Here is a 144,179-nt window from a genome sequence, read left to right as displayed (position 1 = left end):
AAATTTTCAAGTAGATCCAATCATTAACCTCAAATTCAAGTTATCTTCTTCTCAAATCCGAATAGGACTTTTGTCAGCTTTCAGCTATTTTTAATCTTTCTGCAATGAGTCTAACCTTCTCCATAGCCTTAAATACCAACTGAATCCTATTAAAGAAACTTCACCTACCTCAAACCAATTGATAGAGGATCTACACTGCCTATCATACAAGCCTCAAATGAAGCCATCTCAATGCTAGAATGATAAATATTATTGTAAGCGAATTCTATCAATAATAAATGATCATCCCAATTTCCTTTAAAATCAATAACATATGCTCTCAACATATCCTCTAATGTCTAAATGGTACGTTCGTCCTAACCATCCGTCTATGGGTGAAATACTGTACTAAGCTTCACCTGAGTATCTAGACCCTTTTGGAAGGATCTCCAAAATTTTAATGTAAACTAAGCACCTCGATTAGAAATAATAGACAATGGAACACCATGAAGCTTAACCAACTCTCGAATATACAATCTAGCATAATCTTCGACTGTATATGAAGTTTTAACAAAATAAAATGAGGTGAATTAGTCATTCGGTCAACAATCACCCAAATAGAAGTATGTTGCCTACGGGTACGAGGCAAACCAGTAACGAAGTCCATATTTAAGGCTTCCAACTTCCAAATAGGAATCTCAGTATCTTGAGCAAAACCTCCTGATTTTTGATGCTCAACCTTCACTTGTTGATAGATAGGACACAGCCACAAATTCTACAATATCCCTTTTCATGCTATTCCACCAATACACTTTCCTCAAATCACGATACATCTTTATAGAATTGGGATGAAGAGAATACCGTGATCTATGGGCTTCAAACAATATCATATCTTTCAAGTCATCAACATTCAGAACACATAATTGGCCTTGATATTTAAAACATTATCTCCCTCTTAGGAGAAAACCTCAATGGCTTTTTTTGGCAACCGCTTTCTTCAATTCCACCAAAGTGGGATCACTAACTTGTTTTGCCTTTATATACTCCCTCCATATGAGATGATTTAAAACTATTTTGCAAAATAATACCACCATCCTCAGAATCAAAAAATCGAACACCCAAATGGGCTAATCTATGCACATTTTGAACTAGCTCTTTCTTCTCATCCTCAATATGAGAAACACTGTTTATGGAAAATATAGTAAGAGCATTGGCAACCAAATTTGCTTTACTCAGATGGTATAACACACGCATATCATAGTCTTTCAATAATTAAAGCCGTCTATTTTGTCAAAGGTTTATGTACTTTTGGGTGAACGCATATTGCAAATTCTTGCAATCGGTGAAAACATCGACATGGACACTATAGAGATAGTGTATCCACAACTTCAAGGAAAATACCACCGCTGCCAACTCCAAATCATGAGTTGGATAATTCTTCTCATGTGCCTTGAGTTGCCTTGAAGAATAAGCTATCACTTTACAATTTTACATTAGTATACAAATAAAACCAACTTATGAAACATCAAAATACACAATAAACCCAACGGAACCTCTCGGTAAAGTCAACACCGGAGCGGAGGTAATACTATCCTTTAACTCTTAAAAGCTTTTCTCACATTAGTCCAACCATTAAAATTTCACCTTCTTTTGAGACAAAGTAGTCAAGGGTGATGCAATGGAAGAGAAACCTTCCAAAAACCATCTATAATAACTGGATAAGACCAAGAAACTCTGAATATCAAAAGGAGAAAATGGTCTAGTACAATTTTTAACCACCTCAGTCATTTTTTGGATCAACCATAATTTCTTCACCAAAAATGATGTGACGAAGGAACGCAACTGACCTTAGCCAAAATTCATACTTACTAAACTTGCATACAACTGACAGTCCTGGAGAATTTGCAACAGTCCTCAAATGATCGACATATTCTTCCTCGCTCCGTGAGTAGATCAAAATATCATCAATGAAGACAATTAAAAACATATCCAAGTATTGCTTGATTTAGATTAATTTAATTAAATTCAAGTTCATATCAAGTGCATGAAGTTCACAAATCAAGATCAAGACCACAAGAATCAAGATCAAGCCCAAAAGCCATTGAATTCAAGTACAAGTCAAGATCAAATCCATCAAGTTTAACCAAATTCAAGATTAAGCCCAAGAGCCCTTGAATTTAATTTGAAAAGATGAATCAAAGGATTCATAAAAATTATAACACTCATAGTTTAAAATTAAATACTACGATTATTGTGATATTTCTAAATCTTGGTTTTTATTTTTTCAACATGTAAATAAAGACTTAAACCTACATACTCAGTTGACTTAAGATACCAACGTATGATCTTGATGATTTTGAAGACTTCAACTATAATGACCCTTCAGGTCATTTCTTTTATCTTCTGATCATTTTTAGTTTTTAGACATTCCTATAGAGACCCAGGTTATTTATGACCTGTTAGCGTTGGTAGCTCAATTGCCTGGTTATTCATTTGGGTTTTATGTCCATTTCCCTATTCTAGAGCTTTTATAATTTGAAAAGTTGACTTCTATCAAGGAAGTATGGCAAAGATAGTTTATCCCTCTAGGGATGACCTCAGTGCAGAAATGGATCTGTGTCACTGTCTGTATGCTTGTCTTCAAGAATCAATCTAATGGAGCATGTAGAGGTAATGCTGGGATCAGTTCTTATGGTTTTTACTTAGGTAAATGACTTCAGAATGAAATTCTGACAGCTCTACAGCTCCAAAATGACTAAATTAGGCTAGTAGTAGGGTCGATATGAGTATCGAGGCAATTGGTATGAGGTTTGGACCATTTGGCGCTTTTGCCTTTAAAATTTGGCATATAACTTTGGACAATATTCTTGAAAAACATACTCGGATTGAAATTCCTTCAATGTGGTTAGCTCTGAAATGTAGAGTTTGTCTAGAATGACACTTTGCTCGCTTTTTAAGGCTTCCGATCTAATCTCAAGCCCCGTTATGGATTTAGGCTCAAATTGGAACTTGGGTGTGGGACCCAATTTCAGTCATAATAACCTCGTATAAAAATTTTAACTGCGCCATTGAGTCCAAAATGTCGAATTTGGTGGGGTTGCATATCTCGTTTACATGCATGGGATTTCAAATAAATTTCGAGTACCCCGTTGAAGTATTTGAACGTAGTAAATATTAGCATTTTAGCTGATATCTAGTGCCCACTGAATTGTCCTTCACGATTGCGGTGAACAAGTCCTTAGTCGCAAAAGACCAGCCTAGTTACTCTCTGCGTTTGTGGAGGACAGGCGCGTTCGCAAGGGGCCTGCTGGTTACAATCTGCATTCGCAGATATCTGGAGTGTTTGTAAAGGTCTTAAAGTTTATGCTCCGCAATTGCAGAGCACTGTTCACCATGTTCGCAGAGAACAACTTCACCAGGTCCTCTTTAGTTGTTTATATGTCGCATTTCAGCCCTTGTATCACACTTCAAAAGACAACATGTCCGTCATTCTTAGCTTAAAATGAGTGATTCAAGGGTCCAACTTCAAGATATTTTCGTGAGCAACCTATTGGTGAGCTTGAAATCTTGAGGGGATGTCTCGTGTGATAAAATCTAAAATTTATTAGTTGTTCTTATCATTCTCGAGTAAGATTTGCTATGAAATTTGGAGTTTGATTTTGTGATCATCTTTACTTCATTTTCAGCGATTCTTGGGGCTAAGTTGTGGGGGGTTTCACAAGAAAAGTCGTGGTGTGATTAGTCTCGTCTGTTGAAACATTGATTGAGGTAATTTTGTCCCTACAGGACTACCTTCCTTCTTGAATTCTCCATTAATGGTAAAAATTATGCATTGGCTATTTCCCTTGGTTTTGAGCATCGAAATGTGATGTAATTTAGAACACAAGTTCATTAAGCTCAAATACACCTTTTTACAAATTTGAATTTGGGATTCCCAATACAAGTTCCACAATCCCATTTTAGACTCGATTTTGGGTCCATCTTTGAAAAATATAAATTTGGTCTCAAACATCCATATTGACAAGGTAATTACTATTTTGTTAGTGTGGCAGCAATTGAAGGTGTTGTGGAGGTTGGGAACTTCAAATTGGAGGGTTTGGAGTGCGCGTGTTTGACTTCGAGGTAGGCTACAGTCTCCCCTTTTTGACTATACTTTATTGGATATCGTTTAGTATATTTTACATGTGACTTAGATAAGTATTTTCTGAGATTAATATTTTCCATATCCAATTCCATTTTCTTGTTCCCGGGTGAGCTTTAGGCTAGAATAGCTTCGTGAAATCCTTAGATTAGGTTTTGGGTGTTGGTTGTGGTGTGGAATTAGCATTGTTATCCTGTTTAGAATTTTTATTGGTGGCCTTAGGCTAGGCATGAACCTTAGGTGCTTTGGCAGGTGGTTATTTTCCCTTATAGCTAGGCGTCGCTTCCAGTAGGGCTTGTTATGGACATCACACTTTAGTGCTAATGCCAAAGACCTCTGTTGCTCATTGTAGACATAGGTTTGTCTTAGCTCTGCTCGTAGGGAGATGAGATAGCATATTTTGGGGTAAGGCATCATACCTAGAGATATTTCTCCCATATATAATTTTGAGTCATGTCTCGATTGTTTTGCTTTTGCTTAGCGGTAGGCTTATGATGTTGTCTTACCTGTTATCTATGCTGGGACTGAGGCCGTATCCGAGGAGTGATTGGATCCCATGTTAGTTTTTTGACTTATTTATGTACTAGGACTTGGTAGTTCTTGTATGGTTGTGTGTATCTTGTTTGGATGCTAGTGATGGCATGCTTGCATTTTTTGAGCATATTCACTCGTTTTATGATACAATCCAGTATTGACATTGGAATTTTCACTACTACTTTTGAGAAAGCTTTCTCACGTTTTCACTATTTTAACCTGGTTTTAATGGGAGTTGTACCACCTAGAATACTTTGATAAAATGGTTTAAAACTTATGAGGCATCGGGGACTTGTTCCTTTTTCTACGTAAGGCATTAGAGGAATCTGGAATGTACTCAATTTTACTTGGCTATTCGGTGCGTCGATGCCCTTTCTTGACTCATCGATGCCCCGAGTTTACTCCTGCTAGCTGGGTCATGCCTCTGGGAGTTTACTAGCTGGCTGGGCGGCCCCTTTTTAGGATGCCCTCGATTGAAGTTTCTGGTTTACTAATATCCAATGCAGCGTCTCCCTTTCTACATCGTCTTGGCTGCTCATTCTTTGGTACCACTATAGGGATATTATATATCTATATAAGACATGGTTCGGGCCTAGGCACTGTATATGGACTTCTTGCATCTCCTATGGGCCTCTCTGGCTAGTACACCACTGAACTAGATGAGGGAGTCACATGGATCCTACCAGGCAGGCCGGGGGCCGGGTTGGTCTATACACTTATTGTTGATCTTTGAGAGCCACCGATTACTACAAACTTGTGTTCATTAGCATGGCTTATCACTAGTATACTCGTATGGTGTGCTCCCATAATTTTATGGGGGTCCAACGTATGTGTGTCATTATTTGTGCCTTAAGAGGGTATGGGCGTCCGGTCGGTTATTGTATGATTATACTTTTTCTTATCTTTGGTTGTACTTGTAGATGGTACATGTGGGTTGGATTTATAGTTGGTCTACGTGGCATTTGAATTAGATGGTAGTTGGTACACCCGCTAGGTTCAATCAGAATAGTTCCTAGATGATTGCGGGGTTAGCGTTGCCTGTTAGCACTATATTTTTATTACTAGACTCTTATGATGCATTTTTCCTATTAATAGGTTGTTAGATTGCATTTTAGGTGCATTCTTTGACTCTGTTCCTTTATCTATGTCTCTTGTCTCCTTATCTTATTTTCTATCATTATTGTGATAATTCCTGATTAGTTACTTGTACAGTATTTACCTGATTATATGTTAATAATACTTGCTTTATCTTTGGATCTCATTCAGCCTATGCCTACTGAGTATCATTTTTTTTGTACTCATACTATATTTCTGCCCCTGCAATTCATAGTACAAGTTATTGTGGTTGATTTGGACTGGTGCGGAGCAGCTTCTGATTTGGAGATTTTATGAGCTCTCGGTGTTCAGAGTTGTCGATTTCAATCCATGCCAGACTAGGACTAGTCTTTACTTGCTTTTAAAGACTGTATGTTCTCATATTGTATTTGTAAAAGCCTTGTACTCCTATTTTTATTTAGATGCTTGAATACTAACTGATGTCAAGTCTTAGGTTGGTTTCTTGTGTTTGTTTCAACTTCTCTCTTTCTTCTCATTACTTCTTACTTTCCATTCTATTTATTTATCTTTCACTTGATAGACTATTGCCTCTGGTTCTAGGCTAAGGGTTAGGTTTACTTGCAGGCGGGTGTTATCAGGTGCCATCACGACTTTAGAAATTGGGTCGTGAAAAGTTGGTATTAGAGCTCTGGATTGACCGGCATCGTTTGTATGAAGGCAATGTCAAGTAGAGTCCTCAGATCAGTGCAGAGACATCCGTATCATATCTTTGCGAGGCTATATGGCATTTTAAAGGAATTATGTTCTTGACTCCTTATCGTGTGTCTTTGTTTTAAACAACCTCTAAACTGATCATGGAATCCATTCTTTCTTAGATGGATAGCATGAATTTTCTAGTGGACTCAATTGGAGCATCAACAGGTACTACCAAAGTTTTGACAGATGGTTCTCAGGTGAGAGACGAGTCAGCGGTTCCCTAGCAAAGTTTATCCTCAGTATTAGAGTATGTCATGGAATTTCTAGAGTGGGCTGGGAATAACCCTACATCATCCCTTACAGATCTAGATATGAGTTGAGAGTTCATCAGAAGATTATCTTTGCCGCTCCATTTGGCATCAAAGTATTTAGTAGCATCTAGGTCTACCTTTTCCTAGATTATCAGCCATGTGAGGAAAGTGAAGTAGGCATGCTTTAAGGCATACGGAGGTAGTGGTAATAGGCCTCTCCATCAGTACAGTGGTGATAGTATCCTACTTTGGGGCGAGTATCAATTTGGCGAGGTTCACTTTCTTTTTCCACCCATCAGGCCCACAACAATAACAATTCAGGTCCCAGGAGGTTTTGAGACAGGATATGGAGTTTATAGTGGATACAGTTTAGGTTAGACTTCTTAAGGTGAGTACATTGGGCCTTCAGGTATTAGAGCTTATCCTATCCTATTTGGGTCCTTTCAGTAGGATGTCATTGGTGGCGGTTTCTATAAGGCTGGTGAGGAAGGACACTTTATTAGTGAGTATCGTAGGGCCTTAGTGCAATCAATTAGGGGAAAGAACATTTATGGCAGCCTATCCTATTAGGGTAGTCCTGGTGCGAGCCAGTGCTCGAGGAGATTATATTCGTTCCCTTATCGCATTCAGGTTAATACAAGGTGTTCAACATCAGGGTGTTATGACTACGGTTCACTTGACCACTAGTCTCGGGAGTGCCCCAAGTGAGATTCAATATTTTAGACTCCTCATACTTACTAGACCAGAGTTGTTGCTCTTTGTCGTACTTGTGGAAAGCTTGGCCATCTATCTAGAGATTGTCTCCAGTGTAGGACCTGTGCATAGTTTGCTTAGTCAGGTCAATATCAGGGTTTTATACCACCTTTAGTTAGAGGTAGAGCTCATAGGGTTATTGGTGATGCTTCAGTTGTTCAGGCTAAGGTTGGTCACGATCCATTCCATGCTTCTACGAGTCAGTCTAAGGTCGAGGATCCAAGTATCGGTGATATTCGCTTAATTTCCTTTTTTTGCTTTATATTTTTCATTTGGTGTGGTTTGGGGGTTTTCATACCCATATGTGTCCATTTGGCTTGCTAGTTACTGCTTGACTATTGTGGCTACCTTATTTGAACTTATTTGTGTGTGGTTTAGCTCCGTAGTTGATTTTTCTTAGTAGTGGATCAATTTTCTATTTTAAGTAGTAGTAGTTGAGCAACTCCCCATACCTTTCCTGGGTGATATTATTTCGAGTTGTGAAGGGGATAGTTAGATTTTTGTTTTTGTCTCCCTTATCATTGATGTTGTTGTGTGCCGACCCTTGTTAGATAAGTGACTACACCAGTTGTGTTAGTTCTGAGAGTTTGATACTGGAGGATCTAGTTGGATTTGAGGGTCGCCTTAGCTGTGTATTATCCTATTCGGTTAGAGGTTGAATGGTTCCTTGTATCCTTGTGCGCTAGAGTTGTCTTGACTATCATTTCTCTTCAACCATTCTAGCTTCTTGGCTTAGATAACTATCTTCGTTGATAGATATTATTTGGTTCAATTCTTGGTTGTAGGATTGAGGGTTGCTCTGTTAGCCTACTGGTTGGATTTCTTTGTAGTAATCCTAGTTGGTCATCTCTTCCCATTTTCCTTAGTCTTGTTCTCAATTGGAAGTTGTGTTCTGTTTGTTTAATTTTTTGGGAGCTATCTCTTTTAAGAGTTTTGGTGCCGGTTATGTCTTGTTGAAAATTTGGGATTTGTGATCTCCTGTTGTGTCTTGTTACTGTTGATATTAGTTCCCCGCAGTGGCATTGGTAGCTCTTGAGGCTTTGTTGGTCAGTTAGAGTTAGGGAAGTGACTTTCTTTGGTGGATTCAGATATAGCCTAAGATGGAGGTTGGGAAGTTGGTTAGAAATTTCATCTACAAGATAAGGTTAAAGTAATTCATGAAGTGTGGGATTTTGAATTTGTTCAAGATGAAAGGCTTGATTTCAGCATATTTGGGAGATTGCAGTATTTATGAGTGGGAGTAGATGCCCTTGGACCAATACCGATTTGTTTTCCATGTTTGAACGTCGCCTACTGGCTTGGTTTTCTTGGACTAGGATGGTTGGCTCAGACTTGAAGGGGCAGAGTGGTTTGTGGGAACCTAGTACCGGTGTTTTAGAAGTTCCTATCATAGGAGTAAGTCTGCAGAGCTGGACTCAATGCGGTCTTGTCCTTCACGGGGTAAATTAGTAGTTTGGAGTAGAGAGTTCAGTTTTAGAAGATTGTGTCTTCCTGCTTAAATTATGGGTTTTGAAGTTGAGATTCAAGTTTTGGGCCTTTCCTAGGTGTTGTCTCCTTGTTTTGGGTTGTTGTCATTAGCCGATGTTCAGATAATGTATGTGACTCCTTCAAGGTTGGTGTTGCGTGGTTCTGTAAGAAACCTTAGATGGTGTTGGTAGTATTCAGGATAGTTAAGAACCAGCAAAACGCCCTAGGTGGCTAGAAGAAAAGAGACTTGGAAGCATAAGATGAGTATTTGGAAATTTCAGATGAGCTGTATTTGCCATGGTCTTGTATTGCCAATTTCAATGGTTTCGGCGTAGTTTGGTCTTCCTTGGATGAATCCAGTATTTTTGGTCAAGATCGGGCTAAGTAGGCGAGAGTTGGAACCCAAAAAGGAATTGGAGGAGTTTTTGAAGTTGGAAGTGAATTTAAGGATTTTCCTGTTAGTCCGATTCTATGACTGCATTGTTAGAACCAAGAGGGTTTTTGAGGGTCTAGCAGAGCATACGGGCCCGGTACCCTCATCTTTTTTTGCCTCTAGGCTGTAACTGTACTTTTACTTTCGTAGATAAAAGTTCTTTTAGTAGTGGATGTTGTAATGACCATTTAGGTTATTCCTTTCATCTTCCGACCTTTTCAGCTTTTAGTCATTCCTATAGAGACCCTAGGTAATTTATGACCCGCTGGCGCCAGTAGCTTGGTCGCCTAGTTGTTCGTTTGGGTTTTATGTTTGTTTTCCTATTTTGGAGCTTTTATAACTTGAAAAGTTGACTTCGGTCATAAATTTAGATAAACGACCTCAAAATAAAATTCTGACAATTCCATCAACTCCGAAATGGCTAAATTATCCTAGTAGCTTGCGGCGTGAGTATCATGGCAATCATTATGAGTTTGGGATCAATTAGCGCTGTTGCCTTTGAAATTTGGCTTATAGTTGACTTTGGTCAACATTCTAGGAAAACCTACTTGAATTGAAATTTTATCAGCACGGTTAGCTTTGGAATATCGAGTTTGGTCTAGAATGACCCTTCACTCACTTCCCAAATCTTCCGGTCTAATCCCGAGACCCATTGTTGATTTAGGCTAAAATTGGCACTTAGGTGCCACTTTCAGTCATAAGAACCTCTTATGGAAATTTTGACTACGCCATTGAGTCTAGAACGTCGAATGTGATGGGGTAACATACCTCATTTGTCCGCATGGGATTCTGAATGAAATCCAAGCACCTTGTCAGAGTACTAGAACTTAGTGAATATCAGCATTTTAGCTCATATATGGTGCCCACCGAATTGGCCTTTACATTCGCGGTGAACAATGTCGAGTTCGCGAAAGGCCTACCTTGTTACTCTCCGTGTTTGCGTAGGTCAGGTGCGTTCGTGAAGGTCTTGCTGGTTACACTCTGAGTTTGCAGATGTCCTGCGCATTCACGGAGGTTTCAAAGTTTATGCTCCGCGATAGTGGAGAACTATTCACCGCCTTCTCGGAGAACAGCTTCACTGGGTCCTCTTTAGTTAATTATATGTCGCGTCTCAGCCCTTGTATCACACTTCAAAAGATGGCATGTCCCTCATTCTTAGCTAAAGTTGAGTGATTCAAGGGTCTAGCTTCAAGAGGATTTTATGAGGAATCCATTGGTGAGATCAAAATTTTGAGGGGAGGATTTATGTGAGGTAAAATCTCGAATTTATCAGTTGTTCTTATCATTTTTGAGTAAGATTTTCTATAAAATTTAGAGTTCAATTTTGTGATCATCTTAACTTCATTTTCATTGATTCTTAGAGCTAAGTTTTGGGGGTTTTCACAAGGAACATCGTAGTGTGATTATTTCGTCCATTGAAGCATCGTTTGAGGTAATTTTTGTCCCTACGGGACTGCTCTCCTTCTTGAATTCTCCATTAATGGTGAAAATTATGCATGGGCTATTTTCCTTTGTTTTGAGCATCGAAATGTATTGTAATTCGAAACCCAAGTTCATTAAGCTCAAATACACCTTTTCACGGAGTTAAATTCTAGATTTCCAGTGCAGGTCCCACAATTATATTTTAGACCCAATTTTGGGTCTATTTCTGAAAAATATAAATTTGGTGTCAAAATGTCCGTATTGATGAGGTAATCACTATTTTTTTAGCGTGGTGGAAATTAGAGGTTTTAGAGGTCGGGAACTTCTAATTAGAGGATTCAGAGGGCGCGTGTTCGGCTTCGAGGTAGGCTACAATCTCCCCCTTTTGACTGGACTCTACTAGATATCATTTAGTATATTTTACATGTGAATTAGGTAAGTGTTTGCCGAGATTAACACTCTCCTCAGAAAGAAGGACTTATTACCCTTAATTTATCTCTACTCATTCTCATGCCCAACTGATTTGGCCTTCTTGCTCAGGCGCTCTTCTCTATCTTTCTTCTTATCATCCTTAACCTGCTGAGCATACACCATCAATCTGGAAATATCCATATCAGAAATCAACAATGATGCCTTGCACTCCTTCTTCACATGCCAGCCCAATCTAGAGACAAACTTCCTCATCTTAGATCTTATATTTGGAATCATCTTGGGAGAATATCTAGACATCCAGATGAACTGAAGGTTGAACTCTTTCACAGTCAGCCCCTCTTATTGCAATTTCACAAACTTTTCAACCTTTGCTTTACTCAATTCTCTGGGAAAGAAGTGATCAAGGAATTCCCCTCGAACTCATCCTATATAGCAGGCTCAGTATCCTCACCTCTACCTTCCTCCTACTAGTTGTACCAGACATTAGCAATGTCCTTGAGTTGATAGGAAACCAACTCAACCCCCTCAATCTCATTAGCATGTATTTCTTTCAATATCTTCTATATCTTATTGATAAAGTTTTGGGGGTCCTCATCATCCTTAGTTCTCGTGAAGATTGGTGGGTTCATCCTTAAGAAATCTCAAATCCTCACAGAAACTGATCACTCTTGAGAGGTAGAGCTAGGAGCTGGTGAACTTTGGTTACCTCTCTAGGCAGCTACAAATTGAGTGAGAATGGCAATAGCTCCTCAAAAATTAGCCTCTGAGATAGGAGCAGGTTGAGTAGTAGGCACTTGGGTTTCTTCCATAGATCGGATAGGTCGACCCCCAATTCTTACTCCAAAGGGTGGGGGTATCTGAGATTATGGAATCTCAGTGCTGGCAGCGTTCCTATGGCTAGCGGTACATTTAGGAGGCATTATCTTCAAACGTGTGAATGCATGAGTTAGAAAGGGACTTTTTAGAGTTAAACTCTTTTTATGAACTCAGAATATGAAGCAATTCCTAATGTCCTGCCTCCTAATTATAAGTGTAGTGCACGACACACCCATAACAAAGACTCTACTAGATACGACTTTATTACAAAATGCAAGTTTTAAAATAAACAATGCTTTTAAAGAGAAATAGACTCAGTAATATGCAACTCAACTAATCAAACCATTCATTTTAAACCTTTGGGAGTTTCGATTTGTCACGACCTGAACTAGGGCCTAGCTATGACATGGTGATTAGAGCCTTGAAGGACCCCAATAAAGCCTCTTAAGGTAAATAAAGAAATTAAAACTATATCAAAGATTTTGGAAGCATAGTCTAAAAATGGGGAAAGAACTGACAATATAGATTCTCAACATCTAAAATGCCTCTACTAACTAGATGGGGGCATAAGAAAAGCTCCTAGCTCACCTATGAAAACATAAGAGTAATGATGTAGTCAAATGGAAACATTAAAATAAAATGTTAAGTCCTCGGAACATGAGGACTCACCACCAAAGTATAACTATAACAAGCTCTAGCCATGAATGGGAAGATGAGTGTGATCGCCGGACCCTACATAATGATCTAATATAGGCAAAAGGTATGCATACGTACATGAAATGCACTAAGTATGCGAGAAGATGCATGATCAATAAACATACGACATAATCAATATGAATCATGGATGCAAGACCAATATCATTAAATGCATGAGTAAACATGAAAATATTAGGAACATTTATCTCATTGGTCAATGCATCAAAAAAATCTCATAATCATCATAAAAACTTACATATGTGGGAGATAACCATAACCAAAATTAAAACCATTTGAGGTATAACATAGAATTCGATGATCTCCTCATCGAGAAGGGGGAGGCTACTTGCCAAGGTGATGTACCGTGGATTTACGGTACTTTTAATGCTTTAAAACTTAAGAATGTGCATGTATTTTAAGCATTTGTTAGCATATTTGATGTTGGTTGTGCTTATTTTGCAAAAAACTAAGTTGGAGATTTGGTTGAGGAATCACAACATTGAAGGAAGGTATTTTTGGGGTTTTGGGCTTATCCTCCAACTCTTCATTAGTTATATGGGTCGTAGGTATCAATCGTCAAAATACAGGAAAAAAAATAAAAGTTGAATTGAAGAACACAAGTGAAGTGAATGACTCATTCTCAGGTTTACGAGTCATCAAAAGTAGTCGTCAAAGCAGTAGTGAATGAATAAGGGAAAAGTGAAGAAGAAGAGTAAGTTCTACGTCTTGTCTAAGTTCCTACAAGTAGTAGACCTCACTCGTAACTTAAAGTTATAGGTGATGAAGAGAGGGCAGTATCTACGACCCTATTTGATGAACCATCTTCAGTGTTACGAGCGGTAGAGAATGGTCATAAAGAAGAAGAATCCTCAGTGCGATATAAAGGATTACAAAATGGGTCTATGACTCGTCTAAGTTGTTACGATCCGTAGACCCAAACTGACTTTTAGTTTCCTATGGTTTCCAAATCCATATTTATTTAGGAATGTTTGTCTATAAATATACTTCTTAGGTTCAGATTATTTTATGCATGTTTTTGGGTTTGAGAATATAGCTTAAACTACTTTTGAGCTTTGATTCTTAAATTCGGGTTTTTGCTATTGACATTTTACGTTTAGATTTTATTTAAGATCTTTGGGTTTTCATAATTGTCATTATAAGTTTATGATTTCTTTTAACCTGAATATTATTGATTGTGAACACGTAGTTATGACTAGCTAATTTCACAACTAGGCTTGTGGGGACCATGAAGAATTAACGATGTAGAACTTAATAAAAAGTAATTCTTGAATAGTGTGCATGCATTTATTGTTTTTCCCTTCGTTTTGATTGCTTTTAATGGTGACCAATATTAGAACTCTCCTTATCCTTACTTGCCGAATCAAGGAGCTAACAGATGGGAAAAGGGATTAAACAATGAGATTTAGGGCTAATTATCCTCATCTAATTAGCTTGAATGGATCAAGGGATAACTAAATCTGGGATCATTGGTAAGGGTTAGTAAAGCATACACTCGTAGTGAAATTTACTTATTTACCGGATCAAGGACTTAGGTGAAATTAACTTACCGATTCTACATGTAATACACTAGAAAATAATTACTAATAAAAAAGGTCTACTTAGTTAAGGATTCGTGGGGAACACATAAAATCCTAGTTTCACTTCTTATTAATTTAAACCATAGTAAACCGTACTTTCGTTCGTTGACGTTTGCTATTTGATTTATTGATTAATTTTATAAAAACCCTCCCTTTGTTTTCTCTTTTTACGGGAATAACTTGATTACTAAAGCAAATAATAAATGATTGATCCAAAGTCCAAATTATATTCCTCGTGAGATCGACCCTAACCTTCATTAAGTTTTATATTTGATTAATGATCGCTTTATACTTCTTTAGGAAGGTGTAATTTGAGCGTATCAAATTTTGGTACGGTAGCCCTGGAATTTGGCTTTTAGATTAAGATTAATTTTTATTATTTGATTGGTAGTCATTATTTCCTTATTTAATGTTATTTTTCTTTTTGTTTGTGCTGAAACAGGTTTTAATTTTTAGATCATGCAAATATAGAAGTCAAGGCATTCCCTTGATTCTATTCAATCCCAAAATTGAAATAGCATTACGTAGGATGGAGAACAACAACAATAAAAATGAGGGACATCAACTTGGTGATGGCACGAAACATCTTGGAGAGAAACATGACAATGCACCACAACATCCTCCGCAACAGCAACCACAAAATGTCCTTAATAATCAACAAGCAGCAAGGCAACGTCCTCCACCTAGACAACGCCCTAAATTCAGCATATGGACAACTGTGGGGTCCATCCTAACGTCGTCAAAACTATGAGTGCTATTGTGTTACCTCCATTGACGCCAGAAACTAAGTTTAGCATCACAAGCGGGCTGATTTAAAAGCTTCATAGTAGAGGACTATTTTCAGGATTGCCATTCGAAGATCCGCATATTCATCTCTAGAATGTGGCGTACGTTTGCCAAAGAAGTGTTGGCGACCCAAGCTTAAATATGGTTATAAATGGATTGCACATTTTTGCATTATAACTTACTGGCGAAGCTTCAATTTGGCTGTCCGAACTCTTGTACAACTCCATCACAACTTGGGATGAATTACGCATAGTATTCATGGAGAAGTATTTCCCATTATCTAAGAAGTTGAAACTAACAGATAGAATCAACAATTTCCAACAGTTTCCTAGAGAGTCAATTTATGGAGCTTGGGAGAGATTTGTAAAGTATCTATGAAGAGTATCAAATCATAGGATAGTAGACGAATCACTTCTTTAGCTATTCTACCATGCACTTGATGATAATGGAAGGTTGTCAACGACACCATCACTGATGGAGCATTTTTGGCTAACACTTTTCAAGAGGCTGCAGAGAGAATTGATTGTGTTACAAAGACCAACAGAGCTTGGAGCACTAGCAACACAGAAACTTTAGAAAGCTATTTTTCTGTTCGCACAAATCAGAATCCCAACTTACAAAATGAAGAGATAATTCAAGAGCTCACTCAATTAAAATCTGACATCAAGTTGGTAGTCAAAAGCATGGGACAAGAGAAACTTAATACATTCGACCATCAAGGTAGGGCACCAAGTTATAACGATTACGGATATGAGAAAGATGCTTATTATGTGAATGATCAAGTGGGGGGTTTCTGGACTAACTCCCAATCATCCAATCAGGATACTTGGCGCCAAGGTCAAGGAAATCAAGGTCGGAACTATAACAACTTCAATCGGGAGAGCCATTACAACTGCGACAATAACCACAATCGTGATAAAAACTATAATTACGAGAAAAAATACAATCGGAATGGATACAAGATCAAAACCGCGGGCAAGACTAAAAAGGTAATTGGAGAAAGAGAGATGACAACAATAGTGGTGCATACATCCCTGTTGGAAATCGATATGGGGGATCTAGACTTGCAAGAATCGAAGACATGATGGCTAAGTTGATAAAAAAATATGATGCAATGGAGGATAATCTTAAGGAGATACGCAATGATCTTTTTGGAATGAATTAAAAAGTTGAGTCACATTCTACATCCATAAAGATTATAGAGCAAAAATTGGGGCAGATTTCATCATTTTTGAACCCATATCAAAAAGAAACTTTTCCAAGTAATACAATTCAAAATCCAAAGAATGACAGGCAATGCATAGAGGTTTTTAGTAAGGATGATGTGCACGACGTGGATGTTACTAAGGATGAAACAAAAAGCAAAATTGAGGAAGAAATAGTAGGAGAAGATCCAAGCACCAAACAACCTGAAAAAGGAGATGCAAAGTATGATGAGAAAGCAGGCAATTTAAAAGACGCTGCTCCAACTCCAATTCCAATGCCAAGACCTCCTCCTCCTTTTCCATGAAGATTGAAGAAAAAGGTCGAAGATGGAAAGTTCCTTATGTTTTGTTTCTATGTTGAAACAACTTTCAGTGAATGTTCCCTTGTTAGAGGAACGAGAACAAATGTAGGATTATGCCAAGTTTATGAAGGATCTTTTCACAAAGAAGAGAATGGTAAGATTTGAATCGGCTGATAACTTGCATCATTGTAGTGCAATCGTCACTCGCTCCCTTGTGAAAAAGAAAGAAGACCCAGGCGCATTCACCATACCATGTACCATTAGGGTATTCAACTTTGCAAAGCATTGCGCTACTTGGGTGCTAGAATTAACTTGATGCCGCTCGTAGTATTCCGACAATTGGGATTGGGATATCCCAAATCAACATCAATGCGGCTCTTGATGGTAGATCGTACTATGTAGAAGCCCATGGGTATTATTTATGATGTTCTAGTGAGGGTTGAATCATTCATATTTCCTGCTAACTTCGTCATTCTTGACTGCGAAGTAGACTTTAATGTTCCTACCAGAAAGCGAGGCTCACAATGTGTTGAGCACTTTGCCTCTCTTAATGTGAGCTTTAGTGATGTCATCAAGGCTCTAAGATATATTTTTTCTTTCTGATGAGGCTGCACTAAGCAATTGATATTTTACTTTATCATAAAATTAATTTCAAAATTTGTTCTTCATATATTTGATTATTTATTATTCGTGCTTATAATTATTAGTCTTGGACTCAATATATATCTTTGTATCTTTTTCTCCATTTGTGCCTTTCTTCATTAAAGGTAATTCTTTATTTACACTTTATGCTCAAGCCCCAACATACCTTAGAGTTTTTTTGCATTTTTTGCTTTTGATAACACTACACAATAGAGGAATCAAGGAACGCAATTGCCGAGACGGGAAACATGGAGGTCAACCCTGAAGAGAAGCGAAAGTGGCTATGACTAATTTTCCACGATTGATAAATTCAGCCCAATTCATTTAGTGGACTAATTAGGGGTTCTTGTGTCTTTTCTATGTAATAAACTAATAATTAGATCTAGTATAAAGAGTAACTTTCTAAGAATAGTAGGGTTAGTTTATTTTGCATTTGGATGGTATTTATTGGGATGGATCAGTGTTTAAGAGAGCAAGAGGCAACAAAAACCAATGAGGGGCTGCTTAACTGAGTTAATGTGCACTTTAGTATTCTCATTAAGGCTCTAAGACATATTTTTCCTTTCCAATGAGTATTTTCTGATGAGACTACACTAAATAATTGATATTTTATTTTATCGTTAAAAATAATTATTCTCAATATATTTGTTATTAGTGCTTATAAATTATTAGTCTTCGATTCAACATATATATTTGTATTTTTTTCTCCATTTATGCCTTTCTTCATTAAAGCTCACTCTTTATTTACACTTTGCACTTAAGCCCCAACATACCTTAGAGCTTTTTTGCGCTTTTTGCTTCTGATAATACTACACATTAGCGGAATAATGGGAAGCAATTGCGAAGATGGTCAACGGAGGTCAATCCTAAAGTGAAGTGGAGGTAGCTATGACTAACTACCCAAGACTCTGATATATTCAGCCCATTTCATTTAGTGGACTAATTAGGGATTGTTATGTCTTTTCTATGTAATAATTAGACCCAGTATAAAGAGAAATTTTCCAAGAATGATACGGTTAGCTTATTTTGAATTTGGATGGTATTTTTCTGGGATGACTCAGTGTTTTGGAGAACAAGAGGCAACAAAAATCAGCAAAAGGGCCGCTTAACTGAGGCGAGAAGCAAATTGTTTTCCTTCTTGAAGAGATGCACCAAATGATGCAAAAAAATTAAAATATTAAATTTGCATACATAAATAACCAAAACCTCAACAACAATAACATATTATGTCATATTTTTCGCTACCATCAGATGATGTCATTGAATATATTATTTATAGGCAAAAATAATTAAGTTATTATGTAACTAATTGTACACTAAAACTAGGGGGAGGGGAGGTGGGATGTAGGTAATGGACGAAATAAAAAGTTGAGCAAAAAAAATCCAGAAACTTAGGACGAAGAAAAACACTGAGCAAAACAGAGGATGCTGGAGTTGCTTCTAGAAGAAAATATAAAATAAATAAATAAATAAATAAAATAAAATAAAAAAACACCAGAAACAGCTAGAAAATGGAGTTACTTCTAGAAAAAAGAGAGAAAAGAAAGAAGAAGAAAAGAGAAGCAAGTACTTGAAAACCCTAGCTTTTGGACTGAAAATCGTTGAGAAAGAACCCCCAAGAAGAAGAAGTTGTAGAGGGGTCTGATTGAAAACCATAAAGAACTGAGACTTAAGTTTGCCTTTGTTCTTTTATCAAAAAAAGCACAGCTTCACCCACTGCTCCATCTTTTTATAAAAATGCCTTGGCTTAGAGCCAAAAGGGTTTTCATAATTGTCATTGTAAGTTTATGATTTTTTTAACTTGAATATTATTCATTATAAACACGTAGTTATGAGTAGCTAATTCCACAACCAGGTTTGTGGGAACCATGAAGAATTAACGACGTAGAACTTAATAAAAAGATTCTTGAATAGTGTGCATGCATGTATTATTTTTTCATTCGTTTTGATTGCTTTTAACGGTGGCCAACATTAGAACTCGTCTTATCCTTACTTGTCGGATGAATGAGATAACGGATGGAAAAAGGAATTAAACAATGAGATTTGGATTAATCATCCTCATCTAATTAGCTTGAACAGATCAAGGGATACCTAAATCTGGGATCATTGGTAAGGGTTAGTAAAGTATACACTCGTAAACGGATCAAGTTGCGAAGTAAAATTCACTTATTTGGCAGATCAAGGACTTAGGTGAAATTAACTTACCGATTCTACATGTAATACACTAGGCAAGAATTACTAATAAAAAGGTCTACTTACTTAAGAATTTGTGGGGAACACATAAAACCCTAGTTTCACTTTTTATTAATTTAAACCCTATTAAATCGTACTATCGTTCGTTGACGTTTGCTATTTGATTTATTGATTAGTTTTATAGAAAGCCCCCCTTTGTTTTCTCTTTTTATGGGAATAACTTGATTACTAAAGCAAATAATAAATAATTGATCTAAAGTCTAAACCATATTCCTCGTGGGATCGACCCTAACCTTCGTTAGGTTCTATATTTTATTAACGACCGCTTTATATTTCTTTAGGTAGGTGTAATTTGAGCGTATCACAAGGTAGGCTATGTCAAATTATTATCATGATGTACTATATGTGGATCCACTAGCTTGTCCATATTGGCAATCCTACGGTGGCAATGTAGTTTACGAGACTAGAGGTTGCTACTAGGGTTTAGGTCGAGCCTCCACCTCAAATTCCACTCAGTGCTAAGTACATCATCTCATGAAATACATATCATGTCATAATAATAAATCATACTTGTCATAATCATAAACTTTTCATAATCATAATTCATAAACTTGTTTATAGGAATAGCTCATTATCAAGTAATTGATGTAATGTGAGTGTAGGCCTTCCACAAAATATCTTTAGGGTCTTAAGTCACCTTTCATTAAGGATCTTAAGTCACCCTTTCATTAGAGTCTTGAGTCACCTTCTAGGTTCTTAAGTCACTCATTCATTAAAATATTAAGTCACCTTCAAGGATCTCAAGTTACTCCTTCTTTAAACTTGCTTGAAACATTATTAAAACATTACTCATAAACTTATTTGCATAAAGTATCCTTAGTTCATTGCATAAATCTTTCATAGAATATAACTTGAAAATCATGATCATATCTCATAAATCATACTTGAAACTAGCATATTGCATGGGTCCTTTAAATTTAACTTGAAATCATGCAATATGATGTGAATTATGCATAATTAGGCTAATAATATTAAATTATATCATAATTGAGGAAATTTAATGTAAATCATAAAATTAGGGCTTTTAATTAAAGAAATCATAAGAGAATTGAGAAGAAATTCTTGGGATTCCATGGGTGAAAGGAACCCATGGATGAAGTCCCACATACCTTAACTTTTATTAGACCTAAATTGTAGAGATTGAAAGCTTGACCTTGAAGAATCCTTTTGAATTGCTTGAGGGAGAAGAAGATCTTGATAGAAAACTTGGGAGAGAAGGCTTTGGGGGTTTTGGGAGTTATGTTGAGAATGAGAGGGTTAGAAGACTTTAGGGTAGTTAATAGTTAGGAATTTAGTCCCTTAAACCGTCCACACTCATTATTGAGATAAAGGAAAAAGACTAAAATAACCCTTATTAAAACTGAATCTGAGATCCAGGGTGAACCATCACCACAGATCGTTAAGGTTAGCATGGTCTGTGGTCCCCTCCGTGGTGAGGGACTTGAGATTTTATGAAAGAGGTTTTGGAAGGTTTCCCACCACGAGATCCACCATGGCCCATTATGGGCACCATAGTTCATAGTGGTACTCCGTGGTGGTTGCCTCGAACTTGCATTTTTGGGGTTTGCAGGAAAGTTTTAGGAATTCCTCCATTGGAAAATTCATAGTCCATGGAGGACAACACACTTCGTTAACTTGGGTCACGAAAGTGACCCTGATAGAAGGCCTACAAGGGTGTCCACCATGGGAGCCATAACGGCCTGTGGTTAGCACCACAACTCGTGGTGGCCCCTCGTAGTCCTCATTTTTGAAACCCAATTGATAGTGCATGGACCACGATGATCCTTCACGGCCTGTGGTTCTCTTCACAACCCATAATGGGTCCCACTAGGACCATCTGGTTCCAAAAGGCTAAATTTTTCCTAGGATTCATCTTTTGTTCGTTGTTTTTTGACTTTCCAACTTTTGGGGTATTACAATATCTCTCCCTTGGGAACATTCGTCCTCGAATGGGACTCAAGCTAGAATGAACGGAATATAGAAGGAATATAACAACCCAACATGAATGCAAAATATCTCGAAAGTGCATAAAACATGAAATCTTTAATCTCAAGCAAAATCATGACTTTAAAACTCATTTCATGAACATGAATGCATATGAAACCTTGAGAACAACTGAAACACATGATTTGGGCTGGTTGGATGATGAAGGAACTAAATACCTCACATAGGCATAGAAGGAAAGAGATAGGGATATCGGGATATCATATCGACTTCGGCTTTCCATGTAGCACCCTTAACCTCTTGGTTCCTCCATAACTCTTTAACTGAAGCTATTTCTTTATTTCTCAACTTTCTAACTTGTCGGTCTAAGATCTCAATCGGAACCACTTTATATGAAAGACTCTCTTTAACCTCAATGTTGTCCAATGGCACAATGGGCTAGGATCACCAACAAACTTCCTCAATAAGGACACATGGAATATTGGATGAACCGATGCCAAATTAGAAGAAAAATCCAACTCATAAGACACCTTACAAATCTTTCTCAAAATCTGAAATGGGCCAACATAGCGGGTAATTAGCTTCTCTTTCTTACCAAAATGCATCTCACCCTTTATGGGTGAAATTTTCAAGTAAACCCAATCATTAACCTCGAATTCAAGTTCCCTTCTCCTCATATTCGAATAGGACTTCTGTCGTCTTTGGTCTATCTTCAATCTTTCTCAAATAAGTCTAACCCTGTCCATAGCCTCAAATACCAATTTTGGTCTAATTAAAGTAACGTTTCCATCCTCGAATGAACCAATAGGGGATCTACACCACCTACCATACAAATCCTCAAATGGAGATATCTCAATGCTAGAATGATCATTGTTATTGTAAGCAAACTCTATCAATAACAAATGATCATCCCAATTTATTTTAAAATCAATAACACTGCTCTCAACATGTCCTCTAATGTATAAATGGTATGCTCGGCCTGACCATCCATATGGGGTGAAATGTTGTACTAACTTTCACTTCTGTCACGACCCAACCCCGTGGGCCGCGACTGGGGTCCAACCTGGACCCCCGTATACCTATTTGTCGACTATAGTCAAATTGGACTATGTATAACGTGATACTGTTCACAAAAACCTCAATAGGTTAAAACCTTTTCATGTTCATATAGCCTCCTAGATATAGGAACCAAACACATGAATTCAGTGGGCGATAAAATGTTCATACACGTGTAGCCTTTTTTATTTGCATCATGTCATGAAAGGGAAAGCTAGATGACAAGGCTTCCACAACATAATAGCTATTACAACATATCGCATATGCATAACCGAAATAAACTCCTAAACAACCTACACACATATGTCTACAGACCTCTAAGAATAGGAATGACAATATATGGCGGGACAGAGCCCCTGTCGTACCCCTGCATAAACAAATATATACATCATAGGACCAATACCCAAAAGCTAGGCTCCGAAATAGTAGAACACTTCCAATATAGCTGAGCAGAAATCCTAAGTTGGCGGATCTCCAAAATGAACATCTGTACCTGCGGGCATGAAACGCAACCCCCCAAAGAAAGGGGGGGTCAGTATGATACATGTACTGAGTATGTAAGCATACATAACTGAGATAACAACTAAAACAGGAATGCAGGAAACCAAGTATAGCATTTAAAAGGGTACTGTACCTGCATCTCATAAAATAAAGTCATGTATACCATTATCACGTACCATATTCGGCCCGCTCGGGGACTCGGTGTTACAAACATATCATCTATCATGATAGGCATATGCATATTATTAGCACTATGGTACGTAAAACCCGATTCATGTATACATCAAGCACATGCCGAGGAACGACGGCCCGATCTATATGTCACATGATAATGCCGAGGTACGACGGCCCAATCCATATATTACATGATAATGCTGAGGTACGATGGCCCGATCCATATATTACATGATGATGCTAAGGTACGATGGCCCGATCCGTATAATGCATAATAATGCCGAGGTACGATGGCCCAATCCGTATAATGCATAATCTGTCGTGGAACGTATAACCCGATCCTTACATAGCAAAATGTGTCGAGGTACGTTCGGCTCGATCCATAGATTACATAATGCATATACGTGCACGCAGACCTCTGTAACATATCAAACATCCCTTAGATATCATCATAAAGCATGTTTAAGAGCCCCTAGGTATAGGAGCTTACACATCCCAACACTATTCAACCTATAAGAGGCTTAAGGGTCGTAGTTCAACTACTTCCAGGTCCTTATCATTCAAAAGTGGGTACAAGTTATGAGTTACGTCCAGAATCTATAAATGGAGCTATCTCCAAATCCATGTTCTATAGTACCTATCGTCCCATCTTTCTAGAAGTAGGAAAAGACAAGCTTTACATGCACCACTTCCTATCACATGGAAGACTTGAAAAAGTAATGACTCAACTTGTTACAAGAGTTCTAATCAGTAGGAAGTGAATAAGAGTCTTAACTCACCCTCAGAGTTTTAAGAGTGGAATAACTTCAAACTTCATATACACAATACTTACATCTAGGTCATGCCAAAGGAGAGGAAGAATAACTTTACATACACTACTTCTCAGTATATAGAATACTTGAGGAATGGAAGCTTAACTACTTTAAGAGTCTTAACATTCAACTGTGAACACGAATTATGAATCATGAACCATGTTCAGAGCTCATGAATAGAGTTACCCCAAGCTTCATACACCTATCACTTGTCACTTAGATCTAAGACATACCCAAAAGAAAGAACAGATAGGCTTTACATACTTATACCAAAACATGCCAAAAGAAGGAATAGCTTTACATACCTCTTGTGAGTCGGGTAATTCTTCTCATGTGCATTGAGTTGCCTTGAAGTATAAGTTATCTTACCATTTCATGTTAGAATACAACCAAGACCAACTCATGAAGCATCAGAATACACAATGAACCCATCGAAACCATTTGATAAAGTCAACACCAGAGCGGAGATAAGCTTATCCTTTAACTCTTGGAAGCTTTTCTCACATACTTCGGACCATTGGAATTTCACCTTCTTTTGAGTTAAAGTAGTCAAGGGTGATGATGCAATTGAAAAGAAACCTTCCACTAACCATCTATAATAACCGGCTATACCTAAGAAACTTTGAATATCAGAAGGATTCAACAGTCTTGGCCAATTTTTAATTCGGTCTTCTTTGGATCAACCATAATTCCTTCATCGGAGATAATGTGACCAAGAAACGCAACTGATCTTAGCTAAAATTCACAGTTACTAAATTTCACATACAACCGATAGTCCTTGAAAATTTGCAACACAATCCTTAAATGATCTACATGCTCTTTCTTGCTTCTAGAATATACTAAAATATCATCAATGAAGACAATCACAAACATATCCAAGTATTGCTTGAAAATCCTATTCATCAAATCCACAAAAGCGGTGGGGGAATTCGTTAGTCTAAAAGACATAACTAAGAATTCAAAGTGACCATCTTGTGTTCTAAAAGCCATCTTTGAAATATCACATTCCCTTACTCGGAGTTGATGATAGCTTGATCGAATATCAATCTTTGAAAAGTAGCTTGCTCGTTGAAGTTGATCAAATAAGTCATCAATCCTTGGGATGGGATATTTATTCTCATTTGTAACCTTGTTCAATAGTTGATAATCAATACACATACGGAGAAAACCATCTTTCTTTTTGACAAATAGAATCGGAGCACCCTATGGAGAGATACTTGGTCTGATAAAAGCCCTTGTCTAACAAATTATTCAATTGATCCTTTAATTCTTTCAATTCTATCGAGGCCATGCGGTAAAGAGGAATAGAGATAGGCTGAGTATCGGAAAAGAGATTGATACCGAATTCTATTTCCCTTTCTAGAGAAATACTTGGAAGATGATCGGGTAAAACTATCGGAAACTCATTTACAACTGAAACTGACTCAAGAGTAGGATATTCGGAGTTAGTATCCCTAAACCAAACTAGATGATATATGCAACCTTTGGAAATCATTTTCTGAGCTTTAAAACATGAGATAAATTTACCCTTAAACATGAAATTACTACCTTTCCATTCTAGAACTGGATCATTAGGAGACTGAAACTTAACCACACGGGTTCTATAACACATAGAGGCATAACATGCATGAAGTCAATCCATACCAAGAATAACATCAAAATCGGTAATATCAAGTTCTACTAGATCGACGGAGGTGACTTTATGAAAAACTGAAACTGGACAATTTCTATAGACTCTTTTAGCCACAATTGAATCACCAACCAGTGTATAGAACGAAAAAGCCTCTAGCAAGATCTCGGGACTAATAATGAATCTCATAGAAAGATAAGGACTAACAAATGATAAAGTATCACTCGGATCTAATAATGCATAAACATCAAAGTCAAAGACTTGCAACAAACTCATGACCACATCGGAAGACTCCTCAACTTCTTGCCTAGCTTGAAGGGTATAAAACCTATTTTGACATGGCCCGCCACCTTATGGAACTTGTCCATCTTAAGTAGGTTAACCTTTAGAATGCCCTTCCTTTCCCTTATTAGGACATTCAAAAATCATGTGCCCCATCTTACCATATCCAAAGCATGCACCCGTTCCAACCAAACATTTACCTCCATGATTTCTTCCACATTTGGTACACTTAGGAAGAGTAGATCCACTAACACCACCTTGTGACTTAGGGTTTGAGACCCTATCTTTATCAAACCTTTGACCCGAATCTTGTGTAGAACCTTGGCCTTGAAACCTTTGGCCTTGTCGGGAACGATCATTACCACTACCAGACTTGTTATGAAAAAACCCACCTTTAAAATGAGCTCTCTTGAACTCCCTTGCATTCCTCTCCTCAAGCTTTTCTCCTTAAATTTGCTTGGTATAGGTCCTGAGGCTAGAGATGTCCATCTCCTTGATGAGCATGGCAGTTCGACACTCTTTCATAACCAAGTTCGACACTCCCAAAATAAACTTGCTCATTCGGGTACGAGAGTCGGCTACCAAGGATGGAGCATACTTAGACAATTTTGTGAACTTAAGGGCTACTCCCTCACATTCATGTTCCCTTGCTTGAGGTTGATAAATTCCAACACCTCTGCCTCCCTTAAATCAAGTGGGAAGAAGTGATCAAGAAATGCAACCTTGAACTTTTCCCAACCTATGGGACCATCCTCAACCCTTTTGACTTTTCATTGATTAGACCACACTTGAGCGACCCCTTTGAGTTGGTAGGCCGCCAATTTTGCCTTTTCCTTTGAGGATACTCCCATAATATCCATGATTTTGTACAACTCAACCACAAAGTCTTGGGGATCTTTATTAACCTTGAATCCATAAAACTCGAGAGGTTTCATCCTTGTGAAGTATCTAACCCTTGAAGCTGGAGTAGTCACAACTTGAGGAGCATCTACTCCTCGATTCACTTGAGTAGTCACGACTTGGGCTAGTATTTGGAAAGTGGATCAAAACTCTGCATTAGTCACTTGATCATTCAAAGGAGCATTTGGATCTTATAGCTCCTCTTTCTCAATATTTCTTCGGATGGGGTATCTTCATGGATGCACAATTCTGTAATCGCAAAGACAAATCATTAGAGGAGGAAACCTTAAAGTTCAAATCTATAGTACAAAGAGATCATGCAAGAAGTGAAGTATTTCCTAAGATGCCTTATAGCTTCCTATTCATAAATATGGTGTGCTTCACACCGATGAACAAGAATCTACTTGATGCAGCATGTTAGACTTTCTAAGACACTTGAATCTTGTGCTCTGATACCAAGTTTGCCATAACCTAAACTAGGGCCTAGCTATGACATGGTCATTAGTACCACGAAGGACCCAAACCAAGCCTCTTAGCGTACTATTCATGATAACATATAAGGTAAATAAAGAAAGTAAAACTAAATCAAAGATTTTGGAAGCATAGTCTCAAAATGGGGAAAGAACAGACAACATAAACTCTCAAAATCTAATATGCCTCTACTAACTAGATGGGGGTGTAAGATAAGCTCCTAGCTCACCCATGACAACATAAGAGTAATGACGTAGTCAAATGACAAAATAAAAATAAAATGTCACATCCTTAAAACATGAGGACTTACCACCAAAGTATAACTATAACAAGCTCTAGCCACGAACAGGAGGATGAGCATGATCGTTGAATCCTACATTATGATATAATGTAGCCAAAGAGTATGCGTTAGTACATGAAATGCACTAAGTATGTGAGAAGATTCATGATCAATAAACATAGGATATAATCAATATAACTCAGGGATGCAAGACCAATATTATTAAACACATGAGTAAACATGAAAATATTAGGAATATTTATCTCATTGGTCAGTGCATCAAAAGAATCTTATAATCATCGTAAAAACTAAATATGTGGGAGCTAACCGTAATTGACATTAAGACCATGCAAGCTATAACATGGAATCCAATGATCCACATATGGAGAAAGGAGGAGGCTACTTGCCAAGGTAGGATCCGTCCAATTATTATCATTATGTGATATATGTGGATTCACTAGCTATGCCATATTTGCAATCCTACAGTAAAAACATAGTTTATGAGACTAGTGGTTGCTACTAGGGCTTAGGTTGAGACCTTACCTCAAAATCCACTCGATTCCAAGTACATCATCCCATAAAATAAATATGATGTCATAATCATAAATTTGCTTGTAATAATCATAAACTTTTCATAATCATAATTCATAAACTTTTTCATAGGAATATCTCACTATTAAGTAATTTGTGTAATGTGGGTGTATACCTTCCACAAAATATGTTTAGGGTCTTAAGTCACCTTTTTATTAAGGATCTTAAGTCACTCTTTAATTAGAGTCTTGAGTCACTTTCTAGGATCTTAAGTCACTCATTCATTAAAGTCTTAAGTCACCTTCAAGGATATCAAGTCACTCTTTCATTAAACTTGCTTGAAACATCATTAAAATATTATCATAAACTTCTTTGCATAAAATATATTTAATACATAGCATAAAACTTTCATAGAATATAACTTAAAAATTATGATCATATCTCATAAATCATACTTGAAACTAGCATATAGTATGGATCCTTGAAATTTAACTTGAAATCATGCAATATGATGTGAATTATGCATAATTAGGATAATAACATTGAATTATATCATAATTAAGGAAACCAAATGCAAATCATGAAATTAGGGCTTTTAATTGAATAAATCATAAGAGAATTGAGAAGAAATTCTTGGGATTCTATGGGTAAAAGGAACCCGTGGATGAAGTCCCACATACCTTAAACTTGATTAGACCTAAATTGTAGTGATTTGAAGCTTGACCTTGAAGAACCATTTTGAAATTCTTGAGGGAGAAAAAGACCTTGAGAGAAAACTTGGGAGAGAAGGCTTTGGGGGGTTTTGGAGTTATGTTGAGAATGAGAGGGTTATAAGACATTAGGGTAGTTAATATTTAGGAATTTAGTACTTAAAACCATCCATATTTATTAACGAGATAAAGGAAAAGGATTGAAATAACCCTCATTAAAATTGAATTCGGTACTTAGGAGTGACCATTAACACGAACCGTTAAGGTCATCACAATCCGGTGTCCCCTCCGTGGTGATGGACCTGAGATTTTTCTGAAAGGGGTTCTAGAAGGTTGCCTACCACGAGACACACCATGGCCCGTTATGTGCACCACAGTTCATGGTGGTACTCCGTGGTGGTTGCCTTGAACTTGCATTTTTGGGGTTTGCATGGAAATATCAATACTTTCTCCATAAAGACCTTCATGGTCTGTAGAGGCCAACACGATCCGTTAACTTGGGTCGTGGAAGTGGCCCTAATAGAAGGCCTATAGGTGTTTCCCCTATGGGAGCCATAACAGCCCGTGGTTAGCACCATGGCTCGTGGTAGTCCCTCGTGGTCCTCACCTCTAGAACACAATTGAAAAGGCATGGATCACGATAGTCCTTCACGACATGTAGTTCTCTTCACGGCCCATAATGGGTCCCGTGAAGACCACCTGGTACCAAAAACCTGTATTTTTCCTGGGATTTATCTTTTATTCCTCATTTTTTGACTTTTCAACTTCTAGGGTATTACACTCTTATTCAACAACCACCACCTATGAGCCAGTGATGTACAATGAGTCAACGTCATTTCCATGTCTGTCTATACTTTGCCAAGGTAACGAATAAATCAACAATCTTGGATCTACAATCAATCAAACCAAGTCCTCTTTTGGGACTAAAGGGAAACATCCAATTTTACGATTTAATTTTCTCCTACGATGGCTACGTAGTTTATTGAGTTTCACGGCTCATGGTGGTCCCTCGTGGTACTTACCTCTGGAACCTAATTGATAAGGCATGGACCATGATTGTCCTTCACAGCACGTGGTTCTCTTCACGGCCTGTAATAGGTCCCGTGAAGACCACCTGGTGCCAAAAAACTAAATTCTTCTTGGGATTTATATTTTGTTCCTCATTTTTCGACTTTTCAACTCTCAGGGTATTACACATATATCCGACAACCACCACCTATGAACCAGTTATGTACGATGAGTGGACATCGTTACCACATCCGTCTGATACTTTTCTAATGTAAGGGATGAATCAACAATCTTGGATCCACAATCAAGCAAATCTAGTCTTGTTTTGGGACTAAAGGGAAACATCCAAATTTATGATTCAATCCTTTCCTACGCTGGCTATGTAGTTTATTTAATTATTATTTACTCTAACTCAATTTGGTGTTCGATACTCCTCCCAAGAGCTAATATGCTCATAAGGCTCAAATCCAATCAATTTATGCAAATCATTTCATCTATTCATACTGGACTCTAATCAACTCAATCCCATTTCAATCATTAACCCAATCATTTAGACTTATTTCCAAGACTCAATCATGACTCATCAAGACTCCAAATCAATAATCATTTAGACTTTTTTTCAAGACTCAATCATGACTCATCAAGACTCAATAAAATATATGTATATGGTATTAGTTCAAATCACTTTCTTTATCAATGAATAAAAGTCATTATCTTTACTAAAACATATGTATGTAAAGGTCATGATTATCAAATCGGTTAGGTTTCATGGGAAAGTAGCCATGAACCACAATTCCAATTAATTGAGAGATAGAATACAATAATAATCTCAATACAAAATTATGTGAAACTCACTAGAAGAAGAATTAACTTATTCGAAATTCAAGAAACTAGGTTAGACTCAACTCATTCTCATCAATAGATAGAATTAGATGTAGGGCACGTGGATGAACATAGTCTAATGTTCTGAATAGCCTTACATACCTAGTGCTCGAGAATAATTGAAACTTGAAAGATAGAAGTGAACTCTTGAACCCTAGCTTCTTTCTCTTATCCAATCCTTACTCTCAAATAATCTAAGTGTTAATGAGTGTATATGCGTAAAAAGGACTAAAAGTAGTCCCAAAACGTCAAGGTTTTGATTTGGAAGGGTGGAAAAGACTAGAATACCTCTCACTAAAACTGATTCAGGTCGTCTATGGGTTGTTCTTACGAGTCATCAACGTTCTTACGAAATGTAGCGATGATTGGTAACTCACCCCAACATTTAGAAAAATCAAAATATTTGGACCCATTATATGAGTGGAGTTTGTGACTCGTCAAACATCCTATGGGTCGTAAGGACCCCTAGTCCTACAACTTTTTTAAAACCCTATAAACCTAAGTCTCTAAAGTTTCTCTACAAGTCCATCTATGAATGATAAGACTTTCTATGGATCATCCTATTGACTCGTAACAAAAGTTTTGAGGCTTGTAGTTTTTAAAAATCAAATAATGACTCTATGACTCATTTCTACCAGTCATCAATTTTCTTATGAGTCCTAAGGTGACTTGTAGACCCTGTCACACTTAGCTAAATTCTTCCCTCTTTTTCAGTGTCGACCCTACGAGTCCATTCTATGATCCGTAGAATCCTTTACGAGTTGTAGGTCGACTCATACCAACTAGCACAGTCTAATTTTTCTTATGGTCCTCAAACTTAGTCTAGGATAAAATAATACGGGGTCGTGACATCCTCGTGCTCCATGGTGTAAACCACAGTGTGAGTCTTCGTCTTTAGCTCTTCTTTACATAAAACCATAAGTTTCACACATCTCATTATTCTAGAAGGATTCTAACTTTCAAAATCCTTCTAGATCATAAGTGAAGCATGCGTTGTCACTCGTAGATAACTTTTCTTATGCTTGTCATTATTCTTCTTCAATGGACCTAATCTTTGAAACACAAAATTTCTTGTGATTGATTTTCCAAGTTGATTAAAGATGGAAGGTCTTTTATTGGAAGCATCAGACTCATCTTCTACAGTAATATAGTTATTACTTGCCCTTCTTATAGAGATGTGAACCGGTGGCGGTTGGCGATAGCCTAAGCCTTCGCGTGCTTGATTGGTTGTATCTTTCAATGAGATTTTCCCTAACCTTGATGGCTCATTAGGTTTGTATCCAACCTTCACAAATAACTTGTAAGCATTTGGTTCAAGGCCTTCTCTTGTGCATCTTATAGGAAGTGCCACATCTCGCGATTGAATTTGAGCAATCGACTTTCTTAGTATCTTCAAAGAAAAGTTTATTGCATCAACCTATTTTATAGGAAGATTTAGTCCCTTAAATATATTTGTTGGATGCATGATGATTGACCTTCTTCTTTCTTCACCGTCGGAACGTAGCAGAGTGTAAAGGCCAACTTTGTTTATTGAGAACATGATCTTCCCTTTATTCAAAATGGAACAAGGCTCCTTAATGTCAACCTTGACTTTTTCGACAGCCACATAAGCTCTTTTCCCTGTAAGCTTATCATACTTGGTTGATTTGGCATCATTAAGTTTTGCCTCCTTCACGACGTAACTCTTTAGATAGAATTTTACATCGGTAAAGTGTGACTCGATTTCAGTAAAAAGATTATCATCAGAAACCATTTTCATTCAATTCTGTCGTCAAGTTACTTCAAACATTAATAGCAAGAAGATGAGATAATTGTTCTCATTTACCCGCCTGCCAAGCAATATGTTATATGAAGTCTTTGCATCGATCACATGCATCCATGCACTTGATCACAAATCTTCCATGTGGATTTCTAACTTGATAGAGCCTATGGACCTCTGACCCCCTTGATTGAATCCTTGCATCAACAAATGACTTTCACTAAGTTCATCAGTCATGATTCCAAGTTCATTCAATGTGTGGATAGGCAAAATGTTAACTCTAGATCATTCTTCTATCAGGATTCTATTTATCTTCTTCTCTAGCGCATGACCCACCATATACAAAGGATGATTGTGTAGTGTTTCACCAATGAGAAGATCATCATCTGTAAATATGATTTTTGTATCACACATATGTACTTCTTGGGAAGAGGGTTCAACAAGCTTTTCAGAAAGTGAAGGATATACCATAGATGAGATTTGACCTCTTGCTTCTCTTTTGTTAGCAGGAGACACCTTTGGTGAGGTTTCACTAATTGTTTCTTCTTTTTCAACATTGAAACATGACGCCTTGACACTTTCTTGAGTAGTCTTTGCACAGAACAACTTGGCAAGAATTCCCATAAAGTCATAGGATATCGAGGTTTCTGGTGGAAATACAGTTCAACCTTTTCCCTTTTTGTACACTTGATTGATTTATGCTTCTCCAGTCTCCTCACCATCTTTCTTCTGATTGGTTGCGTGGATGATTCTTTATGAAGACTTGTCTTGTTGCGTCTTCACCTAGTCATAAGCATTCAACCTTTTTTATTATCTTCATCAATTTGGGATTTGTCTTGCTTCAGCAGCTCTTCTTAATGCTCTTTAGTGATACATATTTAGACTGGATCAAGCGAGTCGAATGTGATAGAGATTTGGTTAGAAATAGCCTTCTCATCATCGACAATCTTCTTTCCATTAGCCAATCACATAGCTTTATCCTTGAAGACAAAACATTTCTCATGTGGGTGGCTTACAAGTCTATGATACTTGCAATAATTTGGGTCATTAGTTTTCCCATCTTTATCTGGTCGCTTCATCTCTAGCATTTCAATGAGCCTTAGGTCGAGCAACTCATCAAAAATTTTAGAAAAGTCAAAATTCATGAGTGGCTATTCCTTTTCTTGCATCTCCCTCAAGGTCAACTTTCGATATGCTTCTTGATTTTCTTTGTAGTAAACTTCACAGTGACACATTGACATTCAGGGATTTTTTGTTGTCATTTATGGGCACACATTTTCTCCACCTCTTTGGTTTTTGCTTATCCTTTCCTTTGAGAGGATCATGGATAAACATCACATGTTTTCCAGCTGAAGACATGCTCAACTCTATATTGTGAGTACAAGTAGCTAAATCTTCGAAAGATTTTGTCTTTATTCCTTGTAAGATGTAAAGAAGCTCCTAGTGCATACCTTGGATACACATTTCTATGACAGAAGCTTCACTAATTCTATCTTTGCAATTTAGGCTCGCATTTCTCCATCGATTAATAAAGTCTATAACCGGTTCATTCTTTCTTTGATGAGTATTCGTGAGTTCTACCATGCACACCGTGTGCCTTGTACTATAGAAGCGATTAAGAAACTCATGCTCTAGTTGCTCCCAACTATCATTAGAATTGGGCTCAAGATTGGTGTGACAATCAAAGGCATTTTCTTTCAGAGAGCGGTCAAATTGCTTCACAAGATAGTCTTCATAGGTCCAAGAATTATTGCATGTCTCCACAAAGTGTGCAACATGTTGCTTTGGATTTTCTTTGCCCTCAAACTGCTGAAATTTGGGAGATTGATAACTGACAGACATTTTGAAGCTATTAATTCTTGCATGTATGGCTTGGCATACATATGAGAAGACTTGGTGGAGACTTCATACTTATCTTTGATGGTCCCTTCGATGAACTCCTTCAATCGATCGAGTGGGATCATCCCTTCAAAAGTAATTGGCATCTCCTTGACAGGCGGTACTTACTTCATAGGATTTTCAATCTCTTGAACATCTATACCCTTTGCAGGTGCATGACTGACTTCTTCATATAAGATACCCTCTCTCCTATCCATCAACTTATCGATTAGAGACCCTTGGTAGTATACATGCTTTTTCAATCCTTCAACTAATTTTTCCAGATTTGCAAGTTGTTCCACCATGGATGAAACATCAGTTACCATTGTTTGCATGATCATTAGGGATGTAAGAGAGTAGCATGGATTATTGTGTAAGTTTATCTTCAACGGAGTCACATTACATGATTTATGTGGAGATGATCTACCGATTGAATCATACCTTTGTAGTAGAGTTTTTGGAACTATAGCACTCGAGTAGAGCTAAAGTCTTCTTGGTCTTTTCAGCAACACTGCTTCCTCCTTCTAAAATATTTATGGAGGAATTTGATCATTTTGGAGTTGAAGACCCAAAAACAAGAGTTGATGTGGACGACACTTGAAGTGTTTGTTGTTCCAGCATAGTGTCCTTGCTCCTCATAACAATTCCAAAACTTCTAAAAGTAACACCAAGGATTCCCTCTATATCAATTGAGAACTTGGAGTCAGTAATCTTTTAGGAAGTTGATTGGGAGTTGATCTTCTTAGAATCCCTTTTTATATTCCTTGATCTCCATGAAAGGATTTGTGGATATAAATTTATCATATCCTTATGGCGAAAGACTTTAACTTGCATTATATTAAATTCATGATCATATTGGCTTATTTGTTTGACTTGGAATGACACGTCACTTGATACGTGATTCATAAGGATATTATATAATTAGAAGGTATTCTTATGGAGAAAAGGAATGGATACGCATTCTCGCCTAAAGTCGTGACCTTTCTTAAGGCGGAAATGTATATCCATTCCTTTTCGCCATAAGAATACCTTCAAATTATATAATATGCTTATGAATCATGTGTCAAGTGACGTGTCATGCCAAGTCAAACAAATAAGTCAATAGGATCATGCCATGTGTCAAAATGACAAGCCCACTTCACTAAAGCCCAATATGCCATGTCACTTAAATATGATTCGCCGAAGGGAAGCTTGTTCTTACTATCTATTCCACAACTATAAATAGGGGTCCTCATAATTTAGAAAAGACACCCGAATTCTAACAAGAAGACAGAGAGAGCTCGTGGATCAAACAGCGCAGATTTGTATACAAGCTACAAGTTCAAGAATTAAAGAACTCAACCATTCAAGTTCAAGAACAACTCAAGATCAAGACCACCAGGTTCAAAACAAGCCCAAAAGCCTTTGAATTCAAAAATGAGTCAAGATCAAGTTCAAGAACAAGTCTAGATTAAGTTTATCAAATTCAAGTCCATATAAAGTGCATCAGATCCACAAATCAAGATCAAGACCACAAGATTCAAGATCAAGCCCCAAAAGCCTTGAATTCAAGCACAAGTCAAGATCAAATTCATCAAGTTTAACCAAATTCAAAGTTAAGTTCAAGAGCCCTTGAATTTATATTTAAAAAATCAAATCAAAGGATTCATAGAGATTGTAACACTCATATTTTGAAATCAAACACTACGATTGTTGTGATATTTTCCGATCTTGATTATTATTTTCTCGATGCAAATTTTATTGTGTACATATGTTATTCTTTTTTCTTGTTTTGTTTTGTTTTGTTAATGGCAAGTTATTGGGTCATTTTGTGTATTTTGAAATTTTGATCTCTTTATTTTCATAACAAGTCGATGCTCTCAAGTCTCAAAGAAAGGTCTGAGGCTAATCACCACGTGGTATTTTCTCTCTCCCTTTTATTTTCCTTTTTCTTAATATTTATTCTTTTCAATAAATCTACTGTTTTTATATTAACTAGCATGTTAGTTTTAATTTTTATGCATTATATTATTTCCTTTCCTTGGATAAACAAATATTTTAAACTAAGTATAGACGTAATGTGCATATCTTATTTACTTATCTACGTCAACCTTTTGTTATATTCGATTTTTACAATTATAAGAGAAAATATATTTTATAACTGGGAAGTGCAGACCTTTTGACTAGTAATTTATTGAACCGATTTGGCTAGAGATTTTGAAAATATTTTTGAAATGCTTTTTTGTCAAATATATTATTGGATCATAGAAATTATCTAATTTTTGGGAGACTAGTTTTCAAATTCCAAAATCTACTTCAAATCTGTTTTGGGGCAAAGCTATATTATTGGTGCTTTATTTTATTTTATTTTTTTATAATTTTTAATTTAAAACTTCCCTCCAAACTTTTATGTTATATGAAAAGGCCCCATTTATTACTTCTGATTTATTTTGCTTGATTTGTATAAATTTTTCTTAAATTTGTAAATTCTTGTCAATAAATGAGGTCTCTCATATCCTACGGATAGATCTTTATATATCAATTCTGCATAATTTAGGATTAGCAAGTATGTTTGTTTGGTATGATTGAGTATTTTTGATAGATTTTAGAGCTCATGATATAAGTCACGTTTTATGTTTTTTTTATATATATAAAAAAGTAAAATATATTCTGCTAAAAGTTATGATCAACCACATTTTGAAACTTTAATCCAAATTTAATTTCTGAAAGATATTTGAGAAAGTTAGATATATTAAGCATAGTTTGAGCTGAGAAAAGAGTGAAGCAACGGCTAGTAGAGTTGGTAAGAGCAAGTGAGAGAGAACATAAAATAAAGGGAAGCTTGGGCAACACAAAGTAACCGTTAGGACTTGAGAGCTCCTAATATTTCATCAAATCCTCTTTCCTTTCTCAGAAAACTATCCGTTACCTGCGAGCTTCTCCTAGCAGAAAAAACCTTGCTGTTATTCAACAACAGAGAGGTTTTTTCTATACAATAATATACAGCAATTGAATTGAAGGTCAAGAAAAAAAAAACACAGAACAATCATGGAATCGACAACACAAAGAAGAAAGAGTGGAATTAACCTTCCATCTACAATGTCGGAAACCTCTCTTCGGCTTGACGCCTTTTCTTCTTCTACCAGCTCAAAGCGAACAAGCAATTTGGCATCATCCCCAATGTCCAACAGGTCACCTCGGACTATATCGAACCTGTCATCATCCCCATCATCTAAATCTGCAACTTGCAGTGATAGATTCATTCCCTGTAGATCTTCATCGAGACTACACACTTTTGGGCTGGTGGAGAAGGCTTCTCCGGTGAAGGAGGGAGGAGGAGGAACCAACGATGGATACTCCAGGTTATTGAAATCTGAGCTTTTTGGGGCTGATTTTAGTTCTTTCTCTTCTCCTACAGGTTCTAAAGGCGGTGCCTCCCCCATGAGTATGAGTCCCAGTAAGAATATGCTGAGGTTCAAAACTGAAAATTCAGGGCCTAATTCTCCTTATTCCCCCTTGGTTTTGGGGCACAGAGACACTTGCCTCTCTAATGAGGTTTCAACCCCTCCTAAACCCCCTAGGAAAGTGCCCAAGACACCCCACAAGGTATCAATGTCACAAGGGTTTATTATTTTTAGTTTAGTTGAACAGTTTCTGATTTTCCATCCTAAAATTGCTTGCAGGTTCTGGATGCTCCATCACTTCAAGATGACTTCTACTTGAACCTAGTTGATTGGTCCTCACAGAATGTACTTGCTGTTGGGCTCGGAACTTGTGTTTATTTATGGACAGCCTCAAATAGTAGAGTGAGTAGAAAAATGCTTGCCTTTTGTTCTACTTGTATCATACTCTCAACTGAATATTGCGTTTATCAATAGGTGACAAAGTTGTGCGACTTAGGACCCACTGATAGTGTCTGTTCAGTCCAATGGACCCGGGAGGGGTCTTATTTATCAATTGGTACAAGTCTTGGGCAAGTTCAGGTAGACAGATTGTACACAAATCCATGTCAAGCTTTGTCTAGATATAATATTCATAGGGACTGAATCTCCTTCAGGTTTGGGATGGAACTCAATGCAAGAAGGTTAGAACATTTGCTGGACATCAGACAAGAACTGGAGTCCTTGCATGGAGTTCACGCATTCTATCTTCTGGTAGCAGAGACAGAAACATCCTTCAGCATGACGTTCGTGTTCCAAGTGACTTTATTAGCAAATTTGTCGGTCACAAGTCCGAGGTAATTTTTCACAACATACAACTTGAAAGCAAAAGCATCTTTAAGAGACAATAATTTTTGTCACAATCATCAGGTTTGTGGGTTGAAATGGTCTCATGATGATAGAGAGCTTGCGTCAGGGGGAAATGACAATCAGGTATAGCTATCACACATCTGATCAAGTAATTCAACAACAATAACAAACTTGCTCAAGTATGTTGGTGGTGAATTGTGATTCACAGCTCTTAGTGTGGAATCAGCGATCTCAGCAACCAGTTTTGAAGCTAACGGAGCATACTGCCGCGGTCAAGGCCATTACCTGGTCTCCTCACCAATGTGGACTTCTGGCATCAGGAGGAGGAACAGCTGATCGATGCATTCGCTTTTGGAACACAACCAATGGCAATCAATTGAACCATGTTGATACAGGAAGCCAGGTTTGTATATGGGGGAATCACAATGCCTACTTCCCCCCCCCCCCCCCAGTTTGTGGAAATTTGACAACATTTACGTGCAGGTATGCAATCTAGCGTGGAGTAGAAATGTAAATGAGATAGTTAGCACACATGGGTATTCCCAAAACCAAATCATGGTGTGGAAGTATCCATCAATGTCAAAGGTAAACCAAGTTGTTTTCTTTATTTATTTTCATAGATTGTAAGCTTTTGGGTGTTTTGATTAAATCAACCAAGTTGTGACAGGTTGCCACTCTAACTGGCCATAGTCTTCGTGTCCTATATCTTGCCATGTCACCTGATGGCCAGGTATTGCATAATATATTACAAGTCTGACACATTCTCATAGAAAGGAGATCGATCGGTCACATTATCATAAAAAGGACCATACTTAAAAAATTCAATTTAACATGCTCTCGCAGACAATAGTAACTGGAGCAGGAGATGAGACACTGCGCTTTTGGAATGTATTTCCCTCAGTAAAAACTCCTGTAAGTCAGAATGTCCTCGAGTGACTTGTCAATAGTTTTTAACCCTTCCATTGTGAGGGTACTGTAAGAAACATTCATTGAGGACCAGCTGAATGCTTCTAGTTCTTTGTTTTGTTTTTTCCAGGCAGCAGTGAAGGACACAGGACTATGGTCTTTAGGCAGGACGCACATACGCTGATGTAATTATTGTTGCTGTAAATGGAACTGGAAACCAAGAAACAATCTCCCAGAGAATTGATTGCGCTGTTTTAAACACCTTCTTCAATTCACAAACATATATATATATATATATATATATATATATATATATATATGTCTGCCTGTAAACAATCTCCCGAAAATTGTCAAGTCTTTGTTTACCATTTCAAGGAATAAATCTCTTGGATTAATTTGGTATACTATCACTCCAAAAGCCCAGCTGGCTCTTATAAGAGTACAATTTCACTAAGCTATTTTACATTGTCAATCTCCAAAACTATTGTAATATTTCTATTATTGACATTGAATTCAATGTAAAAAACATTTTATACTAAGCAGTGTACTAAATCACGAAAATGACAAAATATATAACCGAAAATACAGACTGTGTGATTCTTAAATTATGAAATCTACTTCCTACGTGTTTGGACATGCGATTTTATCTCATGATCTAAAATTATGAGATGAAGTTAAAATTTGGACTATGATTTCATCTCATTAAAATTTGAAAATTTCACATCATGATTTTACACTTTTCAAATACAAAAATTGACCAGTTTATATTTGGTAAAAAGTCCAAAAAATTCAAGAGTTAGCACACAACTCATGTTCAATTTTATTGGAATAACTGATTCCTTTTATGTTAATAACCCGAAGTATTGTTAGAAGGTTGTTAGAAGGTAGTGTTGACACTCAATTTTGACTTACGGTGCATAAAATTAACTACTCCGGTTTATCGCATACAAGACTCAATTATTCAATCATATTCCATATTTTTTCTTTCCCCCCCCCCCCCCCGCTCCCTTTCCCCATTTTCAAACTCTCTCTCTCTCCTCTCTTATTAATCCCTCATATTTTACTCCAACACATGACCCATTTGTTTTTTCTCTCTTTCTACACACACATTTTTCTCCTTCTCACTACCTCCATGAACAAACCCATCACTGCTTCACCAAACACCAAAATGCCTTTATCTCTCCACCTCGCCACTATAATATGAGGATCCGGCGAAGTCACTACCTCGCTGCCATTATTGCCTCCACAACCACCGAAAAAACAAATACCATCTCCGGCTAGCTCCGTTTGTGGTGAGGTTTGAGTTTTCACTTTTGAATCTAACTAAAATTGATGTTCTTTTTTTTTTGCTCTTCTTATTGCTATATTTTGCTGCGTTTCAGATGGTATATTTTTGCCATCTTTATTTTATATTTTTTGTTAATGTTTAGTTATTGATTGTATATTGATCTGTTCTTTGTTGTTAATTCTCGCTTAGTAAAAGAGTGTTATTTTGAGGCTTGTTTGTTGGTTTTGAGTATTTTTTAGTGATGTTTGAACTTGTCCAGTAGTCTTAGTCTTGTTTTATTTATTTATGTGTTAATATAATTGCTATTGTATAGATACGTTCAAAGCTTGTCTTATTTATGATTAATTTGGATTTTTCAGCATGTTATTGCAATTTTATAAATATTTTTGTATTAAATCCTTTTTGCCAATTGTTTGCATTTTTCTTGTTTTATTTTTACTATTCTAGTGTTTGCTTACATAAATTTGTCTTGATGGTCTGTTATGTTGCTATATCTTTGCAATTCACCAATTTTCCTTGGTTAGAAGTTTTAATTTTTTTTGTTACTAGTGATTATGTTAATTTTTCAATGATTCTATCATCTTGTTTGTTAGTTAGACTGTTGGGGATGGAATTTTTGAGTTATTTTTTTATCATGTGTTCCTTTGATAACAAGTTGAAAATGGCCGATAAAGAAATCTCTCCGTCGATTTTCAAGGCCTTCCATGTTCCTAAGATGGGTTTTATTTTCGAGTTGTTGTTGTTGTTGTTGTTGTTGTTGTTATTATTATCCATTACTAACATGTTCACTAAGTGTCTTTACAAGTACCCAAAATTTTCTCCCGATGAAGATGTTCGAATTAAATTTGAATAATATTTTTAATTTTTTATTGTGTATATTATTAGTTTTAGATAAATATTAGACTGTTTTTAATATTATTATTTTATTTTATTTTTTGAGTATATTTTATGTTTATACTTGTGCATCATTTTATCTCCTCAATTTAAAAAATGAGTTCAGCCCGGGACCCACAGTTGTGGATCCTGAAGGATGTTAATACCTTCCCTTCGGAATCACTTGAACCCCTTACCTAGAATCTAATGGTTTCGTAGAATATTTTTCTTAATTAATTAATTGGTTTCCTAATTATCCTAAAATTAGGTGGCGACTCCTTAAAATAATATTCTTTCTTTAAATTTCTTTTTAAACTATTAAATTGATGATTTTTTACGAGACCCACGACGTTGCGCCTTATTTACAAAAAATAGGGATGTAACAGAATGACGACTTCTCTGGGGACATAGAGGTTCCAACCATTATGAGTTCATTTTTTCAAATTGAGGAGGGTTTTCTTATTTTTGTTTATGTTATATACCCTGTATATTTTGTTATTTATTTGTACTTTATATGCTTTTACATTGTTTATTTATTTATTTATTCATTACATGTTTAATTAGATGTATACTTTCATCTGCATTCATGGCATCTTCCGACTGAATATACAGCATATTAAAGAACGGTTTTGCGGAAACGCAGCTGGACTTTTTTTTATATTTAACCCTTTTTTGGAATGATCAATAATTAATTGGTTCGTCATGCGTCCAATGGTTGTCGTGAGTTTCAGCCTAAGTTGTCCGCTTGGATTACCGATCTTTCAAAAACCACTCTTGATGATTCGTAAAAATAACTGTTTAGTCAAAAGTTGTGACTACTTAGTCAAAAATTGTGGTTGCTTAGTCAAAAGTCAAGGTTGATTAGTCAAATATTTTGGTTGTATAGTCAAAAGTTATGGATGCTTAGTCAAAAGTTGCGGCTGCTTAGTTAAAAGTTGTGGTTATATAGTCAAAAGTTACGGCTGTTTAATCAAAAGTTGTGATTGTATAGTCAAAAGTTGCGGCCGCTTAGTCAAAAGTTGTGGTTGCTTAGTCAAAGTTCTGATTGTATAGTCAAAGTTTTGGTTGTATAGTCAAAAATTATGGCTACCTAGTCAAATTTTGGAACTACATTTGACCTGATTCCTGCTTCAACATGATATGTAAGCGCCACCACGGCTCGGTCATGTTCTCCATAAGCTTTTCATTATTTTACACTGGAAACTAGGGCAAATTTTTGAGATCTTCTCAAAAAATTTCACAAGAAGACATTTTCTACAACATTGAATACCAAAGTTTGTCTCAGCTAGAATAGGGGCAAAATTTTTGAGGAAAATCCTCAAAAATTCAATCAAGGTTGCACTCAGACACCAGACTAGCGAGGCATCGCTTTGAGTTTGTCTATATCTTTGTATTAACTTTTGTACATGATGTTATGTGTTGTAGATATCTTCAATTTTCTTTCTTACATTTTTTTAATTGTTATTCTTATCTTCCTTTTAAAAAAAATAATTATTTTTTCTATTTTTAAAATCATATATTTGACTTAGTTGGTACCCAACATAATTAAAGTGCGCATGTGAAACAACAACCAATGCAATGGAGAAGATTGACTTCTTGTTAAATCATAGATTCTTTTGGTACCTCTTATTTGTACTTTGCTTACACATAAAAATACTCTTTTGCATGTTTTCAAGGTAAGAACAAAGCCAACATCATGTTTCATGTGCATTGTGCAGTGATTTTTTTATTAAATTCAATTGTGTTGCATTATTGATCTAGAACTTGGCTCGAATGTCATTGAGGCAAAATTATGAGTAATGTTTGATTTAAAAAATGATTGTAGGCTTTCTTTGACCCATTCGTGCCTTTCAAAATCTTCCAAATGAAATTAATCCTTATTATGTTCCCACTTTGAGCTTTAATCCTTTACTTCGAACAACCACATTTTAGCCTATACCTTTTCTGAGTGTTTATACGCACTATCTCTCTCTTGGCCTGATCTTTTTGAGTGCACTGAAGATGTATGAGTTACAAAAGAAGATTCAAAGTTCAAAGTTGTCTTGAAAAGTCATTCAAAGTATAGGATGACTTCAAAAAAAAAAAGAACACTCCAAACAAATAGGAGAAACTTCAAAAGATATTAACAAAAGGACTTAGACAAGCTATATTTTAAAAGAAGTCAAAAAGTGCAAAAGAAAGGGACAACAATGAGGATCAAGTGTTAAAAGTGTAACAAATTTTGAAAGCACAAATTCAGTGCAATGCTCAAGAAGGAATTAAGTCACTTTATCCCAAATGTCTTTCCTATCCTTTCCTAAGCCTATATTACAAGCCGATAACAAGTCCTACATGATTTCATTTCAAATATTTCACATTAGTGGAGATTTACATAAAGGCCAAGCCTATGGTATCACATTGCATGCATTGAATATTCTTTGAGTGTGAGTGTACTTTACAAAATGTCCTCGAATCAAAACACTTCAAATATGTGCAAATTAGGACTTTCTTTTGGTGAGAGCACCTAAAGCATGATGTTGGGCCTAGTTCAAACCCTTTGTTTGGAGCAAGATGAACATATGTTGTCATTACTTAAGTACATTTAAGGTACCATTTGAAGTCATAGGAATAATCTCGAAGTCAATCCCGGTTGAACGAGAAAGCATTGGTGAGAAATTTCTATGCAATACTATTGTTGGTGCTAAATATAGTTAAAATATGTTTCCTTGTTCGAAAAATAAAAATACGTTGATACCCATATTTTAATACCTGTCAAAGGAATTTTCTTTGACCATTCTCTGTTAATATTGCATTTTTTGGGTTGTCATACCCTTTAACATGCCACATTTTAAAATTGATTTGTTATTTCATATAAAATGATATTTCTTTTTTAAAAAAAATTGATTTGTCATGCCGTTCAAAATGATACTTTTTTTATCGGTTTGTCATACCCTTTAACATGACACATTTCTAAATTTGTTTTGTTATTTCATATAAAATGATATATATTTCTTTTAATATTGGTTTTTCATGTCATTCAAAATGATACCTTTTAAAGTTGATTTGTTATCTCAAGCATAAGCATATCTTTAAAATTGGTTTGTCATCCCATTCAAATTGACACTTTTTAAAATGGTTTGTCACGTCATTCAAAATGACATTTTTTTTATTATTGGCTATTTTTTTCTATTGATATTTTTGTAAGATTCAAAATATTATTTTATTCAAAGTAAGACATTGGATCATTACCTTTGTTCATATAAGGCCATGTTTGCATAGTTTAAGTTTCATTTATGTTATTGTTTCTACTAACATTGTTATTGCATATTAGGTCGTTTGCCTTTCAAAGAGACACCTTGGGACGTCACTTCCCGAAAAAGTGACATTTCAAGTTCAAACTAGGTCGTCCTCCTTTCAAGGGACACGTTGGGATGTCACTCCTTAAAAAGATACATTTCAAGTTCAAATTGGGTCATCCGTCATTGAAGAGACATGTTGGGATGTCACCTCCCTAAAAAGTGATATTTCAAGTTCAAACTGGGTCGTCCACCTTTCAAGTGATAAATTCGGATGTCAACCCCCTAATAAGTGACATCTTGAGATGTCACCTCCCCAAAAAGTGACATGTTTGGACGTCACATCCTTAAAGAGTGACACATTGGGACGTCACCTCCCTAAAAAGTGACATTTCAAGTTCAAATTAGGACATCCTCATTTCAAGTTCAAATTAGGTCGTCCTCATTTCAAGTTCAAACTGGGTCGTCCACCTTTCAAGTGAAAGTTAGGATGTCACCCCCTAATAAGTGACATCTTGGGATGTCACCTCCCAAAAAGTGACATGTAGGACGTCACATCCTTAAAAAGTGACACATTGGGACGTCACCTCCCTAAAAAGTGACATTTCAAGTTCAAATTAGGTCGTCCTCATTTCAAGGGACACGTTGGGGCATCATCTCCTTAAAAAGTGATATTTCAAGTTCAAATTGGGTTGACATCCTTTTAAAGAGACACATTGCGTTGTCACATCCCTTTAAATGATATTTCAAAGTCAAATTGGGTCATCTACCTTTTGAGGGACACAATGGGTTATCACATCCCTTCAAGCGATATTTAAAATTCAAATTGGATCGCCCGTCTTTCAAAGAGACACTTTGGGTTGTCACATCCCCTCAAGTGACATTTTAAATTAAAATTGGGTCATCCGCCTTTCAAAGGTGCAATATTTTTCACTAGGCATTTTGAAAGTAACATCCAAGGTATGTGAATTTTTTCAGTCTTGGAGCAATTCTTTCCTTTTTATGTAAAATTTTTAGCTTCGTTGACGGACGTAGATTATTGTTCAAAAGCTCTACTAACATCTCATATAATTTTGTCCAAGGTTTATCAAACAAAAATTGGGTTCATCAACTTTGTTTGTTCACAATTTCTTTCATCAATCCTAGACAAATAAAGGGACAGGTTGTTGACACCCAATTTTGGCTCACGGTGCTTAAAATTAACTACTTTGATCTATTGAATACAAAAATCAATTATTCAATAATATTTTATATCTTTCCTTGTGGCCCCCTTCCCTTTCCCCATTTTCAAACTCTCTCTCTGTCATGACCCAACCTCGTAGGCCATGACTGGGGTCCGACCTGGACTATTGTATACATATCTATCAACTGTAGCCAAGTCGAACTAGGAATAATATGATACTATACATAAGAACCCCACTGAGTCATAATGTTCCCATATACATATAGCCTCTTTCATTTATTTCCTGAGGAGTTACCATTAATCATATCATGAAAGAGCACACAAGACGATAAGGCTGCCATAACATATTAACATTTACAACACATCATATAGACACAACTGAACAAAACTTACATATAACCCACATACATATGTTTACAGACCTCTAAGAGTATTAGTGGTATTATATGATGGGACAGGGCCTCCGTCGTACCCCTAAATAAATGAATATATACATTAGAAGATCAGTACCAAAAAGCTAGGCTCCGGGACAGTGGAGCACTTCCAAAATAGCTGAGTGGAAATCCTAAGCTGTCGGATCTCCGAAATGAACATCTGTACCTGCGGGTATGAAACGCAGTCCCCAGAAGACATGAGGTCAGTACGATACATGTACTGAGTATATAAAGCATAACATAGCATAAATGAGATTACAGCTGAAGTAGGGATGCAGGAGACAAGTATAACAATTAACAAAGCACTGTACCTGCATCTTATGAAATGAATTCATGTATATCATCCTCACATACCATACTTGGAAAGTTGTGGGACTCGATTTTACAAATATTTCATGATATCATCATATGCATATATATACCATACCCGTCCCTTTAATGAGAGACTCGATGAAGATGTAGTGTATGCTTATACCGTACCCGACCCATCATGGAACTCGATGCCATTATCATATCATCATGTCATCATATCATATCATCATATATATCATACTATACCCGTCCCTCTAGTGAGGTACTCGATGCCATCATTATATCATCGTATACATATATCATATCTGGCCCGAGATTTGGTGAGGAGGTAGTAAAGTTGTGCATGATAACATACCTGGCCCATTATGGGACTCGGTGAATGATGTATTAACGGTATGCACAAGCAGAGTAGTGAGTAACCATATGTAAATTAAATCATCATCTAAGACTCAATAAAATAGTAAAGTAAACCATCACTTGAAGATCAGGGTAGTAATCATCTTAAGTACCCTCTAAATGTCATTAAGGGTCATATCAAATGGAGCCTCAGGAATTATAGACATGTATCAAGACAATACTAAACATCTTATGGAATCAGAGACATTTATCATCATAAAGTCCTTAGGACTAGGAGCTTATACATCCAAATACTATTCAACATATAGAAGGCTCGAGGGTAGTAGCTTAACTACTTTAAGAGTCTTAACATTTAGAAGTGAATAAGAGACATGAATCATACTCGAAACTTATGAATGGAATTACCCCCAGAGCTCGTATCATATATTACTTATGTCTAACACATGCCAAGAAAAAAGAAAGATAGTTTTATGTACCTACTATAGATTAACCGTATCCACGCTTGCTTTGTTACTCCTTTAACCTATTTAATACAAAGGTAATACTATTATGAATAGACTTTGATCTTCCAGCTTATGAATCTATAATCAATTATTTATAGGAATCCTTTCCTCATTCACACTCCTCGACTAGTATGCTGATTAGTTAAGAAGTTAACAAAAATCGGGCAGCATCTCCCTTATAACTTTCCCTATCCGAACTTCCAATTAACCTCCGAGTACAACCACCCCAACAAAAACAACCAGCAGCCATATACAATTAAATTACTTCAATACTACTCAATACAAGTTCTAAGAAGCCCACCCAAAACCATGATATCAAAATACAGTTTTCGGTCTTTATTTCATAAAATCACAACCCTACGGAAAGAAGCATAACATGGCTGCAACTGGCAGCACTTTATACTTAATTATAACCACATTTCTATCCCTTCAACATATACAATTTACCTTTAAATACAATATCATAAAAGTGACAACATTAACCAAACTTTAATCGAACTAGAACACCTCCAATTTGCCCGTTTATCATGTCAACAATACCCACGTGATTTTCTTACCTCCGACCCTACTTAATACAAAGTAAACCACTCTGTTACAACATCATCAACTCCAATTTGAAAGGAAGAACCCTACTTTGCTGAACGTTGACCTTAAGAGCTCCTCAGCATGGCTGAAAGTTGATGGGTGTTTCGTTGGACCTTCTTGCTTCCCCAACAAGTAATTTATGTTGTTAAACACCTCCGTGTGATCGAAGAATAACTTAGATAATTAATTTACGGATTAAAATCAGAAACCTTTCCTTACTGCCATGGTCGTAGCTCTCCTCTTTCTTTCTCTCTAGTTTCCTCCAAATTTTTCTAAGTGTAAAAGATGAGAATAAGAACCCTTAGTCATTAACTTCAGCTTATATACCCTTCCTTGGAGAGTGACACGTGTCCAATTCCTAGACAACCACCTCATCCATGCAACTACCCAACTTCTACCACATGGTTAGTGGGGTCCACCACCCAAGTAGGTGCATCACCTACTCACTCCAAGTAGGTGCATCACCTACTTGCTTCAAGTAGTTGCGTCACCTACTTACCTTTTTCTGTGGGCTCATAATCTCGTTTCACTTTAAGAACCTATGTAATCCTTGCTACTTAAGATCGATGTGTCCTTAAGTAGCTTAATTATGCAAGACATCCAAGTTGTTAGCTTACGCAAGTAGGACGATTACCAAGACTCATTATGTGGCTTCCAACTCCTTCCAAATTCTTCCAAACCTATTTCCAACCATCACTACTCACATAGTACTTCATAGATAACATAGATCACATGACAACCTTTCAGAAAAAAAAGGTTCCGATGTACAAACATGTGAGGTATAAAACTCTCTCTCTATCCTCTCTTATTAATCCTTAATATTTTTCTCCAGCACATCACCCATTTGGTTTTTCTCTCTTTCTACAAACATATTTTTCTCCTCACTACCTCCATGAACCAAATCTATCATTGCTTCACCAAACACCAAAATACATTTATCTCTCCATCTCACCACTACAATATGAGGATTCGGTGAAGTCACTACCTCGCTTCAATTATTGCCTTCACAGCCACCGGAAAAACAAATACAATCTCCGGCTAGCTCCGTTTGTGGTGAGGTTTCAGTTTTCACTTTTGAATCTAACTAAAATTGATGTTCTTTTTTTTGCTCTTCTTATTGCTATATTTTGCTGCGTTTCAGATGGTGTATTTTTTCCATCTTTATTTTATGTTTTTTTAATATTTAGTTATTGATTGTATATTGATTTGTTCTTTGTTGTTAATTATCCCTTTGTAAATAGAGTGTTATTTTGAGGCTTGTTTGTTGGTTTTGAGTATTTTTTTAGTGATGTTTGAACTTTTCTAGTAGTCTTAGTCTTGTTTTATTTATTTATGTGTTAATATAATTTCTATTTATAGATATATTCAAAGCTTGTCTTATTGATGATTAATTTGGATTTTTCAGCATGTTATTCTAATTTTATAAATATTTTTGTATTAAATCCTTTTTGCCAATTATTTGCACTGTTCTTGTTTTATTTTTACTATTCGAGTGTTTTTGTAACATCCCTAAAAAATGCTCACAAGTGCCTTAAGAATGCCTTGGGAATAAGTCGCTCATTTAACGCATTATCCTTAATCTTTTTGGAAAATCTGAGTTCAGAATATCGACCAGGAGTCAAAACCTGAAGGAAAATAGTTTTGGTGAATTTTTAGGACCTGTAGATCGAAAGATAAATTTCTCAAAAAACTGCACAAAACAGAAAGGTCCGCGACAAGTCCGCATCGCGGACCTGGCAGGATTTTCTGTCCGAGTTGCATTTTTAGTAAGGGCGTTTTATACTTTTAACAAATTATTAGCTAATGAACCTAGATGTTTTAGGACCCAATTCAACTCTATAAATTAACTTAAACCTCTAATTCTATTCATTCTTCTACAATTCACCTACCCAAATATTTCTCTCTCTACAAAAGACTTTCAAGGACTCCATTGAAGACTTTAGGTAAATTCACTCAAGATTTCCATCAAAACTCTCATCCAAATTATTTGGTGTTCTCACTTAAGGTATGTGGGTATTGATTCATGGATCCTTTCATTCATAAAGCCCAATCAATTTCTCAAGTTTTCTATCAAATTAAAGTATGGTATTTTATGGGTTTTATGATCTCTACTCCTATCGCATGAATTTTGATTCAAATTATGATTATGAGTCTATTTTGATATAAATTGATGGTTATTGCATTAAATTGAAGAGTGTTTCCATGAATACTCCTATTTTGATTTCTAGGATTTATGATGTAAAATATGAGTATTTTCAATTATACTTCCTAATGATATTATCTATATGAATTATGTATGGGCTGAAAGAAAGTTTATGATCATGCATTTTTTCAAGTCAATTTCATGATTTTCAAGTCAATTGATCATGTGTTCATGTCTTACCCAAATTTCAAGTATAAGTTATGATCATGAAATTCTAAGTATGAATCATGTCTATGTATGTATGATTGTAATGATGAAAGAAAAATTCTCACATTGCAAGTATGTTATGAAAATGAGCTACTCTATGATTTCAAACCTATGATCATGACTATGATATATGAAATTATGATTTCTATGCTATCTATTATCACGACCCAACCCCGTAGGCCGCGACTAAAGTCCGACCTGGACCCCCTTATGCATATCTATCAGCTACACTTAAGTTGAATCGTGTGTGATGTGATACTATACACAACCCTAATGGGTCAAAAACTTTTTTCATAACTTTGTAGCCTCATTCACCTGTATCATAATAGGAAAGGGCATGCGAGCCGACGAGGCTGCCATACCACAAAAATATTTGCAATACATCGTATGAGCACAACTGAAATAAACTTACAAGTAACCCACATACATATGTCTACAGACCCCTAGGAGTAATAACTGCATCATATGGCGGGACAGGGCCCCCACTATACCCATGAATAAATAAATATGTACATCAAATGACCAGTATCCAAAAATTAGGCTCCAAAAAAGTGGAGCACTTCTAACATAGCTGAGAGGAAATCCTAAGCTCACGGATCTCCAAAATAAACATCTATACCTGCAGGCATGAAACGCAGTCCCTCGAGAAAAGAGGGGTCAGTATGATATATGTACTGAGTATGTAAAGTATAACACATCATAACTGAGACCATAACTGAAATAGGGATGCAGGTGAAAAGTATAACAATTAACAAATTATTGTACCTACACCTTAGGACACGTAATCATATACATCATCATATACTGTGCCCGGCCCTCTAGTGAAAGTCATAATAATTTCATCATATTCACATGTCATCATATCATCATGTATTAAACTTCATCATATCGTCGTATACGGCATCATATCATTGTTTACGGTATAATCTTATTGTGTATGTCATCGAATTACATCCGGTTCGTTATGGGGCTCGGGGTCATAAATGTATCAATCTATTTTCATATGCATGCTTACACAAAGTATCCGTCCCTTTAGTGAGGACTCGGTGAATGGAGTAGTATACGTCTATAGCATACCATCATAATATACATACCATACCCAACCCTCTAGGAAGGGACTCGGTGTTCCTTCCTTACTTCGCCACATATACTATCATATTGCAGCCGGCCCAGGACTCGGTGAATAATCATATCATCATAACATATAACATATATCATACCTCACGTACAAAATCGTCTCCTTGTGTGTAAAACTGTACACATCTGGCCCGGGATGCGATGAAAGAAGTAGTAAAGCTGCACCCGACATAATATCTGGCCCATCGTGGGACGCAAAGAAAGAAGAGTTACAGCATGCACGAGTGGAGTAGTGAGAAACTATATGCAACTAAGTCACTCTCTGAGACTCAATGAAACAGTCAAGTGAACCATCACCTGAAGACCAGAGTAATAGTCATCTTAAATACCTTCTAAACACTGTTTGAGATCATATTAGCTGGAGTTTTAGGAATCGTAGACGTGTATCGAGACCAGGTTAAATAGTTTATGGAGATAAAGACATTTATCGTCACAGAGACCTTAGGAATAGGAGCTGATGCATTCAATTATCATTCATCAGATAGGAGACTCGAGGGTAGTAGTTCAACTACTTAAGCATTCTAATATCAAGTAATGAATATAAGTCATAAGTTATACCCAAATCTTATAACTAGAACTACCTCCACCTCATATCATATGCCATTACATTTATACTTAAGACATTCCAAAAGGAAGAACAAACAGACTTTACATATACTACTGTTCATGATCTAGCAGCCTGGAAAGATAATAACTCAACTATTACAGGAGTCTTAACATCACAAAGTGAATACAGTTTATGAATTACATTTGGAGTTTCATGAGTGGAATTGTCTTCGCCTTTCATATAAAAACGATTCATAACCTATACCTAAGACATGCCAAAAGAAAAGAAGAGCAGCTCTACATACCTCTTATGGGTTATTCTTTATCCCGGTCGCCTTGTCGTCCCATAAACCTAGGTGACATGAAAGAAATACGAGTATCAACATCCTTAGACCTTTCAACGGCTTATATTACTTATGAGTATTCATAAAACCCATTTCCTCGCTCGCCTTCACGACTAGTTCTTTAATAGTTAAGGCGTTAACACAAATCGGACAGCACCTCCCCTATAATGTGCTCTATTCGAATTTCCAATTATGTCCCTAATACCTACATTAAACCAACAACACAACCAGCAGCTCATATATATATAAAACATGGAAACATTATACATTACAACCTCCAAATGACTCGCTCGAAATTACGATATCCAGAATAGGGTTTCTAGTTTCTATTTTGCGAAACCTTTAACCATACGAAGCGGGGGGTCATGTGGCTGCAACCAGAAGCTCCCCCACCTCCTTTAGAACACTTTTAGACCCTTCAATACACCACATAACCAGCATCAGCCTCAATACACACAACACCTCATTTCGACTATAATTTAACTACGACGACTTTAATTTCGATTATTTCTATCGTCGAGCATTTCCACGACCATTTTTATACTTACAGAAGTACACAAGGTATATAATACACTCCATAAAAAACCCTTAAAGTACAAATTGAAAGGAGAAACCTTACCTTACCCGAAATTGGCCAAAACTAGCCAAAATTGCGCCTTGGAAACCTTTAGTCGCGCTGAAACTGTGTGAACTGTTTGCTGTCTATTTTTGGCTGCACCAAGCCATAATTTTATACTTATAATACCTCCATATCATCGTTTTATATGCTATATAATTAATTTACGGAACAAAATCGGGACTTACCTATTTTCCCCCCAAGCCGTCATGTTTTTCTCTCTTGTTCTAGGGTTTGTTCTTGACCTTGTTGCTGCTGATTTTGGATATAAGCTGAAGTTAAAGTCATAGTATACATACATATATGTGGTCTCAAGAGGTGACATGTTTCATCCCCTAAGGGGGACACGTGTCCAGCCTCTATTGGATCACCGTATCCATGCATTGAAGGAGGGGCTGCCACATAGCAGTGGGGCCCACCTCCCTCAAGCAGGTGGGTCACCTACTTGACCCCAAGAAGGTGGGTCACCTTCTTGCTTGAGGTGATGCCATATGTCACTTTCTTATTGGCTGCCACATGTCTTTTTTTCTCTTCCTCGTGGGTTCGTAATCTCGTCTTATTTTAAGAGCCTATGTAATCCGTACTATGTAAGCTTGTTATGTCCTCAAGTAGCTCAAGTATGTAAGACTTCTAAGTTAGTAGCTTACGTAGGTAAATAGAGTCCTATGACTCATTACTTGGCCTCCAATTCCTTCCGGATTCTTATGACTCTATTTCCAACCTTCTCTACTATGGGGTATCACATTCTCCCTTCCTTAAAGTCATTTGATAGTGTCGTAGCTTATCTGGCTCACATGATAATGTCTAAGGAACTTAAGAGACATTCCGAGCTCGAGAGTGTGGGCTGTAATATCCTTCTCCCCTTTAGAATATTTGTCCCCAAATGTTGAATAAAGCTTCCCTTAAGACTTTATACAGACTGTAGGGAGATTCCTTTCTATTACGATAACATACATCTTCATCCAAGTAGTTAATATACGAGTTCCAGGAGTGGGGGTTATCTGTAGACATTTGGAATAGGTACGGACACCTGTGTTTCATGTCCTCTTCAACTTCCCAGGTCATTTCTTCACGATTCTTATTCCGCCACACCATCCTAACAGAAGTTATGTCCTTAGTTCGCAACCTTTTAATCTACCGATCTAAGATGGTGATAGGTTGCCCCTCATAGGATAACTTTCCTTTCATGTGGACCTTACCCACGAAGACTATTCTAGGAGGGTCGCTTATATATTCGTGGAGCATTGATCTATGAAAACTGAATCTATTGCTTCAAATCAGATGGTAGGTCCAACTCATAGGCAGCTTTATCTATTCTACAAACGACCTGAGAAGGACCAATGTATCCCCTTCTTGCCGACTCTAGGCTACTAATCGATAACTTGTCCCTGATTCACCTGTGTTTCCATTAATCGAAGGGCGAAATATCCTACTAAGATTTACCTGTGTTCCCAATCCTCATCGGAATGATCTCCAGTGGTTAGCTGTAAATTAAACTTCCCTGTCTGAGATAATAGATGCGGGAACCTCGTGAAATCTTATTTTTTCCTTGCTATGTCATCTCGCATAACCCTTAGCTGAATATACCTTCCTAACTAGAAGAAAATGGGTTGATTCTGTCAGCTTATCTACCATAACCCATATGAACTTATACTTCCATAGAATGTGAGGTCAGCCTGCACTATAACCTACATTAATTGCCTTTCATTTCTGAGTCGGGATTCCCATCCCCCGTAATAGGCTATTAAGCCTCTGATGCTCCACTTCATTTAAGCTATTATACAACTCCTCTTAATCTAACTTGTAACACTTTAGGTATGCTATCCTACGCTTTTACTCAGATCTTCTTTCCAGTTTTATTACCATACATTATATTGTAATTCTTACACAAATGTGTGTACATACTTGGAGCAATTTAGAAAATACCTTAGTGTCGCTATACTAACGTCTTACCTCCTTTAGTCGAGGTTAGGGCTCCACTATGGATTTTGTCCTAAATACCGATTATATCTTAATAGTTCTGCCTTGAACCATCTTACACTTTTCTTTAATAGATTCTAAATATGGCACTCACATTGCTATTACTGATTTCTTTTTATCGAGTAATCATTTGATCTTACTCTTAGTATGCCAATGCTCGTATGCTGCACAAAGATTCTTGTGCCATTTGCATAAGGTGCATTCCAATTTAGTCATAATCTTTTCTGCTCTTGGCTTACTCTGTTCTATATGTGTCATTGTACTAACATGCACTTACAATCTCTTTTTGTCATACCTGTTTCATCCCTTTTTTTACTTCCCAGAGGGTCACCCATCCCAGTGCTACTCTCTCCTAAGCACGCTTAACTTCGGAGTTTTGACAGAATCTGGTGCGTTAGTAAGGGTATGATCGCATCCATCCCTTATGGGGTCTCATTTGAAGTTTAAGCATTCCCATTTACATATGATAACTTCAGTCGATTTTCTCTTATGCTTGTACTTCTCTTATCCACTTCCCTCCCCCCTTTTGGGTGTACCCGTGTCATCCTATGTTTACTTTCATCTATTCACACATGAATAATTCTATTCCAACATATTTAACATGCTGTACCATGTCTACATCTTCTGTTAAACCGTCCATACGTTAGGTTGCCCCTATAGGAAACCCTAGCACAACCATAGGGTGCTTTAGTATTCGCAACATATCGTATAAAACCTCATCTAATGGTTGATACTCGAGTAATATCTGTAATATAGTAGTGCATTCAAGACACATTTCATTTATCCCAATCAGTAATTAGCTCGTGCTCCTAATTGGTTCACATATACTTTCATCGAGAAATCAATATCAAAGTTCCAAAGGTTAGGATTACTTATAGACGTAGGGAATAGGTACAGATACTTGTGTTTCATTTCCTCTTTCACTTTCCAGGGGGTCACCCATCCTAGTACTATTCTCGCCTAAGCATGCTTAACTTTGATGGTCTGATGGGATCCGGTGCGTTAGTGCTGGTGTGATCGCATCCATCCCTTATGGGATCTCATTTGAAGTTTAAGCATTCCCGTTTACATATGATAGCGTCAGTTGATTTTCTCTTATGTTTGTACTTCTCTTGTTCACTTCCCCCTTTAGGGTGTACCCACGTCACTATCTGTTTGTGTTTTATCTTATGCCCTTATTTCCAATTTTCAAATGCGTAAGATTCTTTTCCAACACCTTTGTTATACCGCACCCTATCTATGCCTTCTTTTATATCACCCATACCTTTAGTTGCCCATGTACGACATCTTAACATAATCGTGAGGTGCTAATCCAATCTAATCTTTGGTACTCGAGTCACGTATACATAATACTTCTTTATGATTCATGAGATTTCATCTTTGTCGTACACCCGATGCTCACTTTGTTAATAGCATATCGAGCTTGCCCTAATAAGAGGTCTACCTTAACACCATGTTGTTGTACTACCCCTCTAACACATAACTATACATTCCCCTTTCGCTCCGTCCTTGTATTCAGTTACTTATGTCTATCTTGGGTGCCTCTGTTAGAATTTCCTTATTATTCCTTACTTATTCTCATAATGACCTTCGTTATATTCACATGGTATCCTGTTCTCATTCAGTCCCATAGTATAACACTTCTTGACCTTCTTCACGATCCTTACTATGGGTTACTTACCCTTCTTAGCTAATCTTATTCTTAATATCTCACAAGTTGTCTTATTAACACTTCATATCCATCACAATTCTTTTTCCCTTGTACTCTTGTCTTAATCATATTGTTACTTCTTTTAACTATAACTCGTCATAGTTTATCCCTGTGTATCAACTCAGGCGATACCTTAATATATCGTTTTATCCAGATCTATCAATCTTCTCTAAATCATCTTATTTGGCTTATAAGTCTTTTTCAACTTCGTTCTACTATACCAGTATCGACCTTCTAGTTTCTATTGCCATCAATTCAGCAATTAACTTCTTTTTCGAGGTCAGCCACACTCGTGGTTTAACCAAATCTCATCATTGTTGTGGGCACAACCTTTCATGACATACTACAACCCTGTATCTCATCCTCTTCTCATTTCTAGGAAATTTTGGGCAGAGTTTCCTCTATATTTCTTACTATCTCAATACCTGCACGTAGAAAATGCCAACAGTGCCTCACAGGGCACACATATATATAGTCATATCATCTCATATCGCAGCCACACAGGGCGCCCACAATTAGCAGTATGAAAATGGACTTACCTCGTATGTCCACTTGAACTGCACCTGTCGTACTTTCCTATTTACTTTTCCTTTTATTTTTCAACTTTATGTGTCAATCATATTGCAACACCTTACCTGACATAGGTCCTTCGTGCCTTTGCTTACCTGTGTGCTTGGTAACTTCCAACATCGTCAATCACTTCTTCTATCGATGTTGTCCTTCTGTTGAAATCACATGTTAGTATGAGGAATTTTTTTCCCTATAACTCGGCTCTATCGCACGATCTTAGATCTGAAAGAAAGTAACATCCTAAATGTCCTGTAGCCTCTTGTCTATAGATGTGGTGCACAACACACCGATAGAAAAGACTCTACTAGACACGGTCTATAGACATTCCAAGGATGAACTGCTCTGATACCACTTCTGTCATGACCCAACCCCGTAGGCCGCGACTGGGGTCCGACCTGGACCCCTGTATACATACCTATCAACTATAGTCAAATTGAACTATGAGCAAGGTGATACTACTCACAAAAACTCCAATGAGTTAAAACTTTTTTGTGTACGTGTGGCCTCTTTCATTCGTACCATATCATGAAAGGGCACGCAAGCTGACAAGACTGCCGTAACATAAAAATATTTACAACAAGCCGTATAGGCACAACCGAAACAACCCACATACATATGTCTACAGACCTCTAAGAGTAGTAACAGTAATACATGGCAGGACAGGACCCCTACCATACCCCTGGACAAATAAATATATATTTATTACATGACCAGTATCAAAAGTTAGGCTCCGGAACAGTGGAGCGCTCCCAACATCACTGAGTGGAAACCCTAAGCTGACGGATCTCCAAACTAAACATATGTACCTGCGGGCATGAAACGCAGCCCCTCAAAGAAAGGGGGGTCAGTACAATATATGTACTGAGTATATAAATCATAAAATATCATAACTGAGACAACAACTGAAATAGGGATGCAGGGGGCAAGTATAACATTTAGCCATCTACCGTACCTATATTTTAAAAAATAAAGGCATACATGCTATCATCATGTACTGTATCTAGCTCGTTCGAGGACTTGTGTAATAACTACATCATTTTTTCATCATAAGAACATATATACCATTAGTGTTGTGAAATGTACAGCATGATCCATGTATATACAAAGTACACGCCGAGAAACTACGGCCTGATCTACATATCTTATAATAATATCGAGGAACGACATCCCGATCCGTATATCGCATAATAATGTTGAGGAACGATGGCCCGATCTGTATATCATGTAACAATGCCGAGGTACGACGGCCTGATCCATATATCATATAATAATACCGAAGAACGACAGCCTGATCCATATATCATATAATAATGCCGAGGAACGACGACCCAATCCGTAAATAGCACAACATACCGTGTAATGTACGGCCCGATCCTTACATAGAAAGATATGCCAAGGTACGTTCGGTCTGATCCATATATATCATAATGCATATACGTGCACATAAAACTCTGTAACATATCAAACATCCCTTAGATATCACCATAAAGCATGTTCAAGAGCCCCTAAGTATAAGAGCTTACACATCCCAACACTATTCAATCTATAGTAGGCTCAAGGGTCGTAGTTTAACTACTTCAAGGCCCTTATCATTCAGAAGTGAGTACAAGTCCTGAGTTATACCCAAAACCTATAGTGGAATCACCTCTATCTCATATCATATATCACTTCACTTACCTTAACTGTTTTAAGAGAAGGAAGGAATAGGTTTCACGTGTACTACTTTTAGTCATGTACAAGACTTAAAAGTCCATAACTCAACTATCGCAGGAGTTTTAATATCGAGAAGTGAATAAGAGCCTTAACTCACACTCATAGTTTTAAGAGTGGAATAACTCCCAATTTCATATACATAATACTTACATCTAAGTCATGCCAAAAGAGAAGAAAGGTTAGCTTCACATACTCATCCCTTTCTTAACGTATGAAAGGCTTGAGAAGCCCGAGTTCGATTACTGTAAGAGTGATTTCATCAAGGAGTACATAAGAACTGTGGATTACACCGGTATTTATGAGTAGATTTACCCTCAAGTTCATATCATTCACTATTTAACTTGAAGACATGCCGAAAGAAGGAAACGTTAGCTTTACACACACTACTTTTCAGCATATAGAAGACTTGAGGGATGGGAGCTTAACTACTTTCAGAGTCTTGACATTCAGAAGTGAATACGAATTATGAATCATGAATCATGTTCAGAGCTCGTGAATAGAATTACCCCAGGCTTCATACACATATCATTTGTCACTTAAATCTAAGACATGCCCAAAAGAAAAGAGAGACAGGCTTTATATACCTCTTACGGGTTACTCTTTATTCCGTTCGCCTCGTCGTTTCTTGAACCTAGGTAACATGAAAGTAATGCAAGTATCAACAACCCTTATATTTCCATCATCTTAGGTTACATATGAGTATTCATAGAACTCAACCTCTCGCTCGCCTTCTCGACTAGTTCCTTAACTAGTTAAGGAGTTAACGGAAATCGGGCAGCACCTCCCCTATAACATGTCCTATACAAATTTCCAATCACTTACCTAATTACTACACCCAACCAACAACAACAACCAGAAGCATATATATAAGCAGTTCACACAAACATAATACAACACAAACTGCAAATGACTCGCTCGAACCCACGATACCAAAATAGGGTTTCTAGTTTCCAATTTGCAAAACCTTTAACTATATAAAATAGAGAGTCGGGTGGCTTCAACCATCAGCTACCACACCACTTTTAGAATACCTTTAGGCCATGAAACACACCACCACACACCTGAAGTAGCACACCACAAGCACAACACCTTGCTTCGACTATAATTTAACTATAGCGACTCCATTTAAGTTTGTTTCGAACGTCAAGCATATTTATGGGATTTTAATATTTCCAGACACTTACTCAATGTGTAATACACTTCATAAAAACACCATAAACTCTAAATTGAAGGGAAAGTTCTTACCTTACTCGAAATTGGCCAAAACGTGCCAAAGGTTGCCTCGAAAGCTCGTCTAGCGCGGCTGAAACTTTGCAGCTGTTTGTTGTCCGCTTGGTGCTGCTACAAACCTTAATTTTACATTATTAACACCCTCATAATATGTCCAAACCCTTACCAAAACGTGGGATAAGAGAACCAAGCCATACCTTGCTAAAACTTGTCTCGAAAGTTCTCTTAATATGCTGAAACTTAGCGGACTGTTTGTATCTCTTCCTTGCTGCCCTAAAATGGAATTTTATGTTATCCAACACCGCTTTATCACCATATTTTACCTTAAATAATTAATTCATGGAATGAAAGTCGGAACCTTACCTTGATAGGGCCAAACCCGTAGCTCCCCCATCTTCCCCTTAGTTTTTTTTCAAAGTTTTTCCAAGTCTAAAAGATGAAAAATGAGAGAGTACTCAGCATATCATGTATATATATCATCTCTTAGAATATGACATGTGGAATCCCCCTAGGGGTGACATGTGGCAGCTTCCTAGGGTGCCACCTCACGCCATGCAGCCTTCCATATGTTGTCACATAGCAGTAGGGTCCACCCCCAAGTAGGTGTGTCACTTACTTGACCCTAAGTAGGTGCATCACCTTCTTGTCCAAGTAGGTACATCACCTACTTGCTTCGAGTAGGCGCGTCATTTCCTTATTTCTCTTTCGTGAGCTCGTAATCTCGTCTCCCTTCAAGAGCCTATGTATTCCTTACTACTTAAGCTCGGCGTGTACTCAAGTAGCTTAGTATGCAAAATATCCCAAGTAATAGATTTCACAAGTAAGTCGAGTCCTACGACTCACTACTTAACCTCCAACTTCTTCTGGATTCTTATAACCCTATTTCCAATCTCCTGCCTTCGCTTCCAGGAGGAATTCGATCATCCATGGCTCTCTTATAGAGTATCTCCTTCTCCTTTCCTTAGGATTATTTGATAGCGTATAGACAATCCGACTCACATGATGACTTCTAAGAAATTTAAGAGCCTTCCCAGAAACTTAAGAAGCTTAAGAAGCATTCCAAGGTACCAAAGTACGAGGAGTAACACAACCTCTCCATGACCTCGGCCCCTACCTCTACCCCTAGCTGGGTCTCAATAGCTGCCTCGAAAACTGCCTCCACTCTACCAATAAAAGTAGGTCTGGTCCTTGGCATCTTCCAAAACAATAGACTAAACTCAGCACTATCGATAATGACTTGGCACGATAAGAAAGAATCAATAAATGAAGTTTCCTAACACTCTTCGTAGCCTCTCGAAGATAAGTACAGACGTCTTTATACCGATCCTCAAGACTCTATTTATACTTGGCTTGTATATGTGACACTATGAACCTGGGGCTCTGATACCAATTTGTCACCACCAAATCTAGGTGTGATTGCACCTGTACTTTTCCACTATACAAGTCAGCCTAAAACCCAATATTATGAAAAATAAAGTAGAAACAGTCTAAATAATTAAGTAATAAGCAAAAGCGTAAATCTTTCAACTTAAATACACCCGAAAGATTGGTTATCACATATACAAGCTACTAAAGAAAATAAGACTGAAATGAAATACAAGACTCAATATGTCTTCAACTCTCAAATTGAGTAAAGCATAAAATTACAGGAAAAACTGAGAGCCCGCTGAACAACAATAGCTACCTCTCTCAAACTCCTGGAAGCCTCGAATGATCTGAAAGGGGTGATGATCAAAGTTCAGGCTCAGAACCTACACAAGTGTAGAAGGAAGGGTGATTACCAATCAACAGGGTACCCAGATGCTACTAGAAAAACTAAAAAAATCTAATAGAATACACTAACTCCTTTCCAACCCAACTGATCCTCCGTAATTACAACCTGCACAAAAATCACTCCAACCTAACAGTCCATACTAAACGGTTCAATAAGATTCAGATCTCAGCTCAATATCACATATATATTGTACAAATAATCACAAGTCACAAATAGATATCAAAACCATCACACAAAGATATGCAGAACATGTATATGTACACTTAATGATCATGCATATGTGCAATTGCCAGCAAAGACCTCAGCATAATAAACTCTGACCTAAAATGACCTCAGTCTCATAATTTGTGATTAAAAATGACCTCGGCCCCACAACCACGCTGAAAATGACCTTGGCCATATAACCTCGCCGAAAATGACCTCGGCAATATAATCCCTCTAAAAATGACCTCGATAATATAATCCCATAAAAAATAACCTAGGTAATATAATCCCATCGGAAATGACCTCGGTAATATAATTCTGCTAGAAATGACCTTAGCAATATCTGACCAAAAATGACCTCGGTCTCACAATTATATGCCCCTCATCATAGTGTTTCAAAACTAATGAAAACAGTATGCTCACACAAGTAATGAGGAATAATCAATTCAAATAAACCGCAATCATAACTAGACTATCAAGTATGTCATCAAATATACATAGATATCTAGATCACGTCATGTAATATTCAGTTTTCAATAATAACACATATCTTCTTTTATTCACCCCATCGATTTATTTTAAATAGTTTATATCACAATTAAACGTGTAACCTCATCCCCATTACGCCTCAACATAAATACAATGGAATATTGAGAATTCTAAGAGATTCACAAAGTTTTAAGAGTCCACTTGCCTTAACCAAGATGCGATCGATTAATCCACTGAGCCTTGCCCTTTCGAGTATACTCCAAATCACCACAATCTATTCAAGTATTATTTCACAATCAGGAACCAAATGCAACGATACCAAAAATGCGAAATTCGGTGAAAAAGGGATCAAAGGCTCAAACTCCAACTTCGAAAAAAAAAGGGTTTAAATTCAAGAATTTTCAAATGAAATTATTCCGCTTAGTCTTAGGAACTCAAAAGTGAAAAATGTTTCAAAAAATCAGCCCAAATCAAATCACAATCAACATTTTAAGAAATTCTCTAAGTTCTTAAAAATGGACATTTTCACTCATTGAAATCCCCAAATTCATGTTAAAATCAACAATTAATCATTGGAAAATGACAAAGTTGAGTCAAAATAATTTACCAAATGAAATCCCATGAGAAATCCCTCTCCAAATTGCCTGCCCAAGCTTTCCATACTAAACAATGGTGAAATATACCTTAAACCCCATCAAAACCCATCTTGGGTGTCGCTTAAGCGAATGGTTTGCTTATGCAAGGTTCGCTTTAGAGAACACTTTGTTGCGTTAGCGACCTGCGCCTTATCACTTAAGCGAACTCCGCCTAAGTGACCCCTGTCGCAAAAGCGATAGGCTTTCCTCTTAAGCGATTTTTGCTTTAGCGATGTCCTCTCTCTAAAGACAGGCCTGCACCAGAATATAGCTGAAGTCTCAAATTTCACCAAGTTTCAAAGTTCCAAATTGACCCTCGAGATTCGCTCAGAATTCCATATAGACAAACATATAAGAAACCCTACTAAACTCGACGTTCTGGACTCAACGGAACCATCGAAATTTAATTTTGAGGTCTCCTTGACCCGAAAATTAAAACATCGCAACTAAATAAACTTTGTGCCTCAAAGGACCAAAATGCCCTCAAAGCTTCTGAAAAATACACAAAACTCTTCCTAGGCCTAAAATCACCCTCCGGATCCAATGGAGTCATCAAAATTCAAATCTAAGCATTCGATCCCCAAATATTTACCAAAGTCAACGCAATGGCCAAAACTCAAATATTACTAACTCAACATCTCAAATCCACGTTATAACCCCAAATATAATTTCATCAATTCTCCTAGACCAATTTCAATGTTCCGAAATTGATGGAATTCCATTTCGAGACTTGAAACTCTAAATGACCTCAAATATCACTTTTGAGTCATTCTAAACCTCTAAAACTCAAAGTTTACAAAAAATCTCAACTTTTTCAAGAAAAAAACAGAACCGACATCAGATATTAATTAAATATAACTCAGAAAAACTATCAGGAGGGCTAAAATGACCTTGTATAAAAATTTCCAAAAACATGACCTTAAAGTCATTACAGTTAGAGGATTTTACAACCCATAGAAACATTGACGAGCCATAGACCTAATTCATAAGGTGGGTCCTAAATTTTGAGAATTTGACTAGTGTTAGAGGGTTTGACAGGCCATTCGATGATCTGTAAAGAAGTCTACGATCCATAGACTTAGTCCGTAGGGTCAAAAGGTGCAATTCTAGTAGCTTGAATTTTTGTGCACTAATTCCACGATAGGTTCCTATGATCCATTTCCCGACCTACAACCAGTAGGTCCCCACTCGTACGTCAATCTGCAGACTTTAATGAGGGGTGTTTTAGAAATTTTCTATCTCTCCTACACCTATCCTATGTCATTTTGGGGTACCCTACAAACTCTGTAACTACCCAAATCCTACAAATTCTCATTATTCTCTCTAATGCTCTCTTCACCTACAGAGTTCAAGGTTTCCTCTAAAGTCTTCTTCTCCAAGAAAAAGTTATGGTTCTCAAGATAAAATAAATTCTCCATTGCTTAGAGCTTGCTTTTGGGCTTTGATTAACAAGGTATGTGGGAATTCATTCATGGATCCTTTCCATACATGGAGTCCCAAATTTTTCACTCTATTTTATCAATTTCAATTCTACATATTCTAGAGTTTTTGATCAAATTGTATTGGGTCAATTCAATTGTGATTTTGCTTAATTCCAAGAGTCTATTCATGTATGATTTCAATTTAATTATGTGTTTTTGATGTGTTTTACAAGGATCCGTGCATTATGTTGTCAATTTCAAGTATAATTTGTGAATTTATGATCATGAAGTTCATGAAATATCATGTATGATTTTTGATAGCTATGTATGATGATTCGAGTATATTCTCAAGTATAAAACTATGAATTATGAAAGGTTTTCTCACAATATGCAAGATATGATGATTTGGATGCTTAGAAAGGTGAGTATCCACAAGTTCAAGTTATAATCATGGTTTTCAAGAAACTATTTTTATGATGTATTTTCATGATGTTGGATTAATTGATTTATCTTTCCTAATGACTATGTGTCACAACCCAAACTAGGGCCTAGATATGACACGACGATTAGAATTCTCAAAGAAATCCCAACAAAGTTTCTTAGCATATGATAAGCATACAAAAGGTAAAAATTAAGCAAAAACTCATAAATGTCTAAGAAAACATAGCATAACTAGAGTGAATAAAGACAACATAGACTCCATACACATATTTCCACCATGCCTCTACATGACTACATAGGCTGGGTCTAAGATATGTTGCTAGCTTACCCTCAAGAAAGTAATGACATGACATTAAATAGTTCTCAAAACACTTTCAAAGTATATAATGACATAAGAGAAAAGAATGACTCAATTTGACCTCGAAGCATGAGGACTCTCCACAACTCTTCAAATGGATCATCGACTAGCCAAAAAACAAGATGGAGCATCCATCCCTATATTGTGATATAATGTAGGGAATGAAATATGTGTTAGTACGTTCAAATATACTAAGTGTGTATGCAATGTAATGCATAATTAAATTATGTTATGCAAGTGACTATTTCAAATAGCATATAAGAGAAGTAGTGAAATCATAATTAGGCAGAAGAAGGATCAATACACAATAAATCATAAGAGTATCATATAAACGTAAAGGATAGGATTAGTCATTTAAAACATCATAAGGATCATACATATGTAGGAGATAACCATATCCGACATTAAGACCATGCGAGCTATTACATTAAATCTGATGATCCCCACATCGAGAATGGAGAGGCTATTTGCCAAGGTGGACTCCCTATAACAATATGTTCTATATGTGGATCCACTATCTAGGTCATAAAGTCAATCCTATGGTGGCAATGTAGTTAAGGGACTAGAGATTGCTACTAAGGACCCCTTGGGTCAAGTCCCCACCTCAAAGTCCTCTCAAGGCTAAGTCAGCATCCCATAAAATACATATAATATCATAAATCATACTTGTCATAATCATAAGCTTTCCATAATCATAATTCATAAAATGTATTCATAAGAATAGTTCATTATTATGTGATTCATGTAATGTGGGTGTAGGCCATCCATAATTATAATTTCATTTCATAAAAACATCATTAGGGTATTAAGTCACCCTCTTTGTGAACTTGCTTGAATACTTGAAATTTATGATCATGACTTATACTTGAAATTAAGGTAAAAACATGAATACATGATCAATTGACTTGGAACTCATGAAATTGGATTAAAAACATGCATGATCATATACTTTATATCAATCCATACATAATTCATAAAAATAACGTCAACTAGAAGTTTAATTGAAAATACTCATAATCCATATCATGAACCCTAAAGATCAATGTAGAAAAATTCATAGAGAAACTCTTCAAATACATGCAATAATAATCAATTTATATTAAAATAGATTCATAATCATAAATAGAATGATAATTCATTCAATTGAAATAGAGATCATAAATTCATAAAAATACATACTTGAATTTTGATAAAAAGATGAGAAATTGGTTGGTCTCCATGGGTGAAAGTACCTTAGGATGAAATACCCACATACCTTGAATAAGAAGACCAAAGAAATTTGAAGAAACTTGGAATTTTAATGGAGAGCTTGAGACAATTCCTTGAAGATCTTCAAAGGAGTTTTGGAAAGCTTTTGTAGATAGAGAATTATTTGAAAAGGTGAATTATGGTAGAATGAATAAGATTAGGGGTTAAAGTTAGTTTATAGGATCAAATTAGGTCTAAAAAATGTTCAGGCTCATTAACTAATAGTTAGGAAAATATCCAAAGTGTCCCCTCTTAAAAACAAAATTCGAACAGAAAAACATACCCAGGTCCTCAACGCGGGCTTGTTCCCTGACAGGTCAATTTTGAGCAAATGAGATTTTGACCATATTTTAACTTGGGGAGAAATTACACAGCGGGGGAGTAGGTCCGTATTTGTGCACATACTGGAAGTGCAATTTCTTGGAAAACTTTATCTTCCAAAATACTAGTCCTAAAAATCCACTGAGGTGATTTGTGCAATGCTTAACCTTATTATATCATATTACAATCTTCAAACCCCCAATATATTACAATATCTCCCCTTTGGGAATATTCGCCTTTGAATGAGGTAGAACTAACTTGAGTAGAATAGAGTGTACGGGTAAAACCCCAGCATGAATGCAATAATACAATTTAACATCATTTAAAATCATGTTCATGAGTATGCATGCAAGTAATGAGACATAGAGAGGTTAGAACATGAGAATTTGGAGGATTCGAGCATTAAGAGCTAAATACCTTAGGTTAAAATTGAGGGAAAAATGTCAGGATATCATTTCATCATGTCTGCTTCCGCTTTTCATGTAGCACTTTCAACTTCTTGGTTTCTCCATAATACTTTAACAGCTGCAACTTTCTTTTTTCTCAACCTTTTGACTTGACAATCAAAAATTTCAACCAAAACCTCCTTATAAGTCAAGTTTTCTTCAACACTCACATTACTTGAAGGTACAATGGCATTGTGATCACCAACATATTTACTCAACATTGATACATGGAATACCAGATAAATCGAGGCTAACTCCATTGGCAAATCAAGTTCATAGGCCACCTTACCAATATGCCTTAGGATCCTATATGGACCCACATACCTTGTATTAAGTTTCCCCTTCTTTCTGGAATGCATTACCCCTTTCATGGGTGAAATCTTCAAGTAAACCCAATCTTCCACATCAAATTTAAGTTCACTCCTTCTAAGATTTGAATAGGACTTTTGATTACTTTAGGAAGCCCTTAATCTTTCTAGAATAAGTTTGACCTTTTCCAAGGCCTCAAACACTAACTCGGGCCCTAACAAGGCGCTTTCTCCTACTTCAAACTATCCAATAGGTGATCAATATCTCCTTTCATACAAGGCTTCAAAGGGTGTCATTACGATACTCGAATGGTAACTATTATTATAAGTAAATTCAACCAACGGTGGTGATCATCCCAACTTCCTTTGAAACCAAGTACACAGGACCTTAACATATCTTCTAGAGTTTGGATTTTTATCTTGGCTTGTCCATTAGTTTGAGGGGTGAAATGCGGTACTTAGCTTAAATTTGGTACCAAGACCCTTTTGAAAGGATTTCCAAAAATGAAAAGTGAATTGAGTACCACGATACAAAATGATGGACAATGGAAGACCATGTAACTTTACCAATTCTCGAATATACATCTTGGCATAATCTTCAGTATTATAAGAAGCTTTAACCAATAGGAAATGGGTTGACTTGGTCATTCTATCCATCACCAATCAAATAGAATCATATTGCTTTTAGATACGAGGCAAACCCATTATGATGTTCACATCCTACCACTTCCAAGTAGGAATTTTGATATCTTGGGCTAGACCTCCCGACCTTTGATGTTCAACTTTCACTTGTTGGCAATTTAGGAATTCTGCTATAAACTTTACAATGTCCCTCGTCATACCATCTTACCAATACACTTCCCTCAAATCTCTATACATTTTGGTAGAACCCAGATGTATAGATTATCTAGAGTTATGGGCTTCACTCTATATCATTTCTCTTAGGCATCTGATAAGAATCAAGATAAGGAAATGAAATAAAAGGAAAAGGATAGGTGGATTAAGATTCAAGCCATTAAAATTATGGGCAACAAAGGGCTAAAACCCTCACCTCCCAATTGATTTCAACAACCAAAACAAAATCCTAGCAAGGAAAATCAAGGAAACCAAGAACCACAAATGGGTAACACTTGATTAATCAAACCCAAGAAGTTAACTGACAATTCCTAGAGTTCACCCTAATTACTCACTAACTACTCACTAAGAAAATACTATAATTTGAGAGTTTAATATTCAATATAATCTAAGTCTTCCAAAATGAAAAACTTCTATTTATACTAAGAAAATAAAGAAGATATTTTTCTTTTACAATTTTACCCTTAATGAGATAAGGGCCTTGTTTGGTTCGCTTCTTTTGTGAGTTCTTGAATTCATGAACTATTTTCTTTTTCCACTTCACTTTTATAGACTTTCCACACATTGTATGTCTTTCTTTGGTGATCTTTAAGCTCCTCTAACACTTCCTTTTTCATGAACATAGCTTGTAGGTCTTGGAGATCCTTAGCTTGACTCCTTGTGAATGGTCTTGAGGGGTACATTCCACTAATGTTAGTGTCATCTATGCTTCCCATGTTATCACCATCAATATTAGGAACACATAATCGACCTTGCGAATGAAGTACTCCACTACCCCTTGTGAGAAAACCTCAATCTTCTTATCAACCACCAATTTCTTCAATTCAACCGAGGTTGGATTCATGTCTTGCTTTGCCTTTACATCTTCTACTAATGATGATTTCGAACCATTTTGAACAAGAATACCACCCTCATTAGAGTCACTCAACCTTAACCACAAATGGGCCAACCAGTGCAAATCTTTAACTAACTCCTTCTTGCATCTTCAACATGAGCAACACTATTCATGGATAACCGACTAAGAGCATCGGCAATAATATTTGCTATACCCGGATGGTATAACACACTCATATCATAATTCTTTAATAGTTCAAGCCACCTTGGTTTCTTCTATATTACTCTTATAGACTGGATGGTTGGGAATGTGTGACCCCGCTACAAATACTATTTGGTGCTCAATTCCCCTCAAAGGTGGTAATCCCGCAGGCATCTCTTCTGCAAATAGATCATCACAGCCCTGCAAAAGAGAATAAATAATACTAGGCAAAGTTCTAATATCTTGGTTAGCATGCAATAAAAAATTGGTGTTGACAAGGCACACTAGAAAGCGTTCCTCATCTGCACCCTTTAAACATTTGCTTGGCTTTGCATGCACATGTTCTTCTTATTTTTAGCCAAGACACTTCCTTCCTTTGGAAAAATAGTGGAACTTTCGCCTACACCTTTTGCTTCCTCCACCCTTATCCTCTCTCAAAACTACTTCATAGCCCAATAGTCCTCAATCATATAAAATAGAGTAAGAGGTGCAAGCACATACTTTTTACCTTCAATCACAAAAGTGTATTTGTTTGATTTCCCTTGATGTACAACATCTCTATCAAATTTCCACGGTGTTCCCAACAATATGTGACAAGCCAATATGGTTACAACATCACAAACCAATTCATCATTGTACTTGCCCACATTAAAGTGAATACTTTTTTGTTTGGGGACCTTCATTTCCCCACTCTCATTAAGCCACTATAGCTTGTAAGGATTGGAATGCTTTTTTGTTGGTATTTTCATATGCTCCACCAAAGAACTACTCACCACATTAGTGCAACTTCCCTTATCAATAATCAAAGAACACACCTTATCTTGGATTTTGCACCTAGAATAAAATAGATTCTCTCTTTGATCAAGTTCTTCCTTCGCATGAGATCCCATAATTCTCCTCACAACACATGAAAGATTGGTATTCACCTATAGGTCATCATTATCATTAAGCAAAGGTTTCCCCTTCTCAATTAAGCAAGCAAAATTTACCCTCTCATCTTCATCCCTCGAAGCATCTCCCTCTCATTCACTTCTATCTCCCTCTCCCTCATTAATTTATTCTCCTTCTTCTTTATCTTCAGTCTTATAGCCATCCCTAAGAGACAATATTGTCCTCCTATTCGGACATTCACCAGCAACATGTTCCCTCCCTTGACATCTAAAGCATTGAATTGTAGAGGGACGAGGAAAGTTAGGTTTAACATAGTTACCTCCTTGTGGTTGCTCACTTCCCTTGTATTTGTAAGCAAGCTTGACTTGAGTAGCTTGTCCACCTCCCTTAGGTTTCTCCCTAGAAGATGTCACCTTCCAATTATCTCTACCTTTGTCCTATGTAGAAGTTGAAGAACTTTTGGACTTGTATGACCTTTCTTCTTTCAAATCCGCTTCTACCTTTGAGGCATCATGGAAAGCCGCTTCAAGAGTCTCATATTGTTTAAGCTTCAAAGGCTTCAATATATCATACCTCAAGTTTTCTATGAATCATATCATCGTACATTGCATGTTCTCTTCAAGTTTAGACTCATCCGCAAGCTATCGAACTCATCATAATATTCTTCAACACTTTTGGTACCTTGCCACAATATAAACACCTTCTTAAGAACCTCTTGGTAGTAGTTCAGAGTCAAATATCTCAACTCCATAAGTACACTCAAATCTTGCCAAGTAGGTAACTCATAGTTATGAAGACTTTCCCTTTCCCTCCTCTTGTACTCCCAACAAGTTGATGTGTACCCCTCAAATTGCTGAGAGCATACTTTGCCTTCAAAGTTTTTGAGATATTATTCGTGAGAAAGATTCGCTCACTTTGAATTTTCCATTCCAAGAACTCATCTTGGTCACTACTTTGTTTGAACCTTGGAAGTGTGACCTTGATGGTATTCGAGTCCCTATCTTGATCATTCCTCTCCCTAAACCTATTTCATCTATTTCCAATCCTATTGACTCTATATCCCCTCATATCTTCTCTATTTTCCATCCTATCTCCTCTATTTCCATATTCTTTATCTTCCATGCCTTGCACTCTCCAAATCCCGAGGTTGTACTCCTCTCCTTGGTACTCCATACCCATCCCTACCCCTTATGTTCCCAAAACTAATCATTATTGAGCACCTTGTGCATTTCATCATAGAGAGGATTTTGGTATTGAAAGTCTTGGTAGGGCATTTGTGGTGCATTTCATGGAGGTGATATGTGGGTTTCATGAAAAGATGCATTGGAAGCATTGTGGAATGGATTTTGCTATTGTAATTGGTTTGCTACAAAAGGAAGGTTTTATTGTAGGGAGTGATAGGGTTATGGGTTTGGATGTGGTATAGGTTGTCTTAGGTGGTTTGGAGTGTTGTTCATTTGGAAAGTGGGGCGTTGTTAGTTTCGGTTATGATTTTGTGGAGGGAAACAAAGATTATAAGTTTGTCCTGGCATAATGGTGGTGGAATGCACCGATTCCCTCCTTATCTCCTCATATTTGGGTTGAATTGCTTTCCCTCTATTCTCATTCTCCACCCGTATCAACCTTTCTACTATACCTCCCATCTTTCCATTCATTTTCGCTATTTGCTTGGAGATGTTGGTGATAGCCTCCATGATGTTCTCCAAAACCTCTCGAATTGGACTTGTAGTAGATGTGATACCTATAAAACTCAACAAATGAGGTTAGTAGCAAAAGCCTCACGTCACTCATATGTAACTCTCAAATCACCTTCTATGGCCTCTTCCCAAAATTGATAGTAAACTAGCTTGGTTCAATCAAATTAATATCACCTATCCTTTATGGCAGAGTGGATTCGTATGACTCTTGAAAGAAGAACGGTCCAAATAAAACTAACGGACTTGAATCAAGAAGTTATCTATGAATTAGGATAAGAAAAGTAGAAGAAAAGAAATACAAAAAAATCGAACTCAAAAATATTAACAAAAGTAGAAGAAATTGCTTGTTGTTATTAAATTTGAGGAATCAAAGAGATGATTTGATGTTTAGAAACTAGTTAACAAGCAATTAAAGATGTTAATTAGTTGTTAAATAGTAGAGAAACGAAAGAACAATGAGTGTAGAAGAAGAAGTGAGTTTGGACACTTAATTTTTTTGGGGGGGTCCCAAAATTTGAGACCCAAAAATTTGGCTAATTATAAAACCCTGCATACTTTTGAGCCTCTGAAATTGACGCACACATGCGTCAGACACGATTGGCAATGCTGATAATATGGCAGCTGACGTGGATTTTCTTTTTTAAATTCTTTTTTTTTCTCAAAATTCTACTTGTGGACCAACAAATATCTTGACCAACTTTGACTTGAGAGTATTGGATCAACTATACATTCTTCTTTCTTCCTCCTCAAGAACAACTTGAATATGTTCAAGTACTCCAAGAACATCTACTAAATTACAACACCCTCAAATCAACTTGAAATTGGCTAAACATTTAGGATGAGTTTCCCCTTGACTTAGGGAACAAACCCCAATAGCTAGCAACCTCCAATTTCTCCTCAATCAGAAGACCCATTTTCAAAATTTAAAAAGTTTCAAAGCTCAAAATGCTCAATGGTAACTTCACTTCTACAACTCTAAATTGAATGAAATTTAAGACACTAGGGAACAAGGATCTTGTGTAAAAAATACAAATAAAATAAAAAAAAAATTGGTTTATTTTTTGGATTTTTTTTGGATGATTTTTTTTTAATTTTTTAAAAAACAAAGATTTCAAGACTTAGATTTGTGAAAACAAACATAAACCTAGGCTATTGATACCAAATGTTAAGAATCAAGATAAGGAAAGGAAATAAAAGGAAAAGAATATGTGGATTATGATTTAAGTCATTAAAATTATGGGCAACAAGGGGTTAAAACCCTCACCTCCCAATTGATTTCAACAACCCAAACAAAATCCTAGCAAGAAAAATTAAGAAAACCAAGAACCACAAATGGGTAACACTTGATTAATCAGACCCAAGAAGTTAACTAACAATTTCAAGAGTTCACCCTAATTACTAACTAAGAAAATACTATAATTTGAGAGTTCAATATTCAACATAATCTGGCTTCCAAAATTTGGAAGAAAAACTTCTATTTATACTAAAAAAATAAAGAAGACATTTTTCTTTCACAATTTTACCCTTAATGAGATAAAGAAGACATTTTTCTTCTATTTATACTAAGAAAATAAAGAAGACATTTTTCTTCCTCTTCACTTTTATAGACCCTCCACACATTGTATGTATTTCTTTGGTGACCTTCAAGCTCCTCTAATACTTCTATTTTCATGAACATAGCCTGTAGGGGTTGGAGATCCTTTGCTTGACTCCTTGTTAATGATCTTGACGCGTACATACCACTAATGTTGGTGTCATCTATGCTGCCCATGTTATCACCATCAACATTAGGAACACATAATCGACCTTGGTAACGAAGTACTCCATCTACCCCTTGTGAGAAAACCTCAATCTTCTTATCAACCACCAATTTCTTCAACTCAACTAAGGTTGGATTCATGTCTGGCTTTACCTTTACATCTGCTACTAGTGATGATTTCGAACCATTTTGAACAAGAATATCACCCTCATTAGAGTCACTCAACCTTACCCATAAATGGGTCAATCAGTGCACATCTTTAACTAACTCTTTCTTGTCATCTTCAACATGAGCAACACTATTCATGAATAATCGACTAAGAGCATCTGCAACAACATTTGCTTTATCCGGATGGTACAACGCACTCATACCATAATCCTTTAATAGTTTAAGCCACCTTCTTTGCCTAAGGTTCAAGTCCCTTTGGCTAAACACATATTGAAAGCTTTTTTAATTGGTAAATATGTCAATATACACCCCATAAATATAGTGACGCCAAATTTTCAACACGAAAACAACCGTCGCCAATTCAATGTCATGAGTTGGATAGTTTCGTTCATGTTGTTATAGTTTTCTAGAGGCATATGTTATACCCTTGCCATGTTTCATCAAAACACTATCCAATCCAACCCGTGAGGCATCATAATATACAACAAACCCATCAGGACCTTCTGGCAATGTCAAAATAGGAGCCAACGTAAGACGATCCTTCAATATTTGTAAACTTCTTTCACACTCATCCGATCATTGGAGCTTCACCTTCTTTTGGGTCAACTTGGTCAAAGGCGGTGAAATAGATGGCAATCCTTCAACAAACCTTCTATAATATCTAGCCAAACCCAAGAAGCTATGAATATTGAAGGAGACAATGGTCTAGGCCAATTATTTACTGCCAACAATTTCTTTGGATCAACCATGATACCATCACAAGAAACAATTCTGTGGATTTCAACCAAAATTCACATTTACTAAACTTGGCAAATAATTATTTGTCCCTAAAAGTTTACAACATAATTCTCAAGTGACCTATATGCTCTTCTTCATTTTAGGAATAAATCAATATATCAACAATAAAGACCACTACAAATATATCTAAGTATGATTTGAAAATCTGATTCATCAATTCCTAAAAATAGCGGGAGCATTAGTCAATCTGAAAGACATAATAAAGAACTCAAAATGACCATACCTTGTTCTAAATATCATCTTGGGAATGTCACAATCCCCTCACCCTCAATTTGTGATAATCGGATCGGAGGTCAATTTTGGAGAAGTGACTTGCACCTTAGAGTTGATCAAACAAATCATCTATTCTTGGAATGGAATATTTGTTATTTATGGTGATTTTATTCAATTGCCGATAGTTACATACGAAGTGACCCATTTTTTTCTAACAAATAACACGGGAGCACCCCATGGTGAAATACTTGGCCTTATGAAATCCTTATCTAACAAATTTTTCCATTGGTCCTTCAACTCCTTAAGTTCCATTGGGTCCATACCATAAGGAGGAATAGAGATGGGTTGAGTGTCGGAAAGAAGATATATACCTCAATCAATTTTCCTTTCGAGAGGAACACTGGGCAAGTCATCGAGAAACACATCAGAAAATTCATTTACAATAGGAATTGACTCAATAGTAGGAGCTTTGGAATTTGTATCCCTAACCCGTACTAAGTGATAGATCCCTTAGAAATCATTTTTCGGGCTTTTAGGCACGATATGAACCAACCCTTCCACTCAAGAATCGACTCACTAGGGAATTGAAATTTGAACATATGGGTTCTACAATCAATAGATGCTACTAAAACATGTAGTCAATCCATACCAAGAATAACATCAAAATCAGTCATGCTAAGTTCAACAAGATCACAAGGGATTATTTTATACAAGACCGACATGGGGCAATTTCTGTAGACTTTCTTGGTTAGAACCGAATCACCAACTAGAGTATAAATCAAAAAAGACACTAGCAAGAGATGGCGGTCCAGAAACTCATGAGGGTTCATCCTTGTAAAGTCCCTAACCCTTGAGGCTTGTGCGGACATATTTGGAGGAGCCACAACTCCTTGGTTCACTTAAGTAGTCATGGCTTGGGCTAGCATAGAGATGGCGGTCCAGAATTCGACATGGGTAACTTGATCGGCTAGAGGATCATTAGGAGCTTAAGGGGCTTGTCCCTCATTAGCATCAACCCCTCTTTGACGTGGAACTCCTCTTGGAGGCATTTTCTGAAAATCGTAAAGAATAATTTTTAGAGGAAATAACTTAGAGTACACTCTATTGGATGACATAGATCATAAAAGAAGTGAAGATTTCCTAATACGCCCCATAGCCTCCTACTCATAAATGTGGCACACTTCACACCCATGAATAAAAATCTACTTGACGCGGCATATTGGACTCCCTAGGAAACATCAAAACCTTGTACTCTGATACCAAGTTTGGTATGACTCAAACTAGGGCCTAGATGTGACACGATGATTAGGATTCTCAAAAAAAAACCAATCAAGCCTCTTAGTATATCATAAGCATACAAAATGTAACAATTAAGCGGAAACTCATAAATGTCTAAGAAAACGTAGCATAACTAAAGTGAGTTAAGATAACATAAACTCCATAAACATGTGTCTACCATGCTTCTACATGACTACATAGGCTGGGACCCTCAACAAAGTAATGACATAACATAAAATAGTCCCCAATAAACTTTCAAAGTCTAGAATGACAATAAGAGAAAAGAATGACTCAGTTTGACCTCAAAGCATAAGGACTCTCTACAACTCTTCAAATGGATTACCAACTAGCCAAAAGAATAGGATGGAGCATCCATCCTTACATTGTGATATAATGTAGGCAATGAAGTATGCATTAGTATGTTCGAATGTACTAAGTATGTATGCAATATAATGCATAATTAAATCATGTTGTGTAAATGGCCATTTCAAATAGCATGATAAGAGAAGTAGTAAAATCATAATTAGGCATAAGAAGGATCACAATAAATCATAAGAGTATCATATAAAAGTAAAGAATAGGATTAGTCATTTAAAAGACCATACATATGTGGGAGATAATTGTATCTGACATTAAGATCATGTGAGCTATTATATGGAATCTGATAATCCCCACATCGACAAGGGAGAGTCTACTTGCCAAGGTAGACTCCGTATAACATGAACATGTGCTATATGTGGATTCCCTAGCTAGGCCAGAAAGGCAATCCTATGGCGGCAAAGTAGTTAAGGGACTAGAGATTGCTACCGAGGACCCATGGGTCGAGTCCCACCTCAAAGTCCTTTCGGTGCTAAGTCAACTTCTCAAGGAATACATATCATATCATAAATTATACTTGTCATAAATCATAAGCTTTTCATAATCATAATTCATAACACTTATTCATAAGAATAGTTCATTATCATGTGATTAATGTAATATGGGTGTAGGTCATCCATCATTAGGAATCCTTTTCATAAAAACATCATTAGGGTATTAAGTCACCCTCTTCATAAACTTGCTTGAATACTTGAAATTCATGATCACGACTTATACTTGAAATTAAGGTAGAAACATGAATACATGATCAATTGACTTAGAACTCAGGAAATTAGATTGAAAACATGCATGATCATATACTTTATATCAACCCATACATAATTCATGAAAATAACATCAACTAGAAGTTTAATTGAAAATATCCATAATCCATATCATGAACCCTAAAGATCAATATAGGAAAATTCATAGAGAAACTCTTCAATTACATGCAATAATAATCAATTTATATTAAAATAGATTTATAATCATAAATAGAATGATAATTCATGCAATTGAAATAGAGATCATAAATTCATAAAAATACATACTTGAATTTTGATAAAAAGATGAGAAATTGGTTGGGCTCCATGGGTGAAAGTACTCTAGGATGAACTATCCACATACCTTGAATGAGAAGACAAAAGAAATTTGAAGAAATTTGGAATTTTAATGCAGAGCTTGAGAGAATTCCTTGAAGATCTTCAAAGGAGGTTTGGAGAACTTTTGTAGATAGAGAATTATTTGAATAGGTGAATTATGGTAGAATGAATAAGATTAGAGGTTTCAGTTAGTTTATAGGCTCGAATTAGGTCTTAAAAATATCTAGGTTCATTAATTAATAGCTAGGGAAATGTCCAAAGTGTCCCCACTTAAAAATTGAATTTGAACCAAAAAAACTACCCAGGTCCGTGACACGGACTTTTTTCCTAATAGGTCAATTTTGAGTGAATGAGATTTTGGCCAGATTTTGACTTGCGCACCCAACTGGAAGTGCAATTTCTTGGAAAATTTATCTTCCAAAATATGTGTCCAAAAATCCATCTAAGCCTTTTTTACAATGCTTCACCTTATTATATTATATTCCAACCTTCAAACACCCAGGATATTACACAAGTAGTGCCTCTAAATCTTAAGCGCAAAAATTGCCGCCGCCAACTCCAGGTCATGGGTAGGGTAGTTGCGCATATGTAGATTAAGCTACCTCAACGCATATGATATAACCCAGCTATATTGTATCAGGACACAACCCAAACCAATGTCGGATGCATCACAATACACAGTGAAGCCCTCTCCCTCAACTTAAAGAGTCAATATAGGAGTAATGGTAAGTAACTCCTTGAGCTTCCGAAATCTCAACTCACACTCCTCAGACAACTCAAATGGGATGTCTTAATAAGTCAACCGAGTCAATGGTGCTTCAATGGTAGAGAATCTCTCAACCAAATAATGGTAGTAACCCGCTAGTCCGACGAAGCTACAAATCTTAGTAACAGAGGTAGGCTTAACCCAATCTCGAATAGCCTCAATCTTTGTCGGATCTACCTTGATGCCATCCTTGGACACCAAGTGCCCCAAGAATGCTACCAAATCAAGACAACAGTCACATTTTGAGAACTTGGCGTAAAGCCGCTGATCTCTCAAAGTCAGGAGCACTAATCTCAAATGTAGTCCAGAATGCGGTCTTAGGGATGTCCGCAGCCGTAATCCTCATCTGATGGTAATCAAGTCTCAAGTCAATCTTTGAATAATATTGTGGTACACTGAATATGTTCAACAAGGTCATCAATACAAGGCATGGGGTAACGATTCTTCATCATTACCTTGTTCTGCTACCTATAATCAACACACATCTGCACAGGACGGGTTCCCAACTCCAAGTCTATAGAAAAATCAATATCATGCTCTAGGGTAGGCCAACCAGGTAGGTAAGAAACATATCTTCATACTCCTAGACTATTGGAGCAGAATTAACTAAAGGGGGGGCCAACTAATATCTCATACATAGGCCAAATAAGGCAAGCACCCAGAAGAATTCAATTGGTGAGCTCACATAAAAGAAATGATCCTCATCAAAGTGCGACTATAAGCACCCTGCCACAACACCGGAGGAATGTCAGGCATGCCTAAGGTAACGGTCTTAGCATAGCAATCTAAGATAGCATGGTAGAAGGATAAGCAGTCCATGCCCAGAATCACGTCAAAATCAACCATATCTAGTTGTATAAGATCAAGTCTAGTATCATAATCTTGGATAGTTACTAAGCAAGATCAAAATACTTAATTCACTACTAAGGACTCATTTACTAGGGTCGAAATATAAACCGACTCTGGCAAGGACTCTGAACTCATACCCAAATAGGGAGCAAAATAAAAAAAACATATGAAAAAGTGGATCCGAATCAAATAACACTGTGGCAGGCTGATGGCATAATAAAAGCGTACTTGTAATGACATCATCAGATGCCTCAGCCTCCGCCTGCGTGGTGGCTGCATAAAAATGGCCCAAAGCACCTCTGCTCAGTGCGTCTGACCTACCACATGTCCTGCCTCCTCAGGATCAACCTCTAGCACCCTATAGGCCGCCTTGATGATCTTGATCCTGACTACCTCCTTTAGATGGAGGAGGTACTACTAACATTGGCCTAGCTACAGTGGGAGATGGAGCTACTATCCAACGACTTGGGCAATCTCGAGGCCAGTGGTCTAGCTCATCGCAATCATAACAACCCTAGGAAGAACAACCCACATGAAATCAACCACCACGGCTTATAGACCCCGAATCTGAACCTCTCAAACTCTAGTCTATGCTAAGATCACCCATGGGTGGTTGGCTACCCTATGAAGCAATTAAGTAATGTCGCTTGAATAGGCTGGCTAGATTGACCCTACTGAAACTATGGGCAAGATCTATCATATGAGTCCCTGGGCCTGGATCAAAACCCATTGTAGCTGCCCTAGTAGAGAGCCCTCTTGTCGCTGCCCTCGTGGGCCTCATGACGAATGTGCTCTATAATCTAGGCATGGTCCACCACATCCAAAAAAGATCACCCTCCAAAAGCCATCAGCTCTGTCTCAATCTTTAACTGAAATCTGAGTTCACACATAAAACAACAGACTCTCTCCTCCTCGTTAGGCAATATCATAGTGGCATGGCGTCATAGCTTATGGAACCTTGCCTCGTACTTTGAAATGGTCATAGAGCCCTATTCCAACATGTAAAATTAATCAAGAAGTTTGTCTATGACACTCCATGGTATATACCTACCCAACAAAGCCTCTAAAAACTCATTTCATGATACTGGTGGTGACCCAGCTAGCCTGGTCTATAGATACGAGTGCCACTACTATCTGGCAGGTCTGAGGAATTGATGAGCAATGAATTTGGTTCCTCTCAACTCCACAACTCTCAAGGATTGTAGCTGCTACTGGTAATCAGCAACACTTCGGCGTCCTCCTCTATAGCCCTAGAAAATATAGGTGGGGACAATCTCTGGAACACCCTTAGCATCTTCTGCTCGCATAGAGACGCGGCCCCATCGGCTATAACTGGTTGATCAATGATGGGGGATAGTGGCCGCTGAATTTCTAAAGTCATTGCTGCAGGCTAACCCTACTGAACTAGCATGGCTATAGCGATAGCTAGGGCCTACTGCTGCATACGCCCTAGTACTGTCAAAAGTGATGGCCGCCTACAGCTCGGGAGCCATAATTGGTATGGGTCGGCCCCACCAACTGGTGATGAATGGGCTCTACCTGAGGCTCCACCTTATGCTTCGGTGTCTTCTCTCTCTCTTAGGTTGGTGTTGCAACCCTAGCACGACCTCGGGCCTAGGTGCATTACCCCCGACTGTAGTATCGTGCATGTGAGCCATCTTGTAAAAAGAGTGGAACAAGTGAGATTTATGAAATCAATAAGAAACTCACTTCACGGAAGTGATGCAAAAAAGATAGAGTTCCTAACGACATTTTGTAGCCTTCTAAAGATAAGTTACAAACGTCTCCGCACTGATTCGCATGACTCTACTAGATATTAGCTATGTACAAGTGAGACTGGTGAACTTGGGGCTCTGATACCAATTTGTCCCTACCTAATTTCTCGAGTCATGATAACACCTACTATAACTCCCCAATAGGTAAGCCAACCCATATCTCGGAACTACGAGTAATAAGATTAAGGGCCGAAACTAAATAGTACTAAGATAATATAGAAATAACATGAATAATGAAAGGACAACGAGTAAATATATATACATCAAAAATATAAGATCTCTTCCAAAACTTGAAAGTCATAGGTATGGAGATACTACAAAATACTGATACAAGCCCCAAAAGTGGACCACCAAAACAAGAATGTCTCAAAAAGACAAAAGACAAGTCAAATATATACAAATGGAGACAAAAAGATCCCAAAATGCCAACTTCTCGCCCTCGTGTCCAGTGTAGACTGTCATTGGCCCAAATCAGTATTGGTAACTAGTGCTCGGACCTGCATCACAAAAATAGATACAGAGTATAGTATGAGTACCAAAACAACAGGTACTAGTAGGCATCATAGGCTGACTGAGCTTGAAAAGTAAAATCATAAAGAAGAGATACAATCTGAAATAAATAACTAAATAAGATAGAAAATAAGGAGATGCATACGAGTGTAAGGAGCTAAGTGTATCTAACTAAACCTAACTAGACCCCCATAATCCCAAAAGGTACACTCGTGTGCAAGTTTAAGTAAAAATCTAAGCTAACCCCCATAAGCCTGACGGATACACAGAATTGCTAAAACTACTAAGAAAGATAAATGGTTAGTCCAGTGACGGAAAAGCATAGCCTGGATCATGAACTGCGGTTAGCTTCCAAGTAACCAATAATATCCAATAGTAATGGCCCATCTAAGAAGTCCAATGCCCGGACTTCGAACCGTGAATGAGTATCAAAGGGGGCAAATCAAAAGAAATCTCCAAATAGTCAATATGGATAGCCTAGCTTAAGAAGTACAGCATTTGACACTCGAACTGTGGATGTGTCTCAAGGGGACAAGAGTCTGTGACCTAGTAAGTCATCTTCATAGAGGATAAGTGGGCAGCATGACCAGACCTGAATCTGTCACGATAACGGCTACCAAAAGATATCATGTCATCTCGTCATAGTGTAACCACCATGGATTTACTTCCAATCTCAGATAATCCATTAAATACTTCCAAGATTGACACAAACCAAATCCTGAATTTCCAGATGAAGCCCCAAAGCTCAAATCGTCCATGAACAAGTCATAAAAAGAGGGACAAGGGGTAGAAGGTTATCAAGCTGAGGTAGCGCCTAATCTAAGGCTCAAACTACCAGAACTGAGCATGTTATTTCAGTCTACAAAGAGTTAAGCCGTGTGATTCGACGTCGAAGTAAAAACAAGGTCTAAGGCTCCAACTATCACAAGTCTATGGAAACACTAGTCTAAGCCTACACTAAGCCCCACATGCTCATAATCAATAGAAAATAGTCAAAACAAGGCCACAAGGTATGGATGATCAACGTAAAACTAATCACATGCTCGCAAGTTTCCAAAATTCCCCGAAATAAACCTAAGGCATGATTTCTAACACCTAACCATGGTTCAATAGCTATCCAGCCCAAATTCAAACTAATCCACATGCATTCACATAATCTAGCTCAATCTAAGGAATAAGAAGCTATAGCCTACCTGTAGGCCGATATTGCATGCTCTAAATTACAAAACCAGAGCTTTCCCCTTTCAAACGGCCTCCAAACATTGCACGATATCAAATAGCTAAATAACGTTAAATGGTTTTTTTGACATTAAAATTATTAAATTCAGAGACAGATTATTTCAAAGTCAAAAATGGGAATGAGGAACCCGCTCTGGTAATTTCGGAATTGACTCTGTGAAATGTCCCATTTACCACCCCAAACTTGTGTTCTAAAATGGAACACAATTCAGGGTTCAAATCAGCGAAAACAAGAACATGTATCAAAACTCTAGTTAAGCTCAAGAACAAGGCCATGACAGTACTTTAAGTCGAAAATTTACCTCAAAACAAGACTCAAAAACACCTTCCGATCACTCCACTGAATACTCCCAGCAATTACCCACAAATTTAGTCATTTAATTCCTTCATCCTCATCACATAATCCGTGACAACAACAACTAAAATACTAAATAAAATCAGCTCGCCAACTTCAATTAAAACAGCCCCTACGGCTTCAACAACACTCTAACACCAATATACATAATTTCATACATCCAATTCACATTTACACATTCACCATACGTCCAAATTCATCTGAAAACATATAGAAAATAATTAACTCTTACCTTAACAAATTGGCTTCTTAAGTTGGCTGAAACTCGTGGATTACACGTTAGGCCTTCTTGCTCCTCCAATGATTAATTCACATTGTTAATCACCTCTGATTGGTTGAAACTACCTTAGATAATTAATTTATGAATCAAAATTTGGGACCTTGACTTGCTTCAGCCATGACCGTGAGTTGCCATGGCTTAGACTCTCTTTCTTTCTCTCTAGGTTAGGTTGAAGAAGAATGAGATAAATGACTAGCAATTAGTCATTACTAGGCTTATATATTCTTCCTTAGGGGTTGGACACGTGTCCACCATGATGACATGTGTCCCACTATTATCCATACACCAATCAGCTTCTGTCACATGTCTTGGTAGGGCCCACTTAGGGGTCTAACCATGAATAATTAATCCCTAATTTTCATTAATATTTTTAGACTAAATAAAATCTATAACCAATTCGTGTATTAATTAAAATCGAGAATAAAAATCTCTATCTCGCATCCCAGAATGATCTTGTCCATACTTTAAGAAAGTAGGAGCATCACCTCCTTAATTCCTGCCATAAGTTTGTAAGTAGTTGCATCACCTACTTGCCCTTTTCATTTAAAATGCAGTCCATATATTCTAAGGAGGTGCATCACCTACTTGAAGGAGGTGCACCACCTACTTGTTCTTTTTAGGAGGTTAGCAATTAGTCTTACCTTAAGAACTTGTGTGATCCTTACTGCTTAAGCTAGATTTGTAATCAAGTAGCTTAATTATGTAAGACATCCGAACCAGTAGCTTAAGCAAATAGATCGATTACTATGAAAATTTATTTAGCCTCGAACCCTTTTGAAATCCTTCCAACCCTATTTCAAACCATAGCTACTCACATAGAACTAGTCTATGGAAAATATAGGGTGTTACATCCTCCCCTCCTTAGGATCATTTGATAATATCATGGATAATATGGATCACATGGCAGCTTTAGAGGAGCTCAAAAACTTTCCAATGTACAAAAGTATGGGATAAAATATTTGGGGTAATTCCGTTCATAGGTTCTGAGTATAATTCATGATTCTTATTCCCTTCTTGATGCTAAAACTCTTAAAGTAGTTGAGCTACTGCCCTTGAGTCTTCTATTCATTGGACAGTAGTTGGTATGTGAAAGTACCTGTTATTAAAGACTCTAAATGATTAATGTCCTTAACTTTCATAAGTTGTTCGAATTATCTTGATACGTGTCTATGACTCTTGAGGATTTATTTAATATAGCTCATAATGACATTCAAAGAGTACTGAACATGACTATCGTCCTAATACTCAAGTATTAATTAGCCTACTTATCTATTGAGTCTCAAATGATGATCTAAATGCATATGGTTACTCACTAATCTACTCATGCATACTATTATTACATCTTTTACTGAGTCATGGGCCGAGTATGTTATCATGCACATTTTTACAACATCATTCACCGAGTTCCACGATGGGCCGGGTATGATATACGTGCACATGACTTTATTCACCGAGTCCCTTACTAGAGGGTCGGGTACAATATATATATATGATAATATGATGATACAATTATGACAGCGAGTCCCATAGGGTATAGTATATGATAATGATATGCATGATTTGTTTTATAAGGCACAGGTATAGTGATTTCTTGATTATCACACTTGTCTCCTGGACTCTCTACTTCAGTTATGATCTTTCTTATGGTATTTTATGCTTTATATGCTCAGTACGTATTTCGTACTGACCCTCTCTCTTCGGGAGGCTGCTTTTTATGCCCGCATGTGCAGATACTCTCTTTGGTGATCCACCAGCTTAGGACTTCTATTCAACTGTCTTGGAGTGCTCCCTTGTCCTGGAGCCTAGACTTTTGGTACAGATCCTTTTTGATGTGTATATATATTTATTTAGGGGTACGGCAGGGCCTTATCCCGCCATATGAAACCGTTGATACTCTTAGAGGTATGTAGACATATGCGTGAGTTTTGTGTATATATGTTCAGTTGTGTCTATATGACTAATATTTTAGGACATTTCCATTCGTAGTGGAAGCCTTTTCGGCTTACATATATACATATTTTGGGATGTTGTATGTAGTGGCAGCCTTGTCGGCTTAAGTACTATGTTATTTTTTTATGGTTGTGACTCCTCAAGAGAGAGGTTGCTTCGATATATATATATATATATATATGTGTGACAGTTTCGAGACAATATTCCATTCGTATAAGTTCCATATCATCTTTAGTTGCGGATTGATTATAGACCACAAGTGTTTACATGAGTGTCCAATTTGGGCACTAGTCACGGTCTATGGGGTTGGATTGTGACAGCGCATTGCTGAGACGTCTTCTTCACCGCCCCCTAAAAAGAGGCGTGTTGTTCAACTAAAGAAAACGTCTCAAGCAGGAGCGGGTAAGCTTAAAAATCCAGAACAACCTTCACAAATTCCAAAAAAATCAAACACAAATGCAGGTGAACCTGGTCTTTCGCATCCTTCACCAGTTGTAACTGAACCTCATGTCAAATCTGTTAATAGACAAGTAAAGACACATCTTAAGAAATATGTAAGTTTTTGACATTTCTTTATTATTTTTCTCTATGGATCTTCCAAATATAATAATCCACATATTCTTTAGTTTAATAAGGTTGACAAAAGGCTCAATGCACTTGAAGAGTTAATAAAAAAGAATGAAAAAAAATTCAATGCAATTGAGGAGTTAATCAAAATCAATCACAAGGAGGTTTTACAAGGCAGTGCAAAGGGAGTCCATTCTCCTCGGAAAGTAGTCATTTCTAATAAAACTTATGTATCTAGGTGTTACTAATTATAATTTTATTATTTCCATAGTTGCAGGATATGAGTGGCATATATAGGGATGGTGTTCTTTTTAAACAACAAACACTTGTCACTATTGTTGAATAGTCAATTAAGGACCCTAAGCATTTAGATGCCCACAAAGAACAAGAAGATGGTCAAGTTGTTTAAATTTGGCAGTTTGATACATTTGTTTGCAGAAAAATATTTAATGAGAGATACCTTCATCCTTGAACATTTAGATTTAGGATCAAAATCTCTTCAAATCTTCTACCTAATGTTTCCTTTGTATAAGAGGTAATTTCGTTGTTTTTGCAGTGCCAAGAACCAAAGAGAATTCTTGCTTCCTCCAACAAGTCTATTATAGGTAGCTGTTGTGCCTCAACTCGGCAACCATTGATACATTCCACAATGTTTGAAGTCATCATTCTCCCCTTGTTTATTGTTGCATGAACTCTTGACCACTTCTCATACCCAGCATTTTTAAGATAATCCTTAACCCTGTGATCAAAAGTTTGTACAAACATTCTTCCAAATGTGTCATATACAAGCATAATGGGGAACATTTGGAAATACAATGCTGACACTCTTCATGATACTTTCATTTTTGTCCGATACAACACATATCTTTTCTCGCTCGCCAATACATTTTTGAACTGCCTAAAAAATCATGTCTAGGAACAATCATTTTTCGTGTCTACAACTCCATAAGCTAAAGGAATTATGCATCCTAATCACAAAAAATATATGTTAATAATATTATATTTTTAACCAATAATAGTTAACCAAATGTATCAAATTTGAATCTTTAAAATAAAATTATTCAACCAATATAGAAAGAATCTAACCAACAAAGAATATCTGCTCCATCAAGTGTGCTTGCTAATACAAAGGCCCCCTTGTAGGCTGCACTAAGATGTGCACCGTCAACCACAATTATAGGTTTGCAGAACTCAAACCCTCTGATAAAGGGCCTCAATGCTATGAACAAATACATAAGTTGATTTTTTCCTGACTTTTGCATCCTTATATAAGAATTTGGATACATAGTATTGAGCATATGTATGTATTTGACATATTTTTGTAACCATCAGCAAGTTTGCCCCTTATCATCTCTAGTGCATGTTCCTTAGCCCGCCATGCTTGTTGGTAAGAAATCCCAATCCCATAGAAGGCTCTAACATCTTATATTATATCATTTGGATTATGAATTATTTTATGATTGAACGACTTAGGAGCAGTTAATTCACTTAAAAAACAAATGTAATTTGAACCTTTGTTAATGCCCGGTCTCTTAATGGACATGTATGTTCACTATTGAAGTACCTAATTTTGAATATCTCTGAATTTTTTCGACAAGATGCTTTCATAGTCCAACTACAGTCATCCGATAAACACACTAAAACATAGCTGCACAATTATATATGAACGAATTCAATATAATAGTTACAATATTAAAGCACAAATTAATATTGTATAAATAGCATTAAAAAAGATACGTAAAATTTTAATAATGTATCATAACTTTTACGTCATAGCTGTCTAATAAAACTTATTGTCTGCATCTCTCCACATCTGATACAATACATAATTAAATTCTTAATTGATATATTTTTAAAATTTCCATGTCCTACGTATCTTATATAATGTATCAAATACCAAATCCCACATTAAAGATTTTTAAAATTATCAAAAATTGATGAATTATAATGTATCATATACATGCACAAAATAATACAAGTTTCTGATAGTAATTTATACTTTATAATTCAACAATTTTTCATATATCAGTGTCAACAATATATACGCAACACCACAACCATATCTTCGTATCTTATTAAGTATAAACAAATACTTACGTACCTTTTAACATTAGATCACTTAACCTTGAAGTTAAAGTTATTATCAATATTGTATTTCGCCATTACTGATACAAGGGTTGCTTTGTCTTTGTACAGTTGTTTCTCCTTAACCTTTGTGTTTTGTGTATTAGTAATGTAGTTTGTTGTTTTTAATTTAGGAATATAGCATGAATCACCAATTTTTGATTCAACCACCGCTAACGCTTGTGTATCAAGTCCAGATCCTTCAACATAAACAATTTTACCTACAGTTGCATCAAAACATTGTATTTGTTCATAATTTCTGTCGGATGTATCAACACATAGTGAATACATAGAGATTTCAGACTCTGTTTTTCTCACCTCCAAATACAACCTTAACCCCATGTCGTTCCTAATAAACATTGGAGATGTATTTTCTTCGACAATATATCGTATTTAGATATTTTTCCTCTTCTCATCTATTTCCAATTCTGTTGCAATGGCGATTTTGAGATTGACAAACGAAATCGTTTGTCCAACTACAATTCCATCACTTTTGTAGCCTGAATAGTTAACTTCACTCTCCCAATTTTCAGAATGCCTCAATATAATAACAACATTCATTTTTGTATCAGCAAAGAAATTTGGATTTGATTTTGTTTTTGAAAAAATTTCTTCGAAAAGTATTTTGAGAATAAAAATCGATTTGAAAAGAATCAGTTACGTTTTGATACAAGAGAGTTTGATTGCCAATTATATTCCGTGATTTTTGGGATTTAATAACTAATTTCTGTTAATTTAATTTTTTCTATAATTAATTGAAAGATTTTTGTATGTATCAACGAGCCTATTGTCACGGACTTAAACTTCAACTAAGACCTCCGTGCGGCACTTGACAACTTACTCACGAATCTTTCACGATCTTGCAAGCTCAAGTAAGCCTTTAAGACTAGATCGCTAAGGGAATGCTAGATTGTAAGAAAGACAAGAGAGCTTTTATGAAGAAGGCTTTTGTATTGCTTTGGAAGAATGCTTGATTGCTTGATGATTTGCTACAAATGAATGCCCCCTCTATTTATACTACTCCTTAGGGGCTTAAGTGTAAATAAAAATTACTACACAAGTCCTTCCATATTTACAAACTAATCCCTCTTCTAGATTTCTCTACACAACTAGAAGATTCTAAGGACTTTCCATGCAAATCCATGAAATTCTAAAGTCTTCCAAGGAAATTCTCCACATGTCTCTAGAACTTTTCACTATGGACTAGCATTTTTCCTATGTAAGGCTTCCACATGGGCAACTTTGTGACATGTAGCACTTACGTGATGCTTATGTGGCGTGATGATGTGGCGGGTCATCACACTCTCCCCCACCTGATGTTGCGACGACCTCGGCGCACTGCTGCTACAAAAGCTCCCGAATTTTGTCTTTAAGCTACCACAAGTATTTATATCATTCCTATGTGGCCTCCTTCGAAAATTGTCTCTCCCCGTGGACGAGGAATATGGCAGTGTCCTGTTGTCCCAATTTTTGCCCAGTTTAGTCAACACTGGCCTCCATCCTTCTTGGCACCTTAGAGGCAAGTGTCTAAACTTCTTCGGCATCACGCCCTTCTTCATGCAAGGTGGCAATGCCTCTCCAACACCATTTTCTTCACTCAAACTCGTAATGGTGTCTATGAACGTCGGTACTCCCTCCTCTAGTCCCTTCTCAAGCTGCATGGCCGAAAGTTGGGTTGGTCCTTTCGTCTTTGGCACCTTGACTAGGGGCACCATACATAATCCCTCTTGCTCCATAACCACGAGTTGTTGGAGGTAGGGGTCGATCACCGTATGGCATCGCTGGAAGAACTCCTACCCAAGGATGATATCAAAGATATCTAAGGGAGCGACGGTAAAGTTAGTCTTACCTTTCCATTTTCCCAATGTGATGTCTACTCCTTGAGCGACTCCGCACACCGGTGTCAGGGGTGCATTAACCATTCTGAGGCGGGCGTCACTTGGACTGTAACTTAGCCCCAACTTCATAGCTGCTGACTTGGTCATTATGTTGGCCTCTACACTTGTGTCAACCATTGCATGAATGGGTCATCCATTGATCATGATGTCTACATATTGTGCGCCATACTCCTTCGGCTTTCCTGATTGCTTTGCGATAGCTCCGCATAGTCCAATCAGGCCCAATTGCATTGTGTCTGAATCTTTCTCTTGCCCTTGTGCATCTTTCCCCTTCCATTCCCGTAGGATGACACCAAGGTTCTTCGGTTCAGGACACCTTGCATAGCCATGCGGCCCTCCGTATATGTAGCATCCATTCCCCTTTGCATTTTGTGCCTTTTTATCGGCATCGCCTTGTCGTCCAGCCTTCTTACCATCGAACTTATGGTTGTCATGGTTTTTGGGATGAGGTTGTTTCTCTTCACAATCTCCCCCACCTTGGTCATGACTACCTCTCGTCTCGTCTTCTCTTCCTCGGTCATGCTTGTCATGCCTGAAGTCTATCAAAGCTTCGTCTTGTGTGATGGCCTCATCGATGGTGCTGACTTGGCGACGCTCCAACTCCGTCTTGGCCCAACTCTATAGTCCATATATGAAGTGGAAGAGCATGTCTTCATCCGTGAGGTTGGGAATCTGAAGCGTGAGAGTAGTGAACTCCTTCACATAGGCCCGTATGCTACCCGTTTGCTTCAATTCCCGAAACTTGCGTTTGGCCTCATAGATGACATTGTTGGGGAAAAAGGCCTTCTTGAACTCGTCTCGGAATTGCTCCCAGGTGTTGATTGTGCATAGACCCTTCCCGATCTCAGACTCCTTGCGCTTCCACCACAACATAGCCATCTCCGAGAGATATAACACGGCTGTGTTGATCCTCGTCTCGTCATTCTTCACTTTGTTACACTTGAAGTAATTCTCCAAGTGCCAAAGGAAGTTCTCCACCTCTTGTGCATCACGGGCACCTTTGAATATAGGTGGCTTGGGAGCCTCAATCTTGGCCTCCCTGTCCGCACTGGACGTCATGCATCTCCCAGCATCTATATCTCCTTTGAGTGCTGCCATCTCGGCCTTCATGGTCTCCATCGTGCTTAGCGCGTCCATGAGCCGACACTCCAAGGAAGTGATCACCTCCTTCACCTCGTACTCGGCAGCCTTGCGCACCTCCAACTCCTTCCGGATGTTGTCGTTCTCCTCAAGGGTGAACTCCTCTAGAGACTTGAACTTGCCGTCGACCTTGTTCAAGCACTTGCTTAATATCTCCACAGCTTGCCGGGCAGCATCCACCCTTGCAATCCACTCCATGCCGGGCGTGACGTCCACGGGCTCCTCGCCTCGCTCATCGTCACTCACCTTAGTGGCCGAGGGTGAGTAGGATGTTAGGGCCTCGCTTGGTGTAGGCTCAAGCGACACCTCCTCATTTCTCTTAGAGTTTTTCCTTCCCTTGCGGTGCTTTCTTCCAACATCTTGCTTGACGTTGGTGGCGGTAGTGGCGTTGATGTCTCCCTCACTTGCCATATCCCTTAGTAGAACCTCGCTCTGATACCACGTTGTCACGGACTTAAACTTCAACTAAGACCTCCGTGCGACGCTTGACAACTTACTCACGAATCTTTCACGATCTTGCAAGCTCAAGTAAGCCTTTAAGACTAGATCGCTAAGGGAATGCTAGATTGTAAGAAAGACAAGAGAGCTTTTATGAAGAAGGCTTTTGTATTGCTTTGGAAGAATGCTTGATTGCTTGATGATTTGCTACAAATGAATGCCCCTCTATTTATACTACTCCTTAGGGGCTTAAGTGTAAATAAAAATTACTACACAAGTACTTCCATATTTACAAACTAATCCCTCTTCTAGATTTCTCTACACAACTAGAAGATTCTAAGGACTTTCCATGCAAATCCATGAAATTCTAAAGTCTTCCAAGGAAATTCTCCACATGTCTCTAGAACTTTTCACTATGGACTAGCATTTTTCCTATGTAAGGCTTCCACATGGGCAACTTTGTGACATGTAGCACTTACATAACGCTTATGTGGCGTGATGATGTGGCGGGTCATCACACTATGCTATATATTAATAAGCTATGCTATGTATCACGAATTAACTTTTTAAGGGATTTTTGTAAAATTGAAAACTACTGCAACAAATGGAGATTTGCTCCTTACTAATAATTTCTTTTTCATTCCCATTTTGGGTTTGAGACGAAGGTTTAACTCGGGCAGCATCTTTTTTGGGGGGGTTTATCCTCTAAAATATAGATAGCTCTGAAATGGCGATGGGTCTCCTTCAGTCAGGCTGCTCAGTTCCCCTCGCACGGGCTTTACGCTCTCGCACTTTTACAACCGTCTCCAGCACCTTCACAGTACCCTCACTCAAGAAGGCTTCTCAAATGGAGACGCGCTTCCTCCTTGGCTTGTCTGAGGAACAACTTCAGCAACTTGCCCTCGACTTTGGTCAGGTTTGTTTAGAGCCCAGCAAAATATTATCAATACATTAACAAGTAGTAATTAATTACTTTGTTCAATGTGCATAGAAAAGTTTTAGAGGTAAACAACTGTATCATCTCCTCTACAAGAGAAAGGTCAAGGAAATTCAGGAATTTAGTCAGCGTGAGTTTTTCTTTCTGTTGGAAATCTATCTATAGTTTTTTTTTTATACCATAGTCATCTTAATTTTTATGCTTGATCTTTGTAATTACTTATTTTTTTCTATTAAATTGGATAGTGCCATTGGCATTCAGACACGATTTACAGGAAGCAGGATGGAGCGTTGGGAGGTCCCCAATTCATAAAGCAGTCACTGCAGCTGATGGGACCACCAAGGTGAACATTGTTAAATGCTTATATTTTGGTTATGCTGTGATCTAGTGTAGTAGTTTTGTCATCGTTTTCATTTAGAATTATGAGGCTATGGATATTTTTAGGTAGTTAACTTTCTTGCGTGTTTAACTTTGGTTGACTGATCACAAGGTATTTTGGCATGTGGTGTCTCCATTTTGTATGTTTGGTGCCTCTGTAATACCTTGGAGTGCTGGCCTTCTGCAGTATGAAAAGTCAAAAGCGCAAAAAAGATAGAGCTCATGGGACTTTAAGTGAAAAATATGAATAAAAGCGCACTCGTCTTCGAAGTAAAGTGCACGTTTTCCAAAAATACAAGAAGTTCCAAATATATGTTAATAACATCGAGCTGCTACAAAGTTTCTGATTTCAGCATCCAATATACAATAACGACAATATTAAGAGCCTGTTTGGATTGACTTATAAGCTATTTTCAGCTTTTTTGAATGTTTGGCTGACCAACTTTAAAAGCCATTTTATACTTAAAATAAGCCCCAAAAAATAATTGGATCAGTTTGACTTAACTTATCAAACAATTCTAATTAAATATCATTGGAATATATATTCTCTAAGGCCAAAGAATGATGACTTCAATCACAAAATTAATTCTTATATTTGGCTAGTCAACTATTAGAAAATCAAGCTGCAGTATTTGACCTATATTCAATCACTTTAGTTATTGAACTAAAGAGAGTAGACGAAAGAAGCAATAGAGAACTCTGCAAAGAGAAGTAGCAATAGTTTTTTTGTATGAAAAATTACAAGAAACAAAACTTGGAAGTTGTCTGAAGAATAAAACAAAGACAAAGAAGAAAACCAAAGAAAGCAGAGAAAAAGAGTAGCAGAAGAAGAAAGCAGAGAAAAAGAGTAGTAAAGAAGAGGGGTTGAAGAAAATGACAAGGGCAATGAAACGTTGATGCATATGAGAGGAGGAGACCAAGTATCTACATAGCAAAAGGTCATATTTTCCCCGTTGTATAGTTTTTCCATTTTTTAAAATTCAAATTCTAAGAATTGATCAGTTTTTGCTGAAGCAGTCTAAGCCTCATTTTTTGAAGTATGCTGTTCTCATAAGGGCATAGTTTCACCCATGAGAGCTCCTGCTTTGCCTTGCTGTGTCCCTTCAAGTGATGAAGTGATGATTTCTAATAACACTGGCTTTTCAACCTTCCTTTTGATCCTTCAGTGGAAGTGGCTTAACGCCTTAACCTCATTGAAAATGGATGAAGAAGTATCAACCAAAAACTATAATTAGTGTCGTATAGCTACTTTAATCAAGAGTAGTGTAGAAAGTGATTTTAGTAGGTGTGTTGTCTATATGGTGGGAGGAGCTGTTCATATCTTTAGAAGTTAGAACTAATATGTTTGTGTGTGTGTTTTGAAGACAATTCTATTTTGTTGTGTGAAATTGATTTTGATTTTTGCTGACTAATTGAATGTTGACATGGTGGTTTATGGTGGTATCAAACACCCATAGGACTTGCTTATTTTTGAATGAATGACAATTCTTATTAGCACAATGGTTACCTTCTGGAAGAGACATCGTGAATATTTATTCTGGTGTTAAGGAGCTATTAGAACTTGAGTTGACCCAAGATGCTAAGGGCCCGTTTGGACATGCGATATGGAATCATGATTTCAAATTAGAATCGATTTGAAGTTGAAGTTTTGTCTGGACATGCAATTTGGATCTCTTTAAGTCGTATTTTTTCTCAGAAACATGAAACCCTACAAGTTGTGGAAACTATCAAAATTTCCCCAATTCTTATACAATCGTACTAAATGAGCAAACCATAGTTCATAAATATGATATAAGAATATCCTAAGGTGCTGCATTGAAAAATCGCATATCTTTATGTTCCTTTTATAAATAAATGTTTGTGATTACAAACTTTCAAATACTCATAATTTTATAAAGATCAACTTTTCATCAATAGTAGTAACTTTTTGTTCTTTAATATAGTCCTTTCACATGGTCCGTACAATCTCTTCACGCCAAGCATGAGTCTTTTTTTGCAAAAATTAAAATGAAGGGCCTTTTTTTAAAAAAAACAAAATATGAACTTATGTGTCATGTTTTCCATTCAATATTTTTTTTTTGAAATCATGATTCGGAATCCCAAATCATGGCTTTTGGAGAATTTGAGATTTGAAAGCATGATCCCTAATCGCATGTCCGAACGCTGATTTGAATCATGATTTCATATCGTATGGCCAAACGCAAGCTAACTGAACTTATCTAAGCCAGAAGGTGCAGAATTACATTAAAACTATTGAAACAAGATCCTTGCTGCCATCTCCATGACTGATGTCGACAAATAGCTTGATGCCCTTACCTTGGCATACACTGCTTATGTGCTATATATTGCTTTCACACGTCACTATAACTACCCAAGTCCCCAAAGCAAAATTAATCCTGATAAAGCAAAAATTAAGTGCTATCCTATGGAGAGAACTAAGCATGTGGGAACAGTACCACAAAGGGAACCTGAAGATGCCTGGTTTGACAGTTGGTTACACAACAGAGGTGTCTTTGTGTGAGCCTTCTTTCAAACAATACCATGAACCTCCGTTGATTGATGCACATCACTTTTGCCTTCTGTCTTGTGGGCTTCTGACCTAGATCTGGTCCCTTAGTTCGGGTTACCCATTTTCGTCAAGGTGAGTCCAGCGAATTATATTACTAAGATTGTTGAGTTGGTTAGTTTCTACCTCGGAAAATGGAGATATTAATGCAAATGAAATCTGATAACTAAAGTATTTATGTGATGTATGTTGGTGTTCTATCAAAAAGCTGCTTTACCTTCCTTTGTTTGAAGGAATGTAGGTGTTAAAAATTTCCAGCTAAATTTTTGATGGACATTACTGGTAGACCCTGTTTTTGTCTTTTGGGTGACATAACTCTGTTAACATGGAAGGATGTTGTTGTGTCGAATCTAGCTACTGAAGGAGAGCAACTTGGACGAATCAGAAAATGGACTTACATCACATACTATCTACAAGTCATGGCTGTGCTCTAAGACAGTTTCTATTTTGTTTGTCTTGATGTTTTTAGTCTATCCTTAGATTTTTTCTTAGTTATAGTTATTTTTTAGAAGGTTAAATTCTTTTGTGCAGTACATATCTCTTTCTTGCCTATCTTTCCCCTCTTTCACTATCTTAGGATTCCTGCAAATAAACTTCAGTTGTTAATAAAACTCGAGGACAACCGACTGGTTGAGACTGTTGGAATTCCAGTTAAAGACAATGATGGTTCATTTCGCTTGACAGCATGTGTTTCATCTCAGGTAATTCATTGTGGTCATGGATTATACATATGCTCTCAGCTAACTACTAAAAACCTATGTGGTTTTTAATCATTTTTCTGCCACCATGGTCATTAATTTTTGTGCTAATCAGGTGGGCTGCCCGTTGCGCTGTTCGTTCTGTGCGACTGGCAAGGGAGGATTCTCAAGGAACCTTAAGAGCCATGAAATTGTTGAGCAGGTTCTCTTTGCATCTCTATTATGCTAATATTTTTGTCCCTAATATGGTGACGTCTTCATACTTTCTTTTCTGTAGCTATAAACACTACATTGTGGGATTTTCAATAGATTTTCTGTCCATCATTTTGCTTAATCATGCAAGATAGAGATGTAGATGACCTATTCACATACCATAGTTGCTAAAATGTAAAACATCACATTTAACTCTTTACCTTAATCAGTCATGATTTTGAACTGTAAACTTTATCATCGTCGAGAGGAATGTGTGGAGGGCTTGTGTTGTTTTTTGTTTTGTGGTGGATGCCAAATTCAAAGAACATGGTATGTCTTTTTGGCACAAACTTGTGGGGACCATTTATATTTGTAATTACATGGTGGCAGGTCTTGGCAATAGAAGAGCTATTCAAGCAGAGAGTGACAAACGTTGTGTTTATGGGTATGGGTGAGCCAATGTTGAACATGAAAGAAGTCCTTGAAGCACATCGTTGCTTGAATAAGGTCTAGTAACATCCGTGATATGACTTTCTTTGTTCATTTCAGTTCCTCCCTCAAGTCTGACATGTTGAACTATTAGTATTTTCAATTTTTTCTGTAAGTATGTATTTTATATGTTTTTCTTGGGATAAAAGGCTCCCTAAACTCTATTGCCTTCATGAATATTGATAGACTAGTTAACTGTATATGTTTCGCATGTGTGTGTTGTGTTAATTAATAATAAATGTATATAAAAAATGTTATATGTATGTTATATTATTAAGTACAAAACTTTTGAAAAATAATTAAAAATATTTAAGATAAAAAGTGTACTTTAAGAGGAACATGTTAATTCATCATCACACTAACAATTAAGGTGCAAAATTAAATGTAGTGAACAAAATTTCGTTATGATATCAAAAGTCAAAATTATGTTGGTATTGATGCCTAAAAAAACTCTAAAACAATAAGGCTACATTATATATGAGAATATAAGATAATTATTGTAACAAATTAACAATAACAGAAAGGATTATGAGAAAAGAGAAGATGACAACTTGAAAGTTGTGACAGAAGAAATTTGAAAGTCATCTAACAAGAGGCTAACAACACGATAGTTTAGTGATGTGTTTCACATCTGTAGCTCGTGTTAATCAATAAATTTGTATATAAATACAAAAATATTAAAAAAATAGTAATTGACATTAAAATAAATAGTATATCTATGTAAATGAGAAAAATAAATATTGGGATGCGAAACAACTAATTTTAACATTGTTCTCTTCATCTTTATGTCTAACCCTTGAGTAGGTTGATAAATGAATTAACCAATCAGAAGATCCATGGAGAATAATAAAGGAAAACTTACACAAAATGTTCATTGAGTCAAAATTTCTTACTCAAACTAACCCAATTATTCTTCAGCCAAGGGTTTTTCGGAAACAACCTCTCTACCTCCACGAGGTAGTGGTAAGGTCCGCGTACACTTTACCCTCCCCCGACCCACTTTGTGAAATTTCACTGGGTGTGTTGTTGTAAACTAACCCAATTATTAAGTATTATCTAAAATGGCCATTCGGCCAAAATATTTTACAGGCAAAGTGCTTTTCCCAGATTTAGATTCCGTCTAATACTCTCGGTCAAAGTATTGTTTCAATGGCTATCTGGATCATGCCACATTGACTCCAATGTATTTGTATTAATTAATTAAATCCACTAACATCTTCTTTCTTTAGAATTCAGGAAGATTATTTGGTAATGGATAAGTAGATTAAATAGGTTGGTGGGACTGCTGTGCTCACAGCTTAGGCTGAGTTATCAATAGCTTTGATGTTTTTCTTTTTTGTTCTTGTTTATTTAGGAATGTGTATTTTGAGATTATTGAGAAGAATATAGAAGACAGACCGCAATTGTTGTCTTTTTTGAGTAATAAGTAATTTAAAAATATCGTATAACAACTTATATGAATGTATATACATGTATGATACATAATTATATATCATATCTATAAGATATACACTATTTATACAATATCGATACATTAACTCATGCCTTACTCCTCTTTCAATTACACTTAGGATTTGGTCAAATTTTAAGGACTCTCTGAAGCTACTATTTAATCAGAAATTTAATAAACATAATATGGATATAAATAATATACTTGATTATTTGTTCAGGAGATGTGATTGAAGGTTAATGATTGGGGATTGAAAACATACGATGGAGATTGAATCAGCAGTTGCGACTTCGATACTCCGAGACAAAGCTTGACAAAATTCATGAAGAAGACTTTGAAATTGTAATTTAAAAAAGATTTGAAGCAGTGTTATCAAAGGCGAAAAGTGCAAAAAATCTCTAAGGTCCGTTGGGGCTTTAAGCACAAAGCGCAAATAAAGCGCGGACTTAAATGAAAAAAGGCGCAAAGGGAGAAAAATACAAATATATATGTTTAGTCCAAGACTAATAATTATAAACATGCATGACTAATATATGACCAAAGAAATTGAAAACAAATTATGATAAAGTGAAATATCAATTGTTTAGTGTCACTTCTTAAGAAGAGGCTCATTGGCAAGAAAAAGTTTGCCTTAAAACCTTGATGACGACACTGAGGCGCACATAAAGCGAGGCGAAGCGCTCAACGCGTTTTGAGCCTCGCTTCAGGGCTTAAGCACGCTTAAAGCGCACCTTTGACTACATTGATTTGAATTCCTATTCCTAAAAGGAGGATACCACCGACTCCTAAAAATGACTCTTATATGATATGATAACCAAAATAATTTCCTACGTCCAAATAAGACTCCTACATCAATTTTTTTTTCTCCAAAAATTTATTAGGAACCAAAAAGGATTCCAAAAAGTAAAGCTAAACACCTATGAAATAAAGCTGAATGATTCGTATTAGGATAGCACCTTTAATAACTATAATTTTAATTAATTTCAAAGTTCTAAATGCCATGATAATAATTAAATGATAATTATTTGAGAAAAATAGTAAATGACCATTTTATCTATTGTTAAATCTTTTAATGAAGGGCAAAAAGTTCAATCAACCTTTCTAAGGACCTTCATGCTTTTAATATAATATAGATTCTGAGATTAAATGTTGTGTTAGTTGCTGAAACTGCATGTCATTGTATTGCATGCTGCTTCTTGAGTAGCTTTTGATCAATATTTACCTTTGAAAGATTAGCGGACTTGGATCTTACACCTTTTAACAAAATAAAAGTATCTAAGTATCTTGTTAAAGAATGAAAAAGTCCAAGGCTTGGTAATCCTTCTCCCTCGAGCTATCTTTTGAGGTGTGAGTTGGGTCCAAGACCAATTTCAACATGGTATCAGAGCAGGACCTATCTCACCTGATGTTGGGCCCCCAAATTAAATTTGTCCACGCACCAGATGTCCAGCCCTAGGCATGAGGTGGGGTCTTAAAGGCTGAAAAAGTCCACTCCGTGGTTAATGAGATGTGTGGTCTCCTTATAATGCTTGGCAATCCTCCACCCTTCAGGCTAGCTTTTGGGGGTGTGAGTTAGGCCCAATTTTAACATATCTCAAATATGCAAGTCATTTGAGACATCAGTTGTTTGTGCTAGAGATATATTTCCCCTTTTAATGTAAATCGAACTTGATGAAATAATCTTAAGGCATTGGACAGTCTGCCAAGAGTTAATGCAAAAATGCTGGGATTGGAAATTACTAAAATTCATATGTTTCCATATAATTGACCTTAAGTTTCTGTATGAAAGCAGCATATCACTACATGTTATTTCATAGCTAGAATTTTTAAAGCTGTGTAGTATGAAATTTGAATGATTTGTTTTCTTATAAGGATATTCTGATTGGGCAAAGGATGATTACGATTTCAACTGTTGGAGTTCCAAACACCATAAAAAAGCTTGCATCTTACAAACTTCAGTCTACGCTGGCTCTCAGGTAGTATTTTCTCCATCTACTTCCTCAAACCCTCCTTCCAACAATACAATCAAAACACAATTAAAGGAAAGAAATGTATCAATAAGAAAAAAAGGACAAGTACAAAAAGGTACATAAACATATTAATTTTTGAATTTGGTTTGGTAATACTTATCTTGCATATGATAGCTTAGCAATACATGTTTGGTGGCAGATAATTCTGGCTTGTTCAATATTAACTTCTAGATGTGTCCACAAGATTCAGAACAATTTTGCACTGCTATAATAGTGGTGTGGGTGCTTATTTCCTTCTTGAAATATTTATGCTGTATGCAATACTCTGAGCCCTCTGTATATATACATATAAAAAGATTTTAGTGGGCCCTTATTTTACATCCTAGAGATTTTCTTGTGGCCCTTCTCATAATGTCCTTTTTTTAGCCCCTCCATTGGAGCTCCAACCTTTTTGCTCCCTTGGTGACTCGAACTCACAACCTTAGCATTGAAAGTGAGGGGTGTTTACCATCCGAGTAACTCCCTCTTGTCCATAATGTCCTCTTATCCTCCTGATATATGTCCTTTTATTTTATTTGTGTAGTACCATGTCATCTTTTCGGTGACTACTTTTTCATACTTAATTTGTGTAGTACCGTGCCATCTTTCCAGTGACTACTTTCTCATATAGATTTGCAGCACCATGCATCTCTTCGGACTACTTCTCATATTTAAATTGTGTAGTATCGTGAAGTTTTCCGAACTACTTTCTCATAACTGAGTTGCATAGCATCGTGTGTCTTATCGGTGACTCCTCAGATTTGATTTGCGTAGTTCCATGTGTCTTTCAGGTGACTCCTCAAATTTGGTTTCCGTAGAGTCGTCCCATCATTCTGACCCTACCCATATAATTCTCATTCTCAGTAGGGTTATGCTGTCAATTCTACCCTATCCATGCAATTCTCTTTCTTAGTAGGGTCGTTCCATCATTCTGATCCTACTTATATAATTTTATTTCTCAAATTGTGATCACTTTCAGCTATCAAATCTAATAATCCAGCGCATGAGCATGTTCCAACTAATTTTACAGTGACTTTGTTGTTTAAGATCTACTCATCTCTTGATTTCAAGACGATCCATATATTTTATACAAATTTCGAGCACTTTCCTGCTAGCATTCCATTGTTTCCGACAAATTTGAGTTTTTTGCAATGTTTTCTTTCTATTTCAGATTGCTTTTACCCCAAAAAAAGAATTATATACTCAGAGATTTGGGGTGGATTAGAGTGATATTTTTTCTCCCATGGCTAAAATAGCATATGTCCCTTTTTCTGTCGTTCTCCATTGGCCTTTTAATCAGTTGGACATTAAGAATGTTTTTCTCCACGATGATCTCGAGGAAGAAGTCTATATGGAGCAACCACCTAATTTTGTTACTCAGGGGGAGTCTGGTAGCGTTGTATCTCAATTGTGTAAGTCACTCTATGGTCATCTGAAACAGTCTTCTCAAGCTTGATTTAGGAAGTTCAAAAATGCAATTCAAGAATTTATCACACTGTGTTTTATCGACATTATGCATCAAATCCAGTGTTTCATGAGAAAACTAAGCACATTGAGATTGACTGGTAATTACACATTAAATCTAGTATTTCATGAAAAGACTAAGCACATTGAGATTAACTGTCAATTTTGTGAAGTCGAGTGATTAACTTGCAGATATCTCACCAACCCTCATCGGTCCTCGTATTAATTACATTTGTAACAAGCTAGGTACATATGACTTGTATGCACTAGCTTGAGGGGGAGTGTTAGAATAGGAATAGGTTTATACAATCCTACTTAAACTAGGAATAGAAATAGGAATAGAAATAGTAAATAGTATCGTACTTGGTAAATGATTGTGTTGTAGTGTCTATAAATAGGGTCTCTGTATAATAATGTAGATACACAATTCAATAATATATCTCTTATATTTCTCACAGATACATCCACATCTCAGCCACTGTCTTATTCTGTTGTTGGGCCAGGATAAAAATACCTGGGAACAAAACCTATAGGCTAGTAGAACCCGTCCACCTGTCTGTCCAGAAAAGAGATTTGTTACCATTGAATGCCTTTATATCAGTCTGATTATCTAGAAAAGGCCAGTAGGATCTAATGGTTCTCTAGAGACTAACTCCGTAAGGGTGGTAACTTCTTGAGTGACCCACTTGTCCAACTCCCCATATTTAATCTTAATAACACTACTCCAAAGATTTTCAGAATGCTAGGCATACCTCCATAACCACTTCACCTTGAGAGCTTTACTCTGATGCTTGAGGTGTTTGATACCTACTCCCCCTTGCTTTTTCCTTCTGATAATATTTTTCCATTAAACTAAATGGAAACCTTTCCCTTTCCTTATTTCCTTGCCAAAGAAAGCATCTTCTGATTACATCCAGCCTCTATGTAACTGCCTGAGGTATATGAATTAGGAACATCATCTATGTTGGAAGTACATCTAACACAAAATTTATCACAGTAAGATTGCCTCCTATCCAAGGATAGGTATTGTGATTTCCATCATGACCACTTCTCACACTTCTCTGGAACTGGATTCTAGATTTTTATAGACCTCGGATTTGCTCCCAAAGGCATGCCAAGGTATATTGAAGGCACTTACCCACTACACCCAGAATATGTGTCAACTGCTCCATAGTAGGTACCAAATTAATTGAAAGATGACTCTTATTCCAATTAACGTGAAGCCCAGAAATGCCTTCATACAATACCAAATTTAATGTCAGAATCAACAATTGCTCTTTTTTTTTTGCATCACAGAAAATTAGAGTATCATCAGCATATTGTATGTGAGTGATCTCCAAATTTCTTTCATTGTCTTTGGCCACTTCAAAGCCCTGAATCCTTCCATTTGCCTTAGCTGTCTTAAGCATGTTGTTGAGACCCCTTGTCTTATAGGGCTATGTGTACTACAAAACCTTCTGTTGCCCCATGAATGAGGATGGGAAATTTCACTGCTGAGATGCAAAATTTTACCCACTTGATTAATTTTCCCCAAAATCCCATCTGTCGTAGCATACTGAGAATGAAATCTTAGTTGACATGGTCATATGCTTTCTCAATATCATGTTTGCAGAGGATACCAGGTTTGTTTTGTGAGATTCTAGAGTCAATTGCTTCATTAGCTATTAAAACCGCATCCATTATTTGTTTACCTTTGATGAAAGCAATCTGTTGGGAATCCACCAATTTATCCACCACTCTTTTCAGTCTCTATGCCAGAACCTTCCAAATCAGTTTATAAAAGCTTCCTATCAGGCTGATAGGTCTGAAATCTTTAAGTTCTTTTGCGTTGTCTTCTTGGAGATCAAGGCAATATATGTTGTATTGAAGATTCAAACATTTCCTAAGAGTGAAAGTTATGAAAAGCCTCCATAATGTCTTGTGTCAGCACATCCAACATTTCAAACAGAATTCCATTGTGTACCCATCAGGACCAGATGCTTTGTTTGTTGCACACTTCTTCAGACCTTCAAACACTTCCTGTTCTTCAAATTCAGCTTGCAAGGCCTCTTTATCACTATGAGATTACAGGATGATTGCTAAGATATCCACTGGGTCTCCATTCTTCAGTTTCTGTATATAGGTTTTTGTAGAAAGAAATGATCTCCCCCTTTATTCTGTCTGGTTCAACTATTTTATCCTCATGTACCACTGTATGATCAATTAGGTTGCATCTCTTATGTGCATTGGCAGTTTGGTGGAAAAACTTGGAGTTCCTACCCCCTTCTTTGAGCCATAAGGCCCTAGAATTCTGTCTCAGGTCACCTCTGCATTCTTGAGGCATTCTTCATAATCCATGAAGATAGTAACTTTCTTTATCATTCCCTCCTCTGTTAAAGCTCTCTGCATTCTAGTGTGGCATCTAAAACAGCCAATTGACTTAGCAGTTAAAATATTTGGTGCCTCAAGTTCCCCTGCTCATTGCTGCTCCAATCTTTAAATTTACCCTTGAGAGCTTTAAGTTTGCAAGCCAGAATGTAATCTGGTTTCCATGAAAAGTAATAGAAGGCCACCAAATTCTAATTCTATTAATAAAACCTTTAGAGTTCAACGACCAATTCTCGAATTTGAAATAAGATTTGGTATGTTTCCATCGGTCACAAATGAGATCTCCTGAAACATGATCTGAGGTCGTCTTTGGAGAGTAGAATGCTTCAAGTTGTTAAAAAGTTCATTCCATTCTGTAGATATCAAAATTCTATCTATTCTGGAAGCTAAAATATGATTTCAATTTTTCACCTTTAAATTATTATGTATAAGAGCCACCTTCCAGATGGAGATCAGTTAGTTCCATGTCCTCTACAAAATCTGAGAATTCCACCATAGTTGATGATCTCCTGGTATAGTATTCTTTTTTCCAGAAGGGCGTCTGTACACACTGAAATCATCCCAGGGGCCCTCCATGAGTCCTCTAACTTCTCCTAATTCCTTCCATACCATTCTCCTTTCCACTTTTCTTGCAATGTGTAACGTCGTTCTGTCTCGTTCAACTTGTGGCTCTCAAATGCTATAGAATGCTTATCCTACATCAAGACACCCCCAATGGCAAAACCCGACGCATCTGTGTGCACCTCGAATGTCTTGGTAAAGTTCGGGAATGCCAAGACTAGCTCTTCTATCATTGCTGTCTTAAGACCTCAAATGTCTTTGACAATGTTTTGTCCAAACCCATGGCTCGTTCTTCTTTAGCAACTTAGTCAATGGTGCTGCTTAGCTGAATAGCCATTGGTGAACCGACTATAGTAGTTGTTAACAAGTCCAAGGAAGGATCTCAACTCGGTTACCTTTGTAGGTACCTCCCACTTTTGAATAGCTTGTACCTTCGCCTCGTCCATGCGTGGCTCGCCATTGCTGATGACATGTCCCAAGAAGTGTACCTTTGATTGTGAAAATGCGTGCTTCTCCCTCTTGATGTATAGCTCGTTCTCTCGCAAGATGTGGAAAACCTCCCTTAACTGCTCTGCATGCTCTTCCAAGGTGTTACTGTAGATGATTATCCAAGTAGATTATCACGAAGCGATCAAGATAGGTGTGGAAGATCTTATTCATGAGGTTACAAAATGTAGCAAGTGCGTTGGTTAAGACGAAGGGCATTACCAACCACTCAAAGACTCCATATCTAGTCACACATGTTGTCTTCGACACCTTCCGCAACGTGAGCTTGATATTAGCCTTTTCGAAGATCCACCTTGGTGAAGTACTTGGCTTTCCAAGTCTATCAAATTGGTCAACTATGAGTGGAATCAGATACTTGTTCTTTACTGTTACTTTATTTAGTGCCCGATAGTCTATGATACATAAGCGCAATGTTCCATCTTTCTTCTTTTGGAACGACATTGGTGCGCGAAAGGGTGCCTTTGATGGATGGATGTGATCGGCATCCAGTAGCTCTTTCAATTGATTCCTGAGCTCTTCCAACTCAGGTGATGCCATGCGATAGGGAGTGAATGTGGGTGGCTTAGCTCTTGGCTCCAACTCAATCTTATGATCTACCCAACGCCTAGGAGGCAGGTGCTTAGGTAGCTCCTCAGGCATAACATCTTTATTCTCTTCTAGTAGCTTCTCTATGCAAGGCTGCAGTGTCTCTTGGTAACCCATGTACCCCTCCATATTTCTAATGGTTGCCATGAACGTCGGCTCCCCCTTCTTGAGTTGCATAGCCGAAAGTTGTGCTTGGCTCTGTCTGTGCGGTATAGTCACGGTAGGCACCATGCAAGCTCTTTCTTGTTCCATGACCAAGAGACGTTGGAGGTAGGGGTCGATCAAAGTATGACAATGTCTAAAGAACTCTTGCCCTTGAACAATGTCAAAGATATCCATCGTAGTGGCGGTAAAGTTTGTTGTACCTTTCTAGTTGCCCAATATGATACCAATACAATTGGCCACACCATGAGCATTTTGAGCCTCGACAGTCATGGTCTTAATGCGGGAGTTAGTTGGGGTGAGCTTCAACTCTAATCTTTTTGCTGCGGCCTCGGTCACAAAATTGTGAGTTGCTGTAGTGGCCTCTAGTGCACGAGCATGCTTGTTGTTAATGGTGAGGTCCACATACTGATTTCCATTGTCGTTAGGTTGGAAGATTGCTTCTTGACAACTCCAAATAGTCCTATCATACCCAATTGTGTTGTGCTTGAACCCTCTCCTTGCTTTTTCCCGTTTTGTTCACGCACCATGGCATTAAGACTTCTTTAGGCATTGTTGGTAGGTCTCTGCCTTTTCTACCATCTCCCCCACCTTTGACATTGATACTTTTCGATTCTTTGCCTTTACCTTTGTCAGACCTTTCATGTCGAAAATACATCAAAGACTCGAGCTCTACTATGGCTTGATCTATATCCGTGACTTGTCGGCGTTGCAACTCCTGCTTAGCCCAATTCTGCAACCTGTCCATAAAGTGGAGCAACAAGTAATCGCTTGTGACGTTGGGGATTTGGAGCATGAGGGTGGTGAACTCCTTGATATAGTCGTGTATGCTCCCTGTTTGCTTCAATTCCTGAAGTTTGCGCCTTGCCTCGTACAAGACATTATTTAGGAAGAATTATCGCTTGAACTCGACCTTGAACTGATCCCACGTGCTAATTGTGCACAAATCTCTCTTCAGCATCAGCTGATTTTCGTCTCCACCATTGCATGACAGTCTCTGACAAGTACAATATTGTGGCGTTGATCTTGGCATCGTCGTCCCTTAAATTTCCATGTCGAAAATAGTTTTCAAGTGTCAAAGAAAGTTCTGTACTTCTTGTGCATCACGAACCCCTTTGAACACTAGGGGCTTGGGAGCCTTGATCTTTGCCTCCCTTGTCATGACAACGTTCTTGGCTGTCTCAGTCACGCCAGCATCAGCCGGCTCTTCAAGCGCCTCTATTTGCCTTCATGGCATCGACAATGCTCAATGCCTCCATGAGTCTGCACTCTAATATAGCAATGGTCTGCCTCGTCTCTATCTCAGTTTGCGTACACTCATCCAAGTCATTTCGAATGCTTCGACTTCTTCAACAGTATGCCCCTCAAGAACGCTTAGAGTACCTTCTACCTTCCCCAAGTGTTGGCCGAATATCTCGACTGCGTTCATCCCCTCATTAACCTTCGTGACTCACTTTCTACCGAGCGAGACATCCTCGGGCAGGACCTCCACATCATCCTCGCTTGCCTCAGTGGCACAAGGTTTGTGGGATATAAGCTCTTCATTCGGCCCAACCTCGAGCGGCACCTCCTGGTTCTTGTTGGAGACATTTCTCTTTTTGTTACAACTCTTCTTGCCAGCGACATCCTGGGTGATGTTGGCATGGGTGTTAGCAGGGTTGATTTCTCTGTCGTTTTCCATTCTCTTAGTCACAACTTTGCTCTGATACTACGTTATCACGTCCTTAGTCTTCTACTAAGCATACATGCGGCACTTGACAACTTGTTTATGTTCATGCACCACTTGTTCACTATCTTGCTATGCCAAGTCAGCCTAAGACTTTACAAATCGCTAAGAGAATGGTATAGAGAACACAAGAGAATTGCTAGGGAGAATGTTGTAGATAACTTTGATTGAATTTTGCTTGATGACTTTACAAATGGTTGCCCCTCTATTTATACTACTCACTTAGGGGCTAATATGCAAATAATTATTACACAAGTCCCTACATATTTACAAATAAATCCCTTTTGTAGTATACTCTACAAGCCTAGAATATTTCAAGGACCTTCCATGCAAATCTATGATATTCTAGGTTCTACCATGGGAAATTTCCACATTTCTCTAAAACCTTCCACCATGGACTAGTCTTCTTTCTATGTAAGCATTCCACATGGACAACTTTATGCCACGTGGCGCCTAAGTTGCGTGATGATGTGGTGGGTCATCACAATATACTCCTGTAATGTGGCTGTCAAAACTTTGTAGTTGAGCCTCCATCTTACAAGAGCAGGTGTATGTTCCAATCTGGACAATCTCCCCCTTCCATATGCTGGAATCCCATAGCATTAGGACCCCACCGCTAGTTCCACTTGCTTCCCTGTTTGTACTTCTAATCCATCTTCCACCCTAGATTTGTTTGAGTAGCACATTCCCTTTTAACTTTGTTTCCTGAAGGTATATAATCTCTGCCTTCCATTCTTGAATCAAATTCTTCACAATTCTTCTTTTCCCCAAATGACAGTTATAGAAACTGAAGTTTTATACTGGATAACATCAATAGAAATTACAAAGAGAGACAAGTATCTCATATCTCTTAGAACAATCTTTCTGCATATAAAAGATAAAAGGGCACCATACGGGCACAAATCACTGGACATATTATTATATAATAGTTAGCTATAACTACTTCATTACTACTTAGGATAAAGACAGATAACTTCTAGTAACCATAAGGAACTGCCTTAATAACTGTAAGAAACTTGCTCAATCCTCCATGTGTGAAACCTTCAGGAATTTGTGAAGATGCAAATCATTATCTTCTCATATCTTTCTTTGATTCTTCCTCCTTGTGTGAAACCTTCAGGAATTTGTGAAGATGCAAATCATTATCTTCTCATATCTCTTATACGTGCCTTATCAATACACCCCTCCTGGACAGACGACTTGTCCTCAAGACAAATATCGGAAAATTGTGCAGCTAACAAAGACTTTTGGCCATATGGCTCCTTCATAATTGTCAGCATAGCATTTCTAGTCAGCATATGTTCTTCAAGTTTTGATAAAAAAGATGTTGTGAGTTTTTTCTGAGGAACACCTTGCAGTTTATAAGTTTTTCCATTCAATTGAAAGATTAGGAACATCTCATTCCAATTGGCTTGTATTGTGTTTAGGGATGCTAGCCATTGTATACCCAACACCATGTATGCACCACTTAAGGGAAAAGGGAAGAATTCATGCTTTATAACCAAGTTAGAAACCTCTACTGAGAGGTCATGACAAACCTTGTTGCATTTGATAATTTCACCATTGCCTATCCGGACACCGAAGGTAGGAATATATTGGACTGCAACCCAAGTTTCTTGACAATTTCTTCTGCTACAAAATTATGCGTCGAACCACTGTCCACCAACATCAACACTTTACGTCTGCAAAGAGTGCTTTGAAGTTTCAAAGCTGAAGCAGATTCTTTGCCCAAAGTTGCATGAAAAGATATTTCCCCCCAATTAGTAGGGGTTATGTCTTCATTCTGATTACCGTGAACACTTTGCACATCATTCTCCTCTTGCATTAACTCCAAATGTGCAAAAGTCCCAGGTTTGCAGCGATGACCAGGGGCAAACTTGTCTTTACAATGATAGCATAAGCCTTTTTCTCGCCGAATATGTTGTTCAGAATTCAGCGGGCGAGTGTTTGGAAGCGATGGATGTTGAAAAGGGAGTGTAACTGGTTGACAGGATGATTGAAATTAAAGGACTCTCGAGTTGCTGGAGAGGAATTTCCAATTGATGAAGGTCGTGTTACTGAAGGCCAAACAGGTACCTTACTGCACCGATTTGGTCCCTGTTTTCCTTCATGTTCTAAGGCCAGTCTCATTGCCTTATACACAGATCGAGGCTTGTGAATCCTCACATCCACACGAAGGTCTTCTTTGAGCTCACTAAGGAAAACTCCAAGTAAACAGTGTTCTGGCCAATTTTTCACACGCGCGGCTCATTTTTTCAAATTCCTGCCTATACTCGAATACTGATCCAGTCTGTTAGATGCCACACAGATGTTCATGTGGATTTTGAAACTCAGCGGGTCCGTAATTTTCTTGCAGCACTTGCACCAACTCATCCCAGTAATAAATGGTTCTTTCACTGCTGATCCAAGCAAAAAGATCCAATGCATCTCCTTCCAAAGACATTGAAGCCGCATCAACCTTGCAATCATCAGGTGTTTGATAATATTGAAAATATTTCTTTGCTTTCAAAATCCACCCTCGAGGATCTCCTCCCTCATACTTCGAAAATTCCATCTTTGTGTGCGAACGCCAATAAGTTTCTTGATGCCTCCAAGTGCTATCAACCTCGCCCTCTTCCAGTAAAACTTTAGATTTTCCATACTGATTCTGGCTGTTTTGTGCTTTAAAGCAGCCATATCAGCAGCCAAAGCATCTATGGCTCCCAATTTTGCTGTTATAGTGGTCAATTGTTGGCCGATTTGATCAAGAGTCGCCATGATAGGTTTTGGTGTTGGAAGCGTTGGTTCGTGTGGTAACCATGGCAGATCTTACTGCTCTGATACCAATGATAGAAACTAAAGTTTTATACGGGATAACATCAATAGAAATTATAAAGGGAGACACGTATCTTGTATCTCTTAGAACAATCTTTCTGCATATAAACGATATATTACAACCTGCCTACACATTGCTGGATCTATTATTATATAATAGATAACTATAACTACTTCATTACTACTTGGGATAAAGACATAATTTCTAGAAACTGCCAAATAACTCCTAATAACGGTAAGAAGCTGCTCAATCCTCCATGTGTGAAACCTTCAGGAATTTGAGAAGATGCAAATCATTTTCTCCTATCCTTCTTCGCTTCTTCCTCCTTGAATAAGTATGGAGGATACGTGCCTTATCAGACACTATTTTGAGCTTCATAGATCATGCTGACTTTTCCCTTTCCCTTTGTTCTGGTGCCGCTACTTTTGAATTTGACATCAAAAGTTATTAAGCTTCAATTCCTGTTCCACTTGTGATTCCATTCTTCTCGCTTGCCGACATCCATCAATTTGCACGAGAAGTTCAAGGGCTTCCCCGTCATGACCATAAAAATCAACTCCAAACATCTTGCTATGTTTTAAAAGATTTCGGTGGACCCATACTGGTGCGTCCATCTCTCTCCAATAAAGTGTATTGTTGTTGAATTAGAAGAGGTTCAAAATCCTTCACTTTAAATCTTCCCCATGAAAAACTGATTCCAATAGTAATTAATGACACCCAAAAATTTTCGTCACTGTTTTCCCAGTTTCTCAAGATCTAGCTCATCAGTGTTTGTCAAGCATAGATGATTTGTATCCTCTCTCCCCTCTTGATCTTTTCTGCTGCTTCGTGGCTCTGAAGTGATCAAATTTCCCCTGTTCCTTGAAGTTTCCTGTTGCATGCATAAACTTTCATTGATCGATGAATTTGACCTAATAAAATCATCTAACAGAACCTCATAAGAGGTGCCTTCTGTGGGCTGAGGCTCAAAGGTATTAAGAATAACATGAGCTGGGTCAGGCCCACTAGAGGTTTGAGTCAAAACCTTATTTGAAACAGCATGCTCACTTAAAAGTTTCTCACATGCTCCCCCATCCCCTTCGAATTTCCATCATTAGCACCCACATGGATCACCTTTTGCTAGTCAACAGCTGTCAATAGAGCAGTTTCATTTATTATATTGCAGCATTGTATTACCCACTGGTCTCTCGCATACACTAAGACCTCGCCGGAGCCCTCGTCTTCTCCTGAATTCTTGCTTCTTGCTGCCACCGTTTTTCCAAAGCTTGTTTCTCTTGCAGACCATATCGGGACGAATAATTAAATCCGTTTCTAGAAATCGTCACTTACTTTGGGATATTACTACCGTCTACCATCACCTTCTACTTCAATTCTGACCTTTTAGGGTGTAGCCTTCCAGCTGCCAAATAAACCCCCTATTTGATGAAAAACCTCATTGGACCACATATGCAAAGGCAAACCCATTGCCCTAATCCATGTCATTTTTGCTTTCTGTGATACTAGTATACAACCTGCCAATGGACTCCATTCTAGATTCACCTCGCTCTTCATCCAAGTCCACACACCTTGAAGGGTCTGTTCTACCATGTATCTGCTTGGAAACTGAAAAAGAAAGGTTTCCTAGCATCTCATATATGTTTACCCCCAACGACTTTCTTCCAAACTGTGGAGGACCATCTTCTTATGTCTGATAGGTTGAGTTTTCAGCCATTGGCTTTCCAAAGGAACCAACAATACACCTTCCCAATTAGCCTTGTCCTGGTTTTCTGATGAGTCAACTGGTGGTTTTCTTACTGTTTCACTACCAATATGTAGCTCACTACATATTTTAGACTTGGCTGCCATTTACTACTCAACTACTTTTGCAAAAGGGACATTAACGTCGACAGTTCTGTGTAAAGCTTTGATGGCCAGCTGAGGGGGCCATTTAATAGAACTTTCTATCTTAAATGCTATGTCTCTCCACCCTGCATTAATGGACTCCTCAGGAAGAACAACGACTGATCTTGCCTCTCCCTTTAATGATAAGATGATCATGTATCTTCCATGTGTAATATACTTCCTGGTACCAAAATATTCGGCAGCTCAGATCCTTGTTTCTCCATCTTCTCACCATATTCTTTTGGTCAGTTGAGGCTTCCTTAAGGACAAACCGTATCCTCTCCATGATCTTCTTGCTGAATGTTACTCTTCTCATCATGTTCCGCTTCTTTCAACCCTATCAAACCAAATGGCATTGCCTGAAGTCCATCTGGTGATATCATATGACTTAAAACCTACATTAAAATAAACTCTGTTTCCCCCATGATAATGCTATAACAAAATAAGGCTAAGAAAAGGACTGATAGTAATAAAACAGTAACCACAGTGGGTGAGAACTGAGTGTTTGAAGAAAGGAGGATCAAATTCCGGTAAGGGCACTGGAAAAGGGAAGTTCTGCTATTCTCAGAAGGAGGAAAGAGAGTAACTTGAGATTCATGCCTGGGAGCATTTTTTTTACCATTAATGTTTTCTTATCTGTCAGAATAGATTGATGGCCGAACTTGATGGCTCATGATGTGATTAGTATTCATCACTTCACTGGGACTTTGTACCAAGTTATCTCTCTCTATATTTTCTTTCGGGAACACCAAGTTATCTCAAGGACTCTAAAATTTGCCTACATAGAGCTGCAAAGATGCAGCATGTTATAACACATACATTCTTTTGTTCCCTGCTAATTTATTCTTAGCTATCTAGAATTCTGATTTCTACTTTGTTTTACTGTTGTACATCAGCTTACATGCTCCAAATCAGAATCTTCGGGAAAAGATTGTACCAAGTGCAAAGTCCTACCCTTTGAATGCAATAATGAAGGATTGCAGGGACTACTTCCTGGAAACTAGAAGAAGGGTTTCTTTTGAATATACACTTCTAGGTGTTTGGTGATTTTTTTCTCTTTTCCTTTGTTATAGACTCTCCCAGTTCCCTTGCTCCAGAAAACATGTGCCAAGGATGTGACTTTTCAATATTTTTTACTTTTCGGTAGCCGGAGTGAACGATTCCACCAAGCATGCAATTGAACTGGCAGAATTGCTTCATGAATGGGGTCGTGGCCATCATGTTAACTTAATACCATTCAATCCAATAGATGGCTCGGAGTATAAGCGTCCATCCAAAAAATCTGTATGCTTCATCTTATCTCTTCACTGGTCAATCCTTTACTGATGGGTTTCCTCATTTGTCGTTCTAAACACTCCATCTGAGTTTTATCTTTCGTTGATGCATTCACTTTTTATTTTTTGGCGCAGGTTCTTGCATTTGTCTCTGCTCTAGAATCTCGTAAAGTAACTGCTAGTATACGTCAAACAAGGGGACTTGATGCAAGTGCTGCTTGTGGACAGTTGAGAAATGAGTTTCAGAAGAGTCCTTTGCTTAGTGGAAGTATAAATCAGGAATCTCATTCTGAAGTTGCACTTGCATCTTGATATCATAAAAGCTCTGCAAGCCTTGCTGAAATTACTCCACTTGTGTATTTAACCGTGTAATCAGCACTGAAGAGCTTCTTGAGAACAGGTCTTGTTTGGTAAAAGTTGCTTTAAGGTGGAAGTTTATCACTTTTGGTAAAGAGTGGTTACATGAAGGTGGTATCACGTTTGCAGGCCTTGTGATCTTGGTGAAATTTGTATTTGTAGGAGCATGATTGATCAATTTGTTGAGCTTGTTCTTATGGACGTTTTCCTGTCCCAAAGTGCTCCTCTGTGCTTCAGCAATGCAAATACTCAGTAATTAAAGAGACCAGAAAGGTCATTTTGGATATGGTACTAAAATTATCCCATTGGTAATCGAGGAAAACTTTTGTTTCTTATGGTAAAAGTTGATGTATAAATTATAATGCAGTTCGGTATCAAAATGTGTGCTCTTATACGGATATTGTGTTGTAAATCTTTTTATAATGCAGTAATGGGTATATATATATATATATATATATGGTACATGCATTGAAGCCTGATTAATCTGGATTCGCGTCATATAGGGCTCTATTTAGGGGAAAGCGCTTTCTACCAAGAATTTTTCTATATTCAAGGCTTAAATCCGGGACTTAGTCTCATTCTTTGCATTGCATCTTTTGGTAGTTTTAAGGGTATATTCAACTCAACTAGAGTAGGAGTTATTGTGCACAATTTGACTAGTATGACTCCTTTTATTTGATCAATTTTAGATTTGCCAAAAACTCAAATCTCGAAAACAAAACAAATAAATAAATAAATCAAATCTCGTATTACTAAGTGATAACCATGTGAAGTCAAATTTACTTCTTTTAACTCCTTGAATTCATCTAATTAATATCCACGCACGCTTAACGCTAAATTCTTTTATTGTTTTTTAATAAACAATTATTATTTTTGAACATATTTTTTTTTTATTATTATTATCTATAGCAATCTACATCAATATGTAATTTACTACGTTCTCTTCCTCAAAAGTACTGCGCTTCTATTTCTCTCGGGTTGTCGCGCGCTCTCTCTCTCTCTTCTATTTTCTTTCTCATTTTTTTCAATCCTGACAATTGTTGACTCTCCACCATTGATATTAACAAGCTTTAAAATTTGATTTTAAAAAAATGTTATTTTATTTGGTTTGGGTAACATTGCAAATGATTGAGTATATCTTTCAATATTGAGGGTGTTTGGTGAAGATTAAAGTTAATTATGACAAGATTTGAAGATTGTATTAAAATTAGAATAATGTCTACAATATTTATTAAAAAGGAAAAATCACCCGATATATTTAGTTAAGACTGTATATTACCTATTTTAAATGTACTATTTTATAATTACTACAAATAAAAGTTTAATTACATGCCTCAATAGATTTGAATTAACATTAATTAAAATGTAAGAGAAAATATAGGGCCTTCGTATTTTTGATCAAATCTATTACTAAAAATTAGCAATTTGATTATACTTTACGCACGTCTCCTCATAAAGTCTGAATCAACAATAGTATTTCTGTCTCCAGATCATTATCTTCATATTCTTCTCCATAGTCTCTCTCCATATTTCAAAGAAAAAGCCTCTTTCATCCAACATTCAATCACATTTCAGCCATTGTTCTCATCTTCTTAGAGATTTTTATGTGCTTTTTATTTTTTTTCGTTTGATTTTTGACATTATGTCAAAAATTAAAAGTTGTGCTTACTCCTAGAAAGAGCCCTAGATTAGTCAAAGAACAAAGACTTGGATCGATAGATCTATCAAGTTTTGTGTCACGATCCAAGCTAGGCCGTAGGTGTGACAGACGATCGAAATCTCGAGTGACTCCAACCATGCTTCTTAGCATACACCGCATACCCAAAGTAATTCAAAACATCAATGACGATCATAAGCGCAAGGAAAGAATAAGAGAAATCTCAACAAAAAGGAGAACTCAAGCAATATGTCCGAATAATCGGAGCTACAACCCATGAATGTCTAAAACATAAGGCATGTTCCTAGCTCACCCAAGCAAGAAAGAAAACATCACAGCAAAAATCATAAACTCGTGTTGGTTACACCCTTGAGACATGAGGACTCACCAATCAAGTGGCAACAATAAGATGGCTCTAGCCACGAGCGGGAGGATGAGCGTGATCGTCGGATCCTATATTATGATACAATTTAGGCAAAAGTATGCGTTGGTACATGGAATGCACTAAGTATGCGAGAAACATGCATGGACAATGATATTAGGACATACTCAATATGGACATGAGATGCATGATCAATATCTTGAAAACGTGATTAAAACCATAAAAATATTTAAACATCATAATCATGTGGTCAATGCATCATAAAATCGACATAAGAGATCTTATAATAGTTTATATCTTGTGTGGGATTCCTTACCGACACTTAAGTCCATGCGAGCTATAACATGCAATCTGATGTAACTCTCACATTGAGAAGAGAGAGGCTACTTGCCAAGGTAGACTCCATGAGACCATCTTAACATCATGAGCTATATATGGATCCACTAGCTAGGCTATAAAGGCAAACCTACGCGGGCAATGTAGTTAGGACTAAAGGTGTCACGACCCAAGCTAGGCACTAGGTGCGACACGGTGATTAGAATCCTGAGAGACCTCAATCAAGCCTCTTAGTATATCATTCATGAGCATATATAAGGTAAGTAAGGCAATAAGCTAAGGCATAGATGCGAAAGTAAAGTCTCAACATGGAAAATCTCAATAAAAGAGAATAAGACTCAAACTCGAATGAAAAGACAACATAGACTCCATGACATCCAACATGCCTCTACTAACTAGACGGGGGCATAAGACAAGCTCCTAGCTCACCCATAAAGACATAAGGGAAATAAAATTTCACTTACCCGAAATATGAGGACTCACCATAATGGAAGTATAAGCTCAACTTTACTCACGAATAGGAGGTGTGCAATGATCATTCGTCCCTATATTTTGATACAATATTGGCAAAAAATATGCGTTAGTACATGGAATGCACTAAGTATGTGAGAAGTATGCATGAACAATGAATATAGGATATAATCAATATAAATCATGAGATGCATGGCCAATATCTTAAAACATGAGTAAAACCTTAAAAATCTTAAAATATTATAATCATATGGTCAATGCATCAAGACATCATCATAAGAACTTATACCTTTACATATACTTTTTGTATGGGATAGGACCTTTAACTGACTAAGACCATGCGAGCTATAACATGGAATCCAATGTACTCCCACATCGAAATGGGAGAGGCTACTTTGCCAAGGTAGACTCCATGATGGCACTTCCTCTAACTTTTTGCTATATGTGGATCCACTAGCTACGCCTTATTGACACTTTAAACCTACGTGGGCAACTTAGTTAGGGACTAAAGGTTGCTACTAGGATTCCCTTGAGTAGCTACAAAGGCTACCAGACCTAACCCCACCTTAAAGTCCTCTCGATGCTTAGTCATTATCCTAATGGAACTTCATGAAAACATATTCATTAACAACATTAGGAAATGTTATAATAGATACTAATCCAATATTATAAAATAAACATAAGAGTAGCTCTGTCATCATCTTCATCATGAATGTATGAGGAAAATTCATCACAACCTTTATACTTTGCTTGAAACACCATAATTTATCATCATTCATTACTTTTCATGATTTATTCATAAGTATTGATAATCATTCATAAAATATTCATTGAAATGCTTCATAGTTCGTGATCATAAATTCTTGAAAATATACTTAAAAATAGTATATAGCATGGGTCATTAAAATTCAACTTGAAATCATGCAATATGATGTGAATTATGTATAATTAGGCTAATAACAATGAAATAGATCATAATTAAGAAGACCCAATGCAAATTCATGAAACTAGGGCTTTAGTAGAAGAATTCATAAAGAGAATTTGAGAAAAACCTTGGGACTCCATGGGTGAAAGGGCCCATGGATGAATTCTCAGATACCTTAGACCTTAGAAGCCCTAATTTTCTCTTGACTTGAAGACTTAACTTTGATTTCTCTTGGATTTACTTGAGGAAGAAGAAGACTCTTGAGAGAAAATTTTAGTGAGAAGATTTTGGGGTTTGGGAGTTGGGTGATAATGAGAGAATTAGGAGGTCTTAAGGTAGTTAATAGGCTAGAATAAACCTCAAAAATCATCCACATTCATTAATGACTGAATAGGGAAAAGACCAAAACACCCTTAAACTTAACTGAAATGGCACCTACACGAAAAACCCATCACGACCCGTGGTGGTGGTCGTGGTGAGGGGACTATCTTTAGGTTTGAAGGGGTGACCTCCATGGAGGCCACCACGTGATCCTTTCCCAATCCCCAACTTGCACCTAGTGCCAAAAAACATAAAATTCCCTGGGAACTCCTCTTTAAACCTTATTTTTTTGACTTTTCAACTTCCTGGGTATTACAATATCTTTTCCTTGAGAACATTCATCCTCGAATGGGACTCAAGCTAGCATGAATGAAATAGGAAAGAGACATACCCAACATGAATGCAAAACATATCGAAGATCCATAAAACATGGAATACTGAATCCAAAGCTAAAACATGACTTTAAAACTTAATTCATGAACATGAATTCATATGAAAATATGAGAATGACTGAAACACATGGTTTTGACTGATTGGATTATGAAGAAACTCAATACCACAACTAGAAATGAAAGGAAAGGGAGAGGATATCATGACATCATACCAGCTTCAGCTTCCCATGTAGCACCTTCAACTTCTTGGTTCCTCTATGAAACTTTAACTTAATCTATTTCCTTCTTTCTCAACCTTCTAACTTGCCAGTCTAAGATCTCAACCAGAACCTCCTCATATGAATGACTCTGTCTCACACCAATGTCGTCTAAAGTCACACTGGAGCTGGTATCACCAATTCACTTCCTCAACAAAGATACATAGAACATCGGATGAATCTAATACCACAAACTGTGAGCTTCAAACAATATCATTTCTCTCAACATCGGGAACACATAATCGGCTTTGATACCTCAATACACTATCTCTCCTCGGAGAAAGCCTCAATGGCTTTTTTGGTAACCTCTTTCCTTAACTTAACCAAAGTAAGATCGTTATCATCACTATAATGCCTCTAAATCTTTAAAGAAAACACACGCAATACCAACTCTTAAAGCATCACTATAAATAACAAAACCATCGAATCCTTCTAATAAAGCCAACACTATGGAGGAAGTAAGTCTATCCTTCAACTGATCCCTTAACTCCTAAATTTTTGCTGGGGCCATTCGATAAGAAGGAAAGAGATAGGTTGGGTATCGGGGAAAAGATCTATACTAAAGTCTATTTATTTTTCTAGAGGGATACTTGGGAGGTCATCCTGGAAGACTTCTAGAAATTTATTAATAACTGAAACTGACTCAAGATATGAATTTTGGAATTTTGTATTCCTAACTCGGACTAGATGATAGATGTAACCCTTGAAAATAATTTTCTGAGATTTAAGGCATAAGATGAATTGACCCTTAAACATGGAATTACTACCCTTCCATTTGAGTACTGGCTCATTAAGAAACTAAAACTTAACAACACAGGTTCTACAACATATAGAAGCATAACATGCATAAAGCCAATCCATATCAAGAATAATACCAAAACCGGTCATATCAAGCTCTACAAGATCAACGGGGGTGATTTGATAAAAAACTAAAATGGGGAAATTTTGATAGACTCTCTTGCTATAACTGAATCATTAACAGGAGTATAGATCAAAAAAGGCTCTAACAAGATCTCGAGACTAACAATGGATTTTATAGCAAGATAAAGAATAACAAATGATAGAGTAACACCCAGTTCTAACAATGCATAAATATCAAAGTCAAATACTTTCAACATACCAGATGAAGTACCCTACTGGGACGGGTAATCTGAAGAATCACTAGGCTCAACTTGCTGACGAATCTACCTTCCTTTCCTAGAAGCCACTGGATAGTCCCTCCTCTTATGTCCACTCTTGCCACAACCATAACAACTTTTTGTACATGCCAAGCATTTCCCTAAATGATTCTTACCACACGAATAGCACAAGGGGTAGAATTTTTTCTTTCCATCACTCTTCCTTGAATACGAGCCAAATGTTTCCCCTTTTTACAACCCCTAACGGTTAAAGTCATTTCCTCTCCTAACACTTCTTTTGCTCATTTTATTTTCTTAACATTCGTGCTCACAGGAGTTACTAATTGTTGATTTAATTAAGTGGTCACCACCCAAGCCAATAATAAGATGGCATCACAAAACTCTACATTAGAGATATCAGCACTTGAGGGTGGGTCAACTGGAGCGGAAAGGATACTTTCTTGATCAATATTTTGGCTTCTCTTTTCATGATGAGACATGTTCTAAAATGCATTGGGACACGAGTTATAAGGAATCCTTATTGGGTTCAACTCTATTGCATGACATAAAAATAACAAAATAAGTGAAATGTCTCCTAAAGCGCCTCATAGCCTCTTATTCATAGATGTGGCGTAATTCACACCAAAGAACAATAATCTACTTGACGTGGCATGTTGGACTTCCTAGGACACTTTAAACCTTATGCCCTAATAGCAAGTTTGTCACGATCCAAGCTAGGCCCTAGGTGAGATACGATGATTAGAATTCCAAGAGACCCCAACCAAGCCTCTTAGCATACCATTCATGAGCATACATAAGGTAAGTAAAGAAATAAGCTTAAGGAAGAGATGCGAAAATAAAGTCTCAACATAGAAAATCTCAATAAAAGTGAATAAGTCTCAAATTCGAATGAAAATACAACATAGACTCCATGACATCCAACATGCCTCTACTAACTAGATGGGGGCATAATACAAGTTCCTAGCACACCCATGATAATATAAGAAAGTCATAAAGACATAAGGGAAAGAAAATGTCACATCCCCAAAACATGAGGACTCACCACAATGAAAGTACAAGCTCAACTCTACTCACAAATAGGAGGTGTATGATGATCATCCGTTCCAATATTATGATATAATGTAGGCAACAAGTATGTATTAGTACATAAAATGCACTAAGTATGTGAGAAGTATGCATGAACAATGAATATAGGACATGATCAACATGAATCATGAGATGCATGACCAATATCTTAAAACATGAGTAAAACCTTAAAACATTATAATCATATAGTCAATGCGTCAAGACATCATCATGAGAACTTATACCTTTGCATATACCTTTTGTGTGGGATAGTACCTTTAAACGACATTTAAGACCCTGCGAGCTATAATATGGAATCTGAGGTACTCCCACACCGAGATAGGGAGGCTACTTTGCCAAGGTAGACTCCATGATGGTACTTTCTCTAACTTTGTTCTATATGTGGATCCACTAGCACACCCTATTGACACTTTAAACCTAAGTGGGCAACGTAGTTAAGGACTAAAGTTTGCTACAAGGATTCCTTTGAGTAGCTACAAAGGCTACCAGACCGAACCCACCTTAAAGTCCTCTGGATGCTTAGTAATTATCCCAATGAAACTTCATGAAAACATATTCATTAACAACATTAGGAAATGTTTTATTAGTTACCAATCCAATATTATAAAATAAACATAAGAGTAGCTCTGTCATTATCTTCATTATGAGTGTGTGAGCAAAATTCATTGCAACCTTTATACTTTGCTTGAAATATCATTGAAAGATCATAGTTCATCATCATTTATTATTTTTCATGAGTCATTCATGAGCATTGATAATCCTTCATAAAACATTCATCAAAATCCTTCATAGTTCATGATCATAAATTCTGGAAAAAATACTTGAAAATAGTATATAGCATGGGTCATTGAAATTCAATTTGAAATCATGCAATATGATGTGAATTATGCATAATTAGACTAATAATAATGGAATAAATCTTAATTAATAAGACCCAATGTAAATTCATGAAACTAGGGCTTTAGTAGAAGAATTCATAAAGAAATCATAAAGAGAATTTGAGAAGAACATTGGGACTCCATGAGTGACAGGTCCCATTCATGAATTGCCATATACCATAGACCTTAGAAGATCTAATTTGGTCTTGACTTTGATTTCTATTGGGATTTGCTTGAGGAAGAGAAGAGTCTTGAGAGAAATTCAGAGAGAAGATTTTGGGGTTGGGAGTTAGGGTGAGAATGAGAGAGTTAGGCTAGAATAAACCCCCTAAAACCGTCCACATTCATTAGCGACTTAATAGAAAAAAGATCAAAACGCCCTTAAACTTAACTAAAATGGCACCTGCATGAAAGGCCTACCACGGCCCGTGGTGGTGCTCACGGTGAGGGAACTATCTTTGGGTTTGAAGGGGTGACCTGCACAGAGGCCACCATGTATCGTAGTGGCCACCACCACTTGTGGTGCCTCTCATGCACCGAGCTGGACCACAGTGGCTCTTCAAGTCCCGTGGTGCTCTTCACGGCCCATAAAGGGCTCTGTGAAGACCCCTTGATACCAGAAAGATGAAATTTCCTGGGAACTACTCTTTTAACCCCATTTTCTAACTTTCCAACTTTCGGGGTCTTACGAAAGGTTTCTACTAGGATTTCCTTCGGTAGCTACTTTGGCTTCAGGATCGAATCTCACCTTGAAGTTTCATTATACTAATGGAATTCAATAAAATATAATCATTAACATCATCATGAAAATAATTATAACAATAGCTCAAAACACGATTGATTCATATAAGAATGAGAAAACCTTTCAATCCTTGTGAATACTTGATTAGGTGAGAAAACTTTTCACCTCTTTAACATGAGTATGTAAGAATTTCCTTTCACAACCATATATACTTGCTTAAAACATCATTGATACACAATTCATCATAACCATATCTTTTCATAAGATATTCCATCAATTCATGACCATAGCTTCATAACTTCATACTTGAAAATATCATAATGCTGGGGTCCTTAGAAATCAACTTGAAAACATACAATTCGACTCAATTCATGCATAATTAAATCAATGACAATGATAGAAACTATAATTGAATCGGTCCAATGCAATCACATAAGAATTAGGGCTTTAGCAATATAATTTAAATAAGAAGAATTTAGAAAAAACCTTAGGACTTCATGGATGAAAGGATCCATGGATGAATTCTCACATACCTTGGTCAATTAAGCCCTAAATTCAAAGAATATGGAGACTTAAACTTGAATCTCCTTGAACCTTAACTTGTCTTGAAGATAAAACCTTTCGGTAAGTATTTTAGAGAGAGAAATATTGTAATTAGGGATTGGATCAAAGGGTTAAGATAGTTATAGTATTAGGATTTAGGCTAAAAATGACATAGCTTAGGAATTAAACAAGGCAAAATTGACTAAAATGACCTTAATAAAAACTGTTGGAGGTGAACTGGGCGAGCTCAGCTGTGCTCGTAGACCCAGTCAACGAGTCTCCAACTCATCCTTTCCCTTACCGAATCTCCTCTTAGACCTGACAACTTCTCTGAATATTTGTGTGAGGAAAATTTGCTTGCCCTTCCAACTCGGCGAGTGGCCAATTGCTTCTCCTCCTCACCAACTTACTTTGCTTCTGAGAAGAAATTCTCAAAAGTTTTTGGCGAGATTCATTAGCTCTCTAAGACCATTCGGCAAGTCATAAAGCAGTTTTGGCGAGTTTCAACAGCCAAAACTCACCGTCTCCTCCTTTCAACTCAAAAATTCCAACCTTTCCACTCTGGGGGCTTCATAATATCTTCTCTTTGGGAACATTTGTCCTCAAATGAGACTCAACTAGCATGAAAGCAGTAGGAGAAGAAACATAGCATCCCAACATGAATGCAATAACATAATTGAAATGCATAAACCATGATATTTCAACTTAACATAAATCATAACTTAAAATCAACTTCATGATCATGCATGCATATGATAACATGAGAATCAAAATGTCATCAATAAAGACAATCAAAAACATATCAAAATATTGCCTAAATACCCTGTTCATCAAATCCATAAAATCTGCAGGGGCATTCGTTAGTCGAAAACACATAACCAAAAATTCAAAGTGACCATACCGAGTTTAAAATACAATCTTAGGAATATCACACTCCTTTACCTTTAATTAATGATAATCGTAATGGAGATCAATTGTTAAAAAGTAACTAGCCCCTTTCAATTGCCGATAATCTATACACATTCGGAGTGACCTATATTTCCTCCTAACAAACTACAGGTGAAATGCTTGGTCTTATAAAACCCTAATTTAACAGATCCTTAAATTGCTCTTTCAACTCCTTAAGTTCCGCCAGAGCCATACAGTAAGGACGAATAGAGATAGGTTGCATATCGGGTAGGAGATCACTACCAAAGTCTATTTCCCTTTTGGGAGGAATACCCAGAAGATCTTCAAGGAAAACTTCCAGAGATTCATTTACAGTTGAAACTGACTCAAAAATAGGAGTCTCGGAATCAACATTCCTAACTTGTAGTAGATGGTAGTTGCAACCCTTGGAAATCATTTTCCGGACTTTAAGACCTGAAATGAATCGACCCTTAATTACCAAATTATTACCCTTCCATTCAAGAGTAGGCTCATTTGGAAACTAAAACTTGACTCAACCGGGTTCTACAATCAATGGAAGCATAAGAGGCATGTAACCAATCCATACCAAGAATAATGTTGAAATAGGTCATGTCAAGTTCAACAAGATCACACGGGATAACTTTGTGAAAAATTGACATAGGACAATTTTTATAGACTCTTTTAGCCATAACTGCCTCACCTACGGGAAGAGGCTTCATCAATATTTTGAGGCTAACATCAAACCTCATATACACATAAGGAGTAACAAAAGACAAATTTGCACCCAGATCAAGCAAGGCATAAACATCATAGTGAAAGACCCGTAACATACTGGTAACAATATCGGGAGTCTCTTCCACCTCTAGCCTACCATGAAGAGCATAAAACCGGTTGTTGCATTGACCACCCTTAGGTTAAGATTGGGAACCTTATGGATCTTCGCCACCTTGAGAAACTTGGCCTTGAGGACGACCTTCTCTACCCTTGTTGGTAACACGAGGGCACTTGGATTGCCTATGTCCCTTTTGCTACATCTAAAGAAAGCACCCATCTCCATCAAATATCTTCCTCCATGATTCTTTCCGTATTTTGCACACTTCGGAAATGAAGGGCTAGTAGCATTCACACCTCCTCCTTGAGATTTAGGCTATGGTACCCTATCATTTACAAACTTTTTTCCCAAACTTTGGCCTTATTGAGAATGTCCACTACTATCATTAGACCTAGCATCTTCATACCAGGCTCTTTTAGAATCTCTAATTCTCATCTCTTTGAGTTTCTCTTCCTCAATTTATTTGGCAAAGGTTATAAGCCGAGATATATTCATTTTCTTGATAAGCATGATGGTACGACATTCCTTAGCAACCAAGTCAGACACCCCTGATATGAATTGACTCATTCGGGCACGGGTATCAGCAACAAACAAATGAGCATACTTAGAGAGCTTGGCGAACTTGAGGGCATAATCCCTCATTCCTATGTTGCCTTATTGAAGATTGATGAAATCCAATACTTTGGCTTCCCTTAGCTCAAGAGTGAAAAAGCGATCAAGGAAATCAAGTTTGAAGGCTTCCCATTTAATGGGTGTTTAATTCTTCCCCTCTATCTTCGATTGAGTGTACCAAACTTGAGCAACACCCTAGAGTTGGTAAGCCGCCAACTCCATTTTCTCTTCCGATGACACCCTTATAAGGCTCACTATCTTGTAAACCTCATCAATGAATTCTTGAGGATTCTCTTCAACTTTTGATCCATGAAACTCCAGAGGGTTCATCCTTTCAAAATACCTTACCCTCAAAGCTGGAGTAGGAACATTAGGAGGATCTTCAACCCCTTGGTTGGACACTACTTGGGGTAGCATCGTAATAATGGTTCGAAACACTACATTAGTAACTTGGTCGGGTAGGGGACCATTGTATTTAGGAGACGAAGGAGCTTGGGCTTCATTAGCATTGATCCCCTTTGGCAAAGATGGTTTTCTTTGAGGTATTTTCTGAAAATCCCAAAGGACAATTGTTAGGGAAAGAAAGTCTTAGGGTATACTCTATAGCACGACATAGACCAAGCAAGAAGTAAAATTTCCTAAAATGCCTTATAGCCTCCTATTCATAATTGTGGTGAGCTTGACAACCATTAATAAGACTCTATTTGATATGACAAGTTAGATACCATAGGACATCTAAAACCTTGTGCTCAGATACTAAGTTTGTCACGATCCAACCTAGGGCCTAGTCGTAACACGATGATCAAAACCCCAAATAGCTCTAACCAAGCCTCTTGACATATCATAAAGCATACATAAGGAAAATTAAATGCATAAAAATAACATAAGAAGGGGTCTAGATCATGAATCATAAAGAGTATAAACATTTGACAACATAGACTCTAAATATATGTCCAAAAAATGCCTCTACTACATGAAAATGGTGGGGGCTAAGGCATGTCCCTTTCTCACCCTCAACATGAAGGAAATAAACATCTTCGAAAGGATAGACAACTCATCACTAGTCCTTGATAGATGAGGACTCACCAAAAACTTCTCCGAATAAGCTTTACTAGCCATGTATGGGAACGTGATCCTCAACCCCTACATTATGAAACAATGCAGGCAACAATATGTGTTAGTACATTTAAATATCTAAGTATAAGGGAATAACATATAACATAAATCATAAGATGTACAATCAAGTAAAGTAAATGGTAAGAAGAGATAAGTAAAGTCATGAGAAAATCATAAAGGTCAAAGCCTTTGAAAGAAATAGTTGAAATCATGAAAATACATAAGAGATCATACATATGTGGGATAGAACCATAAAAGACGATAAAACAATGTGAGCTATAACATAGAATTCTCATGCCTCCCCATATAATGGAAGAAAGGGGAATCTACTAGCCAAGGTAGACTGTACCCCACTTGGAGGGTCATGTACATATGCTATATGTGGAACCACTAGCTAAGACAATGAAGGCAACCTATGATGGTACGTAATTTAAGAGACTTGAGGTTTCTACTAATGCTTTTGGTAGGACCCCCACCTCAAAGTCCAGTCGGTGCTATGTCAAATCCCACGAAATACATAACACAGTAAACATACTTACAATATATCATAACTTGTTCATAAACTTCATACTTTATAGAATAGCTAATTTCATAACATAATTGCAATGTGAGTAATGTCCTTTCATAATTACAAATCATATTTGCATAATTCATATAATTAGGTCCTATCTCACCCACATAGGGCGCTAAATCACCTTACTTCATAACTTGCATGAAATTCATATATTGAACATACTTGTAATTCATGATCATAATTCATAGTTGAATTTAGATTAAAACTCACATACATAGATAATTTGAATGATAGTCATGATAATACCTTGAAATCATTCGATTTATAATCATACTCCATAATATTATCATTGAAAAATAGGGTTCATGCATGGCAATTGTAATTAAAATTAAAATCATATAATTCATGTAGGAACATACTTATAATGATTAACTATAATGATTTAAAATATAATTTAAATAACTCATTATAATTCATCAAATTAGGGTTACCAACCTAATTAAAGTTCATGAGATTTTGAGTAGAAACTTTGGGATTCCATGGGTGAAAGGGACCCATGGATCAATACCTACATACCTTGATTGAATTTGACCTTAGAATTGAAAGAGGAGACTTATTCATGAAGAAACCCAAGCCAAACTTGATAAGAAGATAAACCCTTAAATGAGCCTTGAAAGAGAAGTCTTAAAATTGATTGGGAATTAATGAGGGAAAAGAATAGGTTTAGGAATATTTAGGATATTTTTAAATGGATCTAGTCCCAAAAACGTCTACATACATTAGTAAAAGAATAGGGAAATGACCAAATTACCCCTCATTAAACTGTAACTGGGACTCACCACGAAGACCCATCATGGTCCTAATTCTCATCACGGTCCGTGGTGGTGTTCGTGATGTTGGACTTGAAAATTTGAAATTTGGGAGTTGTTGATAAAGTTTCTAAACTTCCGCCACGGAACCCTTCACGGTCTGTGGAGTGTATTATGGAATATGAAGAGTGGACATGGTTCAGGACCTGTAGGATAACCTGTAGGAGTAACCACCATGGAGCTCACCAAGGTCCATGAAGAGCTACATAGTCCTTGGTGTCTAATTGTGGTCCTAGACTTTGGATCATGTTCTATGGTCTCAGGGGAGGGGTTACCACAGAGGAATTCATGGTCCATGGTGCATGTCATGGACTTCACCTATAGGAGTGAACCTGAGAGTCACCACCACGATGGCTTATCACGAGGTGTGGTGCTTACCACAACTTGTGATGGCCTTCGTGGTCATCAACTAGTGCCAAAATTACAGTTTTGTTTTTAGAAATTTCATGTTTTGATCCTTTTTTTTTGATTTTCCAAATTTTGGGGTCTTACAACTTCCTCAATAAACTCCATAGGGTCCTCATCTACCTTGGAACCATCAAACTCGGGTGGATTTACCCTCTTGAAGTCCCAAATCCTAGAAGATGGAGTAGGCACTTGAGGAAGAGGAGGAGGAACAATGCCTTGGTTAGTTTGGCTAGCTACGTCTTAAGCCAACGAAGTGATGATGTTTCAAAATCTGCATGCGTAACTCCTTCCTCATGATGTGGAGCTTCGGGGGAGGATCTTGGTCCATATCTTTAACCCTTACTCAAGGTGGAGGTACTATTCTTGGAGGCATGCTCTAAAAGACACAAAACAATCCATTAGTTAGAGGAAATCTTAGGAAACCTCTAAGGTATGACATGAATCATGAAAGAAGGAAAATATTTCCTAAACATCCCATAGTCTCCTATACATAGTTGTGGAGCGCTTCAAGACCATGAATAAGACCTTATTCGATGCAGTATGTTGGAATTTAAGAACCATTCAAAACCTCAAACTTTGATACCAAGTTTTTCATAAGCCTAGATACGATACGATGAAGGAGACACTTGGAGGTACCTCACCCAAGCTTCTTAGTATTCATGTAGCTTTTCATAGGTAATAATGACATTCAATAACAACTAGCAGAAATAGAAAGGGAAACGGGACTAAGGGAAACATCATAGAACAAGAGTCATTAACAACTTTTAAACATTATCCATTTGTATCCAAACATACCTCTACTTATAGACTTGGCGGGAGATAAAACATATCCCTAGCTTACCCTCAATCGAAATAGAGATAGGTACCATGAAATGTATCCAAAAGTCATTACATAACATAAGCTAGAAAAGGAAAGGAATATTGTTCCCAAAATATGGGAACTCACCAAATAGGTAGCCTTCAACGAAATCAACTAGCCACGTGGAGGTGAATGTGGATCGATGCTACTCCCTTACATGGTGATATCATGTAGGGAAAAGAGTATGCGTTAGTACTTTGAATGTACTAAGTATGTAGGTGTCACGACCCAACCCCGTAGGCCGCAACTGGGGTCCGACCTGGACCCTCTTATGCGTATTTATCAACTACACTTAAGTTGAACCGTGTGTGATGTGATACTATATACAAAAACCCCAATAGTTTAAAACTTTTTCATGTACATGTATCCTCTTTCATTTGTATCATATCATGAAAGAGAACGTGAGCCGACAAGGCTGCTATAACAAAAACATTCACAACATATCGAATAGGCAATATCGAAACTAACTCACAAACAACCCACATATACATATGTCTACAGACCTCTAAGAATAGTAACAGCAACATATGGCGGGACAAGGCCCCCGCCGTACCCCTGAATGTACAAATATATACATTAAGTGACCAGCATCAAAATTTAGGCTCCAGAATAGTGAAGCACTTCCGACACAGCTGAGAGGAACTCCTATACTGATGGATCTCCAGAATAAACATCTGTACCTGCAGGCATGAAACGCAGCCCCCCGAGAAAAGGGGGGTCAGTACGATATATGTACTGAGTATGTAAAGCATAACACATCGTAACTGAGATCATAACTGAAATAGGGATGCAGGGGATAAGTATAACTATTAACAAATTACTGTACTTGCACCTTAGGACACGCAATCCTATACACCATCATATACTGTGCCCGACCCTCTAGTGAACTCGGTGTCATCATTATTACTTCATAATCACATATCATCGTATCATAATGCATTTCATTTCATCATATCATCGTATACGGTATCATACCATCATATACGGTATCATATTATCATATATATCATCGTATTATACCCGGTTCACTGCGGGGCTCAGGGTCACAATGTATTGCTTTAATCTCATATGCATGCCTACATAAAGTATCCGGCCCTTTAGTGAGGGACTCGGTGAATGGAGTGGTGTACGTCTATAGCGTACCATCATAATATACATATGTACCCAGCCCTCTAAGGAGGGACTCGGTGTTCCTTCCTTATTTCACCATATATACTATCATATTACAGTCGGCCTAGGACTTGGTGAATAATCGTATCGTTATAACATATAACATATATCACACCTCACGTACGGCATCGTATCCTCGTGCGTGGAACTATACACATCCGGCCCGGGACGCGGTGAAAGAAGTAGTAACACTGTGCACGATAACGTTCCTAGCCCATCATGGGACTCAAGGAAGTATGGGTTACAGTATGCACGAGTAGAGTAGTGAGAAACCATATGCAACTAAGTCATTATCTAAGACTCGATGAAACAATCAAGTGAACCGTCACCTGAAGACTGGGGGAGTAATTATCCGAGGTATCACTTTATATGTCATTAGGGCTTACATCAGTTGGGGCCTCAGGAATCACAAAATGCATCAAAATAATGCCACATAATTTATGCAATCAGAAATATAGTCTATGCAATCAGAAACACAATTTATCTAGTCAAAGACTCAACTCATGCAATCAACGACATTTATCATTTCAGAGCCTCTAAAAGAGGAGCTGGTACCTGTACTTTCTATTCATTATATAGCAGGCTCGAGAATAGTAGTTTGACTACTTTTAGACTCTTAATGTTCAGGAGTGACTACAAGTCACGAGTTACAATCAGAGCTCATAAATGGAATTACCTCTAAACCTATAGCATATACCATTTCACTTAAAGTTAAGCCATTCCAAAGGAAAGAGGAAATAGGATTTACATGTACTAGTTTTCATCACATAGAAGACTAAAAGGCAATGACTCAGCTATTGCAGAAGTTCTAATATCACGAAGTAAACAAGAGTCTCGACTCATACTCAGGGCTTTACGAATGGATTGAATCCCGAATATCATATACATATCATTTATGACTTATAGCTAAGACATGCCAAAAGAAAAGAAGAATAGCTCTACATATTTATTCCAAAAACACGCCAAAAGAAAACTTCACATACCTTGTATGGACTTCTTTTAATCACGTCCACATCGTTGTCCTCGAAACCTATTTAATATGGAAGTAATGTAAGTATTAACAACCTTGGACTTTTCAGCAAGTTAGACTACCCACGAGTATTCATAATATTCATCCCTTCACTCGCCTTCTCGACTAGTTCCTTAACTAGTTAGGATGTTAACGAAAATCGGGCAGCACCTCCCCTATAATGTGCCTTATCCGAATTCCCAACCATGTCCTTAGCACCTGCATCCAACCAAAAATGCAACCATCAGCCCATACATATACATATTACGACCAAAATTACACAATATAAACCCCCAACAATTCACTCAAAACTAAGATACCAAAACTAGAGTTTTTAATCTTTCTTTCGCGAATTCTTTAATTGCAAAGCGGAGGGTCATGTGGCCTCAAACAGCAGCCCCAACACCTAATTTAGAGAAATTTTAGACCCTGCAACACGCCACAACACAACCAGCAGTTGCCCCCACGCGCACAACACCTTGTTTCGACAACAAGTTAACTATAGCGATTCTAAATTCGTTTATTTCGAACGCCGAACTTTTAAAACCTTTTCCCCAACTTCCATCAGCTCCTAAGGTGTGTAATAAACCATAATTTAACATCATAAACTTCAAATTAGAGGAGAAGAACTTACCTTTCCCGAAATTGGCTAGAACTCGGCAAAATCGCGCCTTGGAATTGTTTTCACGTGCTGAATCGTCGTGGCAGCTTGCTGTCCGATTTTTTATGCACCAAATCCTAATTTTGTACTACTAATACTTCCATATCATCATAGTATACGCTAATTAATTAATTTACGGAATGAAAATGGGACTTACCTATTTTTCTCCCAAAGCCATCGCAAGTTTCTCTCCTTAGCTTTAGGGTTTTTTGTTCACGTTGCTGCTGGAAATTTTGATGAGCAAGCTGAAGTTCTAGATACATATCACTTATATGGGTGGTACCAAGGGGTGACACGTGTCAAGCCATGATTGGCCACCGTGTCATGCTGCCAATTAGGGGCTGCCACGTGGCAGTGGGGTCCACCTCCCCAAGCAGTTGCATCACCTACTTGACCCTAAGTAGGTGCATCACCTGCTTGCTTGAGGTGCTGCCATGTGTCGCTCCTCCATTGGCTGCCACGCGTCGTCTTTTTCCCTTCCTCGTGGGTTCGTAATCTCGTCTTACTTTAAGAGCTCATGTGATCCGCACTACGTAAGCTTGGTATATCCTTAAGCATCTTAAGTGTATAAGACTCTTAACTTAGTGTCTTACGTAGGTAAATCGAGTCCTACGACTCATTTCTTAGCCTCCAACTCTTTCCGGATTCTTATGACTCTATCTCCAACCTCCCTTCTCGCGAGGTATCACAATCTTCTTTCCTTAGAGTTATTTGATAGTGTCGTAGCTTATCCGGCTCACATGATAGTGTCTAAGGAACTTAAGAAGACGTTCCGATCTCAAGAGTGCGGGGTGTAACATCCTTCCTCCCTTTAGAACATTCGTCCCCGAATGTTGAATAAAACTTTCCTTAAGACTTTATACGGATCATAGGGAGATGCCTTTCTACTGGAATGGCATACATTTTCGTCCAAGTAATTAATATACGAGTTCCAAGACTGGGGCTATCCGTAGACATCGGGAATAGGTATGGACCCTTGTGTTTCATGTCCTCTTCAACCTCCCAGTTTATGTCTTCACGATTCTTATTCCGCCATAGTACCTTGACGGAAGTTATGTCCTTAGTTCGCAACCCGTTTAATCTGCTGATCCTGGATGGAGATAGGTTGCCCCTCGTAGGATAACTCCCTGTTATGTGGACCTCCTCCACGGGAAATATTCTGGGAGCGTCGTTCCCATTCTTACGGAGCATTGATCTGTGAAAACTGAATGTATTGTTTCAAATCGAACGGTAGGTCCCACTCATAGGCAGCTTTATCTATTCTAAAAATGCTCTGCGAAGGATCAATGTATCCCCTTCTTGCTGACTTTAGGCTTCTAATCGATATCTTGTCCCAGAATAAGCTTTACTTCATCAATAATTTAGTGGATCATATCTGGTCCTGTCCCTTAATCGAAGGGCAAAATGTCATACTAAGATTCATTTGGGTTCCTCAATCCCTTTCGAAATGATTTCTAGCAGTTAGCTGTAAATTGAACTTTTCTATCTGAGATAATAGATGTGGGGACTCCGTGAAATCTTATTGTTTCCCTACTATGTCATTTCGCAGAACCCTCTGTTGAATATGCCTTTCTAACTGGAGGGGAACAGGTTGATTCTGTCAGCCCATCTACCATAGCCCGTATGAACTCCAGTTCCTTAGAATGCAAGGTCAGCTCGTACTATAATACATATTAACTGCTTTCCACCTCTGAGTCGGGGTTTCCATTCCCTGAGATAGTCTATCAGACTACTGATGCTTCTTTTAACTTAAGCTATTGTACAACTCCTCTTAATCCAACTTGTAATACCTTAGGTATGCTATCTTTCTCTTTTACTCAGATCTTTTCTCCAGTTTTCTTACCATACATCATATTGTAATCCTTACATAAACGTGTGTACAAACATAGAGCAGTCCAGAAAATTCCTTAGCATTTCTATACTAGTGGCTTACCTCCTTTAGTCGAGGTCAAGGCTCTACTATGGCTCTTGTCCTTAATACCGATTATATCTAAATAGTTCTGCCTCGAACCATCTTACACTTTTCCTGAATAGATTATAAATATGGCAATCACATTGTTATTACTGACTTTCTTTTATCGAGTAATCATTTGACCTCGCTCTTAGTATGCCAATATTCATAGGTTGCACAACTATTCTTGTGCCATTTTCACGAGGTGCATTGTATTTCAGTCATAATCTTTTCTGCACTTGGCTTACTCTGTTCTATATGTGTCGTTATACTAACCCGCTTTTATAATCTCTTTTTGTCATACTTGTTTTGTTCTCTTTCTCATTTCCCAGGGGGTCACCCATCCCAGTGCTACTCTCATTCGAGCACGCTTAACTTTGGAGTTTTGACGGAATCCGATGCATCAGTTTGGGTATGATCACGTCCATCCCTTATGGGGTCTCGTTTGACGTTTAAGCATCCCCATTTATATGCGATAGCATCAGTTGATTTTCTTTTACCCTTGTACTTCTTTTGTCCACTTCCCCCCTTTTAGGGTGTACCTATGTCATTCTCCGTATATCTTCAGCTATTTACACGCGAATGATTCTATTCCAACATATTTAACGGGCTGCACCATATCTACATCTTCTGTTAAATCATCCCCACGTTAGGTTGCCTTTTTAGGAAACCCTAGCACAATCGTAGGGTGCTGTAATATTTGGAATATCTCGAATCGAATCTCATCTAATGATTGATACTCGAGTAGTATCCTTAATGTAGTAGTGCACTCAAAGCCACATTCCATTCATCCCAATCAGTAATTAGCGAGGGCTCATAATTGGTGCACATTCCCCACTCGAGTGTACTTATACTTTAATGACTCATGTTTCGAGCTTCGTCATTATACTAACTTTATTCCAGTGGATACCACTAATCATTAGAGTGGAGTCACGTGTACACCATACTTCTTTACGCCTCCTGAGCTTGCATCTTTGTCGTGTTCTTTAAGGCTCATTTCTTATCCTGCTTAAAACCATATCAATTTCGTGGTAGTAGGGGCCTTATCTTATTACTTTTTCATCATACTATACTTTCAATTTGTAGCTGTCTTCTTAACACTTCATATCCATCACAATTCTTTATCCCTCGTACTCTTGTCTTAGTCATACCATTACTTCCTTCAACCATAACTTGTCATAGTTTATCCCTATGTATCAATTCAGGAGAAGCCTCGCCATATCGTTTTATCCCGATCTATCAGTCTTCTATAAGTCATGTTCCTTGGCTTATAGATCTTTTCCAACTTCGTTCTACTATATCAATATCGATCTCCTAGTTTCTATTGCCATTAATTCAGCAATTAACTCATTTCTCGAGGTCAGCCATACTTGTTTAGTCAAATCTCATCATTATTGCAAGAACCACGTTTAAAGACATACTATAGCCCTGCAACTCATTCTCTTTTTATTTCTACGAAAATTTGGGCAGAGTTTCCTCTGTATTTCTTACTATCTCAACACCTGCACGTAGAAAATGCCAACAATGCCTCACAGGGCCAACATCATATATATTCCTATCGTATTATATCGCAGCCACACAGGGCGCCCAATACTGATAGCCAACAGAGACATATATAACAAGGTGAAGCCTAGGTCTATTAATACATATACATCCTAAGAGGAGATTAATAATATACCTGGAACTACATTTGACGACACCTCCTGATCCTGTCCACTAGCCAAAGCATCAATGCGGTTCGACGAGTTCCTAGAACTAGAAGGTCTGCCGCGGTCTCTACCATGGACTGCTGAGGTATGAATATCCTGCCTTTTAGGGCACGTAGCCAACGAAGAAGGAACTCCAACAATTGATCCAATAGGTTGAGCTGCATCCCTTAAATATTTTTTGAACGGACACTCTCTCACCAAATGGCCTTGACGGCCGCAGGCAAAACAAGCACCTGTAGTAAGACGGCATTCCCCAAAGTGAGTCTTGCCACAGTGAGGACACTGGGGAAAAGGTGGCTTCGATTGACGCGAACCTTTGCTTATTGGTGAACCCGAAACCCTAGAGCTTTGACCGACTCCTGAACATCCCGTGTTATTGAATCTTCCATTTGGGGACTGAAGAGGCACCCTCCAAGCTGGTTGGGTAGGGTATCGACTATACTGGTAAGGCTATCTGCCTTGAGGCTCCCTCGAATCACCAGCCAACTTAGCCTTCTTATGCTGGCCTCTGCCGTAATCTTTATCGTTCTGGCGCTCACTGCATCGCCTCTTTATCCCCAGCCCATGCCTTTGAACCTGCCCTGCCATTAATCTGGTCAATAATTGAACTGCATCCCTCATTGCCCTATCTTCTGGCCCTAGCTGTGGGGCTAGAGGCCTAGGTACTGGGGCCTCAGGGGCTGCAGCTACTGCTGCTCTAGGCTCCTCTGGGCGTGGCGGCGTAGTAGAGCTCGCCGACTGGAGCATGATTCCCGGCATAGACTGGGCATGAGCCTTAATAACCCCCGAAGTCTGATGTGTTTCATCCGCTATTGACTTGCCCTTCTGAGCAACTGTCGCTTTCTTTGGAGGCATTGCTGCAAACATAATGGTACATTAGTGAGGGATCATCCTAATAACATAGCTCTACCGCACGATCTTAGATCTGAAAGAAAGTAACATCCTAACTGTCCTGTAGCCTCCTGTCTATAGATGTGGTGTACAACACACCGATAAACAAGACTCTACTAGACACGGTCTGTAGACACTCCAAGGACGAACTGCTCTGATACCACTTCTGTCACGACCCAACCCCGTAGGCCGCAACTGGGGTCCGACCTGGACGCTCTTATGCGTATTTATCAACTACACTTAAGTTGAACCGTGTGTGATGTGATACTATATACAAAAACCCCAATAGTTTAAAACTTTTTTATGTACATATAGCCTCTTTCATTTGTATCATATCATGAAAGAGCACGCGAGCCGACAAGGCTGCTATAACAAAAACATTCACAACATATCGAATAGGCAACATCGAAACTAACTCAAAAACAACTCACATATACATATGTCTACAGACCTCTAAGAATAGTAACAGCAACATATGGCGGGACAAGGCCCCCACCGTACCCCTGAATGTACAAATATATACATTAAGTGACCAGCATCAAAATTTAGGCTCCAGAACAGTGAAGCACTTCCGACACAGCTGAGAGGAACTCCTATGCTGATAGATCTCCAGAATAAACATCTGTACCTGCGGGCATGAAACGCAGCCCCCTGAGAAAAGGGGGGTCAGTACGATATATGTACTGAGTATGTAAAGCATAACACATCATAACTGAGATCATAACTGAAATAGGGATGCAGGGGATACGTATAACTATTAACAAATTACTGTACCTGCAGCTTAGGACACGTAATCCTATACACCATCATATACTGTGCCCGGCCCTCTAGTGAACTCGGTGTCATCATTATTACTTCATAATCATATATCATCGTATCATAATGCATTTCATTTCATCATATCATCATATACGGTATCATATCATCGTATATAGTATCATCTTATCATGTATATCATCGTATTATACCCGGTTCACTATGGGGCTCAGGGTCATAATGTATTGCTTTAATCTCATATGCATGCCTACATAAAGTATCCGGCCCTTTAGTGAGGGACTCGGTGAATGGAGTGGTGTACGTCTATAGTGTACCATCATAATATACATATGTACCCAGCCCTCTAAGGAGGGACTCGGTGTTCCTTCCTTATTTCACCACATATACTATGATATTACAGCCGGGCCAGGACTTTGTGAATAATCGTATCGTTATAACATATAACATATATCACACCTCACGTACGGCATCGTATCCTCGTGCGTGGAACTATACACATCCGGCCCAGGACGCGGTGAAAGAAGTAGTAACACTGTGCACGATAACGTTCCCAGCCCATTATGGGACTCAAGGAAGTATGGGTTACAGTATGCACGAGTAGAGTAGTGAGAAACCATATGCAACTAAGTCATTATCTAAGACTCGATGAAACAATCAAGTGAACCGTCACCTGAAGACTGGGGGAGTAATTATCCGAGGTATCCCTTTATATGTCATTAGGGCTTACATCAGTTGGGGCCTCAGGAATCACAAAATGCATCAAAATAATGCCACATAATTTATGCAATCAGAAATATAGTCTATGCAATCAGAAACACAATTTATCTAGTCAAAGACTCAACTCATGCAATCAACGACATTTATCATTTCAGAGCCTCTAAAAGAGGAGCTGGTACCTGTACTTTCTATTCATTATATAGCAGGCTCGAGAATAGTAGTTTGACTACTTTCAGACTCTTAATGTTCAGGAGTGACTACAAGTCACGAGTTACAATCAGAGCTCATAAATGGAATTACCTCTAAACCTATAGCATATACCATTTCACTTAAAGTTAAGCCATTCCAAAGGAAAGAGGAAATAGGATTTACATGTACTAGTTTTCATCACATAGAAGACTAAAAGGCAATGACTCAGCTATTGCAGAAGTTCTAATATCACGAAGTAAACAAGAGTCTCGACTCATACTCAGGGCTTTACGAATGGATTGAATCCCGAATATCATATACATATCATTTATGACTTATAGCTAAGACATGCCAAAAGAAAAGAAGAATAGCTCTACATATTTATTCCAAAAACACGCCAAAAGAAAACTTCACATACCTTGTATGGACTTCTTTTAATCACGTCCACATCGTTGTCCTCGAAACCTATTTAATATGGAAGTAATGTAAGTATTAACAACCTTGGACTTTTCAGCAAGTTAGACTACCCACGAGTATTCATAACATTCATCCCTTTGCTCGCCTTCTCGACTAGTTCCTTAACTAGTTAGGATGTTAACGAAAATCGGGCAGCACCTCCCCTATAATGTGCCCTATCCGAATTCCCAACCATGTCCTTAGCACCTGCAGCCAACCAACAATGCAACCAGCAGCCCATACATATACATATTACGACCAAAATTACACAATATAAACCCCCAACAATTCACTCGAAACTAAGATACCAAAACTAGAGTTTTTAATCTTTCTTTCGCGAATTCTTTAATTGCAAAGCGGAGGGTCATGTGGCTGCAAAAAGCAGCCCCAACACCTAATTTAGAGAAATTTTAGACCCTTCAACACGCCACAACACAACCAGCAGCTGCCCCCACGCGCACAATACCTTGTTTCGACAACAACTTAACAATAGCGATTCTAAATTCGTTTATTTCGAACGCCGAACTTGTTGTGGCAGCTTGCTGTCAGATATTTTCTGCACAAAATCCTAATTTTTTACTACTAATACTTCCATATCATCGTAGTATACGCTAATTAATTAATTTACGGAACGAAAACGGGACTTACCTATTTTTCTCCCAAAGCCGTCGCAAGTTTCTCTCCTTAGCTTTAGGGTTTTTTGTTCACGTTGCTGCTGGAAATTTTGATGAGCAAGCTGAAGTTTGAGATAAATATCACTTATATGGGTGGTCCCAAGGGGTGACACGTGTCAGCCCCTAAGGATGACACGTGTCAAGCCATGATTGGCCACTGTGTCATGCTGCCAATTAGGGGCTGCCACGTGGCAGCGGGGTCCACCTCCCCCAAGCAGGTGCATCACCTACTTGACCCTAAGTAGGTGCATCACCTGCTTGCTTGAGGTGCTTCCACGTGTTGCTCCTCCATTGGCTGCCACGCGTCATCTTTTTCCCTTCCTCGCGGGTTCGTAATCTCGTCCTACTTTAAGAGCTCATGTGATCCGCACTATGTAAGCTTGATATATCCTTAAGCAACTTAAGTGTAAAGACTCTTAACTTAGTGTCTTACGTAGGTAAATCGAGTCCTACGACTCATTTCTTAGCCTCCAACTCTTTCCGGATTCTTATGACTCTATCTCCAACCTTCCTTCTCGCGAGGTATCACAATCTTCTTTCCTTAGAGTTGTTTGATAGTGTCGTAGCTTATCCGGCTCACATGATAATGTCTAAGGAACTTAAGAAGACGTTCCGAGCTCAAGAGTGCGGGGTGTAATAGTAGGGATACAAGTCAATGAAGATGTTAAAGCAGTATAGATAAAGTACATAAGTAGATGCATGCATGAACAATCAATATGAATAACACTTGAAATGTTCATTTTATGGGAAGATGATCATATCCGACATTTAAAACCTTGAAAGCTATTACATGGAATCCAACATAACCCTTACATTAGAACGAGGAGACTACTTTCCCCGTAGAACTCCATCAACTTCATTCTTTTCCTTAACATTTAAGATTATTTGTAGATCCATTAGCCTAAGCCTAAAAGAGCTCCTATATTAGCACATAGTTAATGAAACAAAGGGTTTCTACAAGGATTCCCTTACCGAATCCCTCCTCGATGAACCATTCGATGCTAAGTCAATCCCACATAATAGTTTAATATAACATATGAACATAATCATTTACATAGCCTTAGATCCTCAAAACATCATTTGATAGAATAGCTCATTAAAACTTGATGATTCAAATGTTATAATTGTCCTTATCACATAGAATCCATTCTTTGGTAAAGAAGACCTTTCATCATCATTCAATAATTATTTAAATACCTTCACATTGGTAGTAAATAAACCTTTGTAAACATTGTGTTAGAACCCCTTTCAATAGATTCAACATTCTTTAAAAGTCATGATAAAACATTGGGCTTTAGCCCAGTCAACTTCAAATCATTTACATCAATACTAGCATGCATGAGAGTAATGGAATACATCAATTTAGAAAATCTTTAAAACAACCCACTAATACACTTTAGAACTCCTTTTATGCCTTTGTATATATACCTTTAATACATTAAAGATTCTATGCAATTAAGAACCAATATAACTAAGATAGGCACATAAACTTCAAATACTCAATAACTTATACATTTGGAATCATAATATGAAAACCCATAAAATTCACCATTTGAAATTTGAGTTGCTAGGTTAGCAAAATACTTGGGCTCCATGGGTGGAAGAACCCATGAATGAGACCCACATACCTTAGTGCATGAAGCGCTAATGCAGCTTTGAAAATGGAGACTTCAAGAATCTTGAAGTGAAACCCTAGACTTTGCTTGAAACCCTTGGGAGAACTTTGAGAAGAGAGGATTTTTGTGTTGGGGAGTTAATGTGAGGAATGAGGGCTTGGGAAGTTTTAGGGTCTTTAGATAGGTTAGATTCATTCCCCAAAATGACCTCACTTAGAGGTTAAAATGTGGGAAAAGACTAAAATGCCTTCTAAAATTCTGAGCTAAACAGACCCTTTTAGTCCCTCTAAAAATCTGAGCCGGACAAAACGTATGTATGGTCCTTACAACTCATGGGACTTTCTATGAGTCATAGATAAGACTCGTGCTGTAGGGTCTACGAAAGACCCTAAGTATTGACCCTCAAAAGTTTATCTACGACTAGTCTCTATGAGATGTAGACTTGACGATGAGTCATAAGCTTGAGTCATTCTGCAGGGTTTGGACAACCTGTGAAGTTTCTTGACGAGCCATTTCTATGCCTCATCTAAACTTATATGAGTTTTAACTTGGACTTGTAACCCACGCCTTCCCTTAGGCAAATTGATAGCCTCCACCTCAGTCCTACGAGTCACTTCTACGACTCATAGAAGTCACTACACTCGTATACGGAGTCATAGAACCCAATTTCCAATCCATTTTCCAGAATTTTCCTTCATTTCGACTTTTCAATTTATGGGGACTTAGAGATGCCACCCGCAACTAAACAGATTACACCATATTGTTCTTTAATAGTTGAAATTGTTATTTTGGTGCTCATAATAATTATTGAGCTTTGAAACTGTCACGACCCACTCCCGTAGGCCGCGACTGGTGTCTGACCTAGACCCCCCGTACACATATCTATCAGCTGTGGTCACATTGAACTGTAAATAAGACAATAGCATGTAACAGAGCCCTACTGGGCGATAATATATGTTCATTTACATATACCTATAGCCCTTTTCATTTGTATCACAGCATGACAGGGCACGCAAGCCGACAAGGATACCATAACATAATCACATATATCATATATCAGGTAGACCCAGCTGAATCAAACTGACATACACAACCCACATAAACATGTCTGCAGACCTCTAAAAATATTAACGAGACCATATGGCAGGACAGGGCCCCTGCCGTACCCCTGAATAGAAAAAACATTTTTAAACATGCATGGTTCATGTCAATAACTAGGCTCCGATACAATGGAGCCTCTTCCAACTGAGCTTGAATGGAATCCTAAGCTGACGGACTCCTAAACCTGTACCTGTACCTGCGGGCATGAAATGTAGCCCCTCGAAAAAAGGGGGTCAGTACGACATATGTACTGAGCATGTAAAACATAACGTAATACAACTAGAAGCGTATCTGAAGTAGAGAAGCAGGGGATAAAATATCAAAATTAGAAACCTGTACCTGTACTCTATGAATAATGAAAGAATGCATGCTCAAATTATACAATATAGCCGGCCCTTTCGGGGGTCCGGTGAATCATATCTGTAGGATCATCATAGGCCCGGCGCCACCACCACTTTATTGCAACACATTATCATCATACATATATACATACGTACCCGACCCTCTAGTGAAGGGCTCAGTGGACAATGAAGTGAGTTGTGCATGAACAGACCCGGCCCGGGACTCGGTGAAAGAAGTGTTACAGTATACATGAGTAGAGTAGTAAGTAATTATATGCAATTTAAATCGTATTGGAGACTCGACAAAATAAGAAAGTTAAGCTTTTGTCTAAGGACCCGAGTACTAGTCACCTCGAGTATCCTCTAAATGCCATTATGGGCTGCCTCAAAAGTAATCTCGGGGACCCTAGACATGTATCAACATAGGGCCAAATCATTTATGGAATCAAAACACTTAGTATCGTATAGTCTTCAAGACTTGGAGCCTGTACATTTGGTACTTCTTTAATATATACAAGTTTTCAGGGAAATAGCTCAACTACTACCAGAGTTCGATATTCAAAAGTAAATAAGAGATATTTAAGAATGGAGTTACCTCGGAGTTCAGATCAGATTCAACTTACAACTAAAAGAAGAACATGCCTAAAAGAAGAAAGAGAATAAGCTCTATTTAGTCCGTACTTTCCTTCAGGTGATCTTCATATACATATTTTGTACCCGACCCTTCATAGGGATCGGTGAACCACTATGGCATCATAATCTCATTTTTGTATCAAATACATCTCAATGGAAATGAGAGATAGCTTCCCATACATTACATTCTGACACATAGAAGCCCTACTAGGCAATACTTAATCTTCATAGGAACTCTAATACTGAACAGTGGATAGGGGTTATGAGGCGTACTCGGAATTCTGGGAATGGAATTATCCCCGCACTTCATATACAATTCACTTAAGGCTAAACATTGCCAAAAGGAAAGAAAGATAGCTGTACGAACTTATACCAAAACATGCCA

General features: G+C 37.5%; 2 protein-coding genes and 1 pseudogene across 2 annotated transcripts; 2 read left to right on the top strand and 1 right to left on the bottom strand.

Moving 5' to 3' along the window:
* The first annotated feature begins 37,130 nt into the window (after positions 1–37,130).
* LOC129899351 (protein FIZZY-RELATED 3) lies at positions 37,131–39,771 on the top strand. The gene is made up of 10 exons (XM_055974291.1): positions 37,131–37,925; positions 38,003–38,125; positions 38,198–38,302; positions 38,377–38,556; positions 38,630–38,692; positions 38,778–38,972; positions 39,053–39,154; positions 39,237–39,299; positions 39,413–39,481; positions 39,606–39,771. Exons 1-10 carry the CDS (start codon positions 37,368–37,370, stop codon positions 39,657–39,659), a joined length of 1,512 nt encoding a protein of 503 aa, XP_055830266.1. The 5' UTR covers positions 37,131–37,367; the 3' UTR covers positions 39,660–39,771.
* A 47,923-nt stretch (positions 39,772–87,694) lies between these two features.
* LOC129899846 (uncharacterized) lies at positions 87,695–89,318 on the bottom strand (annotated as a pseudogene).
* Positions 89,319–92,839: 3,521 nt separating this feature from the next.
* On the top strand, positions 92,840–115,049 carry LOC129898996 (uncharacterized). The gene is made up of 10 exons (XM_055973733.1): positions 92,840–93,149; positions 93,225–93,300; positions 93,416–93,513; positions 96,714–96,815; positions 96,928–97,014; positions 97,395–97,511; positions 100,816–100,919; positions 113,917–114,056; positions 114,168–114,304; positions 114,430–115,049. Exons 1-10 carry the CDS (start codon positions 92,961–92,963, stop codon positions 114,604–114,606), a joined length of 1,227 nt encoding a protein of 408 aa, XP_055829708.1. The 5' UTR covers positions 92,840–92,960; the 3' UTR covers positions 114,607–115,049.
* The last annotated feature ends 29,130 nt before the right edge of the window (positions 115,050–144,179 follow it).

This window comes from Solanum dulcamara, chromosome 8 (genome assembly GCF_947179165.1).
Source record: "Solanum dulcamara chromosome 8, daSolDulc1.2, whole genome shotgun sequence".
NCBI classification, from domain to species: domain Eukaryota; kingdom Viridiplantae; phylum Streptophyta; class Magnoliopsida; order Solanales; family Solanaceae; genus Solanum; species Solanum dulcamara.
The sequence above is the reverse complement of the archived record's forward strand: the minus strand, read 5'-3'. Positions and strand labels throughout refer to the sequence as shown.

What these genes read in the sequence shown, in the direction of transcription:
- LOC129899351 (XM_055974291.1), top strand. Translation starts at nt 37,368, where the DNA reads ATGGAATCGACAACACAAAGAAGAAAGAGTGGAATTAACCTTCCATCT. An exon ending in TTGTCGGTCACAAGTCCGAG is followed by an intron (nt 38,557 to 38,629) that starts GTAATTTTTCAC and finishes CACAATCATCAG; the next exon opens with GTTTGTGGGTTGAAATGGTC. An exon ending in CAGGGGGAAATGACAATCAG is followed by an intron (nt 38,693 to 38,777) that starts GTATAGCTATCA and finishes TGTGATTCACAG; the next exon opens with CTCTTAGTGTGGAATCAGCG.
- LOC129898996 (XM_055973733.1), top strand. Translation starts at nt 92,961, where the DNA reads ATGGCGATGGGTCTCCTTCAGTCAGGCTGCTCAGTTCCCCTCGCACGG. An exon ending in CAGTCTACGCTGGCTCTCAG is followed by an intron (nt 100,920 to 113,916) that starts GTAGTATTTTCT and finishes GTTGTACATCAG; the next exon opens with CTTACATGCTCCAAATCAGA. An exon ending in AGCGTCCATCCAAAAAATCT is followed by an intron (nt 114,305 to 114,429) that starts GTATGCTTCATC and finishes TTTTTGGCGCAG; the next exon opens with GTTCTTGCATTTGTCTCTGC.